The following is a 122,500-nucleotide window of genomic DNA, read 5'->3' as shown; positions in this document are numbered from 1 at the left end:
TGACTTGTGAAGGAACCATCTAGAATGGCTATCCCTGCCCATCCCAAATCTGGCTTGTTCAACAAGACCAAAAGGCCCCGTTGTCCTGTGGGTTCTGCATTGGGGGCTTACACAGAGGCTTTGTTCTCTCATTTTACAGAGGAGCACACTGAGGCCAAATACAATCTGTGACTGGCTATATGAATATTCCCAGCATACCAAGGAGTGGGGAACCACATAGAAGGGAAAAACTATCAGGCAGAACAAGGGGACCACTGGACAGTTGCAAACCCAAATCCTGGCAATCATAAGAAGCCCTCAGTCACCTTCACCACCAAGTATGGCCCCTGTTCTCATGGCAAAGACCATCAGAGAGGCTCAGAGAGGCCATCCAGAGAGACTGAGTCCAGCTCAGTCACCCAGCCTATAGATTCCCCTGCCCTGTGGGTCCTGGGGACCGGAAGGGGACCAGAAGCAGGTGGACGAACCTAGATGACCAGGTCTGACATCTGGAGAAGGACAGAGACAGGAGAGAGGAAAAAGCAAGGACCTGACAGGCTGAGTGGGGGTGTCAGTGAGTGGGGGTGTCAGTGAGTGGGGGTGTCAGTGAGTGGGGGTGTCAGTGAGTGGGGACAGTCAGCAGGTGGAGGATGAAGGGCCTGGCCATTGCCTCCGGAGGAGACAGGGCTGCAGGGGCCAGCAGAAGTGCAGCCAGATGCTGAGCTGCAGTCGTGAACTAAGGACAGCACAGCTTTCTGGGACCCCGCCCTGATTCAGGGCTCTGCTCCTTCCTACTCTGGGACTCTGCCCCTCCCTGCCCCAACAGAGGCTAGCCAGCTGATTTTGCCTGTGTTGGTGGCAGCATGGGAGAGACAGCGGGGCTAAGGTGGGGGGTCCCCCAGGGAGACTCATGCCAACCACGTCACTTTGCTGTCATCTGGCCAATGGACTTCTAGCCTTCTGCCCACAAGAGGCCACTCTGCAGCCCTCCTCCCACGCCCAGCCTTCCTCCTCCCTGTGGAAAAGCAGTGATTCCAGAAGCTTAACATCTTTCTTTCCAAAAGATCCAGCCAAAAACCACCTACTGCATCTCCATCCCTGGGGCCCTCCTGTCCCCCTGGCAACCTCTCTTTTGAGTTCTGGAAAAAGAGGCAGATGCAGAGGCAGGCAGAGGGATGCCAGGGAAGATTCATCTTGAGCACCCCTCCTGAGACAGGCTAGGCTCAATCCAAGCTATGCCTAGCATGGTGACCAGAGGCCCATCACAGAGCCGCACTGAGCTGCTGTCCAGCTCTATGTGAACGTGGGAGGCGACACTCCGTGCTTTGCGGAACCCAAAAGACTGGATGCCCCGTGGTGTGAAAAGGACACCCAGCCCACTAGTGGCCTCAGAGTCTCTCTATGGAAAAGCAGACAGCCTGGAACCAGAAGACAGGGCATCCTGAGAGGGACTCCAGACTGCTGAACCCACATCCAGAAAGATTCCCTGTCTTAATCAGTGTTCTACCACTGTGAAGAGACACCATGACCAAGGAAACTTTTATAAAGGAAAACATTTAATTGGGGCTGGCTTACGGGTTAAGAAGTTTAGTCCATTGTTGTCATGGTGGGAAGCATGGCGGCATTCAGGCAGACATGGTGCTGGAGGAGCTGAGAGTTCTACATCCAGATCCACAGGCATAAGGGAGAGATGGAGGGGGAGGGCCAGGGGAGGGGGAGGGGAGGGGGAGAAGAAGGGGAGGGAGAGGGAGAGGGAGAGGGAGAGAAAGAGACTGGGCCTGGCTTGGGCTTTTGAAACCTCAAAGCCCACCCTCAGTGACACACTTCCTCCAACAAGGCCACACCTATCTCAACAAGGCCACGCCTATCCCAATAAGACCACACCTCCTAACCCTTCCAAACAGTGCCTCTCCCTAAGCATTCTAACACCTGAGCCAATGGGGGCCATTCTTATTCAAACTAGTGCATGCGCTGGGGTTAGGGAGCCCCTGAGGTCAGGCCAGGCCAGCAGACAACCTGTATCTCACAGGCTAGCACTCCTGGGTCAGAGGTGGGGTAGGAGTTCAGAGGTCACCTAAAGTCACTCCTGCCTCCTCCAGGGCACCTAAGCTGCCTAAGTTAGGCACAGGAAGATGGCACAAGCTCCCAGCAGAGCCCCAGTGAGGGGATAGAGGAATGGCCCTCCATGACACTTCCTGAGGACCCTGTTATACCACTCCTGGGCATATACCCAGAGGATTCCCCAGCATGTAATAAGGACACATGCTCCACTATGTTCATAGCAGCCCTATTTATAATAACCAGAAGCTGAAAAGAACCCAGATGTCCCTCAACAGAGGAAGGGATACAGAATGTGGTATATTTACACAATGGAGTACTATTCAGCCATTAGAAATAATGAATTCATGAAATTATTAGACAAATGGATGGAGCTGGAGAACATCATCCTAAGTGAGGTAACCCAGACTCAAAAGATCAATCATGGTATGCACTCACTGATAAGCGGATATTAGCCTAGAAGTTTGGAATATGGAATACACAATTCACATATCAAATGACGCCCAAGAAGAAGGAAGGAGTGACCCCTGGTCCTGGAAAGGCTCAGTGCAGCAGTGAAGGGGAATACAAGGACAGGGAAGTGGGAAGGGGTGAATGGGAGAACAGGGGGAGGGAAGAGGGCTTATGGGACTTTCGGGGAGGGGGGATCCAGGAAAGGGGAAATAATTTGAAATGTAAATAAAGAATATATGGAAAAGAGATAAAAACTAATATGTGTGTATATATATATGTGTGTGTGTATTATATATATATATTCATATATGTTTGTGACAACAATTAATGAATAAAAACACCATATAAAAGAAAAAAAAGAATATATGGAATTAAAAAAAGAGGGGGGGGGTGCTGGAGAGATGCCTCAGCAGTTAAGAGCACTGACTGCTCTTCTAGAGATCCTGAGTTCAATTCCCAGCAACCACATGGTGGCTCACAACCATCGGTAATGGGATCTGATGCCCTCTTCTGGTGTGTCTGAAGACAGCTACAGTGAACTCATATAAAAATAAATAAATAAATAAATAAATAAATAAATAAATCTTTAGAAAGAGAGAGAGAGAAATGGCCCTGGCAGAGCTGGAGGGGGCAGCTGTGGGAGGAAGGCCCCTGTAGGCTGGGGCAGGAGGGTGGCAGCTCTGTCTCCATCTCCAAGGTCCTCTTTTCCTGGCACAGGTGCTAAGCTGTGACTGAGCCATCATTGTCAGCTGTGACAGAATTCAAGAGGGATGGAGATGAAGATCACTAGGGTCAAAGGTCCCTAAACAGACTGCCCTGGAGCCAGCAGAGCCTCCCAGGGTCTTTAATGCCAACCAGCTGCCCTGTGGATACTCAGCCCAGCCCCTCACACAGGTGGGGGCCCTGCTTAATGAAATCAATAAAACTCCATGCAAACCGGGCACAGCACGCTGGGCCGAAGACCAAATTAAGAGCGGCCGCAGGAGAACAGGAGGGACAAGGAGTGGCTGAGGAGGTGGCGGGGGATTAGTGAGGGACAGTGCAGAGGCAGGGTGGGTGTCCAGGCTCCTCCCCCGACTTTCCTTCTCCCTCTTTTAGGTCTTCCCAAGCCCACCTGTGGCTGCAGGAGTGGGTTTGCTGTCGGTCATTTACATGGTAGTGAAACTTGAAACTAGATTCAGGGACTTGGATCCCTCTCCGTTTGGAGAAAAAGAAACTGCAGCTCCGAGAGGGGCAATGGCCACAAGTTACACTCATCAGTATCAAAGAAGCTGCGAAGGGCCTTGCCACAGGCCTGAGTCATGGCCTCCCTGGCTCTGACTTCTAGTACATCCCCCAGGACAGAGGAGACATCAGAGCATCCCATCTGCTGGAATAGGAAAGACTCCTCTCCCTCCCAGGCTGGGCAAGCAACTGACAGAGGATCCCGCCAGCTCTCGTCAGTGTTCATGAGCCTAGGCAAGGTGGGGCCCTCAAGAAGAGCCTGAGCCAACATGGAGGAAAAATAACTCGCAGTTGTCCCTCCATGCCAAGGTCTGCGGGTAGGTGCAGCTACCAAGAAGCCCGACAACTGAGGTCACAAAGAACTCAGCATCCAGAACCAAACGTGGCTTTCTAGGTTGGTCCCTCTTGGGAACCAGGAGGGGAACATGCTTGAGGGGCCTTAAAACATAGGGCAGTCTGTTTAGGGACCTTAAATCAGTCAGAGCTGCCACAGCCACCACCAACTTGCAGGCTATGCCTCGTGGACCAGTCACACCCAAGAGCTCTCTCCGATTCCTGCCTGGAAACAGGACTAGCAACGCTGACTGTCCTTCCCAGCTGTGAATTAAGAGCACCAAGGATGCTTTCAAAGGAGGCCCAGGGAGCTGAGGGAGTGGCGGACAGCCTGGAAGCCACTTGCCACTGAGGCTGCAAAACACCTGGAAGCCACAAGCCACCTGCAGAGCCTTCCCAGCATGCCCTCCCCTGGGAGGACTTGAGAAAAGATTTTTTTTCTGAAACTCTGTCACCCAGTTCCCCAGGCTCAACGAAGAGACATGTTCCCCTCTACTCCCCAACCTGGTCCTGGGTGGACTGAGTCTGAGCACCTGTATGGGAGAGACTATCCCTGGGGTGACAGCCGTCCAGTGGCTCTCTTCCTGTACTAACAAGGAAGTGAAGAGTGTAAGACCCGAAAAACCGAGGGTGCCCCAGCACCCCACACCCCGGAAGGCGACACCCAAATCACTCGCGAGAAACGGTCTCGATGCAATAGCATGAGGATTTCTTTATTCCAGAATTCTGGGTTCCATAGCCGTGCACCACACAGGGTTAGAGGACTATGGACCCCGAGTGCCAAATTGCGACAGCTTTTATAAGTTTACAACAAAGCCCGCGAATCACAAACCAATTATTTCTTAGCATGGAGAGCCAACGAAATGGGAACCAATTGATTTGTACCACTCCATAGTTTTTAGGCCAATCAGTTTAAATTATCAGAGCCCGCGCTCAGTGGACCAATTAGTTTCCTATAATGTCTACAGCTGCGTGAACTCCTGCTTAGGGGTAATGGCGTAAGTTTACAGAAGATAAGCTTAGCCCATTTCCAGTTACCCTATGGGGCCAGGATCACCTATTCAAGGCCTTTCTGCTAGCTCTAAACAAAGGGTGGGCTCTGAAATGTGACCTTTCACCTAGTTTCTAACAAAGCGAGATAGAATTTTAAACTCCTGATTTCTTGGGGTCATTAGAGTTAGGCTGTATTCTTTTCTATCCTTTCTAAGAGCAGAACTGGAGGGCTGGGAGGGTTGGCACAGCTGGCAAAGTGTTGGCTTTGCAAGCAGGAGGACCTGAGTTCAGTCCCCAGAACCCACATGAGAAAACATTAGGCACAGTATTGCATGCTTGGAATCCCAGTACTAGGAGGCAGATAGGAGGATCCCTGGACTCACTGGCCAGCCAGGCTAGCCTACTTAGCAAGCTCAAAGCCAGTCAGACAGAGACCCTGTTCAAGAAATGACACCTAAAGTTGTCCTGTGGGCTCCAGAAGCTCCTGTACACCCTAATACATGTGCACACCAAAACCAAAAAGAGCAAACCCCATAGTCCATCTTCTACCCTGACCCTGGCAGACATTACTAATCGACCACAGAACTCCCCTGCTGAGCTTGGTGCTGCCTTGCCAGATCTTCCTTGTCCAGGTTGCTCCATGCAGCCTATGCCCTAAACCACTGCAGGGAGCTCTCAGAATGAGTTCCTCCTTCACTGGAGGAGGAAGCTTTGTCTGAGGATCACTGAAGGAAGACCCCAGACTCAAATAGTATGTATGCAAAGGCAAAGAAGGTATATTCTGCAGAAATTATCAGCATGCTAGGGTCAAACATTCATCAAAAAGGTGATGTTTCGTGGGGCTTGCAGAGCTAGGGGAATTTTCCAGAAGGGTTAGGTAACCTCTAATTTGATTGGTAGGGGCAAAGCAATGACATTAGTACTATTTTGATTGGTTGTGTTGTTGGTTCCTGATTGGTTGCTTTGTTAGTTCCATTATATTTGGTGAGACCTTGAAGAGTTTCAGAGACCAGCTCTCTTCTGGCCTCGCTATCTCCTCCAGCTAGGTGTCCCAGGAGCTGACTCAGCTCCAGACTTGTCCTCCATAACTCAGGGCAGTCATTGACTAAAGGGCCATGGTCAGTGGCTTCTTCTGAGGAGCCCAGGTTGCTTCCCAGGGAATTGAAACTTTTATTCCCAAGGTTTTTGGACCTGTCAAATGGGGAGGAATCTGGAAAGGGGTGCCTGAGACAGAGTAAATGCAGAGTAGATGAGGAGGGTCCAGAACTATATTCTCAAGGACTGGGATGTGCTGCTTCTGGTGAGCCTTAACTTAACTGGAGATGCCCGAATGAACAACGCAGATCTGGGGATCAATGCAAAAGCAAGAGGAATTTTATTGTTCCGGTGCACTGGGGTCGTCCTGCATGCTGGGGTTGTCCTGCACACGAACCACCCTGCAGCCCATTGGGTGAGTTTTTATACAGTTTTCAGAGCAGCAGCCATTATGCACAATGTGATTGGCAGAACAGTGTGATTTTTAAACTGATTGGTCTTTAGGGGATGAGGTGGTGAGGACTTCCCTAGTCTGTGGGTGGCTACAATGTGTCTACTGCTCTGGGCTTCCCCTACCCTGCAGGTGGCGGATGGTCTGTCTCCTCCCCCGACCCCCTGTGGTCTGAGGAATGTAATTATCCTCTCTCTTCCAGAGGGGAGGGGTGCCTAAGTGCTCCCTGACCTTGCTCTTCCAGGAGGGGAGGGGTCTGGTGGAATTTTCCAAATGCCCTGAGCTGACCTCTTCACCAGTACCATTGTACATGCACGGGAAGCATGAACCATTTCTGACAGCCCAGCCCCCCCTCCCACCCCCCCACCTCCCCACCCCACCCCGAGAATCACTGCTATCTGGGAGCATCAGCAGAGGGGTGGCCTCCAGGAAGGTGTGTCCCCATCATTGGGCAGGAAGGAACAGGTTCAAAGTGACCAAGTCAGATTTCAGCCTTTCTCTGGGGCCACCCCAGTTGGGGACCGTCAGATAATTCATCTCTCCATCTCTACAATCTCCAGGTACAGGAGGCTGGGCCCCTCCCTGCAAGCCTCGCCACAAGCCCCTGGTCTCTTTGCACCCATGCCTCCCTCCCTCCAGAGCCTGTCTGTTTAAGTTACATTTCCCAGGACTAAGACAGAACACCTGACCAAGAAAAGCACTTTAAGGGAGGAAAAGGTTTTTGTGACCTTTCTGAAGGTCCGAAGGTCCTGACCTATCAGGAAGCCATGACGGCAAGAGTGGGATGCAGCTGGACACAATGTATCTGAAGTCAGGAGACAGACAGACAGACAGACAGAGACAGACAGACAGAGACAGAGAGACAGAGAGAGGGAGAAAATGTAAGACCCCTCAAAACCGAGGGTGCCCCAGCACCCCACGTCCCGGAAGGCGACACCCAAATCACTCTCGAGAAACGGTCTCAATGCAATAGCATAAGGATTTCTTTATTCCAGAATTCTGGGTTCCATAGCCGTGCACCACACAGGGTTAGAGGACTATGGACCCCACACCACACAGGGTTAGAGGACTATGGACCCCGAGTGCCGAATTGTGAGAGCTTTTATAAGTTTACAACAGAGCCCTCGAATCACAGACCAATCAGTTTAAATTATCGGAGCCCACGTTCAGTGGACCAATTAGTTTCCTATTTTTTTTTAAATGTCTATAGCTGCTGCGTGAACTCCAGCATAGGGGTAATGGCCTAAGCAGTTTACAGAAGCAAGATAAGCTTAGCCCATTTCCAGTTACCTTGTGGGGCCAGGATCACCTATCCAAGGCCTTTCTGCTAGGTCTAAACAAAGGGCGGGCTCTGGAATGTGACCTTTTACCTAGTTTCTAACAAAGTGAGATAGCATTTTAAACTCCTGACTTCTTGGGGTCCTTAGAATTAGGCTGTATTATTTTCTATCCTTTCAAGACAAAGAGAGAGAGAGAGACACTGGGGGAGGGGAGGGGGAGGGGCGCAGCTTTCTTCCTTTTATTGGGCAGCCTTAGGATGATGGTTCACAGTTGGAAAGGGCCTTAGGGCTCAATTAACCTAATCAAGATAACCCTTCTTAGGCGTTGTGTCCTCAGGAAGCCTGAGGGGACTTCTCAGGTACCCAATGGCTGCCTTAGGGTCTAAGGAGGCCTGTGACGCTGAGCTAAACGTTAACCTGCTGTGGGCCTAGAGAAGCTATTCCTGCATCTGGACCTCTCTGCTTATATGAGTGCCAGAGACCTCTAGTTCCGCGTGCACTGTTAAGAGTGTCTGCTGCCCCGGGCGACAAAAGTGTAAGGGGAGAACCAGCAGAGGGCCCAGCCGGGAGAGGATCACCAATTGCATGGAGAAGGCTTAGCACCTTGGGCTGGGTAACTGGGTGCTAAGTGCCTGGCCCAGAGAGCTCTGACCTAGGAGGGGGAGGTGAACCCAGAAGAAGCCACGCCCCTGTATAGGCCACACCCTTGGCCAGCCTACCTCAAACCTACTATGTCCCGGCAGGAAAGATAGATAACTTCTCTGTGATTCTTCATGAATACAGGAAGTGGAGCCAGAGTATCTCCACGTGCTCTGTGTCCTGACACCCTTCAGAGCCTACAGAGGCCAGGGAGGCCGTAGGAAGGAGCTTGGGCCACAGGAACACCAGATGGCGGACCAGTCCAGCTCAGCAAAGCTGAAGGCTAAAACAGGTAGCAGGCCAACCTATACAGAGCCATAACGAGCTGTCATGCCACTTGGTAGCAACTCCACGTTGATCAAGGTGAACTTCCTCTCCCAGCCTTTGATGAGCAGGGATTCCTGTGCTAGTCAGGATCCTGCTCCTCCTAGGGTGGAGTGCTCAGAGTGAAGATGAAGTTCATTGTTCCTCCAGGTCTACGAATTCCTGAATTAAGCAGGTGACCCACCCAGCTGCCTGAGCAGTTGAGCCAAGGACCACCAGACGACTTCTCCTGAACTCAGCTCAGAGTCTGGGGGGAGGGGTTTTCCCAAGCTATATATTGACTAACATTTATTAAAGTTTCGGCCTCGACCTGTAACTGTCGCCCTGGCCCTTGTTCTTTTCACCGCTTCCCCATCCATCCCTCAGCTTCTCTTTGAGGAACCAGTTCCCAGTAGCTGGAGGCAGCAACAGAATGTCACCTTTTTTTTTTTTTTTTTTTTTTTTTTTTTTTGGTTTTTTTCCGAGACAGGGTTTGTCTGTGTAGCCCTGGCTGTCCTGGAACTCACTCTGTAGTCCACCTGCCTCTGCCTCCCAAGTGCTGGGATTAAAGGTGTGCGCCACCACTGCCCGGCCCCAACAGAATGGCACCTAGCGTGAGGCTGGACGTGAGAAGATCTCCTGAGGTAACCTGTCTTCGTGAAGCTTCGCAGAAAACAGAAAAAGATGGTATCCTGTGCGGTGAGCAAAACAGGTGCTAGAAGATATGGACTAAGTAAAGCAGCATAGACCCAACGCTGAACCGCTTAGGGGCAGACAGTGGAAAACGGGGCAGGAACTTTATAGGTATTTGTCCACAGCTTTTCAGAGCTGATTCGGGTGAAAAAGAAAAGGGTTTAAAAATAGGCATATGTTCGCAGAGTCCAAGAGCTGCTTTAGGAAAGTTTGAAAAATGAGAGAGAAAGAGAGAAGGAAAATGGATGTAATTGCATAACAAGCACGCTTCCCTTTCTGTGTATCATTTTTTTGTCTCCAGTGCGCACCGTGTATCTACATGTACTTTTGTGTCCTCTTTGTGTCTTTGTGTGAATGACTGTTTATTTGTTTCATATTTTAAAAATTGGTAAAAATTTCCTCTGCTGGTGGTCTATCTCTTAATCTAGCTGCAGTTTACACAGCAGAGACTGATTTAAGGTGTCCCGCATTCAGCTAAGAGTCAAACATAGAGGGAAAGGTGCTTTTACAACGGACCAGCAACCTCAAGTTTAGGACAAGTGGGTTAATGGTTGTTTCTCCTAAAGAAAAATCTCTACCATTGTGGTTTTTGGTTAAAAGTGCTTTTTATTCTCTCAAAATTACAGCTAGAAAAAGGAAAATTTTGTTTGGTTTAAGTTTATGAAATTCATGTAATTGCTTTATTCTTGTTTATAATTGGTCTTAAAGGTATAAGTATATTTTGCATGTCTTGACTATATATAGTATTGGTGTATAAGTCATTGGACATGATTTAAAAGGTATAATGTTAGTAAGAAAAAGTTAGTTTAGAACTGGTAGCTCAGCGTTGCAGCCATCTTAAACAACAACACGTGGCATGACTCAACCCAGGAAATACAGGCCTCTAAGATGCTTCTAAATTGGATGGTGTTCTGTGTGAATCTTATCCTAGAAATTAGACTTATAAGGAATAAGATTTAAATAATGTCTCTTCAATTAGTTATACTGTCATACATTTGAACATAAAAACTGGCAGACAAAGCTTGTGCTATAAATATAATGTGTTTGCCATTAATTTTAAAGAGAATAGATTATTTAAAATTGGGATTTGCTTTCAAAGTTGTAGTTATGCTCTAATATTGCAAGAGAAAATTAAGAGTTACTATAAAATTTGCCAGTGTGCCATTGGCTGCAGTTTGCAGTCTGGTTAAAGGCTCAGGAGTCTTAACATATTTTATAATTAAGATAATTTTAAGAGTGATAAAGGTTAAAAACAGCTATGGCCAGTATGGGTCTATTGCCATTTTTTCACAAGTTTATTGATACGGTGGAAGGAAAATTTAACCCTCCAAGATTAAAAAGGAGATCTCAGTGGAAACTTATTTGATATCAAACAGGCTCCTTTGACTACTATGATACCCGAGTAGAATTTTTCCTGGAATCCTAATAGTACAGGTTCCTTTTGTTATATGACCCTCATACAATGTCCTTGCAGGACAGGTGGGTTTGGGTCTGGCCTTAGACAAAAAGGCTCAGATTAGAAGATATTTACATTTGAGGAACCTCATACAATGTCCTTGCTGGACAGGTGGGTGTTGGGCAGATTAAAAAAAATTTACATTTGAGTTAGTGCTAAGCTCAGAGCTTCCTCAGGGGAAGCTGGTGAGGAACTGCTTTTGTCTTGCAGACTCCACCAAGGGAGTGTTTGGCCAAAAGAAAATTCTTGACAGACTTATCCAGGTGTGGTGCAAAATAAAATTCAAACTTATGAAAGGTTAATAAGGCTATGTAGAACTTACGAAGGTATTAAAATTTGACCTGCCTACTCCATACAAAATTATTATAGATTTAAAGGTTTGTTTTTTGCTTCACATTCTGATAATTATAAAAGCATCTGCTTCTATGAGCTAACTTTAAAGAAACAATAAAGCAATTTCATTAGAAGGTTTTTTCCCTCAAGGAATGGCTAATAGCCTTACCTTATATGAGAAAAAACGTTTTGTCTCTGCTTCAATACTAGCTAGGATCTTAAATTTTTCAATGTATGTTGTTCATAGAATTTTATTGCATGCCTTTTCTCTTAACTGTAGACTTTTAAATGTTTTAAGTAAATGATTTTCAAAGGTTGTTAGGATATCTTAATTGGCTTTATCTTATATTAACCTCATCTTAAGCTTCCACAGGAGGACTTAAACCTCTGTTTTCAAGGTAGATACAAATTAACTGGCAAAAGACAAAAAACTTTACAGATAGTAGGGAAGGCTACTGTATTCAGCTGTTTATGATATGTGTTCACTGCCATTCCTTTCCAAAGGGAACTTTAATGTAGAATCACCCTTTTTTCATCTCCAAGTAACGTTTTAACACCCTCTGATAAATATATTGGTGTGTTGATAAAATGTTGTAAGATAAAATTGATAAAAATATGTTAAAAGGAATGTTTTAAGAGCCTGATAAAACGTTTGTTCCTTGTTTCAAACAGCAATCAAATTGGTTATTGCAAAAATATTGGTAGTTAACCTATTACATGGCAAGCCTTTTAGGCAAAATTAATAATTGTTATCCAAAAGATAAGTTGTTAAAATTTGCTTCCACACATGCTTATATATTTCTGTAGATTTATAGATGCATCCCATAGAGAATATATTTACTGTGGGAATAAAGCTCATATAATTAGATCACATCTTTATTCTTTTGAGTGTCCCCCTGCTTCAGCACAAATAACTGACTTGGATGCTGTAGCAGCTATTTTTAAGATGTTAAAAATCAAGCTTTTAGTAATTATATATATATATATATATATATATATATATATCATGGTTTACAATTCCTTAACATTGTTCCTTTATTTTAATACTGCTAATTCTTCATTTTTACAATTGTTTATGCAAATGTAATTCAAGTTTAAAAAGATATGTTCTTTAAATGACTGTCCTGGATGTTTGAGAGCTGATTCAGGGGCTAGAGAGATGGCCCAGCCACTGAAGGCTAGACTCACAAGCAAAAATATAAGAGTCCATTCCCAACAACCATATGGTGGCTCACAACCACCTGTGATGAGTCTGACGCCCTCTTTTGGCATGTCTAAAGACAGATACAGTATATTTATATATAATTAATCTTTTAAAAGGTGCCTGGACAAGACCCCTTAAGGCAAGGCATGTGAAATTTGTATCCCAGACTGAATATATAGAAACAATTGGCTGTACAAGCATATTCTTTATATCATCAAAAAGAGTAATGGCTTAAAAAATAATTTTATATTTTTTATGCACATCAAATTATAAAGATTTGTTCTTGGTGTCCCCAATTTCTACCTCTACCACATAATGGTGTTAATTCTAGAGGACTTAATTAATTATTACAGATAAATGATACTCATATTTCTAATTTGAAAAATTAAAATATGTGCATATGATTAATGATTCATTTTTAGGCTTTCTAGTTGCAACTGCTCTAAAAAAAAAAAGCAACTAAAAATGATACTTTTAAGCCAGGCGTGGTGGTGCACGCCTATAATCCCAGCACTTGGGAGGCAGAAGCAGGTGGATTTCTGAGTTCGAGGCTATCCTGGTCTACAGAGTGAGTTTCAGGACAACCAGGACTCCACAGAGAAACCCTGTCTCGGAAAAAAAAAAGTTACATTTTTTTCTATAATTACATAGTTATTGCATATATTATGATATATGCTTGGTATTCCAACTTAAGTTAAAACAGACAATGGAACTGGCCATTTAATAAAGTTATCAAACATTTGAGATGTCTTTGACAATTTAATTCTTTATTATCCTCAAAGACGAGGTAATATAAAAAAATTTAAAACAATATCTTCTTAAAACAGAAAAAAAGAGAGGGGAAATTGTATCCCCATGCACATTATTTAAATTATGCTTGTATATTTTTTTTTAAAAAATTAAAATTTGGATGCCAAGGAACTCCCTGCTGAGAGTATGTGACATCCTATAACTAGGCATACTGATGCCTGGGTGAAATGAAGGAATTCACTTATTGATATATACCATGATTCTGAATTAATATTGGGGAAGAAAGCATGTCTATGTTTTTTCCACAGAATGCTGCAGAAGCATGCTAGCTGCCAGAGTGGTTGGTGTGGCATGCTGAAGATATGCTGACTGTGTGCTTGCTGAGTGCCCAGACAATGGTAACATAAGAGCTATATTGGGTATATGTTCTTGACTTGCTTTAATTGTCAAATGTCCCAGATTAGATAAATTGCCTTGCTTCAAGCTTTTAGACTTTGTGGGACAGAACATGGAGACTGTTAAACAAGCTGAGAAAAAGTTAATATAAAGAATTGTTATAATGACTCTTCTCTTTCCTTTAATATGATCAGCTGACCCAGTCATGGACTGGTCTAGAAATAAATCCAATATTGGAGGTTCCAGTTATGAAGATGGCTAACAATCATCTTCAGCCTGCTGAGCTAATTTAAAATATAGTCTCCACTTTTCCCGAGAAGTAACAGCTTATCTCTTGATCCACAAAGCTACCTCCCCAACCCAAAAGGCCAGGCTTTGTGTCTTTTTTTTTTAATATTTATTTATTTATTTATTTATTTATTTATTTATTATATATGTGAGTACACTGTAGCTGTCTTCAGACATTCCAGAAGAGGAAGTCAGATCTCGCTATGGATGGTTGTGAGCCACCATGTGGTTGCTGGGATTTGAACTCAGGACCTTCAGAAGAGCAGTCGGTGCTCTTAACCACAGTCAGTGCTCTTAATCGCTGAGCCATCTCTCCAGCCCAGCTTTGTGTCTTTTAAGTTGCTAATATGCAACAGAATTGGATACCTCAGGGACATCTGCAGACAAGTTAATCCTGTTCCACCTTTAACTCTTGACTTTGTTTGTTAAGCAGACAGGCTGTCTCCACCTAGGCTCACCTGGATTGAAAAATCGCACATCTGTTAAAGACAGTTGCAGACCCTCTGGCTTCAAAACTTATACAAGTGGATCTCCACTTGTAAAAGAGAGCCACATAGAACTCAGATCTATGTGTGTTTGCTTGTGAGCAAACATGGGCACCAGTGAGAGGTGCGAGGCAAGGCACTGTATGAGGAGGACCATGGTTTCTGCCTCTGAGTCCCCAGGAAGTACACCTAATTGCATAGGGGTTGACATTGAGAGGCTGTCCTTAAAATAATAAGGGAGCCTATTACCCCTCCTCTGCAAAAGACGTCATATAATATTTAAGAGGAATTACAGTCAATGCTTTCCCTCCCTGGTTAAGGCCCACCGTCTTATGACGGATGTTTATCCACTCGTTTTCTATCTCCTCATTTTCAAATTAATAAAAAGGGAGGAAATGTACAGAGCCATAACGGGGTGTCATGACACTTGGTAGGAATTTGACATTGGTCAAGGTAAACTTCCTCTCCCAGCCTTTGTTGAGCAGGAATTCCTGTACTAGTCAGGATCCTGCTCCACCTAGGATGGAGTGCTCAGAGTGAAGGTGAAGTTCATTGTTCCTCCAGGTCTACAAATTCCTGAATTAAGCAGGTGACCCACCCAGCTGCCTGAGCAGGGGAGCCAAGGACCACCAGATGACTTCCCCAGAACTCAGCCCTGAGTCTAGTGGGGAAGGGTTTTCCCAAGCTATATATTGACTAACATTTATTAAAGTTTTGGCCTCGACCTGTAACTGTCGCCCTGGCCCTCATTCTTTTCACCGCTTCCCCATCCATCCCTCAGCTTCTCTTCCAGGAACCAGTTCGCAGCAGCTGCAGGCAGCAACACCCTCCGACCCCTGTGCCCAGAATCCCACAAAGGATGGACTTTGTGGTGCTACACCGGCTGTTTTCTTTCCAGGCCACATATTCCTGCCAGGACGGTGGGTATCGTAAGAGCCCCTTGTGTCATAAGACAGTCACCGAGGATATTCTCACAAAGGGTGCAGAGGAGAAGGGGAGCAGTAGGAAGTGGTAACCTGCAGATTGTGGTGCTCTGACATCGTAATAGCATGAAATGGGACAAACTTTACCAAGCCTGGCCATGAGGACATCTCAAGGTGCGCTAGGAGCGCCAAATATGGCCCGGCCATAGGATTCCTCAGCTCTGTCACTGACTAGACAGAATGAAGAGAGGTAGGGGTGCCCTTCCTTGTGAAGGTGTACCATCACCCCCTTCCTTGTGAGGGGGATACCATCAGCAGGGCGGGCTGCCCGCCACAGTCCTAGGGAGCTTGAGAAGTCTGCAGGCCTCCCTCCTTGACTGCTGCCACGGGTCCACCCAATGAGCTGCACCTGAACACACTCTGAGGCATTGATACCTTTATTTTCTCAGCCCCTACCTGATGCAGCCCAGCATCTTGGCTTCTGCCAGGCTCAAAGGCAGTGCAGTTAACCAGGACTCATTCAGTCAGACACAGGTCTGTCTCCACATATCCTAGGTCCAGGAACCACAACCCGAAAAGCTGGCAGGAGCCCCCAGGCCAGTATCCCAGAAGACTGCAGGGTGGGCTGTGGGCATAGCTGTCTCTGTTGACCTAGCAGCCTCTGTTTCCTGTGATGCCTCTTCAAATGGTCCCCCGTGGAGACACAGCATCTCCCCAGCTCCAGCACTCTCCACCACAGCCATCCAAGAGGTACCAGAAAAGGGGCTCTGGGTTATTTGACTGTGTCTGACTTGGCCTCACCAGACCTGGCAATGTGAACAGCTGTAGCCAACTGAGGAAGGACCCGACTTAGCAAACGAATGGCCACGTCTAGAGGAATACTCCTGATGTGTTCAGAACATTGAGACATTCCAAGATGGGCCCCAGGGCCTCTCTTCTCAACAGCAGGCACTTGGTCTGAGCCTGGACCAGGATTCACCTGTGTCGTGATGGTGAAAGACAAGATGTTGCCTCAGCCCAGCCCCGTAGACCTGTTCTCAATCAGACCCAGCAGGTCAGGGCTGGAGGGTCTCCATTTGGGAGCATGCATCCCAGAAACTAGAGGCCACTGCTGCAAGCTCAGAAAGATGTCCTGGGTGAGGTCAGAGCAACAGGACAGATTCTGAATGACTGTGGCAGCCACATCAGGCAGATATCATGACGAGTGGGTCAGGACGAACAAGACAGGATGACTCCCAGGTCCGTGGCTTGACCAGTGTGCAACTGACTGTCTGCGAACTAACTCAACTTACTTAAGCCTGGGCCTGGCTCCTTGTCTCTGCTTTGATTTGTGAGTTAATACATAGAGATTAATTAAAACATTAATTAGAGCCAAGTAGGTGCTCAATAAACACAGACTGTTGTCAACATCATCGTGGTTATGAGGAAGCCACGGGTGGATAGGTGGATGGATGGATGGATGGATACATGGACAGATGGATGGATGGATGCATGGATAGATGGATGGATAAGTGGGCAGATGAATTGATAAATAGGCAGATAGGTGGACAGAGAGATAGAAAGATGGATACATACATGCAATGAGGACAATCCTACATCAGAAAGAGACAAAGTATAAAAGGATGTGGTGTGTGTGTGTGTTGCATGATGTGTGTGTTTGTGGTGTGTGCGTATATGGTATGCATGTATGATATGTATATGTGGTGTGTATGTGTGTGTTTGTGATGTATATGTGTATGATATATATGTGTGTGTGTGTATGTGTGTGTAGGGGGCCATTGCTGGGTCTCTTCTTCAGTTGCTTTAACCCATTAGGTTTTGAAGCAAGGTTTTGGTTAAACTTAGAGCCTGCCAATTCATCTAAGCTGGTCAGACACCAAAGTCCACGCTACCTCTGGAATTGCAAGTAAATACCAGAGACTCTAGATATTTTTTTTAATGTGAGTTCTAGGACTCGAACTCAGGTCCTCAGGGTTGTGCCTTTGCTGACCCTTTGCTGACTGAGCCATCTGGCCAGCACCTCACACTGTGTGCTGAGAGCCCCAGATGTTGCACCACAGTATCTGGGGTAGCTGGTGCCACAGGTCTGAATTCCTGAGCTCAGGCTATGCTGAAGACTTGGGGCTCTAGACCTCAGGATGGGAGGAAACACAGAGGAGGGGGTGGATAGAGGCCACACTGAGCCCAAAGTACCTGTCAGAAAGCAGAAAGAAAGGTAACAAAAAAGTGAGGGGATGGAGACATGCCTCAGCGGTTAAGAGCACTGGCTGCTCTTGCAGAGGACCTGGGTTCAATTCCTAGCACCCACGTGGCAGCTAACAACTGCCCATAATTCCAATTCCAAGGGATCAAATACCTTCTTCCGGCTTCTACAGATAGCAGGTGTGCACACAGAGTACATGCATGCATGGAAGTAATCATTCACACACATAATACTTTTTGAAGTGACAATTAAAAACTTCAGATGACTTCAACAGAAAGCATTGGGCTGGGAACTGCTGGGGGCAGGAGCTCAAGGCAGTCTTTGGAACTGACTCCTCACTGGCTCTGTATTCGTCCTTGCTGACCTGGTCCTCCTCAATCTGGTGCTCTGTGCCATGGCCAAAACACCAGGCAAAGGGCAGCGCTTGGTGCCATCCAGTGAGGGCAGACCCATCACTGCAACCGAAGCCAAGGTTGGGCTCAGCCCAAGTAGGCCTAGATACACACACACACACACACACACACACACACACACTCCTCTAACAACACCACTGTTGGTCAGACCCATGGAAAAACAGGGCTGGTGACTTGTGGGAGACCAGGAAAGTCCCAATGGTAGCAAACAGATACGCCGCAGCTTCCAAGCCATCCAGCTGGTGACAAGTTAAGAACTCAGAGGCATGGACACCAGGGAAAGGTCAGGCTCCAGAAAGGAGGGAGTGGCTGCCAGTGGCTGCTACAGTCACTAAAATAGCCACTAAAATAGTCACTAGTGATCCAGGGGTCGGGAGGCGGGGCAGTCTCTTGATAAGAATGGGGCACCATGAACAACTGCTGCCACCTAGAGGATGGGAGGGACATTGCACAGAGGACACCTTTGAAGCGCAACTGAGTAGGATGAACCAGGCTGAAGGGAGAGGCACTGACCAGGAGCAGAGGATGAATGAAGGGAAGGAGCCTGGGGAGGGTGGGACATTGGAGGAGGGTAAGGACACCGGTGGGACTGAAGAGGGAAGAGGACAGACGGGGAAAGAGGGAATGCTCCCACTCCCCACCCACCACCCTCCATTGCCCTCCCTCCCCTCCCCCAAGGCTGCATGCAAGTTAAAAATAGGGCTTGGTAAAGAAAAGACAGAATGAGAACAGTTGTCTACAGAGGAGGCAATGGGGGTGGGGGTGGGGAGCGGGCCTCAGCAAAGGTGGAAAGTGACAGCCGTTGGCTCTGTCCACAGGACGGGGCAGCCATCCCGAGGCCTCTCCAGCCCGCCCCGCCCCGTGCAGCTGAGGGCTGTCTTAGAACCCAACGGGGCCTGCAGGAAGACAGAGGGACAGCATCACAACCACATGCTGTGCCTAAGCAGCTCCCTGCAGCCGGGGTCAGCTGCCACGCCATGGCACAAGTGAGAAACAGACTCTGAGTTACATGCGTGTCCGTGACAGTCGCTGGCCCCACAAGACCTGGCCATAGACAACACGCACAGACCAAAAGGATGAGAGCAGCGTCCTTCCTGCGACAGAGTGGCGATCTGAGTCACACTACGTACTGTGCCGCGATACATTCTGTTGGGGGAAACTGACGACCAGAAAGGGGAATCCAGCCGCCCCAGTGAGGACGGAGGCAGAGGCTGGGAACTAGGGGAGCGCTCTGTTCCCAGCCTCACCCACCCCTCCCGAAGCTTCGCTCTCACCTGCCCTCCTGCCCACCTCCTGGGCGGACTGTGGAGGAGCTAATTAGAGACTGGGGATTCCAGTAAACAGCACCAGAGCCTGGAGGAAGGCCTGCCCTGGCCAGGCAGCTCCCCCACCCAACTTCAAGGCGGCGTCACGGTGCGGTTAATGGGCACAGTTAATAACGCTTTCGTTTATGGATGGCTTTTCTTTGAGCAGCGGAGAGAGCATCTGCATTTAGTTTCCCCTGGTTGCTGGGGGTTGACGACAAAGCACAGAGCCTCATTTATCTCCATGGTTTTACGAGGCTCAGAGACATTAGGCTACCCAAGCAAATCAGCAATGGAGCAGGAGTTGATATTCATAGTGGGGCGGGGGAAACGGCTTAGAGGGGAAGATGACTCGCTCTGCAAATGTAAGGACCCAGAGTTCAGATCCCCAGATCCGGGTAAAAATCTGGACATGGTGTACGTGCCTATGACTCAAGGGAACAAGTAGAGAGTGATAAAGAAGGGTACCTGTTGACCTGCTCTGCCCTGAGTGTGCATGGGGTGGCATGGCACACACACACATACATACACACTCACTCACACATATACACACATGTATGTACATATGCACACTCATATACATACACTCATGCACAAACACACATATATACATACACATACATGTATACACATGCACACTCATACACATACACACAATATACACACATGTACATACACACATGCACATATACATACATGTGCATACACATATACATGCATGCACAAACACACATTTATGCACACTCATATATATATACACATATACACACAAAGACACACATATACACACATGCACATACACACTTATAGATACACAAATACACATGCACATACACACATATACACATGTACATATACACACAAATACACACACATGCACATACACACAAATACACACACATGCACATACACACATATACACATATGTACATACATACACACACATATATACATGCACAAACACATTTATACACACATATATACACACTAACACATATACACACATGCAAATACATGTGCGCGCGCGCACACGCACACACACACACACACACACACACAAATAAGCTTGCAGTCTTCTGGAGCCCTGCTTTCTGAATACTTGACGCTACCTAGAGAGCCTCCTACCCCCTTCCATGTGCACAGGGTTTTCTTTTTGTATGGCTCTATTTGATCAAGGCCGAGTCAGTCTAAACTCAGAGAAATGAAGGGACCTGCTAAAGCTAACCCAGTCCTAAATAATATGAATACAACCTGCTCGGCCCATATCACATGTTTGCATATGTTCTCAGAGATGGTCAGTGGATAGCCAACTGCTGTGCTCTTCCCTGGGGAAGATGATTTCTCCTGCTCTCAGCTCTTCTTGGTTGCCTGTGGTCCTTCTTACCGCGTTGAGTTCCTGTGAGTTCCCCCCTCTGTATTAATGTGCTCCTGATGTCAATCTCATTCAAGTCATGTTTAGGCAGCCAGGTTAGTGAGACCTCAGGGCTGTAACTTCTCCAACATTTCCAGAAGACACAATCTCACATCAAACTTCCTGTTTCTCTGCAATACTCCACCCTCCCTTGTCTTCAATGAACCCCCAGCCTTACGTTTAAGAGTTGTGTTGTAGCCAGGCAGTGATAGCATACCTTTAATCCCAGCACTCAGGAGGCAGAGGTAGGCGGATCTCTTGAATTAAAGGCCAGCCTGGTCTACAGATCAAGTTCCAGGATACCCAGGTCTACCCAGAGAAACCGTCTCAAAATGCACACACGCATACGTATACAGACACACACATGTACACACACTCTAGAGTTGTGCTGCAAATGTACCACTTGAGCTTTGGCACATAGACTGGGTCTGTAAGACCCCAACCCTCGAGATGCCCCCAAATGAGAAACCAAGATATTACAGATCGATGCAAAAGCAAGAGGTTTATTTTTCCTGAGTGCAGGGGTGGTGGACCTTCAGTTTGTCCCTCAAGGCGAGTTACTAGAAGGTGACCTTGAATGGCTATTACATGCAGTTTTTATACGTTTTAGGGGCACAGGTTACATCAGCAAGATTGCAGTTCAAACTTATTGGCTAAGCATATTGGCCTTTAAATCTATTGGCTGGCAAGCAGGGCACGCATTTGAACTCTACCTGGGACTTTCCAGAAGGTCTGGTAACAATCAGTCAGTGCATTCTGAGAATTTTTTTACTCAAGAATGTTCCTGTGGGTGAAGAATGGAACTTGGCCTGGCCCTGACCCCAGGCGGGAGTGGGGAGCTAGGTAAGGAGGTAAGCAGGTAAGGAGGGTGTGGGACTGGAAAACCCCTTAGGGTCCCTCAGGTCCACCTCCTCAGGCCTGCTTTGCTGGGCCCCTCTCCTGTGAGTGGCAATCTAGTGACCTTTATGGACAGCTTACGTGTGTGGCTGTGTTGTTAGTGTCTGGAAAACACTGCTTGCTTGAAGTCCTCCTATCCCTGGCTCTCATGATGTTTTTCCACCACCTTCCACTATGATTCCTGAGTCTTGAGAGGAGAGGATATGGTATAGATGCCCCACGTAGGGCCAGGCACTCTACAATCCCTTAGTCCCTTGCGCCGACCAGCTGTGGATCTCTGTGTTAGGTGCCATTTTCTGCAAAAAGAATCTTCCCAGATGCAGGTTAAAGGACACCCTGCTCCATGGTACAGTGACATCATAAGCAGTCACTTAACACTTTGTCATTTAGCACGATGGTTTTCAACCTGCGGATTGGGACCCCCTTAGGACACAAATGAGCCTTTCACAGGAGTCACCTAAGACCATCAGAAAGCACGGATATTTATATTGCAATTCGCAGCAGTAGCAAAATCATAGCTATGAAGTAGCAACGAAAATAATTCTATGGTTGGGGGTCAGCACGACGTGGGAAGTTCCTATTCAAAGAACTAGGAAAGGGCCGCAGCATTAGGACGTTTAAAAACCATTGATTTAACAGAATAATAGTGATAGTTTCTCCTCTAGGGCCTATGAACTCTCTAGTCACAGGTCCTTGGCCCTGATAATGGTGCCAGGCGTGGGTTCTGTCTTGTGGCGTGGGCTTCTTTAGAACTCAGAGAGGCTGTGACCATATGCGCAGGACCCGCTAAGATCAAACTAATCAAAATCTCAGTGTGGAGGGAAAGGTGGCCACTGAGTCTCACCCCTATCTGGGGAGCTCTTGCACACAACTGGGAAGGAATAATGGATAGGTAGGGGAGGGAATGGGGGTAGACTTGCTCAAAACACATTAGATGCACGACCGAGATTCTCAAACAAGGAAAAGAAAAAGCCAAAGAAAAGAAAGCCACATATACACCAAAGTGGGAAAGAAATTGATGGTTAACTGTGCTAAAATTATAGAATCGTGTTCCATTCCTACTAATAAAAGTATGTTTTTACCACTTGAGAAAAGGAAAGACACTCCCCTCCACACACCACCCCTGCTTGGAAACACTTCTTGGGGATAGAGTCTTCACTGCCGATGTGGAGTCCCCACGTGTCTGGGGACACATCCTTCCAAGGATGGGAGCTGTTCGGGTAGGTTGCCTAGATCTCGGCATAGAGATCTCAGCCTGAAGCTTGGAAAACGTCCACTGAGCATTAAAAGTTCTCACCCAGTGCTCCACCTTGATTGCAGAGTTGAAGAGAAGCCAGATCGTTTCCTGAGGGTGCCCTGCCCCCTGTTGGTAGAAGGCGGCATGGCAGGGGCGCCTGGTGGCACAGCCGGACTCTCCAGTCCGAAATGCTCCTCCTCACCCCTTCCAGCCCCGCCCCAGCTCTCAGGAGAGCGCTTCATATCAGTGACTCTGAACCTTCCTAATGCTGAGACCCTTTAATAGGATTCCTCGTGTTGTGGTGAGCCCCAATCATAAAAGTATTTTATCGTTCGTCACAACTGTGATTTTGCTACTGATACAGATCAAAATGTAATTATCTGAAATGCAGGATATCTGATATGCAACTCCCCGTGAGAGGGTTGTTTGGCCCCCAAGGGGTCTCTAATTAATATAAACATGGAGATCTTCCTCATCCTCTTCCTCTGACCCCTCCAGCGCCACACAGACTCTCCGTACAGGATCCTCACCTCCACAGTCCTGGTTTCTTTCAGGTTACCTTCTCTCCCAGGATGCCCAGGAATGCTCCCCACCGCATCTCAGTCTGGCTGTCTCCTAGGAACACTCATGCTCTACCCATGATTCTCTGTCCCCCTGTAGAGAGTCCCCATGTCTCTGCTCCAGCCTGACCACCTACCCGCCCTCTGTCACAGTACACGTAGCACATAGCTCTGTAGCACTCTGTAGCTTATGTAGTACTCTGTAGCACTCTACAGAGATCAAGAGATCCCCGACAGTACCCTGTCTCTCAACCTGGCTGGGACACCTAACTGAACACGCATGTCTCTAACTCCCGGAAGGCAGGAGGTTCTTGGAAAGGAGGTGGTGGGCTTTTCATCCTCCCTAAGGAGCAGTCTTGATCTTCTTTTCTTGTGTTTTGTCCCGTGTTGTTACTGTTGTTCTTGTTTGGCTTTGACCCAGCAACTCACTATATAGCTTTGACTAACCTAGGACTTGCAGCGCAGGCCAGGGTGGTCTCAAACTTGCGTGAATACTCCTGCCCCCGCCCCCGCCCCCGCCCCCCGCCCCCGCCCCCCGCCCCCGCCCCCGCCTCCGCCTCCGCCTCCGCCTCCGTCACAACCAGACCTGTGTTGTCCCATCTGGTAGCTGTGGCCACTTGTGGCCAGCATCATTGAGCTATGTCTCACCTGTGATGTTCTGGCCTCTGCCCTACCTCCTCTGGGCACCCCCGGCAGAGAGGCAGACCACAGTAGGACGAAACGTTCAGTCATCCCCTGCTATACAGTGAATTTGAGACCAGTCAGACTCCATGAGACCCGTGTCAAAGGTAAAAGTAATTTCATGTTTCCTTTGCTCTTTTTAAATCAAACTACTCGAGAACTGGAAATCCTATGACACTGTGAGAGACAGAGGTTTATCAGTCTCTGTCTGCAAGTACCTTAGCAGCATCTTTAGTTGGTACCCACTGAAGACTGAACCACCTCCATCCCTCAGATACGACTATCAAAAATGTCTGCCAACACCAGCAGTTGTCCCCTTGAGGAAGCAAGAGCCGCCACCATCCCAAATGAAAAACACTTCCCTGGGCGCTCCACTGATTGTATTCCTGTGACAGACACTGGTGCTGGGAGTGAGGAAAGCGTACAAGGCTTGTGGCCTAGGAAAGGGACCAGAGGTGGCCAGTTCAGGACTGATAGGCAGGCCCCAGGCCCGCAGTCCTTACCTACTGGCCCCGTGGAGACGTACAGAGAATTTCCCAGGGAGCAGTCTCCATTGCCGGGGTCAGCTTGGAGCTGCTTTGTGGGCAAGCTCATTGTAGGCTGGCTTTGGAAGCCTCCCTTCAGGGCAGGCTGTTCACAGAGCTGCCATTTCTGTGCGGGAGTCTGAGAAGGCTTCAGAGGGGACAACAGGGGAGGAGGGCAGCGATATCACCTACAGTGAAAGCAAAGACACAGACAGAAGCTGGGTCCTGGGAGCAGCCCGTCCTTAGGTAGTGTGCAAAGACCTGGGCTCTGATTGGTTGTTTCTTCACTGATGAACTGAGACCATTTAGGCCACATTAGACTATATTAAAGGCAGGTTTATTGAGAAGCTATTCTTGAGTTCACTGGCCCCAAGAACTGAGGCCAGGGAAGTCATCAAGGGAGAGAGAAAGAGAGAGAGGGCTCAGGGCAGGGTATGCCAGGTAGAGACTGAGGGATGCTGGGAAAACCTAGAAGCCAGGTCCCCTTTGATATGGAAATATGCACCTCAGTCCTTTGTCCCAATACTAAACCAAACAGGTTCCATCTTGGGTAGGAGGCAGGGCAGAGGTGAGGAAGCCCTGGATTCAGGTGACACTCCCAGATGCTTGGCGAATGCTGTGACACTCCTGCGTCCCCAGGGAGGGAAGCATTTGTGTCCAGAGTATCTTGGCAATCACCTTCCCAGCGCTTATGCCAAGGAGACTGTGGAAGGCAGAGAAAGGGCTGACAGAGAGGGAGCGCGGCTGGAGAGCCTCAGGGAGCAGACACAATCCTGACATGGACGTTCAAAAATTCGACTCCATCCAGCAGTCCAGGAAAGCAGCTTTAACCGCCATCCTAGAGGGAACCGGGCTCTGTGACCTTCAGAGAGGTCACACTCTTTCTCACTCATGCCAAACAAAACAATGAATAAAAGTTCTTCCACAGGACTAGAGGTGACCTAACAGCTCTTGTGCACCCTGTAGGCCAATTAGAATTGTAATGGAAAAAATCCCATATGCCATGGCCAGTCCAGATTCTAAAGAGAGAGAAAAAAAGGCAAATAAGAAATGTCTACATCTTCATATGGGGACACAGTAAACACTCACGGAAGGACGTTAAGGCCTGGGTAAGTGGAGTGATATATCATACTTGGGGACAGGGAGACGGAAATAATGGGAAGATGTCAATTCTTCCCAAATTAAATCTATAAATTCAATGCCTATCCAATCAGATTCTTAAGGGGATGTTTATAGAACTTGACAAGCTGACTTGAGAGCGCGTCTGAAAGCATAAACAAGCCAGATCAAGCAAGAACATTTGGAAGAAGAAGAAAAGAAAAAGGGGACGGGACTTGACCAGATATCAAAACGAACTATAAAGCCACAGAAATTCAAACACGTTAAAGATGGCAGATCAAAGGGGTGAGACAGAAAACGCAGAGCCCAGTGTCAGGAAGACGGAGGAGGCGGCTTACAAAGGTGGCTGTGTCTTTGTCACTACTTCCTGCCTGGCTGTGACAAAACGCCAAAGTCACCTAAGGGAGGGGAGAGCCTATCTTGACTCATGGATTGAAGGGATACAGCCCACAGCGGTGGAAAGGCATGGTGGCCAGAGCATTAGGCAGCTGGCCACGCGGTGTTGACAGTTAGGAATGAGAGAGGGGAAGGCCAGGGCTCAGCTCATTTTCTGTTTGCCCCCCTTTTTGTTCTGTCAGTGACACCCACACTCTGGAATGAGTCTTCCCTCCTGTGATGGTTTGAATATGTTTAGCCTAGGGAGTGGCACAATTAGGAGGTGTGGTCTTATTACAACGGGCGTGTCCTCGTTGGAGTGGGCGTGGCCTTGTTGGAGTAGGTGTGTCTCTGTGGGCATGGCTTTAAGGCCCTCATCCTAGCTGCCTGGAAGCCAGTCTTCTCCTAGCAGCCTTCAGATGAAGATGTAGAACTCTCAGCTCCTCCTGCACCATGCCTGCCTGGACGCTGCCATGTTCCCGCCTTGATGATAATGGACCGAACCTCTGAACCTGTAAGCCAGCTCCAATTAACTGTTGTCTTTGTAAGAGTTGCCTAGGTCATGGTGTCTGTTCACAGCAGTAAAACCCTAAGGTAGACATCTCCCTAGGCTAAAGTCTTCTGGAAAGACCTTCAGTGAACAGCTCAGAAATGTGCCTCCTAGGTGACTCCAAATCCAGTCAATGACAAAGAAAATCAACTACGACAGCAGGGTTCAGGTCCTGGGGAAAGATGGAGATAATTGCTTATCTACTTGATGAGTGAGTGATAAGCTTTGGGAATGCTTTTTCATCTGTGGGTATTGTTTTTGTATCTTACATGATGCCCCCAAGGAAATGCCAGAGAGGTGCTGAGGTGCTGCTGCTAAAATTCCTTCCCAGTGATAGGTTATTTCTCCACTGGTAAAATGAGCCAATTCAAGCCAAATTGGAATATATATATATGTATATATATATGTATATATATATATGTATGTATATATATATGTGTGTGTGTGTGTGTGTGTGTGTGTATGTGTTTATACATATATGTATACATATGTGTACACATATGTATACATATGTGTACATATATGTATATGTATGTGTGTGTGTTTGTGTGTGTATGTGTATATATATATTCAGGTTTATTGGGAAGCTGCTCTCAGGCGAGTTCATGGGCCCCAAGGATGGAGGCCAGGCTTCAAGCTCAGGAGCAGAGAGAGAGGGAGAGGGAGAGAGAAAGAGAGAGCGAGGGATGGAGGGAGAGAGGGAGAAGGAAGAGAGGGAGAGACCAAAATGTCTGTATTGTATAGGGAGGAGTCTCTGGGGGAAAGGCAGGGACTGAAGGATGCTGGGAGAACCTGAAGGCCAGGTCTGCTTTGGTAATGTAAAATATGCACCCCAGTCCCTTGACGGGGAGCGGTGTCCAAAACCAAATACCCGGTGGGAGGGGGGGGCAACATATAAACACCTGCCTTTTCTCCTAAGATCTCAACAACACACCAGGTGCAGTTCCACCAAAGTTCGCTCTGGAGAACCAATACTTTATCGGGCTTCCTTACAGAATCTAGGCGAGGGCTTAATTACTGAAGTTTGCGGGTGCCTCCCTCAAAAGGCCAAACAGGAACTTCTCTTCCGGGCAGTGAGGAGGCCTTTCTCCACGGGGCAGCCCTTCCCCTAATCTTCCCAACCTATACACTCCAGCCCCTCCCAGAAAGATTAGGGTGGAATTGCTTACAACTAGTAGGGAGGTGTGTCCCGTGACCCTCCCCCACCCAGACCTCCTCCCTTCAAGAGGGAGTGTCAACAGTCATTAAGACCAGGTGTGATGATCTTTTGTGAGTAGATCCAGAGGAACTCCCCAAGATGGCAGCTGTTTGGCTCTAAGTATAATCCTATATAACTGACACAGCCTTTACCAGCTGCTAAAAAAATTAAACGTTAATATTAGGAGATCACAGACGAATTCTGGGGTGAGAAAGTCTCCCTCAGCAAGCCACAGAGCCAGAGACATGAAGAACAAGGCAGGCAGATTGGACTACAGACGGATGTGGTTCCTTAGGCTGCCTGTCTGGGGAGCCAAGCGGAGAGACAAATGAGACTGAAGAAATTCTTCAGTGCAGATCGTAAACAAAGGCTCTCTCCCGGCAAGTCTGTGAAGGAAGGAGAGGCCGCAGCAGAGGAGACACTGGGGTGATCTAGGCGCTTCCAGGGGTTGGCTTACAGACCATTCTGCTAGACTCCTCCCAGTGACCTAGCAACAGTTGCTCACTTGAGGCCGCCATTACCTGCCTGGCAGCCTGGACTGCTCCTCACTACCCCAGCCCTCCCTCCCTCTCTCCCCCTCTCTCTTTCTCTCTTAACCTCTCTCGATCTCTTCTCTCTCTTCCTCTCTCTTTCCTCTCCCCCTCTCCATTCTCTCTCTTCCTCCCTCCCCTCACTTCCCGTTCCCTCTCCCTTCCTCTCCTCTCTCTTTGTTCCCATGTGGTCCTGCCAGCTTCTCTCTCCCTCTGTCTGGCCGGCTTCTCTTTCCTTCTGTCTGTCTGTCTCTAACCCTTGCTTCTCTGCCTCTGCTGTTTCTCCAAGTCCTCACTCCCCTCCCCCCCACAATAAACTTCCCTTATATTAAGTCTGTCTCTTGGAGTGATTTCTCAGGGAAACACCTTGTAAGGGTCCATGATTCGCCCAAAGAATGATACCCCTGACTCAAATAGTATGTAGATGCGGAGAGTGTTTTATTCTGCAGAAGTCCAGCATGCTGGGGTCTCCCATGACTGAGAGACGCCCTGAGTGAGCGGGAAGGGTGGATTTAAAGCCCATTAGGGGAATTCCGGGGTATGTGACCTTTATGGGGCATGGGCCCCCCACCCCCACCCCCGGAATCTGTAGTTGAGGAATTCCGGGTAGGTGGCCTTATCTTGCTCTATCTCAAAGGACATTCCTTTACCTGGGACTGGCTGGGGGCTGGCTGGAACCTGCTGAGCCCTTGTCCTTGCTTGAGGCAAGGTGGTGGGGCAGTTCTGACCAGCAGCTACCTGAAGCCTGGGTTTTTAGGCCTAATCTCCTGAACTGCCACTTTGGAGCCTGTCAGGGAGTTGGCCTGTCTCATCTGAGGGAAGGAGAAGCTTATAGCAGGGGAGACAGTGGGGTGCTCGGGGTTCCCGTTCTTGGTTTATAGACAATTCTGATAGACTCCCCCCAAGGACCTAGCAACAGAGCGTTACTTCTTCACCTGCGGCCACCATTAGCTGCCCTGCTGCCTGGTGAGGGGGGCCGGACAGCGCAGAAGAGGCCTGGTCTCCTTGGTCCTCCCTACCCCAGTTCCCAGTCTCTCGTGTCTCTCTCTCTCTCTCTCTCTCTCTCTCTCTCTCTCTCTCTCTCTCTCTTGCTCTCTTGCTCTCTCGCTCGCTTTCTCCTTCCCTCTCCTTTCCTCCCTTTCCCTCCCCTTCCCTCTCCCCCCCCCCTCTCCTCCCCTCTCTCTGTTCCCATGTTCTGGCCAGTCTCTCTCTCTCTCTCCCCCCCCCTCCCGCTTCTCTAACTCCCCATTCTCTGCCTCTACTATTTCTCCAAGTCCTCACTCCCTTCCCCCACAGCAAACTTCTCTTATACCGGGTCTGTCTCGCGGTGTGGTTTCTCTGGGGGCCACCTCGGCATAGGCCCACCAGGTACCCCCTTACCACACGACTGCCTCATTTTATTTCATAACCCCAGTGTCCCTAAGCAGGTGGTCACAGGCTCCTCCTGGGGACCCGAGGACTGTGTGCAGCGTACCAGACTCTTCCCCACTCACCATTTACCCCAGGGAAGGGAAGTCCACGCTTGTCCTCAAAGCTGTCCACTTTTGATTGAGAGGGAGGTGTGTCCCGTGACCCTCCCCCCCCCCAGACCTGTACCTTGTCTGTAGGGGTTGAGCAGAGAGACTGTCCCCAGACCGAGGCAGACAGTCATGGCTGGGAAGATGACCTTCAGTTTGGGGCAGTATTTTGCATGGACCGTTTACTCCCTCTAACAACCCTACAAAGCTGTCAATGTTGTCCCCTCTTCTCAGGTGCCCCATAACCAAACAAACCCAGAGGGGAGTGGGCCTCAGGGCTGCGTGTCTGTGGGAGCACGGCAGACTCGCAGCTGCTAGGGGCAAGCAGCATTCTCCTTCTGCCTAAATGTATTCTCCCCAGCTCTTTTTAGATGAAGTACTGCCATGGAGCCCGGCTGGCCTTGAACTCGAGATCCTGCTGTCTCAGCTCTTGAGTGCTGGAATCACAAACCCGAGCCGGTCTCTGTTTTGTGGCTGTGGCTTGTTTTATTTGGTTTTGGTTGTTTTCTTCCCCTATTTCTCTTTGAACACATATTCTTTCCATTAAAAAAAAAAAGTTTTTAAAAACTCCTTTGGGTTGTTAGTCCAGGACCTGGCTCAAAATAAAATTAAACTAAATTAAAATAAAATATAATACAATAGTGGTATATGAATATCAGAGTGTCGAGTATCGTGAAATAGAACTTATAGAGAGCTTGCTGGTGCTATGCGAAGTGGCTGAGCGTGAGCGAGCACAGGCGCGCGCGCGCGCGCACACACACACACACACACACACACACTCGAATTTGGGAAGATTTGTTAAAAGGTTCAGGGGCAAGGAAGCAAAGAATGGAGCTGAAAAACGATGCTAAACAAAGCGAGTGAGCACAGTGTGGTTTTACTAGAAACCTCAGAGAAAGGTGAGGGAAAATGGGGGCGAGGAGGAGGAGGAGAAGCGAGAAAAAGGGGCTGGGAAGGAGCGAAAGAACCCGGAGGGAAAGAGTAGCTCTCAAACCCTGCACAACAACTGGCTGACTGCCGCGCCTGTTACCCTGTCAAAGCAGACATTGGCTCCCAGGTCTCTGCTCATCAGCCAATCCCGGCTACAGCGTCCTGGCTCCTCCCAGCATCCCTCACCCCCCACCCCCCACCCTCAGCGCCTCCAGCCCTTGAGTGTCCTTCCCTTCCCATCCCCTCTGCAGCCCTTCCCAGTATGGTCCAGCCATTGTGGCTTACAGGGTCTCTTGCCCTCCTAGCCTCCCTCTTCCTCTCTCACCTAGCCCCCTCCCTGAGCCGGTTCAGTCTGGAACCTTCATTGTGCCTCTGGATGTTCTCTCCCTCACATCTGTAATACAACTTATCCTCCTCCATGGCTAGGAGTGGTTGATCGATTGATAATTGATTGGTTGATCGATCGATCGATCGATTGATGGATTGATTCTAGAAGAGCAGTCGGAGGACGAGACATGATCAGAAGAGCCCAGTTTGTTTTCTCTGCAAGCCCCGTGGCTCCTTCCACTTTCCCTTTCTCCGTGGTATTTGGTGTAGATGTTGGGAACACTTATCTGGGTTCCAAAGGGCACATTTATGTGACACTAAATCCCCGTCGTATCTGTGTGAGTCAGTGCTATATGTCCTGGTTGTGGGCGTGCCTTTCAGGGGTATTCCCACTTAGGAGAGGCCCCAGCCTCTGGCCAGGGAGAAACAGCTCCAGGGGAGCAGAGTCAGCATCCCTGGGAAGAGCTCCACACAGCTGGTGTGCAGTGCTTGGGAGCACACGCTTCCACTAGTTTGTATGTTTTTGTGACGAGGTCTCGCTATGTGGCCCAGGCTGACCTTGAACTCACAATCCTCCTGCCTCAGTCTCTAGAGGGCTGGAATTACTTGTGTGTGCCAGGATTACAGATGTACATAATCATGTCTGGCTTGTTTTCTGTTATTTATATTTATGTTTGTGTTTGTGTTTATGTTTATGTTTATGTTTATTTGTATGGCTTGTTCTGTTTTTTAATTTATATTTGCAGGTCTGGAAAAAGAACCAGATGCCACACGGCCAGTGGAAGCTGCTGTTCATCCTGAAGTATGAGTTGTGTGAATGTGTGTGTGTGTGTGTGTGTGTATGTGTGTGTGTGTGCACATGTGTGCACATGTGTGCACTCATGTGCGGATGTGTGCACAAGCATTGCGTTTGTGAGTATCTGTATGGGTGCCCACATGTGAAGGTCAGATGTTGGTGCTGGACATCTTACATATTACCCTTCGCCTTTCTCTCTTGAAACAGGGCCTCTCACTGAACCTGGAATGCCACAGTTCGGCCAGGCTGGCTGGCCGGCAAGCTCCCAGAATGCTCTTGGCTTCTTCACCTTCACAAAGCAGGTTCCCAGCTCGTGCTGACACACCTGTCGTCTTTATACAGGTGCTGGGGATTTGAACTGAGGCCCTCCTGTTGTACAGCAAGCATTTTACCCACTGAACTATCCCACCCCATCCCCCAGCTTCCGAATTAAGGTTTCTGGCTAGCCTGTGGTTTACAATACTGCTGAAGCAAGGAGCTATAGTCAGTTGCGCTGGCATAAGTGAGTCCCCAAGACTTTGGAGAGAGAGGAATATGTAAAAATATTTTTTGTTGTTGGTTGGTTAGTTGGTTGTTTTTTTTCTCATTTGGGACTATTACTTCACAACAATTTGGAAAAGAATACCTTTAAGCAAAATTAAATGATATAATTTTCCTCATAATGTACTGTTCATCCTTTCAAATCTTAAAACTATTATCGAAAATTGTTATTTTGTAGCAATGCATTTATTTCCTTAGATTCAGTAAGGCTGTTTTTCTCTGGTGTAGGGGTCTCTTGCCTGGCATGAGACTCTAGGATGAGTCTCCAGTACTGCGCCCTCCCAAATATCCATGGCAAACATTCAAATTAAAACAGCCTATCAGGACAAGAAACACAGCTCTTACCTCAGAAGCAGTCAGAGTTTATCCTGAGGCAAATATGGACAACCATGGCTTCAGGTACCCGAATGATATGATACCCACCACCATCCCACCCCACCCCACCCCCGACAACACCACACACACACACACACACCGACACACACACACAGAACCCATCAGGATTTTGCCTTTCCCCATGTGCAAGCACACTTACGTGGGAAATCACAGTTGCATTCAAAATGGCAGTAATAAAAGACAAAGGGGCAAACACCGGTGATCCCAGCACTTGCAAAAGGAGGAGAATGCAAAACTCAAGGTCAGACTCAGCCACACGATGAGTTTGAATCAAGCCAGGACTACATGATGCCTTGTCTCAGGACCAAAACCAAAAACAAACAAAAAACAATTAAAAAAACAAACGAGAGAAAAAAAAAAAAAACACAGTCATCACAACGACAATGTCCCTTTGCTGACCTGGAAAAAAAATGTCCTTGTCTTGGTAGCTCCTCCATAGAAAAATGCTAATGTAGGGCTCATACCTCTAATCCCTCCACTTGGGAAGGAAAGGCAAAAGGCTCACGAATTGGGCTACACAGCAGAACACTGCCTCCCAAGACAAAACTGAATATGCTAAAAGGAAGACACCTCGTGAAGATGGCCACTGTCACACGTACGTGAAAGTGAGCCACTGCTAAAGGAAGAACACAGGAAGGTAAGCCGCCACCACGGGAAGATGAACCAACACCACAGGAAGATGAGTCGCCACCACAGGAAGATGGAACACCACGGGAAGATGGACCACCACAGGAAGATGAGCCGCCACCACGGGAAGATGAACCAACACCACAGGAAGATGAGTCACCACCACGAGAAGATGGACCACCACAGGAAGATGGACCACCACAGGAAGATGGCCCACCACAGGAAGATGGACCACCATGTTCCTATGGCCTAGCAAGATGGCTACAGGCTTTTGCCTCCAAACCTAATGACCAGATTTCAATTCCTGGGTCCCACAAGATCAAAGGAAGAGAATCCACTCCAGAAAGTTGTCTTCTAGCTGACCATCCTTTCCTTCCTTCCTCCTTCCTGCTCTCAGGCAACACATGTAGCCTAAAAGAAATCGTGGCGAAAGTTGGTATACGGATGGCAGAGTGGCGGCAGAGGCTGTTTCCATGATATGAAGTTGATAAGCTGTTGTGCCCACATAGTGACTCCCAAAAGAGTCAACTAAAAAAGAGAATGAAATATAAATTCTAAAAGACTGGCAAAGGGATATTAAAAAGCAACTCACCTCGGCTGCTGATAAGCCTGCAGCATCCCCACTGTCCTCCTCAGTAACCATAATAAATCACAGAAAGAGGGTCCGAGCTCAGTCCGTACCTGTCAGCTTAACAACAAAAACAAACAACCCTCCCTGCTTCCCCCCCCCCACACACACACAAAATCAGACTCTGTGGAGGATGAAATGTGTGAGGAAATAGGAACTCTCACAAGGCACAGGTGAGAACAGCTGCTGCTGTCCCTGTTCTGGAAACATCTGGATGGTTCTGGAATGCATGCCTATTCAGGGAAGTGATGGCTTTGCAGGATGTATTTGTAGAGATCTTCCCACGGGTCTGGGAGCTGCTGAACTTGCAAGCGCAGCCTTGGCCAGGGATGGGAGGGAGGCATCAGATCACATGCTTGGGGGTTAATTGTGCTGTGGCAAGGAGTTGGAAATGACCTGGAGTGGCCATTGCTGGTAGGATGAGAAGCCAGGGTGGACTATCATCAGAGAACACAGAGCAGATTAAGTGTAGATGCATCATGGATGTGACAGTGTATAATATAGTATTCTTGCATACAGTAAAGTACATATAAATGAGGCAACACACGTTTTGCAAGAATCAATATGGAGAGAATTTACACCAGCACATTACTACAGTGCTACAGAGGGGAGAAGAGGGGTATAAGAAGATAGACTAATAGAAAATAAGGCTTTGTGTGTTAGGAGGCTTAGGCACCAAAAGCTGTGGTGGTCAAGACAGTGTCAGTGTCTCCATGGACAGCAGATCAAGGAGCACCCAGAACCAGTCCTCACACATTGCTTTTCTAACAATAGTCCAGACAATGCAGCGAAGGAAGGAGGAATTGGGCCTATGAAATGGTTCAGCAGGTAAAGGTACTTGCTGCTAACACTTGATGACCTGAGTTCAATCCCCAGGACCCCACAGGGTGGAAAAAGAAGACTGATTCCTGCACACTGTTTTTTTGTTTTGTTTTGTTGACCTTGTAGCACACAGGAGCCCACATGAATTGCACTCATGCACAAGACAGATTTTTTTTTAAGTTTCCTATTATACCAAACACAGGCTTCCTGCTGAGTTACTGGCGATGTACCTATTCATCCCCCCTACCCCTGCCCTGAGTGAAAATGGTGCTGTAGATTATCTACCATTCACCAAGGCCTCTGTTTCCCAGTGTTTTCCAGGTTCTGCATGCTGTCTAGAATATCCGGTCAGGCTGGGCAGTGGTGACGCACTCCTTTAACCCCAGCACTTGGGAGGCAGAGGCAGGCAAATTCAAGTCCAGCCTGCTCTACAGAGTGAGTTCCAAGACAGCCAGGGCTACACAGAGAAACCCTGTCTTGAGAAAACAAAACAAAAAAAAAAAACAAAAAACAAAAAACAAAAACTAGATTATCCAGTCAGGACTGCAGCAAAGCCTCCAGCAGCAGGTCTGGCTTCGACAATAGCCCTGATTACATGCATCGGTCTTTGCAACAGGAGTGGAGTGTTCTCAGAGTGGCCAGGAAGTCATCATGCTGACAGTTGAGCCAATTTGGCAAGGAAAGGGCTGATTGATTGACAGTCCCCCACCCAGCTCAAGGCAGCCAGGCACAAAGGGAGGGCCTGCGGCTGTCAATCAAGAGAAGTGGTTCATTCCTAACAGCTCAGTTTGTTTAAAGAAAAAAAATCATCTCTGAAAACTCCACCACAAGATGCCCAGGAGAAAGACCTATCAAAGAATTAACATACTCAATAGCACTTAACAGTCTGTAACCACTGGCCTCATATTCTTAGGAAAAACGGGGCCTTAAGGGACTAAAGAAATGGCTCAGCAGTTAAGAGCACTTAACAGCGAAGCAGGGCTTAATTCCCAGAACTCACACTGGGTTGTTCACAAGTGGAACTCCAGCTCTGTGGGAGCTGGCCCCTAGGGGTACCTGCGCCCACGCGCACACTAGCACACACACAGACACTGAAAGGATAGAAAATAATACAGCCTAACTGTAATGACCCCAAGAAGTCAGAAGTTTAAAATGCTATCAGACACTGAAAGGATAGAAAATAATACAGCCTAACTCTAATGACCTCAAGAAGTCAGAAGTTTAAAATGCTATCCCGCTTTGTTAGAAACTAGGTAAAAGGTCACATTCCAGAGCCCGCCCTTTGTTTAGAGCTAGCAGAAAGGCCTTGAATCCTTGATCCTGGCCCCATAAGGTAACTGGAAATGGGCTAAGCTTATCTTGCTTCTGTAAACTTACACCATTACTCCTATGCAGGAGTTCATGCAGCTATAGACATTCAAGAAAATAGGAAAATAATTGGTCTAGCCGGAGCGCGGGCTCCGATAATTTAAACTGATTGGCCTAAAAACTATGGAGTGGTACAAATCGATTGGCTCACATTTCGAGGGCTCTCCATGCTAAGAAATAATTGGTTTGTGATTCAAGAGCTTTGTCGTAAACTTATAAAAGCTGTCGCAATTCGGCACTCGTGGTCCACAGTCCTCTAACCCTGTGCGGTGTACGGCTGTGGAACCCAGAATTCTGGAATTAAAGAAATCCTCATGTTATTGCATTGAGACCGTTTCTCTCGAGTGATTTTGGGTGTTGCCTTCCGAGGCACGGGGTGCTGGGGCACCCTCGGTTTTTGGGGGTCTTACAACACAAATAATTAAAAATAAGATAATGATTTTTAAACTGTTGGGGCTTTAGGAAGAGTTCCATCCACCCTTCTGATTTGTTCCATCACCAGGAGTATTTTTGTTTGTTTTTGTTTTGAGACAGTCTTTATAGTTTTGTACTAGGCTGGCCTAGAACTCACTATGTAGACCAAGCTGGCCTTGAACTCACAGTTGGTTTCCAAGTGATGAGATGAAAAGCTCGTGCTACCAAACCCAGCTCCGTAGGATTTTAAAAACATGTGTCTGTCAGACAAACCAGATTTTTTCCTACACCTACATATTGACTCCTTGCAAAATGAAAGCATATGTTCATGCACAAACACACACACACACACACACACACACACACACACACACACAATTTGCACACTAAAAAGGATAGAGAGGGTGTATTCTGGACCCAAATACAAATAACAGAGCTACAGGAACACTCACTTGGAATACCCCAAATTCCAACATGATGGTTTTCTTGCTTGCTTTTTTATAGAAGATTTATCTATTTATTTTATGTTTACAAGTACACTTTTTTTTTCATGCACACCAGAAGAGGACAACGGATCAATTTATAGATGGTCATGAACCATCATATGGATGCTGGGAATTGAATTCAGAACCTCTACAAGAGCAGTCAGTGCTCTTAACTACTGAACCATCTGGATATTTTTCTAATAACAGAACAATTTTTTTTTAATCAAGACATTTTTCAGACATGTTAGGTAGAAATATCAGGTAGTGAATTCCAGAACAGTACGCAGTCTCAGCTAGAGGCCTCACCCGCCACCTGGCAGCCTTTTATAACTGACGGGTTGGTGGAGGCTAGTGCTCTGTCTATAGACTTCAAAGGATTTACCTACCAGTCACCAACATGCTAAGTCACACACAGAGGAGAGAAATAGGTGGTTTTAAGGGAGCTACAGATGACCCAAGATGAGCAGACTCTGGACCTGCACCATTGCAAACTCTCCACAACCAATGAGGTGCCCAGTGGTTCTCAATCTGGGGATCATGAGCCCCTTTAGGGGGTCACATCAGATATACTGCATATCATATATTTACATTATAATTTATAACAGTAGCAAAATTAGACTTATGAAAGAAAACTCTTTAGGGGGCTGGAAAGATGGCTCAGTGGTTAAGAGCACTGGCTGCTCTTCCAGAGGTCCTAAGTTCAATTCCCACATGTGAGCACCCACATGGTGGCTCACAATCATCTATGATGGGATCTGATGCCCTCTTCTGGCATGCAGGTGTACATGTAGAAAGAGTATGCATATGTACGTAATTAAATCTTTAAAAAAAGAAAGAAAAAGCCGGGCAGTGGTGGCGCACGCCTGTAATCCCAGCACTCTGGGAGGCAGAGGCAGTCGGATTTCTGAGTTCGAGGCCAGCCTGGTCTACAGAGTGAGTTCCAGGACAGCCAGGGCTATACAGAGAAACCCTGTCTTGAAAAAAACCAAATCCAAAAAAACCAAAAAAACAAAAAATCAAAAAGAAAGAAAGAAAAGAAACTATTGGCCTATGGGAAATGGGTTCAGGGCATGGCGATGTCTAGAAAATACAAATTGCTTGACAGCACTTGAAGAGTGTTGGCTTAGGGGGAGCCCTGGGAGAGAGAGGACACCCCGTGGCACAGGGAGAGGCCAGAGCTGATGTTCCTAATCCATGCCGATGGATTCCTAAGTGAAGCATGTGTCCCCACCATGTCACTGGGGTCATTAGGGTCAGAGCCTGCCCCTGGCAGCCCTGCCAAGCCAGGCTCAGCCACCTCCCGTCTATATCCAAACCAAAGAGACAAGTCACAGCAGAGGGGCTGCGGAGAGGGCGCCGAGCTTCAGAGCGCTTACTACTCTCGCCGAGAATCTGAATTTGGCTCCAGCACCCATATGAGGCAGCTCACAACAGCATGTCACTCCAGTTCCAGGGGATCCAATGTTCCCTTTCAGCCTCCATGGCAGCTACATGCATACAGCGCGCAGTGCACATAAACCTGCGCACCCACACGAATGCGCATGCGCATGCGCAAACACATACATACATACATACATACACACACAAACACAAATCTTTTTAAAAATTAAAACAGCAAGGGGATTTACTCAATACAGCTTTACTGGGAAGAGAAACGAAGAGGAACAGGATCCTCCAAGGTCGTCTTCTGGGACCTAATAATACACGGCTCAAGGTTAAACAGAGGGCACCTTACTAACAAGGAGGTCGACAAGTTGTCAGAACGGTGTGAAATCTGTCCAGTAGACAAGGTTCTCTTCTGGCTGACACCAGACCTCAGCCTCTTCCTTCTCCTAACATGCCTTTGCTGGGGAAATTCTGATTTCTTGGGGTCCATTGTTTCAATAGTCCAAGGGGGGGCACACATTGACTCCCTTGAGAATATCTTCTGTCCTGTTAAGATGGTTACAACTGTGCACTTTATGTGTGTGCAGTCCAGTGTATGTGACATTTATCTGGGCGGCTTTTGTTGTCGTTGTTAATATAACAATAGGTCAGGCAGTCTGCTGGTGCTGTCTGTCTCCGGCAGGCAGGCAGGCAGACAGGAAGCAGAGGTACAGAGGTGCTGAAGTCTTTGCCCTGGAGCCCATCACGCAGCCCTGCTCACAGAGCACAGGGCACAGAAAGCAATGCAAGGGCGTGAAGCAAGGAAGACCCATGTTAATTATTACCCGCGGCCGCTGGATCTCTGCCCCGCCCCCGCGGTGGCCTGCTGCCTGCCCGCTGCTCTCTCCCTTGGCTGCCGCTGCCACCTGCTTTCCCCAGTGGACATGGTAAGCGCAGGAAGTCTGGTGGACCCTGAGAGGGCACTAGGGCTCCGATGCTGGGGCGGGGGTCACGCTGAGCCTCCCGCAGCGCCATCCAGCCAGGGCTAGAGTTGCCTGGCCTCCCTTGGGGCGCTAGGGTGCAGAGACCGGAGGTGGCGGTGGAGGTGGGCCTGGAAGACTGGAGCCTAGCCTGTCCTGACTCCCAGGCCTGTTCCGCTCGGCTGGCGGGCTCTGGCGGGGTGTGGCAGCAAGGCAGGTCTCCGTGACATGACGCTGTCTGGCCCTACAGACTAGCTGGTCCCTTGGGGTGCCAGACAGCGGTGGGGGGTGGGGTGGGGAAGGGGAGAGGGCGGGGGGCGGGAGGGGAGGAGCGGGGTTGGGGGTGTCTCAGTTCTCTCTGCACCCCAGTGCTGTTCCTGGCCTTATGCCCCGCCCTAACATCTAGATAGGGTGCTTTGTCCCACCTTGGCGTGGTGGTGAGACACAGGATTTTTAGGTCCCTCGGAAAGGGGCCCCTGGACCTCCCTACAACCCTTACCAAACAGCGAGTTCAGGTTCTCTATACTCCCTCAGGGATGGGAGGGTGTTTTGCAGCTAAGGCCTGGGAAGAGTCACTGGGGACCAAAGACACAGACTTGGATAATCAGTAATCTCTCATCCCACACTAACAGAGGCTGACCGAGCATCGCTAAGCAAATAAGGCCCTTACCCCTGTCACCTGAGTTCAGAGCCTTTGTCAGCCTGAGAGTTGCTTCTGGAAAATTCCAAAGAGAAGCACCGCCTAACACACACACACACACACACACACACACACACTATTCTGGTGCCCTGTTGACACCTGGTTGCCTGGTTACAAGGGTCTGGCTTATCAGCCACAGAAGGGCCAGAGCTGGAAAGACCCCCCCACCCCCCACCCCACCCCCCATTAACCACAGTGCAGATCTCTGCACCGAGGTGGAGCCCCTGTATCTGCGAGCACAAACACGTGATGGTTCCCTAGGCCCCGTTGCTGGCCTGAGAACTGTCACAGGTGTTCTTGTTCTAGGAAGTGCTTTTTAAATGAAGCCGACTTTCACTTTATAACCTCACAACTTAAGTATTCCCACTGGCATGTCTTGCTCTAAGGAGTGGGTCTCAGCCCTTTACCCATGAAGCCAAGGGGCCATCTGGCCCACCCAACCCAGGAGATTAAAATGATGGGCGGCTTGCAGGGCACAGTTCACCTTCCTCCTGATCCCCAAGCCAAATTTGAGCCACTGTCAGTAGAACACTGTGTCCCTGGGTGATTCTATTTTGCAATCCTAGCTTGTTAGACTCAGGGCCCCACGTTCCTCTAGAGGATAGAACTGATGCTAACTTCTGTTTTCCGGGGGGGTCCACTCAGGACCTAACTTGGTGTGTGCTGAGGGTCACACCGTGGGCACTTTGCATAACAGGCTAAAGAGCATGCCAGGTGTGCTTGACAGACTACTTCCATTTTGAGTCTGGGCCCTGTGGTCCTCCTAGGTTCAATTGAGACAGCCGCCCTGAGAGCCTCACCCTGACAGCTGTGGACTACACAGGGGCATGGAGGAGGCCACTACTCACAGCAGCTAGAAGGTGGCAGAGACTCATCTGTGAATGGGTTTGAAGGGCTTTCTGCATCCAGTCCCAGGGCTATAGCTCTAAGAGACCACACCTTGAGTCAGTGATGTCACTGACTGAGGATGACTGACAGATGAGCAGACCACTCACATCCCTTGTCTAGGCCTGTTTCTTCTCTAGAACACCAGAACAGTGCAGAATGGGCGTGGGGATGCAGCATTGAGGCAATGCAGAAAAATGGGGATGCCAGGAAGAACATATTGTGATGCACTGGAATTGGGCTGAATTTTGCTTTAACCACCTTGGGAACACGGTGGCGCTCTTACATGGGAAGATGAAGACAGGCATCTGTGAGGCTTTGGGAGCAAGACTTGGGGGAGCACTTCACAACACATTCTCTTTGGCATCCTCTATGAAAGCAGGTACAGCACCCAAGATCTGGGCCACAGATTCAGCTTAGTGTGTGAAGTGCTTTCAAGTATGAAGTCCAGGGAGCTGGAGAGATGGCTCAGTGGTTAAGAGCACCGACTGCTCTTCTGAAGGTCCTGAGTTCAAATCCCAGCAACCACATGGTGGCTCACAACCATCTGTAATATCTGACACCCTCTTCTGATGTGTCTGAAGACAGCTACAGTGTACTTACATATAATAACAAATCTTAAATATATATATATATATTTTTTTTTAAGTATGAAGTCCAGGAGTTCTCATTCCCAGAAACCACACTTAGAACACTGGCGTGATAGCATGTGCTTGTAATCCCAGCACTGGGGCAGCAGAGACAGACGGGTCTCTGAGGCTCTGTGGCCAGCCAGCATAGCCTACTTGGTGAGAGACCATGTCCAAAAAAAATAAAGGGTAAGGGAGGGCTGGAAAGTTGTTCAGAGGTTGAGAACACTGGCTCCTAGTCCATCGGACCTGGACCTGACACTCAGCACTATCAAGGCAGTTCATAGCGGCCTGGGGCTCCACTTCCAGGCTATCCCACACTCTCTTCTGTCCTCTGCAGGGACCAGACACACAGGTGGTACACAGATTTATGTGAAGACAAAACACTCATATGCATAAAATTGAAAAACTAATTTAAAAAGTAAATTAAAGCCGGGCAGTGGTGGTGCACGCCTTTAATCTCAGCACTTGGGAGGCAGAGGCAGGTGGATTTCTGAGTTCGAGGCCAGTCTAGTCTACAAGTCTACAGTGTGAATTCCAGGACAGCCAGGGCTATACAGAGAAACCCAGTCTCGAAAAATTAATTCATTAAAATCAAGAAAAATGATATCCAAACAATAACATCAGCGGTTGTCCTTTGGCCTCCGCATGCATACATGCCCATACCTACCCACACGAACACAGATATCAAAATGAACAAAATACACAAAACACGAAAACCCCCAAACAAAAAAATATAGGACCCAGAGTCTATCAGTAAATGGCCCAGACCCCACCTCCTGTCAGGACATCGCCCTGGAAACCTAAAGGCCTGTTGCTTGCTATAGGGTCCCTTGAATCCACCGCAGCCAGCCCTGAATGTCTCCCGAAGGTCTGAGGTACGCTCTTGACCCGGTAAAGGAATGCCCTGAGGCCTCTCTGTTCTCCCTCCTCTAGGCCGGCAAGGCACACAGGCTGAGCGCTGAGGAGCGGGACCAGCTGCTTCCAAACCTGAGGGCCGTGGGTTGGAATGAGGTGGAAGGCCGAGATGCCATCTTCAAGCAGTTCCATTTTAAAGACTTCAACAGGGTATGTGGAGCAGGCCTGAGCAGGCTACGTGTTGTGTTCCTGTCATGTCCTGTTAGCCATGGGGAAATACATTTCCAAGTGACCGGCAAAGAGGCAAAAGGCCTTGAACCCTCCCTTCTGGACCTTGGAAGTCTTTGGAGGAGACAGTCCGGGGAGCAAGCACCTGCCCTTTCGAAGGCATTTTAATAAACGGCAAAGAATTGACAAATACTGACCGCCCGTGCTGTGCGCACCACACTGGGGATGCTAGACACTAACAGAGGCATCAGAACCAGGGTCAGGATGTCACAGGTGGGGGCGTCAGAGCTCTGGGACTCCCTGGAAGAAGCTAGGCCATCCTCCTGCACCGAGGCCTTACTAGCCATGACCCACTGACTCTTCCTTCTTTTTGTCAGGCTTTTGGCTTCATGACGAGAGTCGCCCTGCAGGCTGAAAAGCTGGACCACCATCCCGAGTGGTTTAACGTGTACAACAAGGTGAGTGAAGTTGTCCCCCCCCCATACATCTCTTAGAACCCCAAGTCTCCCCAAAGGTTCACCGTTGGACCTGACTATAAGTCCTTCCTCCCCAATAACTGGATGTCTGCTGCTTCTGTCTCCTTCCTAGAGCTAAGAGCAGAGACTTCCCAAAACAGCCAGTCTCACTGAAGATAATAAATGCAAATTAAAACACTTTTAAAATGCTGTGGCCAGATATTAAGAAGGCAAGAGTCAGGAAGGGAACGGGAAGGGAAGGGCATGCCCGCTATTAACAGCACTAATGGCTTTATTCTAGAAGGAAGAATGAGAAAGCAATAAAACCAAACTCAGATACCTTACATGGCTGGCAGATTAGACTGCTAAGCATGCTTAGCTGCTTAACTGCTGTACTGTTTAGAAAAAGGTGAAGTATATGTTTAGGAGCCCACCTTAAATTCTGATTTTAACTTTGGCTTTAATAAAAATTTTTTTAAAGAATTATTTATTTTATGTATATGAGTATACGAAAGCTGTCTTCAGACACGCCAGAAGAGGGCATCGGGTCCCATTACAGATGGCTGTGAGCCACCATGTCGTTACTGGGATTTGAACTCAGGACCTCTGGAAGAGTAGTCAGTGTTCTTAACCACTGAGCCATCTCTCCAGCCCCCTACAAACATTTTATTTACATTTATTTAAATGTAAATATGAGCACTTATAGGTTGTGCATGTGAAAGTCTGTTCTCTCCTTCTACCCTGGAGGCTGAATTCAGGTTGTCAGGTCTGTTGGTAAAAGTCTTTTCTCACTGAACCATCTGGCCTCTGGCTTTAGGTTTTTGTTTTTTCCTCTTGATATCTAGATTTGAATGTTTTATCCTACTACTGAAATCACCGTTATTTTTAGAAACTATCAAGGGAAAGTGATGTGTAAGCAGCCATCTTGAAGCAGTCAGGAAAGTAATGACCAGCTACCGTCTTTGGGAATGACTAGTGTCCAGTTTCTGTCACCAGAAGGAATTACAGTGACTGCAGTCCCTGGTAGAGCTGAGCCCATAGCTGGAGGCTCTCCCTCTCTTCCTGGGAGGGCGTTTGCCCACCCCTGAACTTCCGGTTTTCTCTTATTCAGGTCCATATCACCTTGAGCACCCACGAATGTGCCGGTCTTTCAGAGCGGGATATAAACCTGGCCAGCTTCATCGAGCAAGTCGCCGTGTCTATGACATAGATCTACCCTGTCTCTTATTTCCTCGGGGGAAGGAGTGACTGACTGGAGGGGGAACCTAGGCCCTTGCTCCCTGACTCTTTCAGTGAACCACCTCCCTATGCAGGGACTGAGACCTTTCCCCGAGCCGCTCTCCTCACTGGGGCTCTGCCATGCTACACTGATTTGAATAAGCTCTCTCCTTTTTCTGTAGTTCCCAGCCTCAGTGGCATTCTAGCTTGCTCCTTTGCTACCCGTTCTAGTTCATTTTCCCAGGAGCTGTGATAAAGCATGTCATAAAGCCCAATTCAGACCCTACTAAAACAAGCCCCAATGTTATAGAAACGTGTTTAGGCTCCCAATAAAACTGTGTTATCGATGGGCTCAGCTTCCAGAACCTTCTTTTCCACCGAACCGGAATCTATCGCGTTTGATTTTGAGGGGTCTGCTCTGTTTTTGTGGCTCTGGGGATCAGAACCACAGCTTTCTTTGTACATGCTCACACGCTTAGCCAACCAAGGCGTTGAACCTTCCTCAGCCAAAATGCAATTGAATGGAAACACTTATTCTGGGTAGGAAGCCAGGTAGGGGCGCGGTTTGGAGGGAAAGGGAGAGGGCAGAGCACTCTACCATCAGGTTCATTGTCATGTAAGGTATTCAGATGGTTGATTACTAGACAAGATGAGGCGTTAGCTAAGGGGACACAGAGAAGTGACTAGGGTGACAAGGAAGGATGCCAGTTATACCTCAAAGACCAGAACCACTGCTTGGGCATCAGCAGGAGGGCAATGTGTACACAGCATGTGAACCCGCATCTGAAAAGGCAGATTGCCACCATATTTCCTCCTCCTACCATCATGGCTAATTCTGTATGAATGAGCCTGGATATGCCACCGGGTACCAGACACTAGCTCAGATAGATTCCGGGTGTGTTGGGACAAAGAGGTTCTGGATGAGGTTAAGCTTTGGATTGGTCCTACGACACAGCTCCATTCAATCAGTTGAAGGCTTACTATATAGAGCAAAAAGACTGCCAATCCTCCTTCAAATGGAACTCTGGGCTCATTTGAGCTGGGATGTCAGGACTTTCCTGACATCATGGGTCTTGAGCTCTAGGCTGGAACTCCTCCTGCAGCTAGCCAACATGCCTTCTATTATCATTGGAACCAGTTCCTCTCCCAAAGTCTCCTTCTGTGTATACTGATCACTTCCATTTCCAATACACTTTTTTTTTTGGCGGAGGGGGGGTAGTTTTTCAAGACAGGGTTTCTCTGTGTGGTCCTGGCTGTCCTGGAACTCACTCTGTAGACCAGGCTGGCCTCAAACTCAGGAATCCGTCTGCCTCTGCCTCCCAAGTGCTGGGATTACAGGCGTGCGCCACCACTGCCCAGCCATTCTAATACACTTTCTATCTAATACACCGAGACCAAAAACATCTTAAGACCTCTGGTTCTGACAGCTGCAGTTCTCAGGCTGAGCAAAGGGCTTAGGGTTTGCCTGCTATTACTCTACAGGAACACACAAGGTAGTGTAGGGACTGATGGACTGTTTGCTACTGAAGCGGTTAAGGACCAGTTTATACAGGTCAGGTCCCTGGCTAGGAATTCCCGAAGGTAGAAAATGCCCCCCCACCCCAAATGACCAAATGGGAAGATTGAGAACCAAGTCCAATCTCATTGTCACCCGTGTGCCAGCAGACACAGAGCAGGAGACAGAACACCTGCTCATCTATGACCTCTGGCCTGGAGCCCAGGAAGCCTGAGTAAGTTGATCCTCCTTGGGCCAGAAGAGGCAGAGGCTGGCTCTGTATTGGTAATCTGTCCACAGTGCTTAACAGCAAAAGCACCCAGCTTAACAGCAAAAGCACCCAAGCATCCAGACTTAAGACAATGGTGACATCTGTTCCACTTCAGACAATGCTCCAAGTATACTCGGATCTAACACCTGAGTACGTGGGACAAAGACAGTAAACATGGCAGATCTGGATCTGCTGTTAATGACCTTCCTGTTCTAATTATGGATTTGGATTTGAAATGCCAACCCAGGTGGTTACACATCTGGATGAGGCACACCTATCTACAAATGACAGGCAACAGCTTTTAGAAACCAGCTTTTTTTATTTCTCAGATCAACCCAGGTAACTGAAGTTCTAAACAGAGATAAGTTGAAATGACAATCTCACAAAATGACAATCACAAGTGGAAGGTAGGCCTGAATAATCATAGCAAGAAAGGGCTGTCACCCTGGGCCTGATGACAACTACTTTGGGAGGCCAAGTCAGGAAAATTACAAGTTCAATCCCAGTCTGGGCAACTGAGCAAGAATCTATCTCAAAATAAAAAATACAAAATAAAACCAGAGTGGGAACATAGCTCAGTGGTAGAACATTTACCTACTCTGCCTGAGGCTCTGGGTTCAATACCCAGCATCACATGGGGAAAAACAAGGTTGTCAAAGCCTGACCTTTATCAACCCAAGTTATAATCCGTGGCCGCCAGGGTAGGCCCGACATAGCTTTTGTCACCCCTGGGTCTGGCTGAGGCAACTCAGTACTATCAAGAACCGCACAGAAGACAAAGTTATGTAACCATCAGCATCTCAGGTCTGCCCAGGGTGTACTGGTGATGGATCGCCTTAGGTTATATACTTAGTGATCATCTTCAAGTGTACTGGAGATAATTTTAGGGTTTTTGGTGACCAGGGATCTAGGCCATTTGTCAGGAACTTTAGAAAAGGTAGCAAGCATCCTTTGCCCTCATTGTGGCAAAGCTGGGATGCCCCGAAAGCTCACTGGTGTCAAAGCTGGGCCACCTGAGCCATTAGAAGCCTTTTTCTTATGTGACAGGATGTCACACTAAGCAGTCGGAGTGGTACAGGGCCCCAAGCCAAATGACAGGCTTTGACTGGTCAGACAGGGCCAGATGGTTCAGGTTTCCTCCTTCTCTGACCTTGTGCGGGGGAGGGGATCCCCTGCACACACCTCTATCTGGGCAAAGCAAGGGATTCTAGGTCCCCACACTCACCTCTACCCGAGGGAAGTCATAAAAACCCGAAGTTCTCTGTGGTAATGGGGATCTAGAAGGCACCGAGTGTTCAGTCCATGAGCACGCCTTCCCACAAAGGGTATTTAACTGTGGTTCACCCTGAGTAAGGTGTATGTGTCCACATTCGCCATCAAATAAAGCAGTTTGGATAAGCTTGGACCATTTCTTTATCAACGAGTCGGGGAGGCCTTATCTATTCCAGGGAAGGCCTTCTCTTGTCTAGCCCCTCCATACTCACTCTTGACAGCATTCAACGGGAACCAAACCAGGATCCGCCTAGTCCTGTGTGTATGGAAGCCCTGAGGTGAAGCACAAACTGGAACACCCTCCACCCCTATTCCCAACTCCCATGTGTATGCCGGCCGCACCTGGGTCCACAGGAGACTGGGAACCATAGCCAGGAAAACGTGGACTGAGAAGCCCCCATGATGGACCATGTTCTGCCTCCCCTGAGTGGCATTCCTGCAGCACTCTCAAGTCCCGGCGGTAAGACAGACAAGCAGCCTGGCACTGAAGCATTTATGTTCTGGTGGATTGGATAGAGGAGTTCAGAGCCAAGGCCCCAGGGAACTAAGAGTCAAAATAATAGACCTCTCCAGGCAGATAGAACCACAGCTCCTGGAGAAATTAAGCTCCCAGCTGTAGTGCCTCACGATGGACGCCGTTGTTGGTATGTCACAATGTAAATGCCTCTGGGGGGGAAGGGCAATGGGGAATGCTCATCAGTTTCCCATTCAGAACTGTTGTATTTGTGATCTGTATATATATAAAAAAATCAACCATCCAATGATTACAGTTTGGGACATTTATTACTCAATTGCTTTTGAAGAGTTATTGCTGCAGTTAGGAAAGAACATGGAGATGGTGGGAGACAAAACAGATTTCAAAGAGGCAAGTACCATTTTCCAAGTATAAAACTGGTAATATTAAAAGTGACATGGCAGTATATTCACATGACTACCTACATCTAATACAGAAACAAGACAGTACAGTGTTTGCAGAAGCTAGCGTGGCACCTACCAAGCCACATGATATCATGATACTAGTCACCCTGCCCACCCCTGTCACCCACTAGGCATGGCGTGCACACATAAATACACAATGACGGTCTTAAGTCACACTAAAGTTCCTAATCATGAATTAAAATGGCTGCAGCAGGTCCCTCTGAAAAACACCAGCACCCCATGCCAGTGCTACTACAAAGGAAGGGAGCGGCTTGGTCCCTGGTTCTGCTGAGACTATACAGGACACTTCTCCATTTTAGCCACTACCAAGCCAGCGGTGCCTGCCGGGTGGTCCCTGGACCTCTCCAGCACGATGCACTGTAGGCCCAGAGAGGAGTCCTGCATAGCTCTCACCACCCTGTGATCTCAGGAACTCAGCCTCTCTCTGACACACGTCAACACCAGCCATCCCTGAGCCTCCTGATGCACTGTAGAGCACACGGAAGGGAAGTGGACACGTGCGCTTGCCCTGCCATGGGCCAGCTGGTAACAGCGATGGGGTCGGAACAGTGCTGCAGACCACTTCCTAGGGAGGGTGAGGAAGAGCCTGGTGGTTTGGCTCTCCCGGCCAGCAATCCTCAGGCTGAATGCTCAGGAATCCCTGAGAAGGGGAAGGAACAGCACGGCTTCTGGTGATCTGTCCCAAGTTCTCTCCTACAGACAGACACACCTCAGAGGTCCGCCTGCCAGGGCCTGGGGGAGGACGAAGTGTGTCACTCACTGATGGGTAGGTAGAAAGGCACATGGTATGGTCATCAGCGCAAGACAGGGGCTCGGTCTACCCCAGAGTCCCCAAGCCCTAAAAGGGAGAAGCAGACGGGAGGTTGGCCGGGGATTGGTCCTGTCCCTGCAGAGCCCTGGGCAATCAGTCTTATGAAGGAAGGAATCCCAGGCCCCAAGTATAATGGCTGTAGCCATCCCTTTCTACCCCAAAATGCCTCTTGTCCTACGCTGCTTCCTTTCAGCGGGGCCAGAGGAGCATCCAGTACCTGAAGCTAAAATGCCGTCGTACCTTTTGGAAGCTGAGTAAGGGGGGGAAGGGGCAGGAAGAACACACTGATGGAGCAAGTGTCCTCTGCACAGCTTCACGCCCAATGAGGAAGTCAAGGACACTTGTGGAGTGTTTTCTTCAATACAAACAGATCCTCATTACATGAAGGCTTAAGGCAATGTTGAAGGGCAAGGCCACTGCCCACATGTGCACAGCGTAGGTGCTTACCTATGCTGCTGTTCACAGAACTATGGGGAAAGGGTCCGGTTTTGGCTCCTCTGGCCCAGGAGAAGGCTCAGGAGTGACCCACCCTGCTCCATCCAGACAGGCAGCGCCAATAGCTAGAAAGTCCTAGATTCTCTGAAAAAACACATTTATTTCCTACCCTACAGCAATAAGAACAAGCAAGTGTGAGTATCACTGCCAGCAAGGGTCTGTCTCCAAAGATGGCAGCAGCCGTGCTCATGCACAGGACAAAGGAGCACTTCAAACCCTGCCAGGGGAACATACTCCAGTTAAAAAAAAAAAAAAGCGGCCAGGAGTCTGGCCAACCTGTGCTTGGTAAAGTAAAGCAAGTTGTAATGACAGTGATCCTGAGAGACAAGCGGCAGCTCCCGAAGCAGAGGCTGAAATCTCCCCCTGTGTGGGACAGACTGACACCCACCCGAGGGAACACAGCACATATATGCCTGACGGCCAGAACATCCCACTGAGGTAGCAGAGACACCCTCGTGCTATCTCACACTCTCCCTAAGCAATCAGGACAGGTCAGAGCCACCACACAATGATTAAGTGAAAACGACGCTGAAGACATTAGAGAAAAATATGGTTAAAACAATTTCTAGGGTAACATTAATAACCAGGGCAGACTCACTACCCAGTGGGATCCTTTAGGGTCTTCAAACTAAAAGCCCCAAAAGGAAACCAAGGAATCCTGAGGCTGAAGCCATCTCATGGTTTATCCTATTGTGCTCTAAGGAGCCAGTCCGGATGTCAAATTGTGCGTGGTCTGTTCCAAATGCCAAGAACCTTCAGAAGGCCTGAAGCTCCACGGAACTCACAAGGGTCAAAGGTCAGCGGGGCTTTGGAGAACCGTTCATCTGGTTGCCCTGAGTCACAGGGTCCGTCCTATAAAGGCTGTCCAGGAAGACGGAGGATATTTCTGCAACCAGTTTCCTGTCAATGGTTGCCTGGGCCATGCCATAGATGGCACCCTGCAAATCCAAGCAAGGATATATTAGTAGTGATGTAAGCACAGCCGCCATCCGTACGCCCCCAGCCCCCATTTCTAGCCCAGGCATCCTTCATCAGACAAGCAGCTGCCGGTGGGGGGTGGGGGGTGTTTGTTACAGGAACTAACTCCTCTGGGATTTACTGTCTTCTTTAAAAGAAAGCGAGAGCGCCCATCGCCTTTTCTGCATCTAAAGTGTCTTCTCAAAACACAGGATGAGAGCAACCCTGCTTCTGCTTCCTTCCTGTGTCACCGAGATACCTAACAAGCAGGGAGCAGGGACCGAGCTGCAGCAGACACAGACTCCAAACAGTACAGCAGGCACCCGAACTACTCCTCATGTCTCCAAGGGGCGTGCCCTGGTATTTTTTTTTTTAAAGACTTATTTATTTATTATATGTAAGTACACTGTAGCTGTCTTCAGACACTCCAGAAGAGGGCATCAGATCTCATTACAGATGGTTGTGAGCCACCATGTGGTTGCTGGGATTTGAACTCAGGACCTTCAGAAGAGCAGTCAGTGCTCTTAACCACTGAGCCATCTCACCAGCCCGGTATTTTTTTTTTTAAAGATTTATTATATATATATATATATGTGTGTGTGTGTGTGTGTGTCTGTGTGTGTGTGTGTGTGTGTGTACATATATACACATATGAATACGCTGTAACTGTCTTCAGAACTGGGCATGAGATCCCATTACAGATGTCTGTGAGCCACCACAGGGTCGCTAGGAATTGAACTCAGGACCTCCGGAAGAGCAGTCAGTGCTCTTAAGCACTGAGCCATCTCTCCAGACCTCCCTGGGATTCTTACCATTCCTGTGGTCTTAGCTTTAGGATTCTTCATGATTTGTGTGACTGATTCCCGGATATCCTTTAGAAACTGGATTGCCACTCGCTTCCGAGTATGTACTAATGTAATGCAGAAATGAATGCTATGGGAGAAAAGAGAGAAAGACAGGGGCAGACCTTGAAAAAGAATGCAAGCTGAAAATAGAGCCACTCCAGTGGAGGGGTGCTGGCTCTCTCCATACTGCGGGTTTTCACTCCACGAGATCAGAATGTTGGGCTTTTTTTATTCCCCCACGAGATAGGGTTTCTCTGTATATCCCTGGCTGTCCTGGAACTCACTCTGTAGACAAGGCTGGCCTCGAACTCAGAAATCCGCCTGCCTCTGCCTCCCAAGTACTGGGATTAGGGGCGTGCGCCACCACCGCCCGGCTAGGATTTTGGTTTTTTGACATGAGCAAGAACCACCTTAACAAAATGAACACAGCTGGCTGTTCTGTCCTGTGTCCATTCCACAAACTGCCAATGGTGGCTACTTCCATCATGTGTAAGCAATGAATGGTAAGAGGTTTGCATCTTAGAGAGTAAGCCCTGGTGGGGAGAAAACCATAGAGCTGGAGTTCTGAGGGACCTCAACACTCTTAAGAAGCCCTAATTCACTCTGGGGAAGGGCGGAGCTGGCTAGGGCTATAACGTGCAGAAGGAAGGTAGGCTGCAGATGAGCCCCGACCCATCCAGCTGGAGAGAACAGTAAGTCAGGAAAGCATGTTGGAAGGGCTCATCAGGCCTGCGTGATCAGAAACCTTTCAGAGGGCTTTGAGGGAACATCACACACGTCACGGTATCTTAAAGAAGAAAGTTGACAGGTAGGTATAGACGAGATAGATCACAGAATACTGAGGCCACCGAAAGAACAGAGGAAAACCTTACAAGTAACAGCCTGCCTCAGGAGGCTGGCAGCCAGTGCTACCTGAGCTTAAAGCAAACCACCTTGCTTGTTATACGTATGAACTGCAGTTGCTACCAATATGCTGGGCTCTAGAAGCTAAGGATCAGGTTACCCTGCTATCTCAGCTCCTCAGGACGTGCAACAATGGGAGGATGGAAGCCTTAGGCATACCTTTTTGGGAACTGCAAGTAGTTAAAATTCCACCCCTTAGCAGACATCATATTAGACAGTCGGTAGATGTCAAAATCGTTGGATCCCAGAGCAATAACTGACAATTGAGGATCCCCGAAAATGAAGATGTTTTTGATGTTTTCCAGTCTAAAAAGAAAAAAAGCAATTGCAGAAATTGAGCATCTCCGTTCCCTCTGTCTTCATCTCAGCTGATGATCACAGCCTACTCTCCCGGGACCTGACTTGTCTCTTACACCATAGAGCTAGGCTGGGACAGGTGGGTTTTATGAACATCACACTCCCAGACAGAACATCAGAAATTTTCTAAGTCCCAAACTCCATCCAGAACTACTGCTTTTCCCAGTCTACCCCACTCCTAAACCACAGCATAGAATGCAAGTTTTTCTTCTTCCCGCACCATCTGGTAAGGGGCTGGTCTAAAGCCCAGTCTATCAGGGCATAGTAAAGGGTCAAAGGGTGTGCCACCAGGCAGATGCCTTGGGCCAACTAAGAGAGAGCACGAGACCAAGCAGAACCCCGTTTCCCACACATACTCTGACTTGAGGAAGCGAGCAGTTTTGATGATCTGTTTGGTAGCTTCAACATAGCCGTTCTCACCAAAGTGCATCAAGGCGGCCCAACAGGCTGCAATGATGCCACCAGGCCGTGAGCCAGCTATGCTTGGGGATGCGTAGATGCCGCCTTGCCAGTCTGCACCAACAAAGAACTGGTACTTCCTGTACTTCTCGTTCGAGTACATCACCACCGATGAACCTTTGGGAGCATAGCCATACTGAGGGGAGAAACAGGGAGGTCAGAGTGGGGCTGCATCTGGCAGCTCTCACAGAACCACACGAGGTGATGCTTCCTGTTCAGGTAAGGTGCTGATGTCAGTGGTAACTGACAGAAGAACTTGAGGGCGTGGACCCCACATGCTCGCTGTAATGGGTGAGCCATCTGAGATCCAGAGACAAGGTAAGACTAGGTTCCCTCCCCCCTTCCTCCCTCCCTCCCTTCCTCTCTCCCTCCCTCCCAGCCTTTGGCTTTCCTTACTAAAAATCTTTCGGAAGCTAGCGCAGTGGCATACACCTGCAGCCCTAGGACGTGGGAGGTGGGGGAAGGAGGACCAGGAATTCCAGGCAGGCACAGACACATCCAATACTATAAGCCAGCTGCTCCTGAACACACAGGTGCCCTTTCCCAAAAGGACTCTGCCATCAGCATTAGCATATTGTCATGTAGGCTCAGGGACTTCAGGACCAATCCTTTGCACCACCCATAACCTTAAGACTTTAGAGGCTTTTGGCACAAGGGCCATAGCTAGACAGATGGTTGACAGGAAATCCTCTCAGCCCAGTGTAAGGAAAGGCAGGAGCTCCTTTCTCCACGACCAGCCACCTCCACGTGCTGACAGACAAGAGTCAGACTTTATTTTATATGTTGGTATGTGTGGTGGTTTAAATGAAAATGGCCCCGTGGGCCTACGGGGAGTGGCACTATGGGGAGGTGTGTCCTTGTTGGAGCAGGTGCTGTGTGGTTGGAGGAAGTGGGCGGCTTAGAGATTGCTGGTGCTCAAGCCAGGTCTAGTGTGACGTTCTGTTCCAGCTGCCTGCGGGTCCAGATGTAGCACTCTTGGCTACTTCTCCAGTACCATGTTTGCCTGTCTGCCACCATGCTTCCTGCCACAATAAGCCAACCCCAATGAAATGTTTTCTTCTATGAGTTATTGTGGTTGTAGTTTCTCTTCACAGCAATAGAAACCCTGAGACAGTGGGGGGTGTGTGTGGAGGGGACTAAGGCTTTAGTCAATTTGCTGTGTGGAGAAGAGTGAAATCACCAACTGTCATCTCTTGGTTATCCCTTCAGCTCACCTTATGAGTATCTGCTGAGATGCTGGTCACGCCTTTCACCCGGAAATCAAACGGTTTCTCCAGTGGGAACCCTGCTTTCTCCATGAAGACAATGAGGAAACCCCCTAGACAAGCATCCACATGGAATGGGATTTTATATTTGACGGCCAGCTAGTTAAAAAGAACATATGAAGATGGAAATAAACCCTCGGCAGAATAGGAGTGGGAAGATGGGCTCCTCGGTACTACCTCACAGGTACTGAATGGGGGGGGGGGATGTTCATTTGAAGAGAATCTCGTTTATCCCAGCCTGGCCTTGAGCTTGCAACACAGCCCATGGAAGAGCTTGAGTTTTCCTGATCCTCCTGCCTCAGATGACCAGAATATACAACAAAGCCCAGTTTTAAGGGGTACTGAGGATCAAATGCAGGACTTCATACATGTCTGGAATATACTCTACCAACTGACCCACATCCCAAATAGTTGTTTTTGACATTTTCAAATGAAGTTTATTTTTTATATATATTTAATCTTCAAAAGTATCCATTTGAAATATATTTCATGTAATCTGTATTTAAATATGTCTAACCTCGGGCTCCCCCAACCATCACAAGAGAAACAGCAAAGCCCTGATTTAACAGCCTCTAGAGAGGAAAGTCCTACTGTAGTCATTATATGGTAGGGTAGGCATGTTCCTAATGGCACATTCATTCAGGTTATAAATCTAAGAGTCTGTAGTATTTCAAAATACCTTGTTTAAAGGCAGCCAGAGTCCTGTACTACCCTTTTCCCAATGAAAATGCTAGTGACCTTCAGAGGCTCCCAAAATGGGTGCAGGGCCTTGCCTTGGGGTTGATAAACAATATCAATCTCTGCTATGGTCAAACCTAAAATCAAAGCCTTTCTCCTCACAAAGCCCTGCATCATCACATCTATTTTAAAGTACTAATCTGCATGCCGCGAATCTGTATAGTCAACATCTCTCACCTTGGCCACTTCGGGGACAGGATCCATCACACCATGAGGAAACTGTGGAGTAGAGCAGACCAGCATAGCTGTGTTCCTGGAGATGGCTCTTTTCATTGCCTAGGGATTTAAAGTTTAAGAGAAGAATCATAGTCATAGCTGCCCGTGCCTCTTGATGTGAGATGATGTGAACCACTGGCTTAGAGTCTCTACACCCTGGGGGAAGGCTGCCTTCTGCTACGAAGGGTACACACCAAGTCCCCATGGAAAGCGTACCTGAGAGCAACTCTATGCAAACACTATGGAAATGGAAACCACACTGAGCTAGGAGACAAAGGAGACTGTGAGTCCCAGCCCACAATCGACCCGAGATAGTTTACGTCCAGGTGTGGGAAGGAAGGGTTGAGCCGTGGACAAGTCCATCCATATTAACTTTACAAATAAAGGAAAGTAAGTAAAGGAGCTGAAAGTGAACTCCAGATCAACCACCTCTCAGGACTCAGAAACATGGCTGCCTCCCTGTCACACTCTTCTAGTCTCCCCTCTGGCTGCTCTAGCCCGGGCAGGGGAGCCCATCTGTGTGCAGAGGGAGAGGCGGTCAACGTGACACCTTCAGGACTCACCCGCACGTCCACCTCCATGTTCTTTTTCAGTGCGACGCGAACAATCTTCATCCCGAAATAATGAGCGGCTTTGTCGAAGGCGGCATGGGCACTCTCGGGGGCCACACTAGGTGATGGAGGAGAAGGGCTAATGAAACGCAGAGCACAAGAGGACCCAGGAGGACTGGGCGGCACTCTAAGTCACCAGTTACAACATCTGATTTCCTTTCCTCACACTATCATGTTTGCATTTTCTCGGTGCAAACAAAAAGAAGCATATTGACTTTCTGTAGACAACTTCTCTCCACTATTTAGGGAACCATTTTGGCAACGGGAAGGAAAACTCAGAACACAAAAGGACACAGACCATACATTGGGCCAGACAGGGTTCGGATGAGGGTGCACCAGGCAGAACTTCCTGAGGAGCGCTGATTACCCAGCAGACCTCTGTGAGAAGCAAAAGGCTGTTCTAGTGGATAGTAAGGCTGCCTGGCGCAGACACAGAAGCAGCAGTCGGGCAGCCTCAGACCAACGTGGCCTGCCAGCCCTGAACACTCAATCACCAACCTATGAAAAACTAGAATCTGGCTCTCCTACATGGTTACAAGTAGTTTTCAAAAACTGTTCAAAGAGAAAGCAGAGGCACAGATATCCCCATTACTCCTCTCCCATCACTACTGTTTCCTTTAAGGGAGAAAATTCTCTACAATCACTAAGTAGCAGGCATCAAAGGTTTACATGTGAAGAAAGTAACAGCAACTAGGTTTATTCTGCTATGCAAAGCAGCCACAGTTTGATGATACAAAAAACAAAAGCTACTTAGTTACCTGTACTTGGAGAAAAAAAAAACATTAGCCCAAGAGGTATAATATTAATAAATCTTACAGAAGGTGGTCTAGAGAACTAAGATTATAATCATAGGAAAAGGAATGTAACTAAATCTCAAAAACAAAGCAAAAACCTTGTTTTTAAATTCTCCCTTCTAGAACTAACTCTCAGATCCAAATTTTCCTGGGGAGCACTGAAGGTAGTCTAAGACACTTCAGAAATGTTCACTCAACTACCTTACACAGTCTACACAGTCTTCCTTAGGCTCTGGATTCAACACAGGATTCAGAGATGCAGTTCTAGCAGTTGCCTCTGGAAAAAGGATACTACTTTTGCTAAAAAACGTATACCATGTTTAAGCTCGAATAACCAGCTATGGATGCGATGAGACAAGGTAGAGGTTCTGGGACCGGGGAAGACTGGAATCGTAGGAGGAAGAGAAGCAGCAGAGAAATAGGCCGGGCTCAGCTTACACTGTGCCGCCCCAGACAGACAAGATCAGAGGGGACACAGACACGCATACATACATTTCTGGAGTCCTGATCCCCTTCTCTAAGGCCATGTCCCGATAAGCTTTGCAGGCCATCAAGATGCTTTCTGTCCCCCCAGAAGTCACCTATGTGACGAAAAGAAGCCAAAGTAAGTTAAGGGTTAGTATCAGGAGGTACAGCCTGCTTTGACCTTTAAAATGTTTGATACAGAAACAGACACGGGCAGGGAAGATACTGCTGTATCTTCAAGACAGACAGTGTGGCTCAGGGATCACAGGGTGTGCCACAGGGTCAACAATTAACACTTCTGAAACGCAACGTGACATTCAGTAAACACATCCTATCACCTCACTATCTTTTAGTAGTAACTGAGCTTGAATAAGTTCCCAAAAGGCCAAAGGCACTGAGCCAGCAGGATATCATCTTAGCATCTGTGAAGGTGCATACAATCTTGGGTTTTTCTTTTCAAAAAGGAAACTAAAGTCCCTCATCAATCATTCAGTGTTACCGATTACATCTGTTGATAAGTAAAACCTTCTGAATGTTAGCTTATGTACCAGCTTGAGGTAGAATGAAAAATGTTTACTAAACTTTTGTAACATCTACTACATATAGAATAAAAATACCATTGGGTATAGAATCCCAGTGATCAACAGTTATGAAGATTAACTCAGAAGATAGAGTAATCTATTGACTCAGGAAGCCGTTCATGAAACATGTGGCCACACTCCTTACACAGCTTGAAGGGTACAGACAGAGAACCCTTGTTTGTAGATCTCTATACTGGAGAAGACAGCTTACAGTTGAGATTAAGTCTACAAATCAGCAACAACACCCTGTGGTCTAGCCTAAGACCTTAGAGCTGTCACATGCAGTTCCAAGAAAGCTGTGGAGAAAGTTGGGGAATTACCAGGCCTTACATTCTTACCAAGGCCTGACAATGACCTAAACAAAAAAAATTCCAAATTCCTAGTCAGATATCATGTGTCCTGTCTTCAGCACAGAAATTTAGTTGTGGAAAAGGAAATCAAGGCTTTGAATCACTAAAGTCTATCAATTCCTTTCAACATATATAAAACCTCTCACTCTGAGTTATACTGTTTCAGAGCACGAGACATTTCTTTTCAGGTGTGACTGAACCTGGTTGCATTTATGCGACCCAGCCAACATTCTACAGTGATCTGATTTTTTTAGTACATGAATTGGCCCTTTTCATCCTCTGTGAATGAGATAAATGAAGTTAATATAAGGAACGATATTTTGAGGCAGAAAAAGAAAAAAAAAACCTCAGAAGTATTTAAGACCCTCTGTTAGTTTCAATCTAAAGATTTCTCTTAGCCTGGTGGTGGTGGCGCACGCCTTTAATCCCAGCACTTGGGAGGCAGTGGCAGGCGAATTTCTGAGTTCGAGGCCAGCCTAGTTTACAGAGTGAGTTTCTGGACAGCCAGGACTACACAGAGAAACCCTGTCTTGAAAAACCAAAAAAAAAAAAAAAAAAAAAAAAAGATTTCCCTTTAATTTGGCCTAACTTTCTTGCTTCTCAACAGTGAATCCCCCTCTTCTTCACCAAAAACAGCTCCTCAAGAGACACCCAGAAGGAAGCTGAAACAGACAGAAAAGAATAAAAGAATAAGGAGAGAGAGAGAATCAAGGAGAGCGTTCTATAGACATTGGAGTGGTTGGAATATGCCTGGCCCAGGAAGTGGCACAATTAGGAGAGGCGGACTTGCTGGAGTAGGCGTGGCTTTGTTGGAAGAAATCTGTCACTGGGGGCAGGCACTCAGATACTCAAGCCAGGCCCGGAGTCACCCTCTCTCTCTGCTGCCTTCAGATCCAGATGTAAACTCTGAGCTCCTTCTGCATCATGTCTGCCTGCACGCCACCCTGCTTCCTGCCATAACGGACTAAACCTCTGAACTGTAAGCCAGCTCCAATGAAATGTTCTTCTTTATAAGAGTTCCCATGGTCACGGTGTCTCTTCACAGCAATAGAAACCCTAGCTAAGACAAACAGCAATGTAACAGGTGTAGAGGTAGAATCAAATGCACTGCCTAGTCAACTCTGGAAATCAGGGTGGTCAGGAAAGTCTTGAGTACCATGATCAAGGCAGTGGTGGTGCACGCCTTTAATCGAGCACTTGGGAGGCAGAGGCAGGCAGATTTCTGAGTTTGAGGCCAGCTTGGTCTACAGAGTGAATGCCAGGACAGCCAGGGCTACACAGAGACACCCTGGAAAAACCAAAAACCAAAAAAATGGAGGATCATGATCATCCCTTTCCAGTACAGAGAAACAGAGATTTCCTTATCCTCTGCCCCTTCTATGTACTGGATACGACTGATGGGGGAGAAAAGAGCAAACACAGAAAAACAGAACAGCAAATCTGACCCCTTTAAGAGTAAAGATCACAGGGATTTTGGGTAGATTAAAGCTCAAAGTATATTTATTACCCTCTTCCCTCTTGAGCCTCTTGAGAGCTTTTTTTTTTTTTTTTTTTTGGTTTTCTGATTTTGGTTTTTTATTTTTTTGAGTCAGGGTTTCTCTGTGTAGCCCTGGCTGTCCTGGAACTCACTCTGTAAACCAGGCTGGCCTCGAACTCAGAAATCCGCCTGCCTCTGCCTCTCAGAGTGCTGGGATTACAGGCGTGCGCCACCACATGATCATGAGATGGAAGATCACAATTCCATACAACAGGAGCTCATCAAAGCCAGAGAAGAAACAACAAAATGAGACAACAGATTAACAGAGAAAGATCAAGTGTGTCAAGAACATTAAAAAAAAAGACAAAGACAGAAAGACCCACGCCGCTCTACTCATAGTCAATGCCTGAACAGTTGGAAACCCAAGGAATCATGCGAACCCCTGAATAACCTAAAAAAGATGCGAGGGCAAGACGATTCAGAGGAAAAGGAGTTTTCAATTGATATATACCTATCATGTAAGGAAAAAAAAAAGACAGAGCTTCTGTTTCCAGGAACACACAGCAATACCCTAAGCAATGTCTTTAATGAAAATAACTAAGAAGCTTGACAAAGCATTAAAACAGCTATAACCGTTACTGACCTAACATTAAGAATGATCTAAGCCCTAAAACAAAACATAACCAAATTTTCTGCATGACAGTCTACCAAAGCCAGCTCTTCCCCTCTAACAGTGTGCAGTCCAGGGGTTTGCCCAGGGCCACAGAGCAACAGAATACTGCCAAAAAACCCCAAACTCTTCACTGTACAGGAAATCACCTCACTCATGTGAAAGAAGGTAACTTTTTAAAATTTCACACTGGTCAAGAAAAACCACTCTAAAAGAAGAAAATGCAGAGAAAGAGAGAGAGAGAGAGAGAGAGACAGACAGACAGACAGACAGACAGAGACAGGGCTGTGGTACCACACACCTACAACCACAGCAACAGGGAGAGGGAGGGAGGAGCATCAGGAGTTCAAGGTTATCCTCAGCTACAGAGCAGGTCTAAGGCCCACTTGGGCTATGAAACTCTGACTCAAAACACCAAAAAGAAACAGGGGAGAGGAGATAAATGGCAATCAATAGGTATATGGATGAGAAGGTGAGAAAGATGGAGCGAATAAGCTAAGTAGAGAGATGTGGCATGTGACTGGTAAACATGGTGTTCCTTACACTCTCCTAGCAACTTTATATAGGGTGGAAAATTTTTGAAAATATGAAGTTAAACAGAAAAATACCTAGAATATATACCAAAATGCTGACACTCAGTATTTTAAAAGCACAAGCAACATTTTAAAACTGCACTTCATCTAGACCATTCTACACAGTCCAATAATTGTATAACAGACTATCTTTAGACGTCTATTACAAACCACTTACACATCCACAGGAATCTGGTCCCCCATTGAAGAGGGAACAAGTCATCCTTACGATTTCTGCTTCTAACTTCCGTAGTCCGGGGAAGATATCTGGATGCAGTGGATTGCTCCACGTGAATTCTCCATAAGCCTGCAGAGAAATGCAAGAGGGTGTAAGACAAGCTGTTAGCCTAAAAAGAAAAAGAATCATGTACTGCATAAGGTTTCCAGGTATTGGGTCCACCAGTAAGAAGTGGAAAAAGGGTATGATATATTGTCCAACTTAAAGACCAGAACATAATGTAAGAGACAAGATATGTAAATAAATGATTTGACAACGTGATGAGGGAAGAAATATAAGCACAGAAGTATTAAACTGCAACACCAACAGACTGCCATCGCTTTGAAGTTGCATCTTTGCCTGTCACTTTTGGCTGTAAAGGCCAAATACGCCCTGTGAGGCTCATTTTCCTCGTGTGCAAGGGGGACTAACGGTATCTACCTTATGGGGGCCTAGCAATAAATATTTTTGTTTGTTTGTTTATTTTTTGGATTTGGTTTTTTTCGAGACAGGGTTTCTCTGTATAGCCCTGGCTGTCCTGGAGCTCACTCTGTAGACCAGGCTGGCCTCGAACTCAGAAATCCACCTGCCTCTGCATCCCAGAGTGCTGGGATTACAGGCATGCTCCACCACCGCCTGGCTTCCTAGCAATAATTAAACATGAGCATGACAGTTTGCCTGCCACAAAGCAGCCACTGCTGTGAGTTCATCTGTCTGCGTGTGCTGAGGGACCCTGATGGGGAGGACTGTTAGCATCCTAAGTGCTCTAGGAGTGTGCTGAGAGGAACCTGAAGAGATGAATGGGAACTCATCCTATGCAACAGGAGGGAAAGAAACGGAAAGAGCAGGATCCACGTGCACAATGTGTAACGGGGGTGGTTAAAGCGATAGGTGGGCGCTGGCATGAGAGACACACCGTTCCCCCTGTGTGAGGACCTGGGCTTCACCTGCAGCGAATGAAAAGTTTAAACAGAGTTATGACCACTATACCACCAAATAACTAAGCAGAACCTCTAACACCAAGATGTGTGGGGTTTCACATCGTTAACACAAGGCCCGAGAGATCACAACTTTAACTATAATTTCACATGAGAAATGGGCTTCAAAACTAAGGTTGATTAGAAATGGGAGCAGCTCTGTCCCATGCTAAAGTCAGGCTCATCTTGGGGAGTATGCTTTGAGTCAGCCTTGCCTGGACTCCCATATCAAACAGCATTGGCTCTAGCAATGAAAATCTCAAAATGAAGCTCTGCACAGCGGAAGGTCTTCAGTCCCAGCACTTGGGAGACAGGCAGGAAGAGCTCTATGAGTTTGAAATAGTTGGTCTACATACGCAGTTCAAGGACAGCCAGGGCCAGGTAAAGACCCTGTCTCAAAAAACAAACAGTATCCTCAAATGCCAGGCTCCTTCACTAGAAATACAGAGGACGCAGCGAAGTCCAGAGCTAAAGATGACATTTTACATTTTCTGAATCTGAAGATGCATTTGACGTTATTATGCACAGTTACCTATTTAAGTGAAAAGAAACTTTTGAACCTCTATGGTTTCGTTCCAACAGTAAATTTCCCTTGCGCGACTGTTATTACAGGCATGAGATGGAACAGTTAGATGAACTCGGAAAGGCGGCCATGCACATAAGCACCCAGGGCTCACCTGCACCAGCAGCTCTGTGAGCTTCGGTTCCCCGCTGTACACAGCGCCAGAGGCTTTCCCTTCTTGCCAGGAAACATCTGCAGAAACAGTTAAGGCCACTCTGTCAGCGAGCAGGCATCACTGGAAACAGGGATTAGTACAGACAGGAACCAGACATAAGGCTCAGCAGTTAAGAACATGTATCCTTGCAGAGGATTAGAGGTCAGTCCCCAGTGCCCATAGCAGGCAGCTCACAACTTCCTGTATTTCCAGCTTCAGGGGACCCAATGCCCTCTTACGGCTTCTGAGGGCATCTGCACTGAAGTATACATATTCCCACACGGACGGACACACACACACACACACACACACACACACACACACACTTGTATAATTAAAAATAAGTATTTTTAAAAAGAGAAAAAGAGTTGAGTAGAAACTCAATCCTGTTCTTCTATTAAGAACAAAGGGACTTCAATAATGACTTACTACAGCCAAGGGGATGAAAGGTCATTCATTAGTGCCAACAATTGTAGGAAGTGCATCGAGGTTCAATGAAGACAGACAGTAATGTCGCCCTCACCTTCAGCTACCTTCACTCAGCATAAAAGCAGACCCTTTGCCTCCATGCAGCTCCTGTCCTCAATAGAACCTCCTTCTTCAGTAGCTCCCTATCTAGTCACAGGAAGTCATAGGAACTGCTATAAGCAGAGGTGACAGAAAGGCAGCCGTGAAATCTTGCTATCCAGCCTCCAGAGCTCCAGTCAAGGCACAAAGCAGGCCGGTGGAGGGGGAGCACACTCAGTTCAGACAGCGCACGGTGCAGCAGTCGCATCCATAACCAACATTCAAGAGCAGGCACGGAAGTGACCGACCATGAGACGAGGCTGAGAAGGGGTCCCCGCCAGAGTTCCGCTGGCTGCCTCAGAAACATTAACAAATCTGAGATGGGTCCTTCAAGGCTTTCTGCTACCATAAGGCTGCACCCTACTGAAAGTGGTGTGTGAGAGGGGTGTCACCGAAACACTCACTGAAAAGTACACAGAACCACCTGCTCCCCAGAACAGAGTTCTCCAGTTCTCACGAGAACAGAAGGCTGGGCGGCAAAGGCATAGGCAAAGCCCTCCTCCTCACAGCCACGTATGGGACGTGGGGCCAGTCTGACTTTCATTCTTTCCTCATAGGACTTGGCTGTGCACCACGCATGTCTTAGTGGTAAGTTTCATATCCTGCTCTTTGACGCTTCCAAAGAATGAGTTACGACATTTAAAACAAAAAAAGGAAGGAAGGATGACAGCTTGCATGTATGTCTGTGTGTACTTGTGCAGACCTCATGCCAGGGAGACCAGAAGAGGGAACTGGAACCCCAGAACTAAAATTACAGATAATGTAAGCTACCAGGTGGGTACTAGGAATTGAACCCTAGGCCTCTGGAAGACTATCCAGTGTTCTTAAGTGCTAAGCTGTCTATTTCTCCAGGCCCTGTCTACTCACCCCTATCACCCTGTGTTCATCTTCTTTGATTTTTTTTTTTAATTTTGCTTGTTTTTTGAAACAGCATCTACATAAGCCCAGCCTGGTACTACATGACCTAGGTTGTCCTTGGGCTTGCAGCAATCCTCCTATCCCAGGCTCCCAAGCGCTGGGGTTACAGACAGGCACTGTCCCTCCCAGCTCTGTGCACATCTCTGGATGGTGGAGTTACAGTGTTTTCATTGTCTTCTGTGCCTTGAAACAGATATCCTAATTTTAACATAAGTCTGAACTTCATCTACAATAGGAAATTTGGTCTTTAAAGTGGAGAATGAATCGTCCCAGACATGGATCAAATGCCAAGTGATCCCTGACCTGTGCCAACACTAGCCAACAGGGATGTGGGCAGCATCCCTGGCCGAGGCTTACCCAGGGAGCTGTACTCCTTGAGTCTCTCCAGAACGTCAGCTGTGCTCATGCCCTGAGCGGGCAGAGTTTTCACATAATCCTTGTCCACCTTCAGGAATGGCATGTTCTTGACAAGATCTTTCTTGGCTTTGTTCAACTGTTGTTCGATCTCCAAGGATAAAGAAAAAAAAGTTAGATAGAAGGTAAAAGAGTGAAATACAGTAATAGAAAGGCCATCTCTGAGACCGAGTCAATGGCTCAACACCAGGCACTGAATACATAATACTAAGAAGGACTTGTCTTTAAAAAAAAAATGGAAAATGAACATTTTATCTGTTTTGCCAGTCAGCATGTGCAATGCCTCTTAAAATTTAAAAAGCCACCAGGCGGTGGTGGTGCACACTAGCATTCTGGGAGGCAGAGGTAGGTGGATTCCTGAGTTCAAGGCCAGCCTGGTCTACAGAGTGAGTTCCAGGACAGCCAGGGCTACACAGAGAAACCCTATCTCAAAAAACCCAAATCAAAAAAAAAAAACAAAAACAAACAAAAAAAAAAAAACAAAAAAAACCCAAAACATTTTAAAAAGCCAGTTTTCCTTCTGAAAGTCAAAGATGCATTAAATTTCCCCTTTTCTGGGCTGTGCTGACGTTAACGACAGTGCATTGGCCTTGATTTGAACTGGCTAAAGCCGGCATAGCCTGAGTCTAACATTAGGTGCTGCATTGACAACAATACTGTGATTGATAAAGACAGTCATGAAACAGGCCGAGCTACAGCAAAAGGGGATCCTGGCTGTTGATCAATTGATGTGCAATTGATGACTTCGACAGATAATTTAAAAGAACCACAAGTACGGAGGTCCACAGAGGTCCCCGCGCACCCACACAGGCTTCAGAATCGCCGCGATTTGACTATGCTGCATCTCCTTAAGGGGCTATGGGCAGCTTGATCCATCTAACCCACAAATGCTATGGTGGACAAACTATGGTCCTTCCTGCCATCACCTAGGATTCCGTTCCTTCCTCACAGCTACACTTTCTGAGTCATTTCTTTTATCCATTTATTTACTCATTTGCTCAACAAATACTTGGGGAAGGCTAGAGTTGCAGCCAATAAGAAACAAAACAAAACAAAACAAAACAAACAAATGGGAAAAGAAAAGTCCTGTAGTATACGTTTACTTAAAAAAAAAAAGCCCTCACCTCAGGAAGCTTATGTTTAGCAAGAAAGACAGAAAAGTCTACTAATGGTGCTCAGGAGAGAAACAACTGAATAATTATGGACACACAATGGCAGGAGCTGCTACTTCCGAGACTCTTGGGTGACAAGTGTCGAGAGAAAGGCTGTATGTCACAATCTATCTATAGGTTGCAGTGCTGTGGCTTCCACAATACAGTGGTAAAGCCCAAGCTCTCGCCCCCAGCATTCACATTTTTCTCAATCCTGGCCACGGGTGATCAGAATACAAGAGAATCTTATGTGTACCTCTCCGTGCAGCCCGGGGAAACTGACTCCTTTAAGGCATGTCAGCACTTTAAGTGGGTAGCAGTGTCCACGGGACTGGACAATGTTGAGGCATGCTATGGGCACAGAGGCATTTTTTAAAGTCATAGAGAGAAGATCACGCTACATGCACAGTGTCTGTGCAACAGGAACTATGAAAGACGAGTGCTCATGCATAGATTACGTTGTCTGAAGGAGGAAAAAAAGGACACAAAAAAATTCCACTAGGAAGTATATTAAAAATCATAGCAAGCGCTAAGTACTTCCCACTCCCAAGTGCTTGCCTCCATTACATTTATTTCAAAATGCAAATGTTATGCTTTCGGTCTTTTCTACTAAAATGCAAGTTCTGTAAGAGGAAGGACTTGGTGCTGTTCAACACTATATCCCTAGCAAAATAGTAAAAAGAAGGAAGACTAAGAAGGCGCTCATAACTGTGTTGAGTAAATGCCGAGCACAACTGCACACGTGTGTGCACACAGTAACTTCCTGTCTCTCAGCCTCAGAATCTGCTTCTGAAAAATAAAGGTTTGATGGGATCCCATGGCCATCTTCAATTCTACAGTTTCAAAAATTTAAGAACGGGTTCTGGAATCTTAGCATTTATCTGTCTCGAAACTCTGAAGGGGCTGGACCGCAGCTCAGCAGTAGCGTGCCTGCCTATCGTGTGCTGAGGTCCCATGTTTGATGACTGTCACTGCTGCCATCACCTCCACCACTGCCATCACCATGACATCAATACCACCACCATCACCACCAAACCTCAACAAAAGGTACATTTTACAGCTGCTAGGAGTCAAGTGCCTGCCTATCGTCAGTGAGGTCCCAAATTCAATCCCCAATACCACCACTACCACCACCAAAGAAGGACCGTTTCTTTGGGACTGGGGCTCGGTGGTAGAGAGGTACCTGATATGCTTCCCAATGCTACAAAAACACAACAAAACAATCAGTCAAACTGAACTTAAAAGTAAAGGAGAAAGGCGGAGATATTAAAATCCCGGGAAATACTAAGGAAGTGTCTGCCCTCCCCTCCCCACTCATACCCTCTCCCTTCCCTCCCCACTCACACCCCTCCCCCCAGGCTCCCCACCCCTGATTCCAGAAGACTCAAAGTGTAGGAAACCCTCCAAGTAAGTAAAGCTGAGAAAAGCCAGAGAGAAGGGGAGAGGCAGGTCAGAGCAGGGCACTGGGCTGTGACGGCACTGAGGAGTCACAAGCCTTTCTCATTCCTAGGGCCTGCTTATCTCCCCCTTGATAAAGAGCCCAGCCCTGAGAAGTATCTTATCCCAGTAAGATAGCAAAGAGGATGCAGGGAAGAGAGCAACTCTGCTGTAAAGAGGAGCAAAGGGTAAGAACACAGCTGTCATCTCTTTTGGTCTCCAACCCTGGAATCAGGAAACTACTCCCAGAGGTCTACCTGCTTCGGTGAATATAGTTTCTTTCCCTGGAACCCGCAGGTTCCTTCCTTACCTATGCTCCTCTCGTGTGGACCCAGAGTAGACAAAAATGTTTCCTAATTGGCTCTTCACAGAAAGTCTGCCAACCCATGATTTAGTCCCCAGATGGATACCCAGCTAAATTCAGTCCGGCCAGATATTGTTGTAAAGCAAAGTAAGACTTCAGTTGGATTTTCTAATTTCAATTTATTCCTTAGCAGATTTCTCATCTCTCCTTAGACCAAATATGTTGGAGAAAGTGCTAACTAAGCCTTGGCCTTTCCAACCTTTTAAGCCATATCTACTGTAGGGCAGTCCATACTACACACAGGAAGTGTTTACAGCAGCCCAGACTCTGCCCACAGACTCCTGGAGCCTGCTATCAGAGTTGTCAAAACCTAAGGAGTTTCCAAACACTGTCAAATTCCCAAGTTTGGCAGACAAAAATCATTCCTCTTCTTTGAGAATATTGATCTAGCAACAGGAAGAAGAGATATACACACCAAACATGGAAAGACAGATTGTACCTACCTTACGCCCAATAAATGGCATCTTCCTGATAAACTTAAATAATTTATTTTTAAACCGAGACCATAAACCTAGAAAAAACAAATAGTTCTATTAGTCACATGAAATTCCATGGATATAGCGGAACAGTTACCAGACAGCAATCTGGTTACCAACAGTAATCAATCAGTTGTCTCTTACAACTTTACTTCCTCCAGAGGGGGAGTTTCTTTCAATGTTTTATAAAAACCTTTTAGAGTAATATATTTATGTGGCCCACCTTTTCAGTAAATAGACACACACGGTAATGTTTCTTCACCCTCATTTCCTTCCACACAGATCTCATCCTGCCCTTATATAAGGCTTTTGTTTCCAGCATACACTTCCAAAGTTTGATGTATTTACCAGTAACAGCAAAGATAACTCTCACTTATTTCTCGCTTTTACTGAAGAAGCAGTACTGCACTAGACCTTGTTTTCCCACTCAGAAATGTTAAAGATCAGTATTTCCTCATTCATTCCTGGAGGTAAGAGTAGATGTGTGCCCGTGTTCATGTATGTGCCAGCGTGCACGCGCACGTGCCTGCCATTAAAGAAAAGTTTTATAATCTATTTAACTCTCTCCTCGCTGAAGGACACTCAGGCTCATCTTAATTTTTGCTGTTACAAACCATGCTAAAAAAAATAACTATAGAAGTACAGTCACGGAATAAGTTCCCAGAAGCAGCATTGCCAGTCAAATGACACACATATTCCAGAGTTCTTGACCTTCCCAAGGTTTCCAAATGTCCAGATGTCTTCCTATCCCCAAAACCCATGTCTGTGAGACCACACTGACCAAGACAACATTTTCTAGACCTAAAAGGAGTCTGAAAATCACGGACATCAGAGTCCACTTTCAGGCAGTTACAAGGAGTTCTGATCCTGTCAAGCACAGTAATTACAAATCAACAGGTTGGAAGGGCACTTGTGCATTCATACCAGATACACCGCCACTGACCCTGGCAGCAGCACTTTAAGCTGGGCTAGAGGGCTTTATCTATGTCAGGCACAAAAGGCCCTGAGGATGGGAGAATTAGAACTTGTTCAAGGCACAGTTCAGAGCAGCGAGAGAGTACTCTAGGACTCCTACAGCTCTACACTGCCTCAAATGAACTTGAGATTTTGTCATCCAGGTCAGCCTAAGAGATCCCCAACCAGCTTTCCTCTGAAGCATGAACTGAGTAAGAACCTTTGCTGCCTTCCTAAGAGATCTGGGTAGGGCAACTCCTAACGTGGGGCCATGCCAGTATGTCTACTCCCCCAGCTTGTACTAATCAAGGCCCCATGTCCCTGCGTCCTTGCTTTCCAGAGCCTGCTTAGGTAGCTCTGGCCTTCTCCCCCTGTGTCCTATCAATGCTGTAAATCCTGCTGTGGTGATCTGAATAGGAATGGTCCTGCAGACTCTGTGTTTGAATGCTTGGCCCACAGGGGATGGCATTATCAAGAGGTGTGGCCTTGTTGGAAGAAGTGTGTCACTGAGGGGGTGGGCTTTGAGGTCTCCTTTGACTTAAGCTATGCCCAGCTGCCATGCGATGTCTCTTCACAGCAGTGGAAACCCTAACTAAGATGGCTGGGGACAGAACCACTGAGACGCAGACTATGGTGAAACAACAAGAAAAGAGACTGAAGCAGCTCATTTGTGGGTATTATTTTGTTTTCAGAATATTTTCTTCTAGACATTGTAATATAGAACTAAATCTTTTTACATGAATGAGCAATACCCTTTTTTTCTGTATTAAAAATTCTGGGCCAGCAATATGGTCAAACTTGCTGAACCCAGATAAAGGTAGAAAGTGGAAATTGACACCCATGTTGTCCTCTGACTGCATGCATGCTGTGGCACACATACACACATACACACATATAGATAGATAGATAGATGGATAGATAGATAGATAGATAGATAGATAGATAGATAGATAGATAGATATACAGATATACATATACACACATACACCCATACATACACATATACATACACACCTCCAGAATAAATAAAATACAGATTTTAAAAATTTCCTTCTGAGTGTGGTGGCACACGCTTTTAATCCTGGTGCTTGGGAGGAAGCATGGGCAAGCGAACTGTGAGTGCAAGGCTACGCTGGCCTACAGAGTGAGTCCTGGCCAGGGCTACATGAGACCCTTATTATAAAGGAAGGAGGAAGGAAGGAAGGAAGGAAGGAAGGAAGGAAGGAAGGAAGGAAGGAAGGAAGGAAGGAAGGAAGGAAGGAAGGAAGGTAGGTCAAAATTTCTTTTAACATATTGTCAGGACTAAGTTCCGGAGAACTTCTCCAGAGTAGGCCACACCTTCAGCATCTAGGGAAAGGCAGACCTGCTCCTTTTGCCAATCCTTCCCAGTCACTGGAACCTAGAGTCTTTGGCCTTCCACAGTGGACTAAGGCCAGTGGCTCTCACGAATCCTCTAGGCAGGCTGTGAGCACAAGACTGGGACTGCTAAAAAACCCACCTTCCAATGGAACAGCTGCTCGAGTCTCAGCTTTCCGACACAAACACAGTCATTACTAGATCTACCACTCCCTGTCACATACGCAGATCTAATGAATCTTTCATAATTCGTATTCATTTTATTGGTCCTGTTCCTCTAGGAACCCTGACTAATATAATTGGTATACTCCAGTAGCAAGATTTTAATTGGTCTCAGTGGCTTATTCATATTCTATAAAAAAGTTTCCTACAGTAAGCCCAGGCTCCTTTTTAATAAAAATATATATTAAAAGCTAAAATGTCTTGGAGTTCAACTGACAAAACTTAAATACAATACCCTACTAATATAATGGTTTTTGGCAGTTTTCAGATGGACTGCTCAGAGTCAGTAAGTAAGCCGGCTCCAGCACCCAAGACGGTTGTTTCTGCTATAAGTCCAGCAAACTGCATGGCCCAGCCAGCTGACAACTGAGCTATCTATGAAACACAGAGGTAATAAATGTTAACTAGCTCAGCTTGACTGTTATGCAATAAATACACACTTCAAAACAGCATGTTCTAAATAATATTTACAGCTAAATAAAAATTTTAATTTAAAGAAGTAAATACCTAAAGTTAATAACACTAACTATAACAAATAAGTAAGAATGTCAACAACTCTAACTTTAGTCTGGTTTTATAAATATACAATCTTAAAATGGAAAGTACCCAGAATGGTGATTTTAAGGCTTAGGAAAAATAAGAAAATGGAGACTTTTAATGTTTTCTGGGTTTTGAGACCATCACTATAGTCCAGGCTGGCCTCAAATTTACAATCCTCCTGCCTTAGCTTTCCAAGGACTGGGAGTTCAAATTTATATCTCCATGCCTGGCTCCGGACCTGTTTATCTGTTGAAATTTCAATTTGAACTAAAGAGAAAACTCTGTAGAGACTATATAACAAAGTGAATATTAACTAAATGAGATTGCTACTAAACAGAATACTTTTAAATGAGTAAAATGAGAGGCTGAAGTATAGTTCAGTGGCAGAGTACTTCCCTGGCATACACAAGGCCCAAGCTTAAAAGGGCATGAATCTGGTGCACAGATGTATATGTATATGTATATGTATATGTATGGGTCATGTTTTACAACGGTTACGTTGCTGTAACTTTAATGCTACTAAAATAGTTTAATGACTGCATGATAAAATGATAAAAACTACCTGGTGGTGGTGGCACACACCTTAATCCCAGAACTTGGGAGGCAGAGACAGACAGATCTCTGAGCCTAAGGCCAGCCTGGTCTACAGACCTAGTGAGTTCCAGCATAGCCAGGGCTACACAGAGAAACCCTGCCTCACCCCTCACCTAGATAAACAGCTATCTAGTTTGTGGGGAAACAGAAAGTAAAGCAGAAAAAGTGCCTCCAACAGATGATACCACCAAGGAAGTAAAGCAATGGAGACATATCAAGGAAATAAAAAGTGGCTACATTTTCTTCAGATTTTATGTTTTCTACCAAGGAAGTTTCTCAAGCTGTCAGCAGTGTGGGGACAGCCAGGGAGTGTCATGGAGTAACCACTGCTAACAGCGACTCTTTAGATACAAGGAGAATCAGCTTCCCAAGCACTGCCTGTGGGGAGACAGTAACTCACAGCATCATGGTCACTGTCACCTAGAGGTGCAGGCAGAGAAGAGATGGGTGAGCAGGAGCTGTTCACACCTTAGGAAGGGTGTAAGCCAGTCCCTGACCAGTGTCTCCTCCTCAGCCGCCCCTGAGAAACTGTTCTTCTTCCCAAGTCCATCTACTGTCCCTTAGCAGAAGTTACCTCCAAAGGAAGAAGGGCCATGCGTGACTTACGCAGACATCCTAGAGGCCACTTGGTGGCCAAGTGGTGGCTTTGTGAGCGCTGCTCCTCCTCTCCAATGAAAAGGAAGGCCGCCAATGAAAGCAATACATTTCTACTTGGGAAATCTCAAATAACACAATTATGCTCTAGGAAGAAACGAGTGCCGGGCGGTGGTGGCACACGCCTGTAATCCCAGCACTCTGGGAGGCAGAGGCAGGTGGATTTCTGAGTTCGAGGCCAGCCTGGTCTACAGAGTGAGTTCCAGGACAGCCAGGGCTATACAGAGAAACCCTGCCTCAAAAAAACCAAAATAAAAGAAAGAAAGAAAGGAAGGAAGGAAGGAAGGAAGGAAGGAAGGAAGGAAGGAAGGAAGGAAGGAAGGAAGGAAGGAAGGAGTACCGAAAAATATGTACGCTACATTCTGAGACATCTGTGAATCTTTATAGTAACGAACACCTAAGGAGATTTTACCCAAACTACCAAAAAAAAAAAAAAAAAAAAAAAAAAAAAGGCCACAAAACCAAGAATAGTAATAGTTCCCAAAAGTCCTCACAGAATTTCATTCAGACTTCATAAATCAGGGTCTATTTCCCATCTAAATAGTTTAAAAGGCAGGACCAAACCGTAAGGGATACTTCCAACCCACCAGCCCTGGGGGAGGCCCCGTCTACCTTCACAGAGGGGTGGTATACTTACTCTCTGGCTGGAAGATAAGCTCATACACCCAGACTACCAGCAGAGTACACAGGACAGTGCCCACAATGAGCTGCCAGGGCTCGTATTTGGTGCAGTGCCCATTCACGTAATTCTTGGCTTTTGTGGAATATGCTTCCAAAATCTCCAAATAAGGCTCGAAGTCCTTCTAGAAATATAAGAAGAAAAACAGAAACATTACATTCTGAGAAAGGACATCTGTTCTTCGTTTTGTTCAATTCTCATTTTTCAAGGGCAAAGCTGTTGTTACTCAGGATGAGTTCAGCAACAATCTTATCATCTTCAGCAGCTCTCAGAGTTTAGGCACCAGGCTCTCCCATCTCGCAGTGCCACGTGGACTTTGATACACTGATCTGCTTAGTTCGTAAAATAAGAGGACTAATCTAGATCCAGTCCCAGGGAGTCATCACCTTTATCTCCTGCAGGTTCAACAGTTCCTCTCTGTGACCAAGCCTCAGTGTGAGCACCACTTCTTCTCTACCCTCTTTGAATTTCCCCCTTCTCTATCTAGCCATAAACACAACAGTTCTGTGTGGATCCAGACCTGACTATTTTAGGTGCTGTGAACCTATTCTATTACAGCTGTTCCCCTCTGGTGCTGTAGCACAGGGTACAGTGTGCTAAGGCTTAACTGTAGGCATGCTGAAATCTGACTTTCATATAATTGCTCTATCACAAAATATTCATCTTAGCCAACAATGTGAAAATGTATAAATCAAGTTCATGCACACAATCCCAGCACTCAGAGGCTGGAATGGAACCGCAGTTCAGAGGCCGGCCTAGGCGGCATAATGAGACTCAGAAAAAAAAAAAAGAAAAGAAAAAGGTAAAGATCATTCTTGGTTCATAGAGCCAGATTCAACTATGAGGTTACTGTTGGCTAATCCTGCTCTAAAAACTCACTTACGTATTGGGAGTCTGTCATACAGTATTTTACTATTATTGTATCCCATAAAGTATCTGAGATAACAACAACAAAAATCTCAACTTACCAGGATCAGTCAAAATCTGAAATTGGCCCTATGAACACCAGGTCCAGGTAAATATTCTCCTACTGAGCTACATCCCAAACCCTTCTTTGCTTTTAATTTTGAGATAGTATGGCTAGTTGCCAGGCTGGTCTTGAACCCACTTTATAGGCAAAGCAGCTCTCAAACTTAATCCCCTTGCCTGAACTTACCAAGTCACAGAATGGAGCGACTGGGCGGGTCTGGCCAGGAGAGCTCACTCCTGAAAATGCATCTCTCCCTTTAAGTTTCTGCCAAGAATTAATTTGTGGTGGGCTTATCACAGCCTGACTTGCCCGACTCATCTATTTATCTCCCGGACTACAAAGCTGGGTAGGGCTTTTAAGACTGTTCTTTTTTGTTTGGTTTCTTAAAGATCTGCTCTTGTCCCTTTTTACAAAGCCAGAGTGTTTTTAAAAACTTAGTTCATTTGGATGTCTGTTACCCATTCAACATTTTTATGGCACTAAGGTGGTATAAATTTGGGTAAATGCGGAGTTCCACATTCCCAGTGAACTTATAACCTAAAGGGGAACGCATTTATTTTTAAGTATTTCCTGTGCTTTATCTGCATGTGTATCAGTATATCTCATACATGTCTAGTGCCAGAGGAAGTCAGAAAGAACATGGGATGCCCTGTAATTGGAGTTAGATATGGTTATAAATTACTATGTAGGCACTGGGAACGGAGTCACAGTCCCCTACAAGAGCAAAACATGCTCTTAATTAAGTCATCTCTCCAGCCCCTATTCATTTGTATCTACGTTTTATGCGTCCATATATATAAATGACAAAAGTCTTCAGAGGAAAGTGTATAGAAAGGGGCCAATGTGTGCACTGGGCTAGTAAACTGGAGTCTGTGTAAGCCAGCAAGCCGGACTCCTCCACGGCTTCTGTTTCAAGTTCAGGCCCTAACTTCCATGAACAAGACTGTGACCTGGAAGTGTAAGCCAATAAGTCCTTTCCTCCTTTCCTAAGATGCTTCTGGTCGGTATTTTATCATAGAACAAAAAGGAGAAAAGAAGAGTAACTTTTCAGATATGGGAATTTATGGAATGAGAATAGTTCAAAGGATTCCAAATGTCCAAGTTTGAGAGATCGTTAAGTGGTATACCATTAACTCTGGTAAGACTAGAACTAAAAGACAGCTAAAGTAGTAAGAGGATGTTTTTGGGGGGGGGGAAGAAAAAGATGGTACTGATTTCAGATCTGTTCCTCTTGGGTATCTATTATTAAGAGCATGAACCTGACAAACAGAACCGGTAATTAACGAGTCTCTCTTGAAGCTGCTATGGACTAGGTGCTTACATTCCCCCACAAAATTCCTGCTGATTATCAACCCCTTGAGCCACTTTTTTTCAGGAGGTAGGAACCCTCAGAGGTTATAGAGTCACAGAGGAGCCTCCAGAGTTCAATCGGTCCCCGTACAAAAGACAGACCTCAGAGAATGAGCTTAGCTTGCTCGGCCTAAGTGAGGGCCCAGCAAATAGACACAGTTTAAGTGCCCCTTGCATGAACTCTCTTTTGAGAGCCACCGTCTAGAAGTGGGCTCTCGATTTATGTTGCCTTGATCCTCAGACTTCCGAGCCTCCGTAACTGTCAGAGAAATAAGGTTTTGTTGTTTTTAAGTCACTCTGTTTAAGGCATTATGCTACAGCATCCCAAATAGACTAAAACAATACCGTTAGTAACTGGGTTAATAACAGGCAATTAGCATTAGGTAAGTTTTAGGTTCCCTGAGGGCTACCCATGGAAACTGCTTATCTACAACAGGTGGCCATTCCCCAGAGTCCACTGTTGCTATCAACAACTTCAGTCCGACAAAGCAAAGGCAATTCCAGCAAAAGATTGGGGAAGGCCAGGAGTCTGCCACCATCAAAGGGATGCTCTGATTCCCACCAGAGAAGGCTCAGGTCAAAGCTGTGATCACAGCACACAGTGAAACCGTGTGCTATGAGTGGTGGTACTAATTCCTAATTCACACAGAAATTACATTTTAGAGATTTAAAGATGACATCAAAGGCCAATTCTTCATGGCAACGAATGAAAAATAACAGAACATTAGAGACAAAACAAAGAACCAGGAAGTGAAAAACAAATGTTCAAAAGCCTTAAATATAGTTTGAAGACAGTACTCATTAACTCAATTACAAAATCAAATCCAACAAGAACATATTTTCTTGGTGACTGTGCCAATTCTTTTTAAAATTATTTTTAATTTTCATGTGCACACATGTGAGTGTAAGTGCCTGAAAAGGCCAGAGACATCTTATCCCTTCAAGTGGTTGTACACCACCCAATGTGGGTGCTGGGAACTGAACAAGAGTCCTCTGTAAGTGCTCTCAGCCCTCAGTGATCTCTCTAGGCCCAACTGTATTGGCTCTTAGGAAGACAATGGGAATCCTGGAGTTCTGTAAATTCTCCATCTCCAAAGACAGAATAACAAGAAAGTAAAACAGGCTATGATAGGGTTTTTGTGTAGGCAACTAAGTGACGATGGAAATTACATTTGGCTTCATCCTAATGTCCTCTTAGGGTTTCAACAGAGGACAGGCTCATTCCCCTAGGAAGAGGCGCCTCACCACAAGGACAGCCCACTGAACAGTTCTGTGAAATAGCCTAGTATATCTCCTTGGGGGGAAAAAAGGCAGCTCCTTTGGGTCTTAAAAACAGAGCAAGCCCCAAGTTGGATCCTGATGCAACAACACTCCAACACAGAATCTAGGAGCTAAAGAGAGCCTTAGTGACTGAGTACAACATAAACATTCTGACTTTACAGGCAGAGGCCCCATGGGTTGAACATGGATGTGCTCATGCTCTGACAGACAGATCTGGAACAGAATAAAAGGTCTGAAGCCTAGGTTTCCTAACTCAATAGTCAAACCTCTGTTGCTACTGCAGTTCTGGGGACTAATCTAAGGTCTTCTTGCATACCAGGCATAGACTCTACCTCTGAGCTACAACCCAAACCTTTCCAGTCTTCTTTTAATTCTTACTGTCCCTGGGCAAACTGCACAACACATTACATTCAGTGGTAACTCAAGAGCTTTCTATTATGATTTATGTTCAGGGCAGACTCTATTTTAGCTGTACAGTACCATTCACATCTAACTAAAGTTGTACAATAGCTGTATAGAGACCCAACTACCTACCAATATTCACTGGCACAAGAATCTAATAAGGGCTAATAACCCAAAACCAGAGTTTTTGAGAAACTCTGGATGGCAAAGTTGACAATCTGATAACATCTTCTTCAGGATGTTAGGATCCAGGGATCAACATGCCAATTTCCATTGGTATTTATAACCTTGAGACTGCAGGTGATCAGCTCTGCATGTGGAAACTTCCACTCCCAAAATTCCTTTTTCTGCCCTAAAACACTCCAAGCCCCAGGACCTAGGCGCAGTCTCCATTCCCTGAAGAGAGACCGTTGTCCTTCATTGTTAAGATTTAAGGACAATCTGCTTCTGTAGATTGCCTCCATCAATCGCGATCTAACACTTAATCCCTTCTACTGTCTCCCACAGCAACTGGCTATTGGTATTTAAATAAAGGAACATAAACTAAGATTGCATGGTCAAAATTAAAGTACACATAAGCTAGCTACCTCTTAAATTGCCTGTCTGTCTGAAAGCACACATCAAGCCATCGCTGAGACCTCAGGCAGAGAGTAAATCCATCACTAACCCAGGAAGACATTCAAATGGTAATGATTTTCTTAATCTCTATAGATCACTATAAAATTAGAGTTTTGGGAGAGCTACTTTCCAACAGAAAGTTGATTGTTATATACTACAGTACAATGTCTGCTTTGAACTTCTAATGTGCTAAATATCTAGCATGCCTTGATTCAGTCATTTCAGTCAGTCACTGCCAAACTGCATTAGCCTAGGGGCATTGTGATTTAGTCTGACCTGAAGCAAAGCATTAAACCCAGCGAGGGAGAACAGTTCAGAGATTTTAATCCATGGTCTTCCAGTGCTAGTAAGAATATAAATAAGTTGGATATTAACCTCCTATCTGCTAGAGTGCCTGAAAGAGCAGCTTTATCATGTTAGGAATTCAACACTTATTCAACTAAAGTGAAATCATTATAATACTTATATCCTTTAGAACATGTGCTCTGCAAGATCCTAGAATTTTTACATCTTTACACAGGTTGTGCAGGGCACAACGAATTTGGGCTGAATATGGTGAAGAAAGGCGAGTCATTTGACTTCTGTATACTCAACTGACAAGTCACAAGTCACCATATCACAGGCTATCACAGCCAATCATGTCCTTCACAAGCAAAGATACTGAGATCCAAGGATCATACTGCAAAGCAGGGTTATGGGGGGGAGGGGAGAATACAAGCCTGTTTCATTTTTATTTCCTATCACCTATTCTTCAGAATCAAACCATCAGTGGTGCAAACCAGAAGATCCACTGGTTCAAAAATTGCAGTTCTCATAGCTTCTCCCATCTTACTTTCCTAATGGCCAAAGCAAGGGCCCACAGCTTCACTAGCCCCGCCCCCAACCAACACAGGTAACACTACCAAATGACCAGAATAGCATCCACACAAGCCAAGTACTCTCTGTGTGCCTTCCTCAAACTGCAAACTCACACACCTGCTACCTGCTTCTAAAAGAAATGGAAATTAATTCAGAAAGTTCTCTGGGGACCAGAGAAATAGCTTAGCAGTTAAGGAAAGTTTGCTGCTCTTGCAGTGGAATCAGGATCAGTTGCCAGTAACCACACATGGCTGCTACCCACCCACAGCCATCTGGAGGGAACTGCAATTTCAGGAGATAAGGCACTCTCTTCTGGCCTCCACAGGTACACATGCGCTACAGATATACGTACAAGCAAGCATCATCCAGATAAACATTTTTATTTATTTTTAAATTACTGACTTTAAAATCATAAGATATTACCATTTAAAATAATCTCAAAGTTACCATTTAAAATAATCTCAATAATCTACTCTAATCTTCATTTCAAAAATGAAGAAGCTAAAGCTCAAAACCTAATCTTGAAATGTGTTTAAACCCACATAAGAATTTAACATCTTGTTTTGTTTTGTTTTGTTTTGTTTTGTTTTGTTTTGTTTCCGAGACAGGGTTTTACTGTGTAGCCCTGACTGGGTCCTGGAACTCACTCTATAGACCAGGCTGGCCTCGAACTTAGAAATCCGCCTGCCTCTGCCTCCCAAGTGCTGGGATTAAAGGAGCGCACCACCACTGCCCAGCAAGAATTTAACTTCTTATTCGCCACTCTCTACTAAACCAATGGAGTCTATCAATTTCACCCAGGACCATGGCTCAGAATACCCCACTAGAAGTTAACTTAGTGCAGAAGGCCCAGAAACATTAATTTTCAAACAGGAGCACAAGTTCAAGACCAACCTGGGTAACTTAGTGAGCATTGTCTCAAAATAAACTAATAAAAACAGAAAGGTGAGAGAACTGAGGAGGTGGTGATGTGGTAGAATACTTGACTAGCACTAGACTCAATTCCTGGGACAAAGGAGGAGTGAGGACACCTGAAGGACCTTTCCCCATCACTTTCTTTTTAGGGAAAGAACAAACAGCCCACTTATATTACTGAGACCCAATCATCCAGCTCTTGGGAAAGAAGGAAAATAAATCCATTACACTTTCTCAGGACGTGCTAAATCTGCCGGCTCAATCCTCCGGGTCATATCCATCAGGTCAACTAGATCAACTGTTCCTAATATCTATTTCTCGGACAGAGAAAATTTGAATCTTCTACTATGAAATCCTGAAAAGAAAGGCACAGAAGTGATGGAGCCCTTGCCTTAGCATACACAAAGCCCTACGTATAACCACTAGCATACGAAAAACCACTATTCCCTTGGCAAGAAATAAATCATTTCCACCCATTTTTAGTATATAGTATACTTAGTGCTCACCTCATGAAAAAGGCCCAGAGAGCCAAGGTGCTGGGTCCCTCTCTGCCCCCTGGCAGTTTCCGCAGAACTCAAGAGTTCTTTACTGACTGTCCAGCCAGAGAAGATAGGGCTCAGAAAATTAGATAAGGCTTTGCATGCTAAAGGATGGGAAATTTAGAGAACAGCCTATGCTAGAAGAATATGAAGGCTATAACTCTTCCAAATACCAGCCTATAAGGAAAAAGAAGGCAAAAATTTCTCACAATGGGAGACTTTAAAAACCACTGCTGGGTAGTGGTGTGGTGCATGCCTTTAATCCCAGCACTCAGGTGAATCTCTGAGTTCAAGGCCTGAAGAAAAGAGAAAGAGGAGGAGGACTACAATGAGGACTACTACTGTGATGATTATGACAACAACAACAACAAAAAACAAGCAAACAAACCCAAACCTACTGTCTTGAACCAAATCACCACACCAGCCATTTTTACCTTTCTCTATGCTGGTAATTCTTTTCTGCAGAATTGTATATTAAAAAAACTATTTCTCAGCAGGTGGTGGTGATGGTGCACACTTTTAACCCCAGCAGTCAGGAGGCAAAGGCAGATAGATCTCTGTGAGTTCAAGGCCAGCCTGGTCTACAGAGAGCTTCAGGGCAGCCAGGGCCACACAGAGAAACCCTGTCTAGAAAAAACCAAAACCTAACCAACCAAACAAAAAACAAACAAATGAAACAAAAAACTGTTTCACTCTGAGTTTGAGTTCTAGGACAGGCTAGAGTGAAACCATGTCTCAAAAAAAAAAAAAAAAAAAAAAGCAAAAAAAGCAAAAAACTGTTCTGTTTTCATCAGTATGGTGAATTTGTTATTACAAAGTGATGGTCCGGTTTCTCAAACATTCCTATGGAAGGAGGGAACTAACTTTTGGTAGGAAAGTATTCATTTCCTCTTCCCATTCACCCCCCATTTGTTTTGTACCTCCACCCCACCCCCCCACAAAACAATAACAACAACAACCACCAAATGTGTGCTTTAGAGCAGAAATTAACTACCAAGAAAAAGAGAAGCCTGTTTCACCAAGATCACCTACTGAGTTCTATAATTTTTTTTTTTTTTTTTTTTTTTTTTGGTTTTTCGAGACAGGGTTTCTCTGTGTAGCCCTGGCTGTCCTGGAACTCACTCTGTAGACCAGGCTGGCCTCGAACTCAGAAACCCGCCTGCCTCTGCCTCCCAAGTGCTGGGTGAGTTCTATAATTAAGATCCAGAATCTGATTCTCTTACCTATCATTTTCTATAAAACGTCAAAGCGCAAAGTAAACAGGTAAAGGGAAAAAAATGTCTCTAGGAGCCTCAAAAGGCAGCAGAGTTAATCAGCAAAAGCAGATCACAAGCCCAAAGGACAATCTCTCTGGGGTCATTAAAGAAGTGAGAATTGAGCAACAAACCAAACAGCATTGCATGCAAACTAGCTGTGATAGAGACGAGACAGGCTCGCCAAGAGCAAACTGCACACCTCCCCTGATCCTGCACTGCAGGAGTCCAGATGATTAGTGACTGAGAGTCATCTCAGAAAGCTTACAGGCCCTCAGGTCCGTTAGACGGTTTGCTCAGTACTTCTTCCAAGTTGAATAATTTTACTTGCAGCCCTGAGGGGTTATGTACAGCACCTCCCCAACTGCTGAGATACCAAACAATGCTGGCCACAGGAAAGAGAAGGGACACAATATTCCCAAGCCACTGGGCATAGACTTGTGGAACAGTAAAGCATTTTAAGAATCTCACTAAGTAGATGAACCAAAATACTGTAAGGTACGTTTGCTAAGGTAATTTTATTGCGCATGTGTGTACAATCAGGACAAAGGATCAAATAAAGACAGTATGCTTTAAGTAATAATTCTGAGTGTCTCTCTTTGGAAATACATCAAAAAGGTACTACAGGGGCTGGAAAGACAGACTGACAGTTAAGAAGTGCTCTTGCAGAGGGCCCAAGTTCAACTCCAGCTTTAAGGGGATTCCTCACCTCTGGCTTCCACAGGCACTGGACTCACTCATTTGTACATATCCATACATACACATATAACTTTAAAAATAAAAATAAATCTTTAACCAGGCAGTGGTGATGCATGCCTTTAATCCCAGCACTTGGGAGGCAGAGGCGATGAGTTCGAGGCCAGCCTAGTCTACAGAGTGAGTTCCAGGACAGCCAGGGCTATACAGAGAAATCCTGTCTCAGAAATAAATAAATAAATAAATAAATAAATAAATAAATAAATAAATCATTAAAAGTGTACTATAGGGTACATGTATAAATAAATTAGAAGAAAAAAATCACACAACTAAATGTGATTACCAAAATAACTGCTTAGAAATATATTATGTATTGGGGGCTTACAGTTCAGAGGGTGAGTCTATGATCATCATGGCGGAGAACATGGCAGTAAGGGGAACATGGAAGTAGACAGGCAGGCATAGCATTGGAGCAAGAGCTGAGAGCTTATATCCGATCCACAGGTGAGAGGCACAGAGGCAGAGAGTATTACAGAGCCAGATATAGTGGCACTCAGGCTGAGGCAGCCTAGGATATACGGTCAGACCCTATCTCAAAAAAGGTCCTCAAATATAAAAATATGTATATATTTCATATATATATATATATATATATATATATATATATATACACATTATATACATGATATATATGAAATACTCTTAGCCTATGCAAGCTTCCACCAACGAAAAAAGGTCCTCAAATACATAAATATATATTTCATATTTCTGTTTATACATTCATATATGTGTATATATATATATATGTGTGTACACACACACACACACACACACATATACACATGAAATACTCTTAGCCTATGCAAGCTTCCACCAATGTTATTAAATATGTTCTGAACTATTTTATCATAATTAAATGGCTTACTGTCCAGACCCAGCCAGGATGCCTTTCAAACTATAAAGGAAGTATATTATCCTTTTGTGGGAGTTTGATGAGAATTGGCCGGCCCCATAGGCTCACATTTGAGCCCTTGTCCCAAGTTTGAGAAGATTAGGAGGTATGGCCTTGTTAGAGGAAGTGTGTAACTAGGTTTGAGGTTTCTGGGTTTTTTTGTTTTTTTTTTTTTTTTGTTGTTGTTTTTGTTTTTTTGTTTTTTTTGGGGGGGTTGGATTTGGTTTTGTTGAGACAGGGTTTCTCTGTGTAGTCCTGGCTGTCCTGGAACTCACTCTGTAGACCAGGCTGGCCTCGAACTCAGAAATCTGCCTGCCTCTGCCTCCCAGAGTGCTGGGATTACAGCTGTGTGCCACCACCACCCAGCAGGTTTGAAGTTTCAAAAGCCCACACCATTTCTACATAGCTGCCTCTCACTTTGAGTATCAAATATAAGCTCTCAGCTACTGCTCCAATGCCATGCCTGCCTGCTTACTGCTGTGATGGTGAGACTTATCCCCTGAACTGCAAGCCCCAAATAAACTCTGTCTTCTGAAAGTTGCATTGGTTGTATTGTCTTATCACTGTCGTAGAAAAGTAAGACATCTTTAAGGACTAGAAATATGAACTTACTGAGTAAGTAAGATCCATTAAGATGTTACATTCTTCATAAAAGTTTAATTTCTTTGAGTATATCATGACTGAGGAAGATCATAAAATAGTTACATATAATTACCATACTAGATTTACCATTGAATTAAGAAGCCCAGGCCAAAGATTTCTTTTTATTTTTAATTATGTGAGCATGTGTATGTCTGTGTGAGATTATTCACACTAGTGCAAATGCCTGCAGAGACCAGAAGCATCAGGTCTAACTAGAGGTAGGTACAGGGAGTTGGGAGACACTGGATGTGGGTGCTGGGAACCCGACTTGGATCTCTTAAAACGAGAGCATATGCTCTGAACTGCTGAGCCATTTCTCCAGTCCGGATGTTATAAAATTATAACTATTTGTGGAAGTCTTTCCCTTATGGTAAGAATGCTGGTATTAGAGAAAGAAATTTCAATATGCACAACCTGACAAAGTCACTAAGTCGCTGAGGAGTTTCCATCCTGTTCATAAGAGCACATCAGGGACTGAATCTTGCCCTATGACCTAGAATCTAGACCAACACCTCTTGGAAAGTCTACCATCCAACTTCAAAATGTAAATAAGCAGTGAGGGAAGTCAGTCTAGAAGTAACATCTCACAGCATTTCGGGTATTTGTTTTTTCGAGACAGGGTTTCTCTGTGTAGCCCTGGCTGTCCTGGAACTCACTCTGTAGACCAGGCTGACCTCGAACTCAGAAATCGTTTCGGGTATTTTAATAATCTGTGAAACACAAACAGGGAAACGTTTGCTTCCAATGGAAAGCCAGCATTGTCTAGGTCACCTTCTGGGTCATAGCATCTGACCCTACAGTACCGGTACCGTTACAGCTCTCTAACCTGTAGATAATTGACAGACAAACAAACATTCATATACAAACAACAAAGTTTGTCAAGTCCCAGTAAAAGTTCTAACTTCCAGCCCCACTACTTGCAGAAACTAGTCTCCCCTCTGTCTATACATTCTTTTCTTAGTTCTTCTGTTTTCCTTTTGTTTTGAGACAGAGACTTACTAGTCTGTGGTTCTTGGTTGACCTGTTTCTTAATATGAAGTCCAGGCTGGGCTCAAACTCACAGAAATCCTGCTCCATCAAGCTCCTAGTCGCTGGAAGTACAGGGGTGTGCTGCTACCACATCTTGGCTCATTTTCAATACCCCTGCTATAGAAATGTATTTATTTTTTTGATTTCTCTTTTGAATTAACTATAAGTGACAAGTTTCCCTATTATGACCAAAAGTCTTCAATATGTCCATTTTAATATTTAGATATGAATCATGATTTTACCTTTTTTTTTCTAAAGCACACAGTTAAGAAAAAATACATTAAAATAAAAAAACAAACTGGAAAAATCCCCTCCCATTCCCTTTTACCCTTTCTCCTATTCTGGAAAAGGACTGGACTCAAAGAGCAGGTGAATTTCTGGCACGATTACTTTTCTTATTTAAAAATCCATTTAGAGAAAAAAAATCCACTTAGTGAGCCAGGTGTGATGGCACACACCTTTAATCCCAGCACTCAGGAGGCAGAGGCAGGTGGATCTCTGTGAGTTTTGAGGCCATTCTGGTCTACATAGCAAGTTCTAGGCCAGCTAAAGCTATATACCAAGACTATCCCCATGTAAATAAAAAAAAAATTAAATTATTTTTTATTTGTGTGTTTATTTATCAAGTGAATCACTGTTAAAAATATTTAAAAGAAAAATAAAAGTGCTACTACCTTTGCACAGGGTTTCTGTGGATATTAAATACTATTAAAAGAAAAAAGAATTAAAGGCCAATGAGATGGCTCAGCAGGTAAAGAAAGGCATTTGCCAAGAAAACCCGGTGACCTAGCTTCAATCCCTAGACTCCACATAAAGGTATAAGGAGAGCCCTGACTCCACAACATTGTTCTCTGACTTACTTATATAAGACAGACAGACAGACAGACAGACAGACAGACAGACACACACACACACACACACACACACACAAACACACTCTTTAATCACTGTAGAAGCTGGGCATGGTGTTCACAATATCAGCACTTGATATTAGTTAGAACAAGAATGTTTTGAGTTCTAAGCCAGTTGAGGCCACTGGGGGAGTTTCGGCCTCACCTACAGAGTCACCTACCCTGTGTCAAAAACAAAACAAAACAAAACAAAACAAACCCAAAACGAATCCCGCCTTACCTACAGAGTCACCTATCCTGTGTCAAAAACAAAACAAAAAACACATAACAAATCACTACTGATAACCAGCACTTATTAAATGTTTGACAAATGAATTAACTGATGTTAATTTTGTTGTTCTTCTTCTTCACAAAAAGCAACATAAAACAACCTTTGCAGAGCCCATGAAAAAAGTTAGGAGCTGGGAAAGACCTTAAGTAGTTTAATTTCTATGTTTAACATTGTATTTTTGTTACAGAGGGTGATAATAGGACATACTTTAATAACCATATGCCCTGGTTTGGTAAGAAATATGTTACAACAATTTTTAACCTTTGGTATCAAATAAATCAATCAGAAAGCTTCAAGTGCCCTTTAACCTACCAGCAAACAGAACTAAATCAGCTACCTACTATCCTTGCAGATCATAAACCCATATGTTCCTAACAGCCAGACAGATTCTGAAAGAGTGTGTGAAAACACTTTTAAAAAGGACTGAGCAAAACAATCACAAGCTTTCTTCTATTCCTGACAAAAGAAACAAAAACAAAATACTAGACAAAGACCAGGTCTGCCATGGCATCTTTGCCCTAGATTTGTCCATTAGAATTTGAAAACAGCGGGCGGTGGTGGCACACACCTGTAATTCCAGCACTCTGGAAGGCAGAGGCAGGCGGATTTCTGAGTTCGAGGCCAGCCTGGTCTACCAGTGAGTTCCAGGACAGCCAGTGCTATACAGAGAAACCCTGCCTTGAAAAAAAATGTTTGCTTCTAATGTTTTTAAACCTAGGAGCCATTAAGACTGAAACTTAATAAACAACTGATTCATTCCACTTTAGACCTATCTGTCAAATGCAATTCAAAACAATGATTTTACACACTTTAGAAAAAATTGTCCAGTGAATAATCACTCTGGTGGTAAATACAAGGAATTCAAGGAAGCCTAAGATTCACAGTGACGCTCTGAAAGAAGTTAAAGGCTGAGGGTGGAGCTCAGCTGGTAGAATGGTGACCTAGTATGCATGAGGCTTTGGGTTCAGGTCTCAGCACCTCATAAACTGGGTGTGGTTGAGGCATGCCTGCAATGGCACTCCTCAGGAGGTGGGAACAGGAAGAATAGAAGTTCAGGTCATCCTCAGCTACAAACAGAGGTGACGACAACTCAGAAAACAAAAACGAATTAAGCAGTACATGCAACCCCAGCGCTCAGGTTGTGAGTTTAAGGCCATCCAGTGCTGCAGTGTATGGAAGGCTCTGTCTCAAAACTACACAAAAAGTTAGGGGTGGAGGTGATACACGCCTGTAATTCCAGCAGTTGTGAGAAACAGAGTTCAAAGCCAGCCCTAACTATGAATGAAGTTTGAGGCTAGCCTTGACTACATGAAACCTGTCTCAAAAGAAGACCAGAAAAAGAGGTATGGACATTAATTAATAACAAAAAAGAAAGAGACAAGGAGAATACTACAGAACTGTAAATTTGTTTAAATTTACTATACAAATCTGGCACTATACATTTTGACAAAGTTTGCTGTTTAGAAAAAGACAAGCAGGGTGGTGGTGGGGCACGCCTGTAATCCCAGCACTCTGGGAGGCAGAGAGGCAGGTGGATTTCTGAGTTCGAGGCCAGCCTGGTCTACAGAGTGAGTTCCAGGACAGCCAGGGCTATACAGAGAAACCCTGTCTCGAAGAAAAAAATAAAAAAACAAAAAAACAAATCCAAAAAAAAAAAAGACAAGTTCAAGAATGTAACAATGTCATTCATACCACCCAAATACAAGCGACCTAAATGTTTACCAAGTATAAATTGAATAAACTGCAATATACTTATACATTGTAATACTATGAAGTAAAAACACTGAATAAAATGGCTTCTCACAGAATATGTTTCCACCTAAAATCTAAAGTGAGAGAAATAACTGCCTTTAATGAGCTTCAACTGGGGGGGGGGGCATGAAACCTGCTGGAGTACTAGAAATTCCTTTCTGTTTTGATCTAGGAGGTAAGGATCATTACATATGTATTTATACATTATTATATTTACTGACCTGTACAATCACTCTTTGTAGCCTTTGGGACTGGGAAGATAGTTGAACTATCTGAGTTTGGGATGACAGGTAGGATGTCTACTTTTGGTTGTCAACCTGACTACATCTGGAATTAACTAAAAATCCAAGCACCTGGGCACACCTGCGAGGCAGTTTTCTGGACCAATTCATTTGAAGTTGGAAAACCCACCCTTTAAGTCTGGGCCACACCTTCTCCTGGTGTGGCGTCTATAGGCTTTCTATAGGCTTATATAAAGGACAGGCCTATATAAAGAAGGAAGCTTTAGCTTTTCACCTGGTTGCCCTCATTCTCTCGGCAAGTTCATATACCCTGCTGCTGAGTCATTGCTTCACTGGTGTTAGAACCTAGTTCTTTGGGGCTCCAATGTATACTGAAGACCAGCTGAGACATCTAGCCTCATGAACTGAACAACTACTGGATTCTTGGACTTTCTATCAGGAGACAGGCACTGCTGAACTAGCTGAACTCTTAGAGATCCCCTCTTTAGATAGATAAGTAGGTAGGTAAGTATATACGTATGTACTTAGGTACGTACATACATACACACATACATACATATATAGATTCATTCAATCTGTTCTGTTCCTCTAGAAAACACTGACTAATATGTACCACCACTTATGCCTCCCCATCGGTTTTAAGCCTGCCCTGCCTTGGTGAAGAGTCCCTGAAATATTCAAAACACACATCTTGAATGTGCCAGATGACTGATAAAGCCATATCAATTTGGCCTTCACTAACTCATTTACTACTACTGGGCTTTTCTCTCCGTAATTAGACTCTGTGTATTTATACATGAAGACTGATTCACTACAAATCAATTCCCCATGGAAAATTCTTAACCCCAGGCTGGTTCTAAATTCTACCACCTGTGTGTACAAACTGAATGTAATAGCAACGTCTATTAATTAAGAAGGCAAATGTTACTAAAAATTACTGGCACACAGAATGCAAAGCTAAGGCAAATTTGGGGTTTGTAGCTTATCTATTTATAATCTCCCTTCTCTTTAGGCTAAAGGCTGTATAAATTATTAAGAGTAAGACTAGAACAATATTTAAAAAAAAAGTACCTACTCTACAATTTTCTCCAGGGTGCCCACATAATTTTAAGTGCTGTATCAAATGAAATTTCCCTTTCTTCCAATTAATCCTACAATCAAGAAATAATAAATATAACTTTTTGTGTCAATCTCAGTTTATTCTTAAATCCCACTTGAGATTCAGAAAGAAAGTATCCCAGAGAGAGAGAGAGAATGTGAGAGAGAGAAATAGACATAAAGGACAGGATTAGAGAGAGGGCTCAGGGGTTAAGAGCAATGGTTGCTTGGCTCACAACCATCTACAACTCCAGTTACAGAGGATTTGAAGCCTTCTGGCCTCTGTGTTACTGCACGAAGCAAAACATCCGTACACATAAAATAAAAATGCAAAATAATAAAAATAATTTTTTAAAAGTCAAAGGTCATGAATCAAGCTCAAAGGCCTGGAAAGATTTGATTTTTTTTTTTTAATATGATGAGTATTTTGCCTGCGTGTATGTCTGTGCACTACTTACACACATGTTGGTGCAGAAAAGGTCAGACTACATTGAATCTGCAAGAACTGAAAGTGTAGTTGTTAGCCACCATGTGGCAATCAAACCTGGAGTATCAGTCAGCATCTCTCCAGCCCCGAGATTTTATTTTATTATTACTTTGTTTTAAAAAACTGATGGCAGCTTGACTTCAAAAAGTGTTGCAGAAATGTTGAGCAGTAAAGCATTAATTTCTTCAGCAATCTGTTCCCCTGCAGATGATCGTACTATAGATTCATCCAGATACATCCCAAGATAACAAGGCTTGAGTCACGGCAAAATAACCTAAGTAACATTGCAAGAGGCTGGCTCACTCCCCTCCTCTTAGGAAAATGAAGCCTGCAGATGAGCAATCAGCCCTATTAGAGACCTGCAAGTGGGGTTTCCGACCTCGAGACTGCAGACATTCTATGACACACCCTTAGTTGGGGAGGTCTTGGTCATCATTGGATACCTGATCTTACTCCTGGCTTTAATCTAATAGATGCTAGTAGCCAAGGTCATCAAAAGTTCCTCAGAAGCAAAACTGCCTAGGTTAAGAACTTACCTAAATAAGCAATAACCATCAAAATAAGCTAAGCTTGTCTTACCTGGAATACCTACAAACTTATTCCTCAAAAGATACCTATGACATATACTGGCTTTATGAAGTAAATTTTCCTATTTGTCAACTCCTGAAGTGATTATCATTAGGTGAAACCGAGGAGAACATAGCTGAAATGTTGCCAGAGTGAAGAAAGCCTGCTACAGAATTGCCCAACTTGAATTCCCTCTTGAGATGGCCTCTGCAGAGGAACATGCTCATTTATTCTCCCAGAGACATAGATGGAAAGTGTTACAGTCCCATGACATGTCATGTGACTAAATGGAAAAAGGACAAGTAAAGCACCCTAACCAGACGGAAAACGGAGAGCACGAACACACAGAGCTCAAGCCCCTCGGTTATATGCAGACCGTAGGTGAGCTTCACTCACTGATCCCTTTACCTGTAAGACCCGGTCAATGTTTTGACATTATACTTACAGGTACAAAGTTCAAAATTTCAATGCTTCAACTGCAATATAAAGGAACATAAGACTGTATAATACATCAGGGACTTTAAGGCAAGATGACACTAGGAGACAAGTCTTACCCCACTTGAGTTTTCAAAGTGCACCCTCCCCCCAAATAATTATGATTTCCATCCTTTCTAAAACCTCCATTGTCAGCCACAATGATCAATAACCTCTACCTCTCAGAAATTTGTTCCAAAGGCAGTATTACAAAGGTAGAAGGGAAGGATCTTCTCAAATCATTCTACTTGAGATAAAACTACCCTGCTATTTAACTGCTGTGGAACTCAACAACTGACTATTTTTCATTCATCATCATATATTTATCATCATATTTATCATCATATTTATCAGGACATCAGCATATTTATCAGGGTTTTTGGTAAAAATTTAGTAAGTATGTAGACTATCTCTTTCTGCATCTAATACATTCTTGATGTGAGTTGTAAGAACTATACTATTATTCCAGAATCCACCTCATACTGATTTCCTACCTACTTGTACATCATATTCTGCTAACATAAGGGATGTGTATCTAGATTCATGTACAATATTAAGCTTGCTGTATGACTTTCAAGATTGTTTTTAATCAGGGCCTGGTGAGCAAGAAGATTCTAAACTCAAAGCTTACCTTAGACAGTAAGATCTGCCTCAAAGTAAAAAAAGGAGTGATGAGGATCTAAGCATAGCATTTGTCTAGGCATGTAAGCCTCTGAAAACACACACACACACATACATACACACACACACACATACACACACACACATACACACATTTTTCTTTTTAAATTTTAAAACATTTTCCTATACTGAGGTTGTTTTTTTCACTTTCTTAGGTTCTTTTTTTCCAGTTGACACACCGTTTTATATACCATAAAAAGCAGAAAGAACCTTGAACTCAGATCATAATAAAAATGTATTACGAAAACCTAGGTCTGGCCTTTTTTTTTTAAAGTCTTAGCCCCAGGCAATAACATACTATAGTTAAGAAAGATGATAGCCTTTCTAGTGAAAGCACTTTTATGCAATCTCTATCTTTAGAAAATAACTTGTCAAAGATCATTCCTATCTGTGTCAATTCCTTATTGGAATAAGTTGAACAAAATCTCCGTTCTACAGTACTCCAGGAAGTCACCAGTGGGTGTGCAGCAGCAAGAGAAATAACTCAGAACAAAAGTTTTCCAAATATACTAAATGAATGCAAGTTCTAATAAGACTTAAAAGTTTACTAGCCTTCCCCCCAAATAAGTCCAAGTCCTTACATGATGAAATATTCTACTTCTGTATGGGAGTTCAGCATTTACATACACATTCAAATACATTAGAGGAAAGCCAGCAACTTCTGATTGTAAGAACTGTTCTCCATTAACCACCCAATATGCCAACGGCAATTGTCTCTTGGTATTGCAAGGAGGAGATGAAGGGGGATGGAGAGATTAGATTCCTTTTATTTAGTTTCCATCATTTCTAAACGTAATTCTCTAGTAATAAAAATTTGGAGTTAATAAGGCTACTTATTACCTACTGAGAATTCATGAAATTTGGGACAAGCATTTGTTTTTAGTGGACTTTTCATCAGGCTCTGAAGGCTAAGCAAATATTCCTGTCTCTCATGTGCACTACACAGAGTTCAAGGCCAGCTCCAGCCTCCTAAGGTGTTCACAGACATCCGTATAGTTAGTGATACACTGTCTCAAAGAGCCCAGCATGATGGGGCACTTAGAAGGTTGAAGGAGACTTGCTAGTTCAAGGCTACACTAAGAGCTTCTGCCTCAAAAACAAAATTGTGGTTCCTCCTTTGTTTCATCCCAGCACTTAGGAGGCAGAGGCAAGCGAATCTCTAGGGCTAGCCTGATCTACAGAGCAAGTTACAGGCTAACCCAGACTACATAATGAGTCCCTGTCTCCAAAAACCAACCAAAACACCCAAGCAAACAACAAAAAATCCCAGCACTAGAAGGTAAAGGGAGGAAAATTATTAAAAGTTCAAGGCCAACTGTACCTGCTGAGTTATATGGGCAGCCATTGTTTCAGAAACACAACAAAAGCAATTGCTCTAGTGGTAGGAGCAGGAAAAGTCAAAAGCCATCAGCAATGGCTGTGAGAAGATTCTTCAGGAATTTTTAAGTTCTAAATTCCATATTCATCCATTTATTCACCCTGATCATTAACTCCGGTTTCAAAAAAAATAAAAAAGTGGCAGAGAATGCTCAGCTCTGAGCAGATGCAAGCATCAGAGGGGAAATGGCCACATGACTCAGAGCCTCCTGACTAAGAGTGAAGGGATCGAACTCACCAACTTGAGAAGGTCGGTACTAGGCATCTTCCTCTGCAGATCGCTCCTCGGGGCTCCGCTGCTTCTGTGTCTGAAAAGGGGAAACTCATCTGTTTACGCTAAGACTCAGCAGGCTTCGCCACTCTGCAGGATCTGCTGCCTGCCTGGCCCCTTGGAAGGTTCGGGATTTCCCTGCAGGGTTGGTCGGCACTCTGGCCGAATCCGAACACCAGAATCCCGAGGTAAAGAACCCCGCGGGGTGCACGCGGGGGACACGCCCCTTCCCCGGGCCCACGGCTCCGCCAGACCTCGGGCTACTCCAGCCCCGATCTGCCTCCCCTGCTCAGCGGCTGACTGCTCTAGGCGCCCCGAACCTCGGCGCCGAGCCTCTGAACCCTGGCGCCACTACTCAGCCCTGGCCACAAACTCCCGCCTGTGTCTCCCCCATGCCATAGCTGGGAACCCACAGTCCGGCTGCCCATCACCCGAGACCCACCACCCCTCCTTACACCGGGCCCGGCTCCCCCTCTCAGCTCTGCTCTCCCTGAATCACAGATCCGCTCCCCTGCTCCCCTCAGCACAGCTCCTGCTCAGCCTGAGCTGCGCTCCCCGCAGCCCGGTTCCTTCTCGGGCCCCCAATCACACCCCGGCCTCCCTCCTGTCCCCCTCAACCCCGGCCCCGATCCCTCCAGCTCCTCCTGGCTCCCCACGGCTCCAGCCCGGTCCAGCCCGCCGCCGCGGCAGCTCCACCTCGTCAAGCCGCGGACCTGAGCCTTCTTTCCCTGCAGAAGCTGAGCAAGCAGGCCGACGCCCACCTCACGCGCCTCGGCTCTGCAAGCGACTGCTCGCTCGCCGGTCGCTGGACCCGGGTTCCCCCTTCCGCCGCCGCCGCAGAGATTGGAGGCGCGCCGCCGCCGGCCCCGCCCCTCCCGGAAATGGCCTTGGGGTACCCGCCCGCCTCCGGGAGCCCCGGGCGTGCGCGGCCTCGCCGCTACAGGGCGCGCGCACGCCCAACGCTGCGCTGGGCTCGCCCTGCTGCTATCCGCCCACGGGCTGCTCGAACCCGGCTGATGGGGAGCCCGGCTGAGGACTGTGGGTTCCCAGCTGTGGCGTGGGGGAGTCACAGGCGGAGTTTGTGACCAGGCCAAGACTGAGTAATGGCGCCAGGGTTCTGGGGCTCGGCGCCGAGGTTCGGGGCAGCCAGAGCCGTGTAGGAGCGCGCGCCGCCTGCTGGCGGGGTAGGGACTGGTCTAAGCCGGATAGGGTGTCTAGGGGTCTCGCCTAGAGCCAGTGACTGGTCTTGTCGGTTTACAACTTCTTCAAGCTACTCTTTTAAATTGTCTTTTGTTGTTATTGTTGTTCGTTGTTGTTTTGGGATGCAGGCTTTTTGTACTAAGTTGCCTAGACTGGCTTTGAGCTCTTTCTGTAGGACAGTCAAGGCTTTGATCTAGGTATTGTGCCACCTTACCACAGCCTTCCAAAAACCTAACACATCTAACAATACCACAGCCTTCCAAAAACCTAACACAGCTCTCTAACAATTCTTTGTTTTGTCTTGAGCCAAGTTCTGACATAAGCCATGTTAGCCTCAAAATGGTCGTGTATCTTAGGATAACTTTGAACTGGTAGTCTTCCTGCCTGTCACCTCCCGAGCGTTGAGATTGTAGATGTGTACTAGCTACTCTGATGGCTTGGGGGATGACTAGTGTTTATCCGTTTCAGACAGGGTCTCACTCTGTCGTGTGGGCTATAAATTGGCCTTGAACTTGAATCAATCCTCCTGCCTCAGGCTCCCTAGTACTGAAATTACAACCAACTAAAAAGTTGGTTGTCGGGGCTGGAGAGATGGCTCAGCTGTTAAGAGCACTGACTGCTCTTCCAATGGTCCTGAGTTCAAATGCCAGCAACCGCATGGTAGCTCACAACTATCCATAATGAGATCTGACGCCCTCTTCTGGTGTGTCTGAAGACAGCTACAGTGTACTTATATATAAAATAAATAAATCTTTTTATTTAAAGTAAAGTTGGTTGTTTGAAGGGACTGAGCAGGGAGGGCTCAGTGAAGTTGGTTCTCAGCACCCACTTAAAAGATGGTTCCCATCCACCACTCCAGGTCCGTGGACTCTGACATTGTCTTCTGGCCTCTAAAGGCACACACACACACTAAAAAGAAATGTTTGAAAAAACTAACTTGAACCTGGTGTGGTGGTTTGTTCCTGTAATCCCAGCATTCAAGAGGCAGAGGTAGGAACATTGCTGCAATTTTGAGGCCAACCAGAGCTTCAAAACAAGGCCCTACTCCCCAACCCCCACCCCTTGCAGTCTAGACACAGTTGGTCACTTCCAGCCAGTGTGGGTCTGTAGACGACAAGACTGATCTAAGCTACCACCCGACCTGGATCTTTAAAGGAAGAGCTTTGAGATTTTACTGTTTTCGGGTGTCTCTTGCTGTGATGAAACACAATGACCAAAGAAAATCAGGGAAGAAAAGGTTTATTTGGCTTACATTTCCAGAGCACTGTTCATCATCAAAGGAAATCAGGACAGGAACTCAAGCAGGGCAGGAACCTGGATGCGGGAGCTGATGCAGAGGCTATGGAGGGGTGCTGCTGACTGACTTGCTCCCCATGCCTGCTGGCTGAGCCTGCTCTCTCATAGAACCCAGGACCACCAGCCCAGGGATGGTAACCGCCCACCATGGGCTGGGCCTCCCCCATTATTCCCTAATTAGAAGCTCTGCAGGCTTGCCTGCAGCCTGAATCTCATAGCAGCATTTTCCTGATATTCTCTCCTCTCTGCTGACTTTAGTTCCTTAAATGCACTGAGCAAGCAAGGGGTTGACCCTTATTCTCTTTTCTGTGTTCGAAACTTGATTCTCCCATCAAGGTTAAAGGTGTCTGATGAAAAACAGCACTGTCAACTTGGTTAATGGAAATAATACCACCCCAGCCTTCACTCCCCCCAGGGAAATAAATAGAGGGCAAACGGTATAAATACTGGGCAGAAATGATATTTTCAGAAGCAAAGCTGGGAATCACTACAATTCAAGTGGAAGGGGCCACCAGGGTCACAAAGGTCACCCTTCACACCACGTTGGGGAAAAAAAGAAACAAACGAATTGGCCTCTCAAATAGGTCTGACTACACTTATGTGCTGGAGCAGGTGACAGCACAGTTACACTGGTAACAGCCAGCTTCACTCTTGTGAAGGGTGATACTCAAATGAGGGCGTGGTTACCGATGCCATCTTATCTCCACCTGGTGTGTCCGGGATGGGACAGTTAACCTCCTCTGCATCCCATGACAGCGCCCAGTCTCCCTCTTACAGCAGTTAAGACCCTGAAGAAATGTGGCAGGTTATTAGAGCCTTCCTTCACCTATATACAACCAAAAGCCCCAGGCACCTCTCTCTGCCATCCAGAACCCCTGAGATAGCCTCTGATGGACACACACCCCTTCCAATGCCTGCTCTTCAAGCATTACATAAGACACGCCCTGAATACTCCCTGTCCCCTTTTAGGACTTCTTCATCAGAGGTACTGTCTCCAGCCCTCTCCTTAGCTGCCAGATGCATGTAGAATTATTTAATACTTAAGAATATCCACCCCCTTGGGGGCTGGTGAGATGGCTCAGAGGTTAAGAGCTCTGACTGCTCTTCCGGAGGTCCTGAGTTCAATTCCCAGCAACCACATGGTGGCTCACAACATCTGTAATGAGATCTGATGCCCTCTTCTGGTGTGTCTGAAGACAGTGTACTCACATACATAAAATAAATAAATAAATACCTTTTAAAAAAAAGATCCACCCCCACATGTGTGTACTTGTGTGTGGTCCTGTATCCCATGCACGAGTGCAGAGGCTTGCAGATGATGTGTGGATAATCAGGACCCAATGATCACCTGTTTGAGCCCCTAACCCCCACCCCCAACATTGGTGAGCATAACTATACACAACTTTTTGCATGGTGCTAGGGATTCGGACTGAAGTCCTCTTACTTGCACCTGTTACGCAATCTCTTTTGCCCGTCATTGTCTAGAATTCATGCACCCAGGGGACTGGAGGATAATGTCTGATCCCCCACACGTATCTGATCCTTCCCAGAAATACGAACTAGGTCAACTTTTTTGACTGATCTTTTCTTTGGCAAGAACTATACTATGATAAGCGCCCCTGTTGCACACACTTATTTTGTGTCCTGGCTTGTCCAGGGCCCTTGACTCTCAATCCTTCCTTTGCAACTGACAAATAAGGACACAGAGACCAGAGAAGATGACATCTTCCAAAGACACAGGAGAAATAGAGCTTAGCTGGAAAGCCAAGGACTTCAGACTTCAGACAAGAACCTGGAGGGGACATATTTACTAATGACAAAGAATGAGAGCGGCCTTCAGCTATTTGTCTGATAAATTCTAAAGAGCACACACAACAAAACTGTGGCTGGAGAGAGCTGCAACTCCTGGCACTTCTCAGCAGAGTGGAGACTATAAAACAGGTCTAAGCTTGCAGGCTTGAACACAGCGATTCCTGACTGGTGCCTTTGTATTCTCTCTCTCCCTCCCTCTCTCTCAAGCGTGTATGAAAGACAGAGGAAGTGTGGGTGAGGGTAGGGGGAAAAAGTAACAGAAACCTAAAGCTTTGGGGCCCTCCTCCCAAGCTCAACTGGCTGGTAAGAGAGAGATAGGGCTGCCTAAAACTACCTTGAACGAATTGTCATTTCCCAAGAACAGCTTTGGTATCACCTGGGAAGTAAAAGTCAGGGAGTTTGAGCCCCAGTTCTTTATGTAACAAGATCTGTGAACACACACACACACACACACACCATTTGCAGAGAATGCTAGTGTTCTTATTACGATGCATTTGTCTGCATTTGTTTATGGAGTTTAAGAAGATGCATGGGTCATGTGTGTTAAAGGGAGAACTTATGTCCCTTCAATACCCTCGGCACCTCCTAAGATAGTAAGAGATTGAGAGGGACTAAATGTGGCTGGGAACCAGTGAGGAGCTGGACATCAGTGATGTAGAATTTGAGGGAAGGAAAGAAGTCACTCTGGGACACACACACACACACACACACACACACACAAAACGCCATGTGGTGTGTTCAGTTTACACAGGGAAGATTTAATTGCAGTGCCTGCACCTACCAACTGAGGAAAATATTCACACCAGCACATATGGTTCTGCTTAAAATGATAGCCACCCTGGTCTAGTAAGTGATATCTCCTCGATATACAGGCACATTTCCCCCACCCCCACCTTTTTTTTATTAGGGTGTAGTGAGAATTTTGGTTCCTTGAAAAACCCAGTTATGTTATATGAATATGTTTTGTTTTAATCTCAGGTGTGGGATAAGAGACTGCTTCACAGCAGGTGATTATGATATGCCTCATGCTCCAAAAGGTGCATTTCAGCCGGCAGTGGTGGCACACGTCTGTAATCCCAGCACTCTGGGTGGCAGAGGCAGGTGGATTTCTGAGTTTGAGGCCAACCTGGTCTACAGAGTGAGTTCCAGGACAGCCAGGGCTATACAGAGAAACCCTGTCTCAAAAAAAACCAAATTAAAAAAAAAAAAAAACCCAAAAACAAAAAACAGAAGGTGCATGTTCTTTGCCAACAGCAGATAGCTTAATTCTGGGGACACAGGAGAGGGTATAAATGGGCGAGCCCCAAGAAGGCCTTGGTGGCTGCTGCTTCTGTTCTCTGCTTTTGCAGTCTGTCAAATGGTCATGAGCAAAGAAAAGAGAAGAGAAATTGGATATCCTGACAGCAAATATATAACTTGCCCCAAGGAACCCAACACCCCTAACCAGCAGGGAGTAGTCTAAAGAGGTCTATATCCCCCCTTTCCCTCTCACTTTCTTTCTCTCCTACCTAAGCTGGAGGTTTAGAAAGAGAGCGGGGTGGAATAAAGGTTGGAAGGGGGATAAATATAAGAAGCCAGTAAAGTAGTGCAAAAAAAAAAAAAAAACAAAAAAAAAAAACGCACCAACAATAGGGTCTTGTTGTATAGTCCTGGCTGGTCTGGAACCTGATATTAGTAACCAAGCTAGCCTTGAATTCATCTCCCAAGTGCTAGGATTAAAGGCAAACATCACCACAGTGGGTTCTGACTTCAATTCCTGATACTCTTTGCTCAGATGGGGATCTCTCTCTCTCTCTCTCTCTCTCTCTCTCTCTCTCTTTCTCTCTCTCTCTCTCTCTCTCTCTCTCTCTCTCTCTCTCTCTCTCTCATTTTGTGTGTGTGTGTGTGTGTGTGTGTGTGTATGTGTATGTGTATACAAGGCTGTGGGGAGATCTAAGATTTGTGGCTTCTGAGACCCTGCTAGAAAGAAATCTGGAAAAGTAAAGATAAGCTGACGGTAGGCAGATGAACAGGAGAGAAACCCTCATGATTATAGCATGGGATTCCAAAAAGGAACCTCGCAAACATGAGCCTTGAAGAAACCAGGAAAGTAACCTGCAAAATCCCACAAAGAGTTCATAAGCAGCTAGCACAAGCCTTTAGTACCAGCACTCGGGAGGCAGGGGTAAACAGAGCTCTGAGTTCAAGGACAGCCTAGTCTGCACATAGTGAGTTCTAGGACAGCCAGAAATACATAAGAGAAATCATCACACACACACACACACACACACACACACACAGTTTCATAAGACCAGTGGGCACAGACAGAGGCCAGAAATGAACATATAGTTCCAGGAGCAGGCAGGGTTCAACCTTACTGACCCCCTACTAGGAGATTATCCAAAGGCTTGGCAGATGGGCACAGTGGGGAGGGGGTACAAGGGACGTGCCCACAGAACAAAGCCTGGTCATCACTGTGTGATGAGCAGAGAGGAACAGTGAGTGCACCCCCATGACTTGAGTGTCCCCTTGTTGCGCCTCGTCTTAGGTATTCACCCTCAAAGACACTGTGACCAAGCCTTCAGGAAACTGAGACTAATTTTTCAAGGAAGCCTCACCCTTCCCAAAGATCCCTACTGTGAACAACAACAACAAAAAATGAAAAAACATTCACTTGATCAAAGAGCTAAAAAAATAGAAGCTTCCTTTGGCAGAAGGAAACCGGTGAGGAGTTACAACAGAACAACTTTGAAGACAGGTGGCCTGTCCTCAGACACACACCATGAGGTCCTCAGCTAGCCCCTCCCCCACCTCACAAGCACACACACACACACATACATGCACACGCGCGCACACACACACACACAATTTAAAAGTGAAGAAAACACTAAAAAGTTAGGCAGAGATAAGAATCGAAGCAAGAAGAATGTAGAACACATACCGTGGGCCTCGCTCCACTCGCTGGCTGGCTTCGTCCGGGTTCGTTGGTTTTTGAGAGGGGGTCTTCTGTATCCCGGGCTGGCTTCAAACTCAGCTGCGGCCAACCTTGAACTGCTTTCTTCCTGTTTCCACCTGCCAAGTGCTGGGATTGTGGGTGTGCGGCGCCATGTTCAGTTTACAGAGTGCTGAGGAATGATGACCCCAAGGCTTTCACGCATGTTAAACACACATTCTACCAACTAAGCTATATCCACAAGCTATTTTATTTGTGTGTGTGTGTGTGTGTGTCTTTATCTTTGTTTTGCTTCCGTAGCTAGCATGTTGTCCAAGCCGGTCTTAAATTCTATATGTAGCTGAGGATGGTTTTAAACCCCTAATCCTCCTGCCTCCCTCTCCAGAGTGCTGGGGTCACATCCACGTGCTGTCATGTCTGATCCGTTGCTTCTTTGGAAAACATTGATTTTTTTTCTCTCGTTTCTGCCTTATCTGCCTTCTCCTCTTAGCCGTGCAGGATTTGTCAGATATGTCTGATGGAGTAAGGTACAGGCAAGTCGTTCTAACTCTCTGTTCTGAGCTGGGCTTCTGGGATTCTCAAATCAAAGTTTATAATGTCGCGCTCAGGCCTATTGCAATGGCTGTGCCCAGCACACTGGGCCGGGTCTCTCCAGTTGACGTTCACAAACATTATTCCGCCTGCTGCCACCATAGCCAGATCCCTGTCAGAGTTCTATGATGTGCTAAGTGCAGCTAAGGACCTTATGTTAGCAAGTTGCTCAGTCCCTCCTACAAGCCCCTCTCTCTAAGCCCTTATAAAGCTCCCGTGGGCTACTGGGAGCCTATAGGTATTGCTATTTGGAGATCAGTAAGTCCCCAGTCCCATCAAATCCAATACTCATTATAACTCTCTTCTGCCGGGCGGTGGTGGCGCACGCCTGTAATCCCAGTACTCTGGGAGGCAGAGGCAGGTGGATTTCTGAGTTCGAGGCCAGCCTGGTCTACAGAGTGAGTTCCAGAACAGCCAGGACTACACAGAGAAACCTTGTCTCAAAAAAACCAAATCCAAAAAAAACAGAAACAAAAACAAAGAAACAAAAAACAACAACAAAAAAACCTCTCTTCTACTATCCCAAAATCAATTTAAAAAAATGTTTTATGCTTATAGATATAATGTTGCAGGGGAAGCTGTATGCTGTGGTGTGTGCGTGCCTGTGGACTGAGTCATCTTACCCGCCCCTCAATATCAAATTCCTACAAACTTCAGAGGAAAAAAATCTCTCTCTCTCTCTCTCTCTCTCTCTCTCTCTCTCTCTCTCTCTCTCTCTCACACACACACACACACACACATACACACACACACACCTACCTTCTGCCTTCTGCAGGTTCGATGATTTATTTATGAAGTTGATGGTAGGCAGGTGGGTGAATGGGAGAGAGAAACCACATGCTATGTCATGGGATTCCAAGTAGAAGCCCCACACAATCCTTGAAGAAATCTGGATGAGTGACACTTATCTAACACCCTGAGAGGTTACCCGGGGTGGTGTGACAAGGCTAGGAGAGAGGGAACACACAGTCAATGAAGGTTGTCTGGCTAAGTGCATAAAAAATCTCTCAGGTAATGTAAGTTGCCCGGGAGGCAGCCATTAGAACAGATGACTGAGCCTATGACACTGCCTGGAGTCTCCGTCTGCCCCGGGCAATGACATTGCTGCCCAGGGAGAAGCTAGGAACAGTTGAGTCTTTCTTTGGATCTCCAGGGGGATAAGGAACCTTCAGAGGATAAAGCCCCTCCTTAGGCTTTGAAGGGAAGGTGGGCGGGAGATGGGAGGTCAGAAGCACCTGGGTTCTTCAGTTCAAAGTGCTCAGCATGTCAAAGCCATAAAGACTCTAGGAAGATTGTCACAGACCCAATAACACGCTATTATCATGAAGAGGAGAGCTACCCATGCATGCCAGACAGAGACAGGTGTCTCGGTGACCCAGTTACTATGTGAGTAGTCTTGTCTCAAGGCATGTAATTTTCCAAAACTACAAAATGGACAATTTCTTGGACTGGAGAGATGGCTCGGTGGCTAATACAAGACTACTTGCTGCTCTTGCAGAGGAAATGAGTTGGAGACCAAGTGTCCATGTCAGGCAATTCACTACTGTTAAGTCCAACCCCAAAAGGTCAGATGCCCTCTTTTGGTCTCTGCAGACACCAACATGCATGTTTGTGCATATACCATGTGCACACATGAACCCCCCCCACACACACACAAAGTAAATCTTTAAAAATTAAGACTTGCCGGACAGTGGTGGCATATGCCTTTAATCCCAGCACTTGGAAGGCAGATACAGGCAGATTTCTGAGTTTGAGGCCAGCCTGGTCTACAGAGCAAGTTTCAGGACAGCTGGGGCTATACAGAGAAACCCTGTTTCAAAAAACAAAGAAAAAAAATTTAGAGTTGACACAATTTCAAACACAACATATGGATAGCTTGCAACACTGTAATTGTATTTCTTCCTGGAAGAGTAAGTAATGAAACAGCCCTTCCCCCCACTCCAATCAATCAATCAATCAATCAATGCCATGGCTGAACATGATAGTATACCCTTGTAATCCCAGAACGTAGGGAGTTGAGGCAGGAGGATCACAAGTTTGAGGCCAGTCTTGCCTGCATAGTAAGTTCCAAGCCAGCCTGGACTTATTATACATTAGACTCCTTTAAAACAAGCAAACAAAGAAACAAACAAAACAATAACAGCCACAAAAGCAAAAGCAACGAAAAGAAACAAAACCTTGATTTTTGTATGTGAAATGAAGCTAAAATTTTGGATCCTTTGGCCAAAATGAAAAATGCACAGGTCTTCATCAAAAGGTGCTGCATTCTGCCACTGAATTCCAAGGGAACTCTTTCTGTAATTGCAATCGCGAGTTGTCTCATTTCCAAGATGCTCTAGAGGGAGCCTGCATGTATATCTGTGCACCATATATGTGCAGTGCCTGCAGAAGCCAGAAGAAACCATAGGATCCCCTGGAACAGGAGTTATGGATGACTGTGAGGTGTAGTGTGGGTGCTGGGAACCGAACCCAGGTCCTCTGGAAGATCAGCCCATGCTTTTAACAGTTGAGACAAGTCTTCAGTCTCTGATTTGCATTTTTGTCCCTAGGGTACAGGCAGGGCACAGAGTCTCACACAACCCAAGCTGCCTTCAAACTCACTAGGTAGCCCAAGTCGACCAACCTCCAGCTCTAAAGCACTGGGATAGCAAGCAGGGACCACCGTGCCCAGCCTCCAAAGAGCTTTTCAAAGTCCACATGTTGAGATTCTCCTGCAGATGGAGTGAGTGAAGAACGGAGTTCTGAGCTATGCATATGTCGTTCACTTCTGGGTAAAAGCTGGCAAAATCTGTTTCATCTCTTCCTATGCCTTGGTCCTGCAGCTAGCAGAGTCTGAACCAAGATTTCCTGATATTTTAGCCCCAGAATCCAGGCCCAGCCACATAGTTGGTTTTTGTGTTTGCTTTGGGGATATGTGGTCTATGGTTTTGATGCACCATTTACCCTCTCTGAGTTTCAACTCCCTCACCTCAAAACTGAGTCATCCAGGACAGCCAGGTCTACCCAGAGAAACCCTGTTTCGAAAATGGCCACAAAACAAAAACAAAACAAAACAAAATAAAACAACAACAACAACAAAAAACTGGATGTATTGGTACAAGCCTGTCATCCTAGCATTTGGAAAGTCGAGGCAGGAGGATCTCTAACTAAAGGCACAGTGAAACCCTATCTTACTCCTTCCACCACCACCACCAGTCAATCAACCAATCAACCAACCAATCAATAACATAATGATTGGATAGAAAGGGGAAACTACTCTTCACGTCTATAGTCTAGATTTCTCTATGGCTTCTTGGGTCTCACTTCCCAGAGATCTCTGTTTGACAACTCTGTGTCCTGAAAAAGTGCTCTCTGCCTTGTAGTCAGGCATTTATAGGGAGTGGTGCTGATGGGAGGTGTGGCCTTGTTGGAGGAAGTGTGTCACTGTAGGGGTGGGCTTGGAGACCTTTCTCCTAGCCATGTGGGAGACAGTCTTCTCCCGTTTGCCTTCAGAACAAGATATAGAACTCTCAGCTCTTCCAGTGCTATGCTTGCCTGGACGCTGCCATGCTCCCACCTGGATGATAATGGACTGAACTTCTGAACCTGTAAGCCAGCCCCAATTACATGTTGTCCTTATAAGAGTTGCCTTGGTCGTGGTGTCGCTTCGCCCTATCTAAGATCCCTGGGCACACAGTTTCTCCTGGCATGTTCCAGTAGAACCAGTTTCCAGGGTGACTCAGAGGGACTGGACTCACGGAAAGCAAGACAGCACAGTTCTCCAGTTCAGAGGTTAGGAGAGTCAGCAGTCGTCCATCTTTACATGACTGTCATCTTTAAAGACTGAAAACAAAAGCCAAGTGTACTTAGAGAGAGGTGGGAGAACCAGCTCGAGTTCAAGGCCAGCCTGGTCTGTGTAGCAAGTTCCGGGTGGGCTAGCCAGGGCTACATAGTGACACCCTGTCTTTAAGAAATAAAAATGCCTAGGAAGACGGCTTAATCAGTAAAGAATTTGCCATGCGAGCGTGAGGATCGATTCTCCCAGAATACACATGAAAACGCCAGACACAGGCCAGAGGGCGGACTTGAGGATAAGAGCTCCGGATGCTGTGGCAGAGGACCCAGACGTGATCTCCGGCACCCACGTGGCCGTTCACACTTCAGTTCCAGGGGAATCCAACCATCTCTGTTGGCTTCAATGCACAGCAAGAACTCATATGGCTCATGAACACACGTGCAGCCAAAACACACATGCCCACAAGCACACGTGCAGCCGAAAACATCCATGCACACAAGAAGGAGAACTTACGTGAGGGTGCTTTGGTTCCTCTAAGAAAGGGAACAAAATACTCACAGGAGCAATAAGGGAGACAATGTGTGGAGCGAAGACTGAAGTAAACGCCACTCAGAGGCTGCCCTACCTGGGGATTCATCCTATAAACAGTCACCAAACCCCAACACTTTTATGGATGACAAGAAGTGCATACCAAAAGGAGCATGCCATGGTTGTCTCCGGAGGGGCCCTGCCAGAGCCTTACAAATAGAGAGGCAGATGCTAGCAGCCACTATTGCACTGGGCATGGGGTCCCCAATGGAGGAGCTGGAGGGTGGTCCAGAGGAGCTGAAGAGCTAAAGGGGTTTACAGCCCCATGGGAAGAACAATTATCTCGGCCACCCAGATGCCCCAAGACTCCCAGGGACTGAACCATCAACCAAGAGGTACACATGGTTCTAGCCAAAAATGTGGCAGAGGAAGGCCTTGGTGGGCATCAGTGGGAGGAATGGTCCTTGGTCAGGTAAAGGCTCAACAGAGGTCCCAACAAAGGGAAACTGAGAGGGGGGGAGATGGGAGTGTGTTGGGTAGAGGGGCATATATGTGGAGGCAGGGGGAAGGAGGAGGGGGAAGGGTTGGGGGTCTTAGGGGAGTGGGGATATTGGGAAAGGTTTTACCATTGGCAATGTAAATGAAGATGATATTCAATAAAAACCAAATAAATTAAAAACTTAAAAAAGGGGGCTGGAGAGATGACTCAGCAGTTAAGAGCACTGACTGCTCTTCCGAAGGTCCTGAGTTCAAATCCCAGCAACCCCATGGTGGCTCACGACCATCCATAATGTGATCTGATGCCCTCTTCTGGAGTGTCTGAAGACAGCTCCAGTGTACTCACATAAAATAAATAAATCTTTAAAAAATAAAATTAATTAATTAATTTAAAAAAGGACTGGAGATAATAGTACATGTGTATAACCCTCTACTGGGTGTGGCAGAGACAGAAGGGTTCCTGGAGCAAGGCAGCCAGCTGGTCTAGGACAATCAGTGAGTTCTAGGTTCAGTACAAACTGTCTCACAAGCGATGTAAGAACCGTTGAGAAGGCCGGGTAGTGGTGGTGCACGCCTTTAGTCCCAGCACTTGGGAGGCAGAGGCAGGGGGATTTCTGAGTTCGAGGCCAGCCTGGTCTACAGAGTGAGTTCCAGGACAGCCAGGGCTACACAGAGAAACCCTGTCTCGGAAAAAAAAAAAGGAAAAGGAACAGTTGAGAAAGATATTCAAGGTTGAACACTAGTCTGTACACACACACATACACACACACACACACACACAAACACACACACACACCCCACAAAATTAAATGTGAAGAATTTTCTCCAGAACTTTTTTTTTTCAAGCCTAAAGTCAGTTCCTCTCCTCACTGAGTGGCATTGACCAAAATAGGGATCCAGGGTCGTCCCGGCTGAGCACACAGACAGCTAAGGACTAGCCAAGCAGAGGCAGGCAGGCAGGCAGGCAGGCAGGAGGGTCTCTGGTTGAGCAAAGTGCACTTGTTCAGCCACTGGACGTGAAAGAAAGGCCGGTGTGGCCCGAGAGAGGACCAGAGGAGGGCCTGGCGTGCAGGTCAGCAGCCACAGGTGTGCAGGGCCATATGCACTTGCCTTCAGGAGCCCTAGGTAGGTCAAGGACTGGCCATCTGGGAAAGTAGGCCACAGATTCAATCGTCCATTCAGTCAACTATTCAACTGCTAGGTGTCAACATCTTGGGTGGGGCAAATTGTTGGGCAGGGCGGATCTCTGTCCCTGCTCTGGTGGGAGGGGAGAGGTAAACATAACGAATCATGCTTATTGATTCTGCTTGATGGGGTAGAGGGTGCTGGGGTTGTTGGAAAGAAGACAGAAAGGTATGGGAAGAGAGGCTATAGCTTAGTGCCAGAGGTCACGGGCACTGCAACTTTAAACAGACAAGGGAGTCAAACATGATGGCGCACACCCACAGTGCTTGGGAGGCAGAGGCAGGCAGATCTCTATGAGTTCAGGACCAGCCTGGTCTACAAAGTGAGTTCAGGACAGTCAGGGCTACACAGAGAAACCCTGTCTCGAAAAACCAGAAAAGGGGGCGGGGTGGGGGCGGGGGGGGGAGGATCTGCGTGTAGATTTTCCAAGGCAAGAGAGGAACCCTCTATAAATTCTCTCAATTCTATTTCACTAATCTATATTATTTATGAGTTGGTTATTTTAAGACAGAATCTCATTATCTTTATTTTATTTATTTTATTTCATTTTTGGCAATGCTGGCAATCCTGACCAAAGACTCACACATGACGGGCAAGTGCTACGCCAGTCAGAGCCTCATGCCTGCACAGCGAGCTCTTATCAGCTGAGCTATCTCCCCGTCTCTAATGGGCTCTACCTTTAACTCACTGCTGCAGAACAGGGGCCTCGCCCTTAACCATCAGGATGGTTTCTGGTTTTATGGTTTCCCATAAGTCAGAATCAGTAAGGCAGTAATCAACAGGGTGTTGTCTGGTGCCAATGGTGAGACCATCAGGGACGAATTATGCCCTTGGCCATCCCTGGGTTGAACTCCTAACCCTCAGGTTTCCAGATTGTAATTACCAGGAGATGAAATCAACCTGGATATCGTGTAATCCCCGGACAGGCTAGGTGCCTTGCTCCAAATGACTGATATCCTTAGGAAGGGGTAACTGATGGCCAGCAAGATGGCTCAGCAGGTAGAGACACTTGTTACCCACACCTGATAGACTGAGTTTGATACCCCAGAGTCCATGTAGAGGTAGAAGAAGAGAACCGACTCTATGAAGTTGTCTTCTGACTACATGTACCCCATCCCCTAAAACACACACACACACACACACACACACACACACACGTATACCCCATGTATGTGCACACACAATAACCCTTTATTTAAGCTACATTTTAAAAAAGAAGAAACTTGAACAGATGTGAAACGGAGCTGATGGGTTTTCTAAGGCAAAAACATTAGGTCACAGGCAAATCACCAAGAGCTAAGAAAGAGATAGGAAACCTTTCTCCCCCGCCTTCAGAAGCACCCACACCTTCCCAACACCTTGACCTTTACCCTCAAGAGCTGTGAGACAGTAAGTTTCAGTTTATTCACCGCTATTTTATCTCAGCATCCCACTTAGCACACAAATAGACCTAGATTTTTCAAGCGGCACAGCTGATCTTGCCCTGCGTGTTTACATGTTACGAATTTCCACTTGTCATGTGTTATAAATGCCTGCAATGCAAGGGCATAGAGGGTGCGGATCTTTAAGAAGCAATTAGGCCATGGGAGCTCTGCCCTCGTGAGAGAATTCCTAATGTCAGCATCATCATCAACTTTAGCCTCCTTCTCTTGCTCTCTGCCTCGCTCTGCCCTTCTGCTGAGGTATGACAGAGTCAGAAGGCCCTCAGTAGATGCTCGCCCAAGCATCTTGGACTTCCAGCCTCCTGAATCCTCAGCCAATCCATTTCTGGTTGTCATGAATTTCCAAGCCTGTGCAGATATTGTCCAAGTAGCACACGGGGACATCAAGAAGAACCCTAAGCTTTGATAAGCTTGCAGAGGTGATAGGACAGGTGCCAGGGCTATTCTCAATACAAAATAGCTCATGTTCCCTCTGAATATCAGTGGAGAGACTGGGTTGGGAGGTGCCCAGGGCCCCCCTGCTTCCTGATGGACAAGTAGCTTAAAGCCGGGCTTTGTAGGCCAGCTTGAAGGGACCGCTGTTCTCAACTCCCTAGTATCAACAGGAAGCAGTGTTGCAAGAGGGCTAGTTGCACCTGCTGAGAGGCAACTACTTGCCCAAACATTGCAAAGGTCCATTCTTACCTTCTACCACCCATTTAAGCATTTCGAATGTTCCCATCCCATCCACAGGCTGCCTATTCAGATGTCTAACCTTCCTAGCTATTGTACCATAGAAGAGTCAGTTTAAACTACTTTCTTTTGTGAGGCCACACAAGTCCCTTCCCTGAAAAACCCACACAAGTCAAGCAAACTGTTTACATCAATGAGGCCTGCTGGAGGACTCCGGGGAAGCCTTACAAAGTTTCTGACTGAGAACAGAGGGCTCTACGGGGATTGCCCAACATCTCTGCAACATCACAACCATGAAAACAAACATAAGCCCAAGGCCCGTTGGCAGAGAATCAGTCAGTCACAGGACATGCATCAGAGAGGGTCAACGGAGGTGGCCTGGGCCTTCCACCAAGCCACGCGGAAAGCTTTTGGCTAGTAAGATAAGAATGCTGGTCGTGATAATCGTAAGTAATCTTCTGGCATATCAGAGCATGGTACTGATCTGCCAGTGAAGCCCACCATATCTGAAAAAGACATCTAAGATAATGACACCACGCAGGGCCTGGTTAACTAAAGCCGTCCTTGGCCTTGGTACTTAAGACCTCTAAAGATCTGCCTCGATTTACCTTCTCCCCCTGTGTCCTCTCCACCCTTAGACTGTGCTCCTGCATTTATGTCTATATACCACCATATGCAGAGCTTGCAGAGGCCAGGAGAGGGCATCTGGTCTTCTAGAGCTGAAGGGACAGACTTGAAAGCTGCCGTAAGAACTCAACCTGGGTCACTTGGGCAGTAGCTGGTGCTTTTAATCACTGAACTGTTTCTCCAGTCCATCAATCCCTTTGCCTTTCTCTTTAGCCCCTTTTGTGATGGATCTCACACATGATTCTGGGACTAGCCTGGAAAGGAAGCTAGGCACGAGAACCAGTTCCAAACATCTGAAAGATAATCATGAGGGTAGGAAGAAGAAGAAGAAGAAGAAGAAGAAGAAGAAGAAGAAGAAGAAGAAGAGGGGGCTGGAGAGATAGCTCAGTAGTTGAGAGCACTGACCGATCTTCCAGAGGTCCTGAGTTCAATTCCCAGCAACCACATGGTGGCTCACAACCATCTGCGATGGGATTGGATGCCCTCTTCTGGTGTGGCTGAAGATAGCTGCAGTGTATTCATATAAAAAAAATAAACAAATAATTATTTAGGAGGAGGAGGAGGAGGAGGAGGAGGAGGAGGAGGAGGAGGAGGAGGAGGAGGAGGAGGAGAAGGAGAAGGAGAAGGAGAAGGAGAAGGAGAAGGAGAAGGAGAAGGAGAAGGAGAAGGAGAGGGAAGGAAAAGGAGAGGGAAGGAAAAGGAGAGGGAAGGAAAAGGAGAGGGAAGGAAAAGGAGAGGGAAGGAAAAGGGAAGGGGAGGGGAGGGGAGGGGAGGGGAGGGGAGGGAAGGGAAGGGAAGGGAAGGGAAGGGAAGGGAAGGGAAGGGAAGGGAAGGGAAGGGAAGGGAAGAGAAGAGAAGTGTTAGACACTGTGTGATTAGAAAACGATAAACTGGAAGTCTCCGGAAAAACATATTTCAAGTAGTACTAACAACTTGCCAATCAACAGAACTATGCCACAAACTAGGAGGCAAGCTCGGGCCAGTGCAGAGTTACTTAAGGCTAGCTGGGCTTAACGAGACTGACACAAGAATCCAGGGGTGAAGTAGATAAATGGATTAGATAAAACTGATTGATGATGGATGGATTCGCTCACTTGTTTGGGGATACTGAACACCAGGTGCTGCAGCAGGCACTTGACAGGTGATCACAGAACAAACAAACCTCCCAAGCTACCGCTCAGATCAAGGGCCCGGCGCTCTGTGACAAACAAGAAGGGAAGCCTTTCTCTTCTTGGTCCTTGCACCCTTGCAGAAGGGATGCATATGATTATGAGGACCACTGGGCACTAAGAAACATGGAAGCAGAGAACTAGGAAGAAGGCCAGAGGAAAAGATGCTTCAGTTGCTCGTTGGGGCCTGACCTCGGACTTTCCAAAGAGCTCAGCTGCTTTCTGTGCCTGCATTTCCAGTTCATTGACCCTTCCCCGTGCTGGCTTAGACTAGTCCACGCATGTCAGCCCTGGAGCTGAGAGTCCTGCTCGAATGACAGGTGAGCAGGCTTGGTCACCCAGAGGAGTCAGGTGGGCTCTGCAGCCATACCCTTCTCTTTCTTCCCAACTCCTCCCACAGGCTCTCACAGACCTCAGGATAACAGGGTACCAGTAATGCCAGGGCAGGTGCCAAGAGCCTGGCACAGACCCAAACCTCAGAGCAACTCGTAGCCAAGCCCCCACCAGAGCAACTCGGTGACACTGCCCAGAATCCAGACAAAACAGGGAACGTAGAGCCTGTGAGAAAAGCGTCTGTTCTTCCCACACAGTCATAGAGAATAACATCAAAATAGAGCAGCCATTTTCAAAATTATCTGATTCATTGTTATGACCACTGGGCTAAGCCTTGTGCTGGCTAACCGTAACAGCCTTATCTTATATAAGCCTCAGACAGCTTCAGGGAATGAGCAGCATCCTTGGCCCTGTTTTGTAATGAGGAAACGGAGGCCTAGAAGCTGCCAATGTGGCTCCATACTCACATAGGTACACAATGGTGACCCTTGTGTCTCTGGAGCTGGGGCTTCTCATCCGTCCGGGGGTGGGGGGGCCTCTTGCAGAGTTAGCTGAGCTCCCACTGAAGTGTAGTGAATTTAAAGTAAGCTTGCCTCTCCAAGGTCCAAAAGCTGGTAAGCTCCCGCCAGTCTACAGGGTAGCCAGAGGGGGGAAAATCTTTAAAAAATGAGTTTACAGCAAGAACAGAGCGAGTAGATATACAAAGGAGAAAAAAAGAGATTTTTCTTATCACAGAGATATGGAAGTTAAATCCATAAACCTGTGCTAGAAAGATATGGCAAGGTCACAAAATTATAGCACTTGGCCATAAGAGAATATACTTAGTTCCACTCACTGAATAGGGAAAAGGAAAGCTATGGTCGGGGTAGCATCTGTTTCCAATAATTTGGACAGATTTATGGGAAGAAGCTAGAGAGGCCCTAAAGAGATGAAACATTTGAGAGCCAACTATCAATAACTTCATTATTAATAGCATAGTCTCCTCAGTGATCTATAAGAACCAGAACTGTGAATCCACAAGCTTGGGACAAGGTTAGGAATGAAGAGAGCTTCAAGCTAAATGTGATACCATACTTTTCTGTTGCACTCCCCCTCAGGAATCTGATGCAGGAGGAGTTTGCGGTCTCCCGGCGGAGGTGATGCACACCTTTAATCCCAGCACTTGGGAGGCAGAGGCAGGCGCGGATCTCTGAGGTCGAGGCCAGCCTGGTCTATGCGGTGAGTTCCAGGACAGCCAGGGTTACACAGAGAAACCCTGTCTCAACACAACAGCAAGAACAAAGTTTGTGGTCAATTCGGACTGCACAGTGAGAAGCCTATTTCATGAAACACAAACAAATCAAAAGGGGACCCACAAAAAAATATATAGACAAAGAGAGGAAGGTGAGGAGGAATGAGCAGATAAATAGATAATAAAATTCACAGGAAAGCCAGGAGCTCTGAAGGCACAGGTTAGAAGCATGCACTTGAAAGCAGAGCAGAGGGGCTCATGGCCCTTCTGGAAAGCCCCAACATCATAAGCACAGTGGCTTGTGTTGAACTCTGAGTCCAGTTCCCTTTGCTCATGCTACCTTCTCCACTGCTGCCAAGATGACTCATGGGCTGTCCACAGGCCCTCAGCCTACCATGGTTGAGATGTAGGACATGCCTATGAAGGGAAGCCAGCTTAAAGAGAAACCAGGAGACCAGAAGAGGGCGTCGAATCTCATTACAGATGGTTATGAGTCACCATGTGGTTGGTGGGAATTGAACTCAGGAATAGAGCAGCCCAGTGCTCTTAACCTTTGAGCCATCTTTCCAGCCCAACCAGAAAATTCTTTAAGGTGGCATCCTTCAAAGGCCAGGTGGTATCCCGTGCAAACTCCTTCACCCAGCTCCCTGGTCATAATAGGTGCCTGTGTCTATAGGTAAGTCTCCCTCAAGAAAACAAGCCTTTGACTTTGCTTGCAGGCCAAACACAGAACTATTTCTAATCCTTCAGTCTCTGTGCTGTATACTTAAGAATAATTGATTTTTATGACTTGTTTATTTTGCATTACGTGTACGGAGGATTGGGGTGTGCACGTGAGTGCAGGTTCTCTCGATGGTCCAAGGCATTGGATCCCCCTGTGGCTGGAACTCCAGACAGGTGTGACCTGCCTGACACACAGGTGCTGCGAGTCATACTGGGGTCTACTGGACCATCTCCTAGCCCCCAGACAATTATTATAAACCACTCATTCTGTGAGTGAGCATTTGGACATAAATAAATTTCGTCTCCCTGCTGTATCTTTCTACTTGGAGAGGGACAACAGAGCTGAGCCCCAGGGTTGTCACTCTCTGTTCCCCAGGAGGTGGACATCTGTGAGTGGAAGCCAGTCTGGTCTGTAGGAGGGTCCAGGCCAGCCAGAGCTACACAGGGAGAATCTGTCTACACATACACATACACACACCACATACACAAACAAACACACGCACAGACACATACACATAAACACACATATATACAAACACACAAATATACACATGCATGCACACTCAGACACACACATTAACATACACACACAGGCTGGGCAGTGGTGGCGCATGCCTTTAATCCCAGCACTTGGGAGGCAGAGGCAGGCGGATTTCTGAGTTCGAGGCCAGCCTGGTCTACAGAGTGAGTTCCAGGACAGAAACCCTGTCTCAAACAAACAAACAAACCATTCACACATACATACACATACAAACACACATATACACTCAGACACACACATACACACATACCCACATATATACACAAACACACGCACATGCACACACAAACATATAAATACACCACGTACACATAAATACACACACACACACATGCACGTGCACACACAAACTCAAAAACAAACACTTGACACCGACCAACAAATGAGTGAAGAGGCAATGGTGTCTTCTCAGATTGAAAGACTCCACACACTGAAGATTGTAATTCTCCTCCGAGATCTGGGATTGATTCCTGCTAAGTCTCAGAAAGCTTTTGTAGACAGTAATAAGAGTTCTCTGAAATTTACACAGAAAAGGCAAAGGAATGAGAATAGCCAAGGAAATCTTAAAAAAAAACCAGGGGGCGTGGGGGCTGAGAGATTTCTCAGTTGTTAGGATCCCTTGTAGCCTTTCAGGGAAGCCAGGTTTAATTCCCAGCTTGTAGGCTGGCTCACAACCTTCTGGAATTTCCAGTTCCAGGGGATCCAGTCTTCTCTTCTGACCTCTGTGGGCACCAGGCATGCATGTGGTAAACAAACACCCAGGCAGGCGAAAAACCCTTATACTTAAAAATAAATAAATAAAAATATAAATAAATAAATAAATAAATAAATAAATCTTTTAAATAAACAAAAAGCCCTCGAGGCAGCCGCTGGCAGTCTTAAACTACTATGTATCAAGATGGATGTAAACTGGGTTTGGACTGCAAGCCTGTAATCCCAGCCTGAGGCAGAGGAGTGAAAGTTCAAGGCTAGTCTATGCAAGCAAACACCTGGTTTTAAAACTTAAAGGAGAACAAGGGTTTCAATTGTAGGCTTGGGAGACAGCACTTGATTAGCACCAAGAAAAGAAAAGGAAGAAAAGAAAGGGCAAGGGGGTGGGGCAGCGGTGGGGTGGGGGTGGGTGGGTTGGAGAGATGGCTTTGTGGTTAAGAGCACTGATTGCCTTTCCAGAGGTCCTGGGTTCAATTCCCAGCAACCACATGGTGGCTCACAACCATTTGTAATGGGATCTGATGCTCTCTTCTGGTGTGTCTGAAGACAGCAACAATGTACTTATATACATGAAATAAATAAATCTTGAAAAAAAAGAAAGAAAGGAAGGAAGAGATAGAAAGGAAGAAAAAGAAAGAAAGAAAGAAAGAAAGAAAGAAAGAAAGAAAGAAAGAAAGAAAGAAAGAAAGAAAGAAAGAAAGAAAGAAAGAAAGAAAGAAAGAAAGAGAAAGAAAGAAGGAAGGGGGCAGGAAAGAAGGGAGGGGGATAGATGTCTGTGTATATGTGAGGGATGTTTATGAGAGTATGTATAAGTTTGTATGTGTGAGGATGTGTGTGAAAGTGTGTGTGTGTGTAAGAGTGATGTATGTGTGTATATGTGTGTGTATGTGTGAGAGTGAGTGTGTATTGAAAGTGTCAGTAGTTAAGATACTGCAGTCTTAGTGTAACAATTCCACAGACACAGAGACAGGTTCATAAGTAAGGACGCTTTGTTGTTGCTTTTTAAATCTTATTCGTGTGTGTGTGTGTGTGTGTGTGTGTGTGTGTGTGTGTGTCTGGCATAATTGGTAGGAGTCAGTCGTCTCCTTGACCCTGTAAGTCCTGGAAATTGAACTCAGATCATCAGGTTTGGTGGCAAGTGGCCCTCATTCTCTCTCCCACTGAGCCATCTTGCTGGCTTTGTTTGTTCTTGAAAAGGACTCGCTCTGTAGCCCAGGCTAACCTTGAGCTGCAGGCAATCCTACCGCTGTCTCCTAAGTGCCACAGTTACAGGCCAGAGGCACCACACCCAGCTCAATTGAGTATGTATCTGGAAAAAAATCTCATTACTCCCGTCCTAGCCGTGCCGCAAAACCAGTCTCCAGTCGGCCAAAGATTCAAATTTCAAAGATAAGCCAGACAATGTTTGAGAAAATAATAGGAGAATATCTTCATAGCCGCAGGTTGGCAAAACTATTAAGAGTAAGATTGATCGAAATTAAATTTATCTTTATCAGGAGATTACGTTAGAGCTGGCAAGGTGGTGGAGGCCTGTAATCAAGGCCAGCCTAAGCTATGGAAGGAGACCTTTTCTCTAGAAAGACTGGCGAGATAGCTCAGGGCCCCAGGTTCAGTCCACAGCAGGAGGGAGAGCAGAAAGCCAGTGCATTGGAGACAGAAGAACAAGCCACGGACGAGAAACATTTACAACATGCAGATCTCCAGTCACGAGTTTCCTCCTCTCGAGGGTCAAGTGAGGCAAAACATCTGGAAGAGATGTCACAGTGCTTGGCACACAGGAAGCCTGTTGAGGTTTCTCATGGTAGGGGAACTTATCGTAAAATTATTATCAGAAAGAAGTGCTACTTATAGGCAGAAGCACTAGTAAGCCTTTAAGCTGTCGGAAGGCACTAAACCCTGTGCCTTGTTTCCACTTGAATTCATAATTATCCAAGTGCAGGAGGGACCTATCGGCCTCTTGAAATGTCACTCTCTGTTCTGCCTTTTCTGCAAAGTCTAATATTAGAGTCCTCTCTGAGAAAATGAGGCAGAGGGCCCCACCTCCAAACACTCCTAGACAATCTCCCTCCCTCCCTCCCTCTACTCCTTCCTTCCTCCCTCTCTTCCTATTCTCTTATTCCTCCATCTCTCTCCATCTGTCTGCCTGTCTGTCTCTCATTCTCTGTCTCCTCTCCCCTCCTCTCTCCTCTTCTTTCTCCTTCTTCCTCTCTGTCTGCCTGTCTCTCTCTCTCTCATTCTGTTTCCTCTCCCCCCTCCCCATCTGTCTGTCTTTCCATCTCTCTCTCATTCTTTCTATCCTCCCCTCCCATTCTCTCCACTCTGCTCTCCTATCTTCTCTCTGTCTTTCTTATTTATGCTAGACAGGATTTCTCTGTTTAGTGCAGGCTGGCCTTGAGCTAAAGAGGAAACCTTCCTACCTCAGTTTCCCCATTCATCAGGCCAGTTCTTTCCTTTTTCTGACACAACTCAGGTCTCCAGCATCTCTGCAAACCAGTACTTAAGACCCCCCCCCCTCCATTTCTCTTTTCTTTCATTTTTTCCCTTTCTGTTTGTTTTGTTGTGTTGTGTTGTGACATGATTTCTCTGTGTGGCTCTGGCTGTCCTGGAACTTGCTCTGTAGACCAAGCTGCCCTTGAACTCACGGTGATCCACCTGCCTCTGCCTTCCAGGAGCTGGCATTGTAGCCATTTGCCACACATTTGCCACAACACAGACATTTCTTAAGCTATCCCCCGCCTTCCCCACAGCAGCTTCCCCAAGCGACCAGACCCTGGTGCACATCATAGATGTATTAATGTCACTCATAGGATGGGTGACAGGGGGTTTTCTCAGCCGTATCAGCAGATTCGACGGGAAATTCCCCCCAGAATGCTGGGAGCTGCAGGGAGGGGTTGGTCATGAGAGGAAAGCCCCACCCCCTTCAAACACAGTATGATTTGTATCAATAGTCACCAGACTGCCCAGGGACATGCAATGGGGGGGGGGAGGGGGGGGGAAGGGGGAGGGAGGGGGGCTTTCAAACTGGTTTCCAAAGCAACTCCTGAACCCTGCTGAGACAGACCCAGGAAAAGTCCCTCTCACACAGAGAATCTCGTGAGTCAAGTTTTTGAAGCGAGGGCAAAGCCTTCCTCTGTGGTGGCTGGAGCCCCGTCACATCCCAGCCCCTCTACCCCACCCCACGCCTCTTCCGGTGAGCAGGGAGGGGCTGGGCATTAGTAGAGAGGTTAAGTTTTTGCCTACAGCTATCCATTTCAACTTCCTTGCTCCCCCAGAGTCTCCCCCAGAGTCTAGACGCCTCAGAACACTGAAGTGAGCCAGGCCTGACATAAAGCCACCCCATCAGTTCTGGAAAACCAGCAGCCTTGTTCCTAGACCAGCTTCCAGCTTTCTCAAGCCTTCTTGGCTTACAGAGCCTATAAGCATGGCTCCCAGCCCTTAACAGCTCTGGGACCAAGGATTAACCGTTACTGTATCTGGGTTGGACGTCAGAGAAATCAAGTGAATGAATCCTGAAAGGTAGTTATGGATAAAGAAGTCACTCCCCGCATCCTCATACGCTTAGTGACCCGAAATGGTAGTCATCATTGTTCTTTCGAACATCTCTTTTGTGTGTATACATGTGTATGCAGGTAGAGGTGAACACGTGTGGACATGTGAAGGTTAGAAAGCAACTGTTAGGGCTGGAGAGATGGCTCAGTGGATAAGAGCACTGACTGCTCTTCTGAAGGTCCTGAGTTCAAATCCCAGCAACTACATAGTGGCTCACAACCATCTGGAATGAGATCTGATGCCCTCTTCTGGTGTGTCTGAAGACAGCTACAGTGTACTTATGTATAATTAATAAATAAATCTTTGGGTCGGAGTGACAGGGACTGAGCGAGCAAGGTTAATTAGAGAAAGCGAGCAGGGTTGACCAGAGCAAGCAGTGGTCCTAAATTCAATCCCCAGCAACCACATGAAGGCTCACCACCATCTGTACAGCTACAGCGTACTCATATACATAAAATAAATAAATCATTTTTTTTAAAAGAGAAAGCAACTTTAAATAACATTCCTCAGCAACACCCACCTTTTCCTTTTTTTTTTTTTTTTTTTTTTTTTGAGACAGGATCTCTCAGTAACCTAGACTTCACCAAGTGGGTTAGGTGTCCTAGTTAGGGTTACTGTTGACAAGATGAAAGACCGTGAGCCAAGCAACTGGAGGAGGAAAGGGTTTATTTGGCTTATGCTTCCACAGCTTTGTACGTCATCGAAGGAAGTCAGGGCAGGACCCTGGAGGCAGGAGCTGAAGCAGACACCATGGAAGGATGCTGCTTCCTCCAGGGCTCCCCTGGCTTGCTCAGCTCAGGGGTGACTCCACCCACAATGGGCTGGGCCTTCCCCCAACAATCATTAATTAGGAAAATGCCTTGCAAGCTTTTTTTTTGTTTTTGTTTTTGTTTTGTTTTTTTTTCAAGACAGGATTTAGCTGTATAGCCCTGGCTGTCCTGGAACTCACTCTGTAGACCAAGCTGGCCTCAAACTCAGAAATCTGCCTGCCTCTGCCTCCCAGAGTGCTGGGATTACAGGTGTGTGACACCACTACCCAGCAAGGATGGGATTTTAACAGAGGGTTCATTGCACTTCATACCCCTGGCGATGCAGGCACCTTAACTAACTGAGGACTTAACTTAATCTGCCCTCCCTGCCATCCAGGCAAGTGAAGCCACAGGACCTTCCAGATCCTGTGATTGGACTCCTCTTCTCTACTTAAGGAATAGCCAGCCCCCCCCCCCATCCCAAGAATCGAAGCCCCCAGAGGCTGAGCCCTGCACAGCAGTATGCCCCCCTGTCAGGCTGGCAAGACCAGAATCCAGTCTAGCCTGAATCCTTGGACAGATTTTTAGCCTCTGTGGGCAGCTGGCTGGTTCAACTGGGTCGTTAAGCTGCTTGTGTGGGTCCATATCGGAAGTGCTAGGGTAGGAAGCAGAGGAGGAGTTTCAAGGGACAAGAGAGAGTCCTCTGTGAGCCGTCTGCCCCCTCCCCCAGGAAAGGGAAAGATGAACTCCATGGTGGTGGGGGGAGAAAGGTGTTGGGCTATGTTCTGGAGTTGTGGGGAAGGGGTAACCTAGCAACCACTGGGCTCAGAACAGTCACAAAGCAACAGGCTTGGCCACAATTCCGACAAGCCTTATCCTCGATTCGTCTTCTTATCCATCTTGGTCAGGCACCAGGGGCTCCTTGCTCATATGCTAGAGTGGACATCTTCCTGGTGAGTTCAGGGACCTCTCTGGAGGGCAGGCAATGACATGGGATGTGGCTCCAGGTGACAACAAAGGAATGAGGGGATAAGAGGGTGTCCTGGGGTTACATTGGTGGCTCCTTTCAGATCTCTTGTACTTGACTGTCAATGAGACCAGGATCGGAGGCAGGGGAGGGCAGGGGTGGGCTGCAGTGACCTCATCTGTCTCTCTTCCTAGGTCCCTACTGACCCCTGTAGGTGGGTGTGTTGACTCATGAGCTTATTGAAGAATTTAATGGGTCATGTCTGACATTCATGAAGAAAAAAATTAGAAAAAAAAACCAAGATACAAGTATCCAAGTATTTCTTATGTATAGATACTGTTTCAGAGTACTCCCATGACCACTGCAGATGTATACACACCTGCAGGCATGCACACACACACACACACACACACACACACACACACACACACACACATGTGAATTTAGACCTAAGGAAAAATGGATTTCTTGCTGTTGTGATGGTCATGAGGTTTGAGAGTTTCTATTCTAAAGAGCACCTTTTCCTGTAGGCGGGTGGGTGAGGGACTTCCCAATTCCCTGTCTTCAAGCACAAAGCATCTAAGAGCCCTAGCCCCTGCTGCCGATGAAGTTTCCTGAAGAGGGAGCCCTGCTCACTGTTAGACAACAGATCAGCAGCTTGTGAATCTGCCCCCTATGCTGGCCCTTGGCTGTGCAGCCTCAAATGAGGCTACCCCACCATCTGCTACTAACCTGACGGTGGTGGTACCGAGGCATCTCAGAAAGCCTTGCAGATCTGTGGTTCTAGGACCTTTCTCAGAACCCACTCACACCCGGTCCCCAGCACTTGCATGGGGATTTAACCAAAACTCTGGCTTTGATGCCTGTCATCTTTCAACCACTTCTTTTCATTGGTTTGCTTATGAATGAATGCACTGAGCTGGAATAAACAAGCGACCTGTTCCAGGACCACAGCGCCACCACTGACTCCTCTCCTGTGTGCTCTCCTCCTTGTCCCCAAAATGCCACTAGGGAAATGTCCTTAGTTATTTTAGTGTCTGATCTCATGTTTGTGATAATTCTGTTTGCCGGGGAACATGTGTGTGTGTGTGTGTGTGTGTGTATGGGTGTGTATATGTGTGTACAGTATGTGTGTTTACAGTGTGTGGATGTGTGGATGAATGTGTGTAAATGGGTTTGTGTGTATGTGTGTGTGTATATGAGTGTGTGTGTGTGTGTGATTGTGTGTGTATTTATGGTGTGTGTGTGTGTATGAGTGGATGAATGTGTGTATGTATATGGATGTATGTGTGGTGTGTGTATATGAGCATGTGTGTGTCGGTCTGTGTATGTATGTGTGGGAATATATGTGTGTGTGTATAGGTGTGTATATGTGTGTATAGTGTGTGGATGTGTGGATGAATGTGTGTAAAAGGGTTTGTGTGTATTTGTGTGTGTGTATGAGTGTGTGTGTGTGTGGGAATATATGTGTGTGTGTATAGGTGTGTATATGTGTGTATAGTGTGTGGATGTGTGGATGAATGTGTGTAAAAGGGTTTGTGTGTATTTGTGTGTGTATATGAGTGTGTGAGTGTGTGCATGTGTGTGTGTATATGTGTGTGTGTGGTGTGTGTATTTATGGGGTGTGTGTGTGTATGAGTGGATGAATGTGTGTATGTACATGGATTTATATGTGGTGTGTGTATATGAGTGTGTGTATATTGTGGGAATATATGTGTATGTATGGGTGTGTATATGTGTGTATAATGTGTGTGTTTACAGTATGTGTGGATGAGTGTGTGTAAAAGGGTTTGTGTATATTTGTGTGTATATATGTGTGTGTGTATGAGTATGAGTGTGAGTGTGTGTGTGTGTGTGTAGAGCTCAGAGAACAACTTGGAGGAGTTGATTTCTCTTTCTATTATGTGGGTTGCAAGGATTAAACTCAGGCTTGGTGGCAAGTGCCTCAGTCTGTTGAGCCATCTTACTGGTCCTGTGAACTTTTACTTTTAAAAAGCACTTCAAAGCTGGGCATGGTGGGTCTGCTCTTAATCCCTGACTCTGGAGTCAGACACAGGTAGATCTCTGTAAGTTTGAGACCAAGGCTGGCCTGGTCTCCATATCGAGTTCCAGGCCAGTCAGGGCTACATGGAGAGACCCTGTGCCCTTTCCTTCTCAACCCTCCTGATGCTGTGACCCTATCATACAGTTCCTCATGTTGTGGTCACACCTAACCATAAAATTATTCCATTGCTTCTTCACAACTGCAATTTTGATACTGTTATGAATCGCAATGTAAATATCTCATATCTGACCCCTGTGAGAAAGTCATTGGACCTTCCAAGGGGTTGTGACCCACAGGCTGAGAACTGCTCCCTTGTGTGGGCTTCCAAACCATGCTAAGCACTATGTTTGCATGGTTTGTCCATGCTGTGGCTGTCACTACGGTCCACTGCTTCTCCTGCTTCTCACAGCAATTGAGGAAGCCTGGTGGTCTGAGCAAAGCCCTAGCTTACCGGAGCCTTTAGACATAAGTCACCGGGTTGTAGCGAAGCTTACTGGAGCCTTTAGACATAAAGTGAAGTCACTGGGTTGTGACTGTTTCGGACCCTCAGAACGGCACTACTCTCCCAGACAGCCAGTGTCACACAGCTGTAAGAGTCTCTCTTGTGTCTGGGAGAGAAATGGCTGGGGGTGTCCAGCTTTATCAGGTTCTGCCCCGGTCTCGCCCTCAGGTTGTCTGTTCCAGTTTACACACCCGCCACCAGTCCACCAGAGTTGTGCATCTATCGAAGACAGCGGCATTCCGTGTCTAATCTTTACACCTCTTATTGCAAACCCTGATATGACGACAAAGGTGAAACAGTTGGCTGAGCACCCTCTAGTGAGGTGAGGCCCTAAATGCACACGGGCTGCGAGGAGCCTGTTAAGGCCAAAGGGGAGAGGAGGCAGGTTCGAAGACAAGGGTACCCTTGGAGGACCTTGGTAAACAGGGGTCCAAGTTCCAGGGAAAAACATCTACCAAGGGCCTGGGTAGCTGTGTCTCTGAAACACAGGAGGAGGTAGGGCTGCAGCTGAGGGTCTCTGGAGTTTCCAGAGACTTCCCCTTTATTTGGAAGTAGAGGAAGC

At 46.3% G+C, this 122,500-nt stretch overlaps 3 protein-coding genes across 7 annotated transcripts in view; 2 read left to right on the top strand and 1 right to left on the bottom strand.

Annotated features, from left to right (window-relative positions):
• The first annotated feature begins 39,207 nt into the window (after window positions 1–39,207).
• Pcbd1 (pterin-4 alpha-carbinolamine dehydratase 1) lies at window positions 39,208–44,795 on the top strand. The gene is made up of 4 exons (XM_052163493.1): window positions 39,208–39,440; window positions 42,624–42,755; window positions 43,151–43,231; window positions 44,340–44,795. Exons 1-4 carry the CDS (start codon window positions 39,297–39,299, stop codon window positions 44,436–44,438), a joined length of 456 nt encoding a protein of 151 aa, XP_052019453.1. The 5' UTR covers window positions 39,208–39,296; the 3' UTR covers window positions 44,439–44,795.
• A 3,453-nt stretch (window positions 44,796–48,248) lies between these two features.
• On the bottom strand, window positions 48,249–94,007 carry Sgpl1 (sphingosine-1-phosphate lyase 1). Of its 4 annotated transcripts, none has more exons than XM_052163383.1 (15): window positions 93,558–94,007; window positions 92,829–92,898; window positions 73,184–73,349; window positions 68,194–68,261; window positions 64,742–64,889; window positions 62,861–62,937; window positions 61,168–61,296; window positions 57,367–57,455; window positions 56,033–56,138; window positions 55,431–55,529; window positions 54,465–54,614; window positions 53,148–53,386; window positions 52,594–52,740; window positions 51,499–51,619; window positions 48,249–50,667 (listed from the first exon to the last, which is right to left on the bottom strand). In XM_052163383.1, exons 2-15 carry the CDS (start codon window positions 92,853–92,855, stop codon window positions 50,527–50,529), a joined length of 1,707 nt encoding a protein of 568 aa, XP_052019343.1. In that variant the 5' UTR covers window positions 92,856–92,898; window positions 93,558–94,007; the 3' UTR covers window positions 48,249–50,526. The 4 variants fall into 4 exon arrangements, with proteins under 4 accessions (XP_052019343.1, XP_052019346.1, XP_052019344.1 ...); XM_052163386.1 differs by having other exon boundaries at window positions 93,575–93,778; XM_052163384.1 differs by having other exon boundaries at window positions 93,632–93,718.
• Window positions 94,008–122,119: 28,112 nt separating this feature from the next.
• The window catches only part of Tbata (thymus, brain and testes associated), a 15,357-nt gene continuing 14,976 nt past the window's right edge, over window positions 122,120–122,500 (top strand). The window contains exon 1 of one of the 2 annotated variants that reach the window (XM_052164125.1): window positions 122,120–122,260. In XM_052164125.1, the coding sequence (XP_052020085.1) occupies window positions 122,217–122,260 (44 nt within the window). In that variant the 5' untranslated portion in view covers window positions 122,120–122,216. The remainder of the gene's footprint in view (window positions 122,261–122,500) is intronic. The other variant, XM_052164124.1, reaches the window with a different exon arrangement.

The sequence above is a fragment of the Apodemus sylvaticus genome, chromosome 19, assembly GCF_947179515.1.
Source record: "Apodemus sylvaticus chromosome 19, mApoSyl1.1, whole genome shotgun sequence".
Classification (NCBI taxonomy): domain Eukaryota; kingdom Metazoa; phylum Chordata; class Mammalia; order Rodentia; family Muridae; genus Apodemus; species Apodemus sylvaticus.
This window is presented reverse-complemented; position numbering and strand designations above follow the sequence as displayed.

Coding starts and splice junctions, on each gene's coding strand:
- Pcbd1 (XM_052163493.1), top strand. CDS start 39,297: ATGCAAGGGCGTGAAGCAAGGAAGACCCATGTTAATTATTACCCGCGG. Junction 42,756..43,150: donor ATTTTAAAGACTTCAACAGG/GTATGTGGAGCA, acceptor TCTTTTTGTCAG/GCTTTTGGCTTCATGACGAG. Junction 43,232..44,339: donor GGTTTAACGTGTACAACAAG/GTGAGTGAAGTT, acceptor TCTCTTATTCAG/GTCCATATCACCTTGAGCAC.
- Sgpl1 (XM_052163383.1), bottom strand. CDS start 92,855: ATGCCTAGTACCGACCTTCTCAAGTTG. Junction 61,297..62,860: donor TCACAGAGCTGCTGGTGCAG/GTGAGCCCTGGG, acceptor ATTTCTCTGCAG/GCTTATGGAGAATTCACGTG. Junction 56,139..57,366: donor GGGATCAGGACTCCAGAAAT/GTATGTATGCGT, acceptor TCCATCACCTAG/TGTGGCCCCCGAGAGTGCCC.